Below are 144,179 nucleotides of genomic sequence, written 5' to 3'. Positions count from 1 at the left end.
ATTAGTAATTGTGTGTGTTTTTTTCCTTTACTATGTATATTTGTCACAAGGGTTTTGTTTTGCTTTTTTCTTCTTTTTTTCCAGTGGGGGAAGGGAAATGGAGAGAAAATACTGTTATTTGAAAAGAAAACAAAAGTCATCCAGATTACATCTCTAACTCTAAGATTCAATAAAATGTGTCCCTGTCTCCATGTCTTTTGCTTTTTGGGGAGTCTTCCCGTATCCTCTGTGCTTTTCTATTCATCGGTATTCTTTTCTTTTTTTTTTGTCAGTAAACTACTTTATTTTTTTCCCATTTAATAGTATTTTTTTTCCAATGACATGCAAAGATAGTTTTCAACATTTACTTTTATAAGATTTTGAATTCCAAATATTTTTCTCCCTTCTCTCTCCTCCCCGCTCCTCAAGATGGCATACAATTTATATAGGCTATCCATGTACAATCATATTAAACATATTTCCACGTTAGTCATGCCTTGAAAGAAGAATTAGAACAAAAGGGAAAAGCCACAAGAAAGAAAAAACAGAAAAATAATAATAATGTGCTTCAAGCTGCATTAAGACTCCATAGTTCTTTCTCTGAATGTGGATAGCATTTTCCATTATAAATATTCTGGAATTGTCTTAGATCGTTGTATTTATGCATCGACATTCGACCCCAAGAATCATTGCTACTATTAGCATCCATGAAAAAAAAGAGAGAGGACAATAGAGCTGGGGGTAAAAGTAGGGGGCAGTCTTTGAAGCTTAAAAAAAGTTTTGGAAGAAATAAAAAAAAAGGAGTGTTACCCAGCAGTACCAAGCTTATCAAGCTCATTGCTATTGTTCAGTCATTTCAGTCATGTCTGATTCTTCGTGACCTCGCTTGGGGTTTTCTTGGCAAAGATATAGGAGTGGTTCTCCATTTCCTTCTCCAATCAAACTAATTACTCAAAACTAAAAATATAAAGATGTATAAGAAGTATTTTATGGATCCTGATGAGTTATTTGATGAAACTGTGGATGTCTAGGGGAGAAAGATTATATTCCCGTTAATGTGAAGTTGATGTCAGTGAGGACAATGATGTACTCCCACAAAATGTCTTGGGGTGTCAATGTTAGAGACAGAATACTGGCCAGGATGAACTAAGAACGCAGTACAGACTTCCAGCACAGAAAAAAAAATAGAGGTAAAGTGGATAGAGAGCTGGTCTCTGAGTAGAGGTTTTGTCTCTGACTTATTTCTGGTTTATGTCTACCTGGGCAAGTAATTTAATCACAGCATTCTTTGCAGCTCTCTAAGACTCTAAACAGCAGCAAACATGCTGATCTACATTGGCAAAGAAAGTTTTCTAGCCAGAGAGTTATCAATCCTAATGAAAATCACAAAGGTTCAAACCTTATCCTTTTTGAAATACTAATGTGTCCATACTTTTTAAGGAAGCCGCATTGCAGTGCAAAGGAGATCCTTAACAAAAGAGTGCAAGCAACAACACGTTTTACCAAACGGAACAGGCTTCCAGGTTGATCCTAGTGACTGACTTGGTCGGCTATCAGAAGAATACTGACTGGTGTGGAGAGGTTTCTCACCAGCGGGTTGGCCACAAAATGATTGGTTATTTGGCCATGGCACCTCATGAAATGTATATTCTTCAGACCAGTGGGGCTCCCTTTTGCTATTGCAATGACAGCTCAGGCATGGAAAAGGAAAAGAAAAAGGACATAGGGAATGCTAAGATACACACTCTTAAGAATGTGAAACATATAGTCTTATAAAGTTACATAGGAATAAATAGAATTTCTTTTTAATGATAAGTAGTATCTAACTAAAACCAAGAGCAAATCATTGAATAGAGCACTGGCCCTGGAGTCAGGAGGACCTGAGTTCAAATTTGACCTCAGACAATTAACACTTACTACCTGTGTGACATTGGGCGAGTCACTTAACCCCAATTGCCCTGCCTTCCCCCCCTCCAAAAAAAATTGTTATAGCCACCATTCCATGTTTTCTTCAACCAAAGTAATTCTTTAACAACAAAAATACTGGTTGTACAGATATGGAAACCAGAATGCATTCCCTACATTTTAGGTAGAATAATATTGGTGTTGTTTAGTCATTTCAGTCATGTCTAACTCTTCATGACCCCATTTGGGATTTTCTTGGCAAAGGTTTGCCAAGAAAACTGGAATGGTTTGCCATTTCCTTCTTTAGTTCATTTTACAGATGAGAAGCTGAGGCAAACAGGGTCATATAAGTGTTGGAGGTCACATTTGAACTCAGGAAGAGAAGTCTTCCTGACTCCAGGCTTGGCATTCTATCTACTAGGTACCTCAGCTATAATACTACATAACTCAAGTTTCCAGTTAATGGAAAAAGAGGTAACATTTGGGATTTTTTTTTCTTCATTATTCCATCTTCCATAAAAACAAAAAAATTATTTTGACCCTTTGAGAGCATAAAATAGAAATTATTAAGTCCATCTCATTTCTTCTTAGACTTTCCTATTCAGGGACTAAAATCAAGTACTTTAGGCCTAGCAAGAATTTTAGAGCTTAAAGATGACAAAACAGGAAAATGACAAATGCTGGAGAGGATGTGGGCAAATTGGAATACTAATGCATTGTTGGTGGAGTTGTGAACTGATCCAGCCTTTCTGGAGAGCAATCTGGAATTATGCCCAAAGGGCTATAAATACTTTCATACCCTTTGATCCAGCAATACCACTTCTAGGGTTATATCCCAAAGAGATCATAGAAGTGGGAGAAAGATGTTTATATCAAAAATGTTTATAGCAGCTCTTTTTGTGGTAGCAAAGAATTGGAAATTAAGGGGGTGCCCATCAATTGGGGAATGGCTGAACAAGTTGTGGTATATGCATGTTATGGAATACTATTGTGCTATAAAAAATGAGGAGCAGACAGTCTTCATATTTACCTGGAAAGGCTTAAAAGAACTGATGCTGAGTGAGAAGAGTAGAACCAGGAGAAATTTGTACACAATTACAGACACAACGTATGTGTGATGACCAACTTTGATAGACTGGACTCCTCTCAGCAATGCAGTGATATAAGTCAATCCCAAAAGACTCATGATGGAGAGAAATATGTGCATCCAGAGAAAGAACTAGAAAGAACTGAGTTTATATCCAGGTGGAAGCAAGCTACCTGATTTTTTTCCTTCTCTTGTTTGGTTTTATGTCCTCTTTACCATTTTTCATTCCAGCTGGTACAATCCGTCCTTATAACTTGACTAATGTATAAGGTGAAAGTATTTACAGATCCTATACTTGACTATATGCCACCATGGAGGGGGAGGGGAGGGAGGGCGACAAAATGTGAAACTCAAGGAATTGTGGAATTGAATCCTGTAAACTAAAAGGAAACAAACAAATTAATAAAAAAAAATTTTTTTTAAAGAATTTTAGAGCTTAGATATCAATTCCACATCACAATGTATTAAAGTAGAAGAACAAGGACAAGTCAATTTCAAGATATAATTTTCATCTAGTCATTTATCAAAATGGGTTTATCCACCGCCCATTGACTGACCACTTCCCACTTTTACTTTACATAAGAAATAGACAAAATAGATAAGTGAATTCCTAAGAACAAACAGTATCATTGGGAAATCATACTGGAAGATCTAAAGATCTTAACTTTAAAATTCTGTGATGTTATGTAACTTCCCTCTTTCATTCCCCTTCATGCCCAAGTAAGCACACACTATCAAGACCAAAAAAATAATAAAAATAAATTACCTTCTCCAAAAATTACTATGTAAGGTCCCTTACAAATCTAAATTCTATGACTCTACACAGTAAGATGCAAGACTGAGGCACTGGGAGTGGCTAGGTGGCACAGTGAATAGAGCACCGGCCCTGGAGTCAGGAGGACCTGAGTTCAAATCTGGCCTCAGACAAAACACACACACACACACACACACACACAAAACCTAGCCTTGTGACCTTGGGCAAGTCACTTAATCCCAATTGCCCTCCAAAAAGCAAAAAAAAAAAAAAAAAGAAGAAGACTGAGGGACTGATGTGATTAAAATGTAAGTGTGGGGTTTTAAGCAGGAATATGCTAGTAACATTTAACAATTGGCTCTCCAAGAAAAAGAAAATGTATGCATCACACCATTTTAGGTTTAATCTGGATTATTAACATTTTCTCCATCACTTTCTTAAATGAAAAAGCTATTAAAACACTCTTTCCTTTTCCAACTACATATCTGTATAAGGCCAGATTTTCTCCATACATTTCAACCAAAACAATAAGTCACACTAGACTGAATGTAGAAGCAGATGTGAGGATCCCTTTGAAACAAGCATTAAAGAAATTTGCAACAATGTAAAGCAATAGGACTTCTCATCATTTTTTGTTTCATAAGATTTTTCATAAAATGTTATTTATGTCAACATGTGATTAGTTTATTGTCACTTTAAATTAATTAGTAAATAAATATTTTTATTTTTAATATGGTAAATATTGATAGTTTTAACTCACATATAAGGGTATTTGGGGTTCTTAATACTTTTTAATAGTGTAAACAAATCCTGAGACCAAAAAGTTCGATAACTGCTAAGTCAGAGCAATAATCATAATAGTATTGCATGTCTTTGTCCAATCACCTAAAGAGGTCATCTGTGTTTTTAGAGTGTGAACTAAAGAAATCATTGGGGGCGGCCAGGTAGCACAGCGAGTAAAAGCACCAGCTCCAGTGTTGAGAAGACCTGGAGATCGAATCCCGGGCTCAGACACTTAGCACCCAACCCAGAAACACCTGGCCGTGTAACCTTGAGCAAGTTACTTAACCCCAATTGCTTTAAAAAAAAAAAATCATTGGAGGTCAATTAACCCTAAAAGGTATGCCTTGCAGTTTAGCCTCATGAGACGTTTCCCAGCCTGCTTGGTACACAAAGTTCATCCAGTCATGGACAACAATAAGCAGATCTGAGTGTCCAGTCAAAAGAACAGGCAAGCAAAATGCAAATGCAGAAAGTGAGTGCTTTTTTATAACAGGTTTGCTTCAAAGGCGCACAGAGGACATTCAGATACAGACTTGAATTCTTTAGGAAATTGAAACCATTACATACAAGGAGGGAATGAAGAAAACAAGATGCTTAGTATAGAAAAGAGTAGACAGAGAACACATTATATTTTGATTCAATTCAATAACATTTATTAGTAGCCCACTCTGTGGAAAGCACTATGCTAGACACTGGATGCACAAAGAAGAAGATGAAACAACTCCTGTCCTCACAGATCTTGTATTCTACTGGGGGGAGGGTGGACAATCCAACACAAATAAGCACAATACAAAAGAGGGCATTAAGAAAGCAAAGGGAATGAGAAAAAATACTGTGGGAAAATAGGAGGAGGGAGAGAGCATTCACAAGTAGGATCTCAAATGGAAACTGAGTCTTCAAGAAATATATTTCAAAAGATGGAACTGAAGAGAGCACATTCCAGGCAGAGGATGACTGCAAAAGCAGGTACAAATGCACAGCTGCAAAAGGTGGAATGTGGAGTTCAGGGAACACCTTACAGTATTGTTTTCTGAAAGGAAGTAATGTCAAATGAGGTTGGGACCGATTGTTGGGAGCCTTAAACTAAGGAAATTATATATTGCCTTATAAGTAATGGGAAAAGCCATTGAACATATGAGTGACATGGTCAGACCCACACCTTAAGAACATTTTTTGGGAAATTTATATATTTTTTTTCTTTTTGGACCAGACTTCTGGTTTCCTTGATATGGAAGAAAATTTATTCTACTAATACAGATGAGTACCACTCTGCAACTTATAGTCATAAAGAGAGTTGCATAGGAATAAAGGAACCTTTTCTTAAAATGATAAGTGTTCTCTATTTAAGACCAAAAGCAGGCATTATTTGCAGTGAGAAAAAACCGGAAGCATTTCTAATAAGATCAGGGGTGAAGCAAGGATGCCCATTATCTCCACTATTATGCAATATTATACTAGAAATGCTAGCTACAGCCATAAGGCAAGGAAAAGAAATGGAAGGAACAAGAATAGACGAGGAAACAAAACTATCACTTTTTGCATATGATGTGATGGTATACCTAGAGGACCCTACAGAGTCCATTAAAAAAGCTAGTTGGAACACTTAACAGCTTTAGCAAAGTTGCAGAATATAAAATAATTAACATAAACCATCAGTATTTCTATATATATTACTAATGAAACCCAATAGGAAGGTATAGAAAGAGAAATTCTTCTTAAAATAATTGCAGTCAGTATAAAATCCTTGAAAGTCTACTTGCCAAGGCACACATGGAAATCATATGATTACCACAAATACGTCTCTTTTTTTTTCTCTTTTTTTTAAAGCAATTGGGGTTAAGTAACTTGCTCAAGGTTACACGGCCAGTTATTTCTGGGTGTGGTGCTGAGTGTCTGAGCCCGGGATTCGATGCAAAAATGCTTCTCACAAATAGAGATATGAATAATATAAATGTTAATTGCAAATGGGTAGACCAAGCTAATATAATAAAATGACAATAATAAATAAATTTACTTATTCAGTGACATTCCAAAATGTCAAGAATTATTTTATAGAGCTAAAAATAAATAAAAAATAATAAAATTCATCTAGAAAAATAAAGGGTCGAGAATATCAATGAAATGATGCCAGATCCTGTGAAATACAGGTATGGAAGGCCTGTGAGATATGGGTATGGAAGGTCAGGGGAACAACTGTTCTGCATGAGCTGAGGTAGGATTCTTCTGACTCGGTTTACCCACAACTGGCAGACTTTGAGCTTGGCTCAATGCAGAGATCACAGCTTGGTATGTACATATTTTGACTGATATTGACATTCTGAAGTTTGGGAAACATGCTTCCCTCATTACAGTTTTGTCCCTATTCTTGGTGGTAAGTTTCAATAATCAAAAGTTTTGAAATAAACAACAACAAATCAATTAAATACTTGATTCTGGAACATCTGAAGTTACTTTAAGATAAAGCTATTAGGCTTAGGGTTTAGCATAGCTATTCCTGTATGAGTCAGGGTCCTTTAGTTCTTTGTAATAATATGAGGACAAGTAGGTCAAGGGTTTGTGGGAATCTTATTAAATCCCTTAGTGAAATCCCTTCCTCCTGGTGGAGGAATTAATAATGGATTAATGCAAAATATAGGAAACTGATTTTAATGTGTGATCATGACAATTGACCAAGACTTCAATTTTAATTTTGTAAGAAGGATAAGGGTCTTGGAGTGGTCATTTAAATTGGTTCCAAGGCTCCTTTTGTAGGGAAATGAATGAAAGAAGGTGGAAGAAAGAGAGGCTGGGATGCAGGACTGAAGATGGATGACCCTTAAGTGACCAGAGGACTTCCTCAGATCCGGACAGCAGTGTGAAAAGAGACTTTTGGACTTTGAAAGGACAATTGTTTGCTACTGTTTTCTTTTGAATCTCTGTATCTGCACTCATAAAGGGGACTGCCCCCTTGTATGTTGTCAATGCATCAATGGTAATTAGAATTAAGAAAAGTGGGGAAACTTCAAAAGGTATAAAAGAACAGCATGAACTGTGAGGGATAACTTGTAGTGAAGTTTCCCCATTCTGAAAAATCAAGTCTAGAGTAGCTTCAGCATCCACTAGGCCTAAGTTTAGAAGCCACCTGACCTTCCAGGAATCTGGGACTTAGAGCAATGGATACCCTCCCCAGTGCCACTCCAGCACAAAATATGCCAAATAAGGATAAAACTGCCTCCCTGACCTTGCATTGGACAGCCACATGTTTCCGTGTCCTTTGTCTACAAGATAGATTCCCATGCTTAGGTTGTGGGCCGGCCTCCCTACCGATGAGAGTGAAGGCCAGTTGGGGGGTTGGGTTTCTACATTAGAAGGTTATATAACTATGGGCTTGCTTCTACCTGTTGCCCTCTCCCTGGCAGATTCCATTTGAGCCACAGGGGCAGAGGGCCCTTTCTCATGAGAAAGAATGAGTAAAATTTTCTCTACTTTCCTAAAAAAAAAAAAATATATATATATATATATATCAATAAAAAAAATGTGAAGGAAGGGAAGCTCAAAATACCAGATCTAAAACTATATTACAAAGTGGGAAGCATTTTTTAAATGGTACTGAATAAGATAGAATAGTGGATCAATGGAACAGATTAGGTATACAATACTCCGAAGCAAATGAGTACAGTAGCCTGGTTTGTAATAAACTCAAAGATATAAGTTTTTGGAACAAGAACTCATTATTTGACAAAAATTGCTAGGAAAACTAGGAAGGGGTCTGATAAAAACTAGGACTATATCAATATCTCACACCTTACAAGATAAACTCAAAATGGGTACAGGATTTAGACATAAAGGATAATATTGTAAGTATTTTATGGGAGCAGGGAAAAAATTGCCTGTCAGATCTGTGGATAGGGGAAGAGATAATGACTAAGGAAGAGATAAAAAGATTCACAGGAGGTATAATTGTTATATGTATTGATTATTCTTATATATAATTGAGGCATAATTGATTACATAAAATTTAAAAGTTTTTGCACAAATAAAATTGAGGCAGCCAAAATAAAAAGCAAAGGAGGGAATTAGGGGGAATTTTTTGCAGTAACTTTCTCTGATACATATCTAATTTCTTAAACATATAGAGAACTGAGACAAACTTATAAATGCATAAAAACAGGAGCCATTTCTCAGTAGATAATTGGTCAAATAATATTAATAGGAATTTTCAGAGGAATAAATCAAATCTATCAATTGTTATATGGAAAAAATGCTCTAAATCACTGATAATTAGAGTCATGCAAATTAAAACAACTCTAAGGTACCACCTCATATCTATCTGACTGGCTAAGAGGACAAAAAGAGAAAATGTCAAATGCTGGAGGGGATGTGGGAAAATAGGCTTACTGAGACACTGTTGGAACAGTGAACTAGTCCAACTACTCTAGAGAACAATTTAGAACTATACTGAAATATTATAAAACTCCACATACTCTTTGCCTCAACAGTACTGCTACTAGGTCTATATCCCAAAGAGGTCAAAGAAAAAAGAAAAGTACTCATATGTACAAAAGCTCTTTTTGTGGTAGCAAAGATATGGAAACTTAAGGGATTCCCCAATTGATTGGGGAATGACTGAACTAATTATGGTATGTGAATGTGATGGAATATTATGGTGCTGTAAGAAATTATGAAGAGGAAAGTTTCAGAAAAATCTGGAAAGACCCCTATAAACTGGTGCAAAGTGAACAGAGCTGAGCCAAGAGAACAATATTCACAGTAACAGCAACATTAGAATGATGATCAGCTGTGAAAGACTTACTAACCCTGATCAATACATGAGGCACTACAGCTCCAAAGGGCTAATGATATAAAATGCTATCTACCTCCAAATGAAGAACTGATTAGCCCAGTACAGACTGAAATCTATTTCTCTCCTTTCCTTATTTTTCTTCCTTTTTTTAGAACAAGACTCATGTGGAAATGTGTTTTGCATGACTGTGTATGTATAATGGATATCATATTTCTTGCCTTCTCAATGGATGAAGGAAGAGGGAATGGAGGGAGAGAATTTGGAGCTCAAAAAAAAATTTTTTTAAGAGTTACATCTAAAAGAAGTAAATAACTTGCCCAGGATCATATAGCCAGGTGTGTTTAATATGCATACATACACACACACACACACAAACAAGAGTGAATATACTACAAATATTAACTTATCACATAGAACATAGCAATCATTCTCCATTACTATTCTAAATTTTGTATATTGAATAACTACTCTCTTGTGTAATTTCTTCATAATTATAAAAGTTAATCCCTGTTCATTATTAAATGAAGTATTTTGAGGGCCGCTAAGTACAAAAATAATTAGATTTACCCTATTTGACCCCAAAGGCAGAACCAGAACTAATGGATGGACATTTGGGAAAGAGGAGCAGTTTTTACCTTTATATAAGGAAAAAGCTTTCTACTGGTTAATGGCGCCTAAGAATGGGAATGGGCTGCCTCAGGTAGAACAAGTTATCTTTATTGGAAGTCTTCAGCTGATGATCTCTGAAGTCATGCAGCTTATAAGTGGTAGGGAAAGGAACTCATACTTAAGTTTCCGTACTTAAGTTAGACTACTGCAATCTTGAACCTACTCCAGCTCTTAAATTACATGATTGTACTTAGTGGAGTGTTAAGGGAGGAAACACCTTCACTCCAAGCCAGGAAAGCATTCATCCCCCTAGGAGGCATAATCTTTGCCAAAGAGGCTGACAAGTGGGTCTACTAATTCAATTCAATTCACCATGACAAAAACTTATCAAATATCAATTACATGCAAAGTATTATGCATTCTCAAGAGACATTAGAGCAGCCTTCTCTCCCAATCTCTGTCTCAAGAGTGGGCATTCAATGCTTCTGCTTTGCCCTAAGAGTTTTAGAGTATAGGTCAAGAAATGATAAGAAAAAGGAGGAAAAAAATAAGTATTTTTTTAAGCAACCACTATGTACTAGGTACAATGCTAAACATTTTACAAATATGATCTCATTTTATCCTCACAATAACCCTGGGAGTTAGAGGTTATTATGATTTCCATTTTACAGTTGTATAAACTGAGGCAGGCAGAGGTTAAGTGACTTTCCTTTGGCCACACAGCTAATACATGTATGTCTATGGCTGGATTTGGACACAGGTGTCCGTGACTCCAGTCCTGTCACCCTATCCTCTGCACCGCTGCCTGCCTCTAAATCAGGGCAGCAACAATGGCAAAAGGATATGGATCCAATTAGTATACTAGGCATCAGCAGCTCCAAGGGTTTCTAGAACGGCTGATAGTAGAGACCCTAGACACTTCTGTAGCAGTTAGGAATAGGAGGCAGGTCAAGAAGTTACATATTAGACTTCTTGATAAAGAAGTGCTGACCTCAAGTTGAAGAAGAATATAAGAATTTTCAGGCACAGCCAGTGTAAGAATTTGTTTTTCTCAACTATTCATATTTGTTACAAGGACTTGGCATTTTTTTTTCCTAATTGGGGATAGGGTCAGAGATAAAGGGGGTAGACAGTGTAGCAAAAAGAAAGAAAATGATCTCTGTTGCAGAAGAGAAAGTATTTGCTGTTGGCACCCTCTAGTGGTCAAATTGTATCAGAGCACAGAGTGGCTTTTTTTCCCCTTTACTTAGAGAAAACAGAGGGAGCTTCTGATTTAACCATCTCAGTGGATCAAATGAAAATAGCAACTAGCATTCCCAAGCCTAGCCAAAGTCAGAGTTGTTATGTGAAAGATGGATCCAGTTTTTTGTGGTCGGCCCCAGGGTAGTAGAAATTTCAGCGGCAGATTTAGGCTCAATTGTTAAACATTTGAACTGTTCATCCACAGAATGGACTACCTTAGGGAAGGAGTGGTTTCTCTGTCCTTGCAGGACTTTAAGAGGCGGTTGAATAAGCACTTCTGGAGAATACATTCATTTGATTCGGGCTTACAAGGAGGAATAGAAATTCCACATGTGAAGGAAGGTATATCCAAGTACATCCATTTGGATGACAGTTTGTGACATATTGGAGGTGAGAAAGTAAAAAGAACATTCAAGGGACAGAGTAGTCCCAGGACTTCTCATGGAAAGAGACGCAGCCAAAGAGCCAGTGTTTGAAAACTCTAGTATGCCTTCACAACTGTCTCCTTGCTTCCTGGTTTCACCTTCTTAAGGGTCAATTCAATTTTCTCATATAGCAGGTTGGAAGTTGAAGTGTTACAGTCCAAAAGCTGTCGTTCTACTATCACTAGTGATGAATATATATAAATATATTTCATATATATACACACATGCGTATGTGTGTTATATATATTTACATATCTACATATATATGTGTATTGTGATATATTTGAGAGAGAGAGAGAGAAATGCAGGGGGCAGCTAGGTGGTGCAGCAGATAGAGCGCCAGCCCTGGACTTTGGAGGATCTGAGTTCAAATGTGACCTCAAACACTTACTGGCTGTGTGACCCTGGACAAGTCACTTAATCCCGATTGCTGGGAAGAAAAAAAAGTTCTATTTTCTATTGCAAAATATAATTTTTAAATGTTTCATTTTTGCTTCATGGGTTACCAAAGCCAATAAATTTTGGCACATTACCCTGAGCCATTTGTTGCCACCAGTTTCATATATGAAAATGTGCAGGATGACACATCTCAGTTGGGTCCTATTAGAATTATTTGACAATGACATCCTGTGACACAAACAAAAGAAAAAAGACCCTCAGTCCTTTGCAGCCCATTTCTGTTTTCACTGTGATGGTTGTGGAATGGTAGAAGGGGAGACAGAGGATACTAAGAATCTCGTGGCTCTTGGAACATTCATAAACATGAACAGCTCAAGGCTCACTAATGAATGCCCTTTGTCTAATGTTAAAATAATTGACATGTCAGAAAGTTCAATATCCTGATGTTATTAACACAATGTCACCTGCTAACAGGAATATCAGAAAACCTTATTAAACATAGGGAACCAAGCCACATTGATGTTGATACTGAGATACTTTGACAGAATAATAACAACTATAACCAGCATTTTTATAGTGCTTTAAAGTTTCACAAAGTGCTTTATACTCATTGGATTCTCATAATAACCCTGTACAGTAGATATTATTATTTTTACTTATTTGACAGCTGAGGAAACCGAGGCAGATAGCAGTTAAGTGACTTGCCTAGGACCACATAGCTAATAAATGACTGAGGCTGGATATGGATGCAGGTGGTTCAGTAGATTGAGTGCCAGGCCCTTGGACACTTACTAGTTGTGTGACCCTGAGCATGTCATTAACATGGTTTCCTAAGCTGTAAAATGAGCTGGAGAAGGAAATAGCAAACCACTCCAGTATCTTTGCCATAAAAACCTCAAATGGGGTCACAAAGAGTCAGACACAACTACAAACAGCTAAACAACTTCCTCACTCCTCTGTTCACTGAACCACCAAGGTGCCTATAATCTCACTAATGTGGGCACTTCATCAAGTCTCACCTTGTTAATACCTTCTGTTTCTATGTACTGCTTATCTGTGTACTCCCATTTACCATACACTGGACCACTCTCATGTGTTGCGGTCCTTCCTCTGAGATGCCTTGCTATTACATGGATACCATAGGGTTTTCAGGCTAGTCCTCAGTTCTTCACACTCGCTGCCTCATGACTCCTCCCTTTCTGGTTATGCTTCTTGATAATAATTTCTAAGGCACTTCTATACAATTCTTTCTTAGTATTATGTTGCAATCTACTCATGTCCACAAATTACCTCCCTATAGACCTCTGGGTGATGTGCAATTTAAACTCTTTGGAAGTTGATAGGTCACTATTAGTAGGCACCCAGCTTTACTGTGTTTTCAGTTCTGAAAGTGACACATTCCCTGAAAGCAATGAGGGATTATTTTATGTAAGACTTTTCAATAAGGATAAGATACCTAAACAGAAGGAAAAAATATAGATTATACAGTTACCCAAAAGGGGAAATTGAGTAAAATGGCAACAATTACCCAACTGTACACCTACTTCCTCATCTTTATGAAATTTTTCTCAGAAATACCTATCCATACATTGAAGGAGTCATTGAGAAATAAAGAGGCAAGCGTTTGCAAAAAATTTTCTCTGGCAAACCACATTCTTATAGTCAAACATATGACTGAAAGGTACAGAGATCTGAACACCATCTTCATGAATCTGGTAAACAGCCATAGACACAACTCTGCTACAATGGCCGTTGGATGACTATCCAATAAGAAACAAACAGGCAAGTGGATGCTTTCCAAAGATGACCTCCAAACGCACCGTGGATGCCCTCAGCAAGATCCAAATGCAAAACTATTCCTCATAGATAGTGAGATCCTCTACATGTTCCTACTTGTGGAAGACACTGAGCTGATTACATCAAACCTCAGAACATTACATTTCTGAGCCTCTTCAAAGAGACCCCTAATCTAATCAAGCAGTAAGCATTTATTAAGTGCCTCGTAAGTGCTAATGTTATTGCATCAATTATCCTTCTAGTTTTGATCTCTATCAGATCATATAAGTCTTTGAATATCTTATTGAAATAATCAATGTCTCTCTCTCTCTCTTTTTTTTTTTTTTTTGCTTTTTTGGAGGGGGTAGGACAGGGCAATTGTGGTTGAATGACTTGCCCAAGGTCACACGGCTAGTGTCTGAAGCTGGATTTGAACTCAGGTCCTCCTGACTCCAGGGCTGGTACTCTATTCACTGCACCACGTAGCCACCCCTATGTCTCATTTCTTACAGCATAATAGTATCGTTATCCCTTCCATATTGTGATTTTCCCCATAGCAGGTTCAGTATATCATAGGTCAGCATCAGGAAAAAATAAGAATTTCAGGGGACTTTTGCAGAAGTTGCTGATGATACATGGAGGCCAGCAGATGACAGAGAAAACATTTAGAAACTCAGAAATGCATGACATATATTATAGTATTGTGTAATATAATCTAATGTAATACCAGAGATACTGCAAACACTCCATAAAAGAAAATGGAAAAAAAAATCAGTCTTCTCTGGTTCGAAGGGAGGGACAAAAAATTTTATTTAGAGTTTTCAGATCACAAGGGCACTGTGCCCCTAACCCCCATGAAGTGGAAACTATAACTGTGTTCTATCACATTCATATCTTACAACTTATTCAGTGATTTCTCAATTGATGGACATCACCTCACTTTCCAATTTTTGTCACGACAAAAAAGAATTGTGTAGCACCAATGTAATATTCACATTGCCAATAAGGATTGTAAATATGCCAGCATAGTTCTCAGTCACAAAATATAACAGACTCTCCATTTAGATGACAGAAGCAAAATATTTATTCAGCCACCAGAAAACCAAATCTCAAAACCAGAAAGCTGAATGCATCATAGCAACATAAAAGTTAATACACCATAACACAGCAGAGAGTCACACCATCGTTCAGCCTTCCCACAAACCAACACTCACAAGCCTAGTTGTCTCCCAGTAAACTCCTCCCACCACAGGTTCCATGTGATTACATTCAGCCTATTAGGGGGCAGGGAAGATCTTCAAAGCAGGGAAGATATTCAAATTCCCTTAGGCTTATTAAGGGGCAGTGAAGATCTTCAAATTACCATTACCAAAGTTGCTATATATGTTTTTTTTGTACATAAAGGAACTTTTCCACTCAATCTCTTCTAGGGATAGGCCTAATTTTGGCATAATTACTTGCATAAGAAAAACAAAAGGGTTAAAAAATACCTATGGCATATAATCATATTGCTAGTCCATTAAGTGATTACATGAGCACATATGTCTGGGACAATGAGTTGGGCCTGGAATCTTAAAAAAAAAATTTAAGGAAGTAAGCTAAATTGCATTTGGGATTTTGTTCAATGCTGCCAATCAATGAATCCATGCTGCTCCCAGGTACAAAAACCCATCTGCTTATAACAAGAACATTCTCCAAACAATCCTTCTTAAAACCTATTTGTAACAAATCCTTGAAGTCTACTTCAACACCCCCTCCTTCAGAAAACTCTACCCTGACAATTCCAGTCTATTCTTTTCTCTACTCCATTTGCATTTATTCTTCTTAAAACACAATGAGTAATATACTATAGTCTTACCTATTTTTTGAGCTACCTATTAAACATTTTAATTTCCAACATTTAGGCATTTTATTCTCAGCCATCTTTCTTTCTGCATACTGTTACTACACGATTTAGACAACTGGGACTTCTCCCCTAGACAATAGCTTCTTAAGCAGTCTCCTAGACTCAAATTTCTCTCTCCTAAATTCATTTTTTTTTTTTTTGCAGCTGCCAAAACAATTTTCTGAAGCATAGGTTTGGCCATCCTCTTTTCAAAAGCCTTCCAGGGCTTCCTATTGCCTGAAGAATTAAATAAAAATTCCAAAATTTGGTGTTTAAGGACTTCCATGATACGGTGCCAACCTACCTTTGCAGACTTATTCTACATATGCCCTCTAAAACAGAGTTCAGCAATGCTTAGTGTAAGGCTTAGAGCAGATTGAGTTTGGAGTATAGCTGAGCGTAGCCCAATTTAGGCCTCAGAGAGGAACTATGGTTGGGTCTAGGAACAAACTCAAAATTTCAACTGGCACCTGCTACCTGAGAGGTGGAATCACTTCAGAGCCCAGCCAAGGTGGCAGACCTGAAAAAGCTCTGAAGATCTCAGCCTTAGGGCATATATTTTTGTTGAAAGAACTTAAGACTGCTTCAGCAGGCCAGAAGAGCTACCAGAAGAGAAACAGAGCCCCCTGGAAGGACAGGAGGAGAAAAGAGGTAGTAAGAAAGGAGAAAGAGAGAGAGACAAAGACAGAGAGAGTCAGAGAGAGATAGTGAGAGAGACAGAGACAGGCAGAGTGAGACAGAGACAGACATACAAAGACAGAGTGAGATGGAGACAGAAAGACACAGAGAGAGAACCACTTTGGCTATTACAGGTGTTGAGATTTAGGGGTGCTAGGGGCTACAAGAGAACAACATGCTGTGTCTTACCCAAATGAATTTGACTCAAGCCTTCTCTCAGCCAAAAACAAACAAACAAACAAAAAACAAAGTTTATTAAAAATCTGCCACATTGGTCAGACTCTTAAGAATTCTCACCATTGGCTAGACTCTTAAGGAGTCTCAGCACCTTCATGGAAACAGGATGGGTCTTATATACAGAAAGATTATGGGAAGGATCTAGGGTTGATCTAATAGTCTGGGAGGAGGGGTATAGGGAGGGTCTTGAGGAAGAGTCTAAGGAGGATCTTGATGGGATTGGGGTGACTAGACTCCCAGGGATTGGATTGAGGATGGGAAATAGTTGAAGGCTACCTAGAAATGACAGACAATGGAGGGCTAGGCTAGGTTAAGGCTAACAGATTTGGACAGATACTGAAAGGCTTATGGCCTCCAGAACCACAAATCAAGTGAGAGGATTCAGGAGAGTTCAAGGGAGTTCCCAGAACCTACACTCCATCACAGGTTCCAAGTCAAGTTAAGCCAACTAGTGCTTGTTATATTATGTGTCTGGCACTTTGCTAAGTGCTGGAGTGACCAAGAGAGAGAATATGAAGATTATATAAAGGATTTCCCAGGAAGACATAATGAATGCCATTTTGATAACTTCTCTAGGAGCCAGCAATGGGACAGAGATTCAATTTTTCAATTCTATACCCATTACTTCAAGTCATAGAGGTAAGAAAATATGTCATGGGGTTTTGTGCATATCAATAACTTGGAAGCAAGTGAGGTCCAGGCCCACTAGAGGAAGATCTGTGTGAATTTTTTTTTAATTGATCACAGTTCTTCCAAAAATTTTCTAAAGGAATATTGTTTGTTGTTGCTGTTTGTCTTTGTTCTTGAAGAGGACCAATGACCTCAGGAGAGTGATGTCTCCCTCCTGATGACTCCTTGACTCGAAAACGAATTAGATTTAAGTGAGGGAGAGCTGTCCAAGGCCTCACTCTCTCCTCTGGAGTCATGGGGTCCAGTGGCAAGAAATTGGTCAGGATGACGGGTGAAGGCCCTAGATATAAGTGGGGGTCCTTGGCCAGAACTTCTCAGATCTATTTGTCTGTGGCAACACCCACTCAGTGATTAAAGGCTAGGTAAGAATTGAGGCAAAATAAATAAATTTAAAAGAGAGAGAATTGAGACAGAAGATGACCCAATTTGCCTTCACAAAAGAATCAATTAAAGAGGGATCTATCAAGATCCTTCCACAATCAGGGTTTTTGGCTAGAACAGGAACGATTGCTATTTATACTCTGAGTTGTCAAAACCCAAATTAAGGAGCAGGTCGGTGGGTCAGTGAATAGAGCACCAGCCCTGGAGTCAGGAGGAGCACAATTCAAATCGGGCCTCACACATTTGACCCTTACCAGCTGTGTGACCTTGGGCAAGTCATTTAACCCCAATTGCCTTGCCTTGCCTTCTGCCATCCAAAAAAAAAAAAACAAACAAACCCAAACTAAGAGCTAGTGAAGCCTGGTTGAGACCAATAGTAATTGGCTAATCAGTGAAAGCCAGAGTGATTTGGATTTAAAGGAATAGTCAAGTAGCTCCATTTGAATCAGAAGGGACTTTTTCAAAGCCTGATTTTCCAGAAATATAGTTCAAGAAGTCATAAATGAAAACCGCATGAGACAAAAGAGTTAATTGTCTTGACTTTTTAAAAAAAGATAATGACAGCATGAATAAAGATAAGGAAAAAATCTATCCCATCCCCACTCCAAAACACCCTGCAAATGGATCCAAAAAATCCTATAAACGGATCATAGCATCACAGGATTTGGAGCTAGAATGACCTCAAATATATGGATAACTCAGAGATATCTTATATAGTTAACCCAGCCTATGAGCGTGCCCAGTTTGTCTAAAGTGGATCTCTCTGTGTCTCCAACCACGTGGATGGGAGTGCCCTCCTTGATTGGTTGTGTGCCTCTTTAGTAGTGACTGCCCAGCCTGAAGTCAGGAAGTCTAGTGTTTTTGAGTTCAAACCTGGTCTCAGACACTTACCAGTTGTGTGACTAAATCCTATTTGCCTCAGTTTCCTTATCTGTAAAATGAACTGGAGAAGCAAATGACCAAACCCCTCCAGTATCTTGGGCAAAAAAACTCATATGGGATCATGAAGAGTCAGACACAAATGAACAACAAAAATCTTTAAGAGTAGTACATGCTACCGAGCTGTTTGCTCTCTGCAGTGCTTTTTTCTGGTACTTCTATCCCCTGTACCTAGTGGAAACCATGAATTGTAGAACCTGTGTGAAGGGGAATAAATCCTCTTCTCAGTTCTCGGTCTTTTACCCCAGCTCCAAGAAATGGGCCTGGGGATGTTTGTTTTTGTTCCTTGTTCTTTGTCCTAAATTTGAAGTGATCCTTTCAGGACTGGGAATCCCAACCTTGGTGACCTTGGAGCCAGGATTGCAAGTGGGATGACTCAGGCAGCCAGACTAGCATAATAACCCCGAGAAGCCAGACTGATTGGAAATCAAGCCCCAGGGAGATTTTTGGACTTTCACCTGGGTCTCTACTCTCTGAACCTATCTTTAGCCCCTCCCCAGAGACTAAGGTGGTGCTAGGAGGAAGGGTGATTATGTCTCCCATGTATGGGGGGGGATTGTGTATATTTGTGATTCTTTTGAAGTAAACATTCCTGTTTGTACAATTTCCACAGTGTTACATGTGGGGTCTGCTCTGGAATAAAACTGGGCCTTTTGCTTTTGTGAGGACACTCTAAGAGAGATTTCCTGCCCAAGATTCTTGCCTTTTGATTTTAGATAATCCTAGGTTGTGAAATCCTGCAGAAATTTGAAAAAAATTCTCATGGTACATTTTTTTTTTAGTCTTTTCAACTTTAATCCTATATACCTTGCTTCTACTTATTGACAGGCAGAGGCTCGAAGTGTCTATGATTATCAAGTGTGCAACTTTTCCAGATTCCTCTTAGCACTGGGAAAGAAGAGGGTGCAAAAATGATTTCTGATCAAATATCAATATTAGTACAAGTATCTGAGTGCCAAAGAATCATTGGTCAGATAGGGGAGCTAGGCATAGGAGGAGCCAGACCCAAGACAATTTGAATGATCATAGGGAGTCTGAGGTAAGTACACTACCGTAATGTTAATGGCAGTCGAAGATCTTCCCCACCCATTAATAGGTCTCATGTGGAGCCCAACAAGAGAAGCTTGATTAGGGGAGCTTTGTTTTTCAGGAAGGCCCACACCTTTTCTTACTTTGTAGTTAGATAGTGGGTCACTAGAGCTGTAATGCCCTCTGACCCTGAAGAAGTGTAGATATACCCTGAAGTTAGCATTTTACTCATGGGATATAGTAGGATGAGATTCTGGGGAGCCCCCCCCACCCCAGTCACCCCCCCATCCCCCAGCTTTGAAAATCCAGATATTGGTGCTTCTCTTTCTGGTAACTATGTATGTAAGTAATGGTCAGTCAGTTGGATCTGTTGATCTGCGATATATGTATTATTTGGTCAGACAATTAGAAGCCCTGTCTGTTGAGTTTTTTGGGTTTTTTTTGTTTTTTGCTTTTTGGATGGGGAAAGCAATGCACTTGGGGTTAAGTGACTTGCCCAAGGTCACTTAGCTAGTTTTGTGTTAAGTGTCTGAGGCCAGATTTGAACTCAGGAAGGTGAATCTTCCAGGCTCATGGCGTCACCTAGCTGTCCTCACCCGAGATATAGTTACTGCCGTATAAGGGATGGCTATTAATATTATATTGCAATAACAATTTATTTATTTATTGTATAGGTCTCTATGGTAAGGCCAGTGGTCAGTAATACAGCAGACAATCAGAGCACATCTACCCAGAAATTGGGTCAAGAAAAAAAAGTGGATAATGTAGCAAGAAGGGCTCTGTTAGGAAGTTAGTTTAAAGGCCAGAGAGGCAGTCAAGTCAAAAGACAGGAACAGTGAGGCAATTAGAATTTATTGAAGCGACCTTTAAATCCTATGCACTGTGCTAAAAATTATCTCATCTGACCCTCCTAATAACCCTGGGAGAACGGTGCTATTATTATGCTCATTTTATCGTTGAGGAATCTGAAGCATTTGAATGATTTCAGGATCACAGAACCCTGAGGCTAGATTTGAACTCAGGTCTTCTAAGACTAAGCCGGTTATTTCATTTTCATAGAGAGCTCTCAAGTAAGAAAACTCATTCTGCCAATATAGGTCAGTCAGCACTTTCTACATGATTTAGTATCTCAGAGAGTTGCCTGTGACTTGTCCCAAGTTGACATAGCCAGTCTGTGTCAGAGAGTTAAGACTTGAATTTAGCCTTTCCTGGCTTCAAGGCCAGCTTTCCTTCCATGACTCTACGCTGCCTAATCTGTGTCTAGGCCTGCCAGGTATGAGTAAATAAGGGGGTGGGGGGTAGACACCAGCTTTTGGAATGCAAACCAAGAGGGTGATCCAAGTTAGGCGTGAAAGGTAAAGATTGGAAGCGCTTGCTGCAATGATACATCTAAATCAGCACAATTCTAATGGGACACTGGTGTAGGAGGCTAGTGATGCCATAAGTGCACCCTAAAACCTACAGGGTTATTAGTTATGGGAAAAAATGAGTGCAATACCAATGCTGACCAGCAGGTGGCTCTTTATTCCAGCCACCATTCAAGGCATCCTGTCCACTATTTTTGTTCTGTGCTTCTCAAACTTTTTTTTTTCCTACAGACACAGCATTGTTCTTCATCTGGAAAAATGGGGCCCACTGAGATAAATGGGCCTATGACTAAAAGTGTAAATTCATGACATGACAAGTGTAAATTCCATATATTTATGGTTCCATCTAGTACCACTAGAAAGGACTAGAATCAAAAGACCTGAGTTCAAATCACATCTCCAACATTTACTACCTATGGGACCTCTCTGAGCCTCATTTTCCTCATTTGTAAAATGAGAAAAATGGCTAGCCGTGTGACCTTGGGCAAGTCACTTAACCCCAACTGCCCCTACACAATTAAAAAAAATGAGAAAAATGGATTAGACTGCCTCTAAGCTCTCTTCTAGCTACATCTATGATCACATAATATGTGACACCCTCTTTAAACGTCCCAGCTCTAGAACCGGCAAAGAATGGTTTTCCTAACAATCTGCAGTCTCCAGAACACACTCTGAAAATGCTCAAACTCCTCTACCTCAGACTTCTACCAGACCATGGCACAACTGTGCTGGCTGGGTTCTGAACTTAAGCTCTAGGAATGATATGAAATATTGTTCAGGATTATGCAAATAAAGTAAATCTGTAGCTGGACTCCTACCCCACATTTGGATTCTCCTTTTTTGGTCCAAATAGTGAAAACAGTAGAGGACAGGTTTCAGCAAACCTGCAAGTGATGCTGTACCCACAACCATATCCCCAAAGCTTTACTCCACTTATATTTCAGCATTTGGTTTTCTAGGCTCTGGGGGGATGGTCCCAAAGAACTGATCGCCTTGCTGGTTAGCATAGAAGATTTGGCCTGTCTCATTGCTGACCAGGGTCAGTTAACTCCTCTTTCTTTAGTCTCTTCAACATCACCACAGGGAAGAGAAAGGAAAGGGTGGGGGGGAGCTAATAAGGGGATCAATTCCCACAGGGGATCAGTTCTGTGAGAAGCCTAGGTGAGATAGGGGAGACCCAGTGGGCCTAGAAGCCGTTCTAAAAGAAATAACAGAAGTTTCCCAATTGACCACTTTCTCATTTCCAAGATCTGCGATTTCATCATTGAAGGCATTCTTTCGAAATAGAGCAACTCCCCTAGAACTTGGTACAAGTGTGGGGAACCTGTGGCCTCGAGGTCACATGTGGCCCTCTAAGTCCTCAAGTGCGTCAAGTGCGGCCCTTTGGTTTGGATTCAGCCAAAGGGTCACACTTGAGGGCCTAGAGGATGACATGTGGACTTGAGGCCACAGGTTCCCCACCCCTGATTTGTAGATGGCCTTTGGGGGTGGAGGAGGAGGCAAAATTCATCCCTCTGAAGCTCTGAGCCCAGCAGAGCTGGTGGTCCCTACACAAGAGACATTCAGTCTATCACAGGGCCTATGTTCAAAGACTTCCCAGATTGCTAGGGCCTTCCATGGCTTGTGTTCCACTGCACAGGATTCAAGGCCACATCTACACCAGGGCCAGACATTAGAGGAAGACTTTACTGACTGGATCTGTAAAAGGTAAATTACCTAGCCAGAGAATTCAAAACATAGGGTTCTAATCTGCCTGTTCCACCCTTACTGTCTCCAGCTTTCACCTACTCAGGGACCCAGGAAGAAATTTAAGCCTTACCAGCAAAATGTTTGGCTAGCTCTATCCTAGCACCCCTTTAACTAACCTTCCGTCTCTCCTTATCGACTAATTGCTTTTCTTTCTTTCTTTCTTTCTTTTTTAAGCAATCGGGGTTACGTAACTTGCTCAAGGTTACACGGCCAGTTATTTCTGGGTATGGTGCTGAGTATCTGAGCCCGGATTCGATCTCCAGGTCATCCCAACACTGGAGCCAGTGCTCTTACATCTGGCCGCCCCACTAATTGCTTTTCTACTGCCTACAAACACAACCAAGTCTCCTTCCTGCATAAAAACCTTCGCTAGAGCATTGTCCTTTTCCATTAGAACGACGGCTCTCTGAGGGTACAAACTGTCTAGTTTGCTTGTATTCATATTTATTACAGTGTTTGTCACAGAGAGGGCACAGTAAAATCTGGTTGAGTTGAAAATTAAACAAATTGTAAAGAAAACAGGATTTCAGCTACCTTCCAATTGGTGAACTCCTCAGGTAGAATGTTCACTTAAACAGGAGAAAAATTCCCTCCTCTGCCCTCTCTTTGTTATGCAGGGTTAGGGGGAGGGTTATATTTGAAAAAGAAGGTGTTCTAAAAAACAAAAGGTATGGCTTTTTTGTTGTTGTTAAAGGAAGCCAGAGATCAGGAACTGTCTCTTCTTTGTTTGGGTTTTTTTCTCAAACAGCCCAGAGATCTGGGAATAATAATGAAGGTTTATAGAGTCAAGTAACTTATCTTTAGCAAAACATTAGCTTTAATCTGTTTAGAGCCAAAGAGCATATTGTTTGTGAAGGTAGTGTTTTTTGTAGTATTTGTGATTTCTGGTGATAAGATTGCAAAACTTTAATATTTACTTAGCGGAAAGACCTGGACTGAAGAGATTGCTGAGATGGGGTAGTGCAAGGGGGAGAGAAAGAGGGGCTGTGAAACCTTTAAGAGGTACTGTTTATTCTCTTCCTTAAAAAGGAAGGGATGGGGGGGGGGGTGGCTAGGTGGCACAGTGAACAGAGCACCGGCCCTGGAGTCAGGACAACCTGAGTTTAAATCCGGCCTCAGACACTTAACACAAAAACTAGCCGTGTGACCTCGGGTAAGTCACTTAACCCCAATTGTCCTCCAAAAAAAAAAGAGAAGGGATCAGCCATTTAGTCAACAGGCATTTGAGAGCCTACTGTGTGAATAAATCAGATGTTTGGGATTTCAGAAGCACCAGGAAAGCTCCCTCTGGTCTCTCAAAATTTGCTCACACCTGGAGTTTTAATGCTGCTTATGTAACATGTAGCTTAAAGACCACTTGTATAAGGTTTTGATGGTGAGTGATTATTTAGAGGCTCCATGAGATTCTACCCTGAAGAGATTCTGGAAAGAAGAAAATCTTCTTTCTCAAAGATAGAAACCAGTGGTCCAGGATCCTACTGAGTGAAAAGAATGAAAATTTCTCAGACTATACTCTAAAATCTAGGAAGGCTTTTTGTGGAAAACAGGCCCAAGTTCCCCTTCACCAAAAATCACATGATTTACAAGGACTCAAATCTCAGAGTGGCAGAGAGTCACCCCTCTCCTCAGTGCCACCTCAGCACAAGACATGCCAAACAAGGACAGAAGTGCCTTCTCAAATCTACATTGGGTGGTCTCCTGTTTCCTTGTTCAGGTACTTGAGGTAGATTGCCCCACTTAGATCCTGTACCTGACTTCCAACCAATGGAAAAAAAGGGTCAGAAGGGGGGTGGGGGAGAATTCCACCTTAGAGCTTTATAATTTTGCCATTTCCTTTTGTAAATTGCTTCTTCTCCCTGACCATTTGTCAGGAAGGTGACCCTTTCTCAAGATCGAGATTGTAATAAACTATTCTTTTCTGCTCCCTACCTTGAGAAGCCTCTGAGTATTATTTGGGCAAGGATCTCTGTTACACAGTTTTGGGGTGCACACACTACTCTCTTCTCTCCCCCTTACATGGGGCACAGGGCCACTTCCAAAGAACAGAAGGCGTGAAGCTGCACTTCCCTAGACCACGCTGGCGAGAGAAATGTCTAGTCTAGGAATAAGCAATATCCGTTGGAAAGCCAGGAAGGTTTTCATTGCGTTTATTTCATGTTTATTCTTTCTGAATAACTGGGTAGCTCCCTTAATAGAGTACGCTGACTCAGACAAATGTGAGCCCCTTTATACTGCTTCCACTTGAATTTCCCACCATGCTCTCCATTAACTAGGTGTGCTGTGCCTGGTTTTCCCCACAACCCCCTCCCCCAAGGAAGTGAGCAGACTGCCGGGTCAGCTCCACCCTCCCCCACTGGGTCTCCGCCCTTACCCCAGTCAGCTCACCTGCATAGAAGTGGGAGGGCTCCTGGGGGAGTTTCAAGGCGTGTGCTGACCAATCACTGCTTATGAAAGGCCCCCTTTAGAAGCTAAGGTTCTGCCCCAGATCAGGGCTGCTGCTACTGCTATTGCTGTACCTGGGACATGGGTGGGTGGTGTGGCCTCAGTCCTCTATGTGGCCTGATCAGCCACATGGTGTTTTTAATAAAGGTTATTACTTGGATCTTGCTCTCAAGGTACAATACTAGAGGTGCACCCTCCTGAACTGCCTGTGTCATGCTCCCGTCAAACAGCTCAACAAGCATGTGTGCCAGCCTCTGCCCCCCTGCCTGAGCAGCAGCCTGGCCCTGCTAGATCCCAGTTCTGATTGGAACCAGTCACCTGTGACCCACACTCTGCTGTCAAAGAGAGGAGCACTTCTGATTATGTAGAAACAAAACTCCCCCCATCTGTTTCCCAGGGTGGTTTTACTCCTTAGCAGAAGAGTTGGGTGTTGGGAGCGTGGGTTTAGAACTATAATATTAAAGGAACAGTGGAAGATCCTCTGCCTCAAAATAGCTTCCAGACCCGTTTCACCTCCTCTTTTCGAGTGATATTGTCATATCAGTAGAGAAAAAATGGGGTGTGATGGAAGAAAAGAAATCAGACAGCACCTGGTGCTACTGGAAGATAGGACATAACCCTGAGACACTGACTTACTTTAAGAAACAAACAGTGGGGGGTGGCTAGGTGCCTTCTATTCTTTGGAACTGGCCCTGGAGTCAGGAGGACCTGAGTTCAAATTTGACCTCAGACACTTGACACACTCAACACCCCACTAAGTGATGTACAGACCCTTACTTGTTCATTCCTTTTTCCCTTCTCTCCCCTTTTACATAGGAATGGAAACATAATCCATGGTTGTCGTCTTAACCTACCCTTCCTCAGTGACCAATAGATTTGCACAGGTGAAGGGAATGACAAGGGGGATAAGCAGAATAACATGAGTCATATTTATATGAAGCCCTGTTGCCAAGATGGTTTGCATTACAGCGTTGCCTTTGATTTCCATGATAACTTTGTGAAACAGAGTTGCTGCCTTATTTGTCTTATGGAAAACAGCATCGTGGGTAAGGGTAAGAAGGCCAGATATGTCATTTCATTGCTGAAGGGAACTCCACTTAAGGAAGGAAATTCCCTCTAGTACAAAGATAGGCAGTTTATGTTAAGAGAATTGTCGGAGCATTAAGAAGTGAAGTAGACACATACTACTTTAATACAAATGAATAGAGCTAACAATGGATAAGATCCTAGAGTCTCTGACCAAAGTCCTCTCTTTTTCCACTGTATCATGCTTCCTCCTTTCTTTCTCCATAGCAGGTGGGTAACTAAAGAAGCAAAATGATAGACACAGAAGCAAAGGCCCATGGGAGCAGGACTCCTGGGACAGCTGCACATTGAAAATGGCACAAATGGGATAAGACTCTGACAGCAGCCACGTGACCTTGTGAAAATCAGCCTTTGTAGACCTGAGTTTTTATACACAGAGTAAATGAGGGAGTTGGATTATATGTTCTGTAAAGTTCTTTCCTGTTGAAACATTCTAGGGTTTTCTATGATGACACTTCTTTGAAAACTGCAGAAGTACCACATAACAGAGAACAGATTGGGCTTGGAATCAAGTCAAACTGCCCTTTGACCCAGCAACATCACCACTAGTTCTATATCCCAAAGAAATCAAAGAAAGAGGAAAATAACTTATATGCACAAAAATATGTATAGCAGTTCTTTTGATGATGGCAAAGAATTGGAAACTAAGGGTGCATGCCCATTAATTAGGTAATTGCTGAACAAGTTATGGAATATAAAATGGAATGTTATTTTGCTGTAAGAAATAATGAGGATGTTTGTTTTTGTTTTGTTTCGTTTTTCAGAAAAACTTGGAGGGGCGGCCAGGTGGCTCAGCGAGTAAGAGCACCAGCACCAGTGTCGGGATGACCTGGAGATCGAATCCTGGGCTCAGATACTCAGCACCACACCCAGAAATAACTGGCCATGTAACCTTGAGCAAGTTACTTAACCCTGATTGCTTAAAAAAATAAGAAAAGAAGAACTGCACTATATATAGGGGCGGCCAGGTGGCTCAGTGAGTAAGAGCACTGGCTCCAGTGTCAGGATGACTTGGGGATCAAATCTGGGCTCATATACTCAGCACCACACCCAGAAATAACTGGCCATGTAACCTTGAGCAAATTTCTTAATCCCAATTGCTTAAAAAAAATAAAATAAAAATATATTAAAAAAATAAAAACTTGGGGAAATTTATATGAACTAATGCAAAATAAAGTAAGCAGAACTAGGAGGAGAGAAAGCAGGACGTGGAGCTGGGAAAACCCCAGTTCAAATCTAGCCTCAGACACTTTCTGTGTCTGTGTGACCATTGGTAAGTCAATTAACCTATCTGCCTCAATTTCCATAATTCAGTGTCTACTTGCCAGGCTTGTTGTGAGGATTAAATATTTGTAAAATGCTTCCTACAGTGTGTGGCGCATAAGTAAGCGCTATGTGAATGCTAGCTATTTTTATTACTTGCAAGTAGGAGTATATGCCTACAGAGAAGAAGAGTGGCAAGAAAGGAGACAATGTTCCCAGTAGGAATAACGAGGGAAATAAGAGGAAGACCATCGATCACTTTTATACGGCTCCCTGTTGCCAAGATGGTGTGATTACATTATTGCATTTTATCTTCATGACAACCTTGTGAAACTGAGTTGTTGGTTTATTTGTCTTGGGGAGGGAAACATTTTGGATGAGGGCAAGAAGACCAGACATTATTTCATGAATGTCAGGAATTCCAGATGAGGAAATTTCCTCTACCAATGTAGGTAGACAACTATTCTGAGACTTATGTTCTTAGGAGAGTTTTCTGGGCACTGGGAGATTAAATAGTCATATGTAACCCAGGGTCACATAGCTACTATGTCAGAGGTGGGGTTTGAACCCAGATTTTCCTGATTCTAAAGGGTAGCTGTCCATCCTTATACTATTGGTCTCCAAACTTTTGATCACACATTTCTATCCATAAAACTTGTTGAGCACATACCCCTAATATGTGGATATTTACTTCCTTATTCATAGCATATGTAACATTTTACACACCAAAAAAAATTTTTTTTAATGATGTTTGATTCTAGAGTCAATTGGGAGCCACTGGAATTTACTGAGTAGGAGAATGACTGTGCTTTAGGAAAATCACTTTGGTAGTTAGTAGAGAATGGATAGGGGGAAAGGACTTGAGAATGGGGCATCAATTAGGAAGATATTGCAATAGCCCAGGTGAGAGAGGATGATGGCTTGAGACAGGTTAGTGGCTATGAAAGTAAAGACATGAAGGTAGACACAGCATGATTTAGCCATAGATAGGCTATTTGGGTTAAGGGAAAGTAAAGAATCAAAGACAATGCCAAGGTGATAAACCTAAGCACAAGTTATAAATGTGAATGGTAGTACCCTCAACACAAATGGGGAAGTTTGGAAGAGGAGAGGGCTGAGTGCAGATGGTGAATTCTGTCTTGAACATGTTGACTTTGAGACACCTGAAGGACACATCCAATAGGGAGTCAGTGACGTGAGACTAGTATTCAAGAAATTAGGTCTAGATATAGGAATCAGGGTCATCTGCATATAGAATCCAGCTGGAGGGAGCTAATAAAGTCACCAAATAGTATAAAGAGAAAAAAAAAGAATACCCAGCACAGAGTTTGGGGATAAATACATATTTCACTGCATAATCACCACAAATTTTATTACATTTTTTTTTCACAAAAAAGTTGGGCGTTACCATTACGAGAAGTTTTGAAAAAAAAAAACTGTGCCAGTATTAAACATTATTTCATTTTTCCCTTTCCCCTCATCCATTCTCTACTAACCACTCAAGTTATTTTCCTAAAGCATTGTCATTCCCCTGCTCAGTAAGTTCCAATGGCTCCCAATTGACTCCAGGACTAAACATCGTCTTTAAATTTTGTGTGTGTGTAAAATATTACATATTAAAAATCATTTATTACTAAACTGTCTTTGGTGTAAGATTAGGACACACAGAATACTCATAATATATGTTAAAATTGAATGTGCTCTGAGAATCCTAGGCTTGAGGCTGGCAATGTTTGAGAGATAAATGCATATCCATATGCCACTGGTGAATACATTGCTGCTCTGTTTACTTTTTAAGTGGCTTGATGGACAGAATTACACAATGGGATGATTACACAATGAAATGTTACAAACCAATTTTTGGACCAAAAACACAGGGTGTGATGATTATGCAATAAAATGTGGGTATTAGAAGTTAGGGGAAGGGAGTAGCTAGGTGGCACAGTGAATAGAGCACCAGTCTTGGAGTCAGGAGGACCTGAGTTCATATTTGACCTCAGAAACTGAACATTTACTAGTCTTGTGACCTTGGGCAAGTCACCTAACCCCAATTGCCCTGCCTTCCCCTCTCAAAAAAAAAAAAGAGAAGTTAGAGGAAGGATCTGGATAGTGACTCACACCCATACCCCCTCAAAGCACCCACAACCCCCACCCTGTACCAAGGATATGGGGGAGGAGAAATCCAATAGGTAGAAAAAGAAGAAAGTGGTGTCAAAGAACCCAAGGGAAAAAAAGAGGTAGTCAGTGTCAAGTACTGCAAAGAAGTCAAGAAGAACAAGAATTAAGCAAAGACCATCAGATCACTGACAACTTTTAATCAAATAGTTTCCATTGCCTGGGGAGTCAAGGATCACCAGGAGAATGGGAACCTAGAAGATGAAAAGAATATTTATACCCCTGAGAGAGAGAGAAATAGATAATTTCAAAAGAAGGGGAAGATTGGAGGGAAGAAGTGATACATTGCAACCATCTGAGCTTGCTTATGCGGTGCTACTCTCTATCACACACACACACACACACACACACACACATACACACACACATACACACACACATACACACACAAAATCAGTATGTGTTTGGGGTGGGGGTGGCCCAGTGTGTAAAATAAATATCTGACTCTAAAGAACTCCTTTTCCCCTCCCCTATTCTCGTAGTGTAGAGGAGGAATTCAAGCTTTCTCCAGTCAAAAATGAAATTAAAGAGATAATCTTGCCACTACCAAAATAAGCACATGGATTCCCCAGGGGAGTAACCCCACTTCTAATCGCTTGTGGAAAAATCAAATATGTCTATGCTGTAAGCAGTGTGATTTTTTTTTTTTTTGGAGGGCAGTTAAGCAACTTGCCCAAGGTCACATGGCTAGTTTTTGTGTTAAGTGTCTGAGGCTGGATTTGAACTCAGGTAGTCCTGACTCCAGGGCCGGTGCTCTATTCACTGCACCACCTAGCCACCCCCATAGCAGAGTGTGATTTGCAGAGATTCTGAACTTGTTTTATGGCATCATTACAAGTTTCAACAAAGCCCCTCTTTTTGTTAGGGGAAACGCTGTGGTAGAGTCAGTTCAACTATCAGTTTTGGAGCAGACTGTAAAAATTTTCAGTGTGAGCATTAAACCTTGAAATTCTGAAAATGAAAGGCAGCTAGTGGATAGCACCAGCCCTGGGGTCAGGAGAACCTGAGTTCAAATCCAGCCTCAGACACTTACTAGTTGTGTGACTCTGGGCAAGTCATTTAACCTCAATTGCCTCCCCAACAAAAAAATTTAATGTTTATTTTTGCTTTTTGGAGAGGGGGGAGGGCAGGGCAATTGGGGTTAAGTGACTTGCCCAAGGTCATACTGCTAGTAAGTATGTCAGTTGTCTGAGGCTGGATTTGAACTCAGGTCCTCTTAACTCCAGGGCTGGTGCTCTATTCACTGCACCACCTAGCCACCCCCTGACTTGTTATTCTAAAGGTTTGTTTGTAACTTAAATTTTTCCAGAAGAATAGCTGTATTCTGCTTTTCAAGGGTACAGCAAGGGGAAATTTTTTTTAATACCCTGATCTTTGACTACCCCTTTCCCAAGTCCCCAAAATTTATCACTAATTTTTTTTTTCTTGAAAAACTTGATGCTTGACCAGTGATAAGACAAACTTGACCAGAAAAGTCTGGGACTGAGAATCCAGGCAAACCTATTGAATCACATAAATGCAAAGACTTTGGACACAAAAGAATGTGTGGTTAAGTATCTATTGTCTCAAGGCCAGTAGATATATCCAGGAAGTAAACCCAAAGCAGGGACATTATCCAAAAGCATAAGGACAGGCAGAATACAAGTACCACTAGCTACCCTCTGACCAGAACCCAAAATCCAAGCTATTTATTAGAGCAGTGATAGGGCAAGCAGCTAATGAAGTCCAAAGAAGGAAGGCAATCTGCATCAGTCAATCTGGAAACTGGCATAAAGGACCCCAAAATAGAAAGGAATTTAAAAAAATCATCACTAGAAATTAAGGGACAATGCAGGAAGGCAGTTATAGACGAAATGTAATACCAGGAAAGGATCTCAGTCCCAGTTGCATGATATTGTTCATATTGCTGGAATTCTGAGCCATTTTCACGAACAGTAATTCATCAAGTCCATTGTTATCACCTCCCAGAGATGAAGAGGGATTGGGAATTGTTATAATAGTGTGATTTCCTAACAAGTCCTTTTCTTAGGTACATGTTACAGGAATGAACGTACCAAGTCAGATCACACCCCTTGTGTGATCACCAGAATTCAGGGCGGTGGTGTGAGAGGTCACAAATAGCCTCATGCATTTTGCTACATAGCCTCAATATCAGCCACTCAGTCATGAGGGAGGGAGGGAAAGACGGTAACTCCTAGGTGAGTTGATAGCCAGACCTGAGGGAAGTCCTGTGTCTACTGGACTAACTCAATAAGGCAGGACTGTGGGGCTACAGAGTATTCTGGACACAGTATGGTTTACACGAGTGGCTAGGTAGTGAGCAATATAATGGCTTCTGAGACAGCCTTTGCTTCCTAATAGCAATGACCTGACACGCAAGATGAAGTTTAAATGACAAAACAGCTCTTGCCTTGTATATTGGAACTGAGTTTGGGGGTCCCTTGGAGGGACAGCAGGTTTTGTGATCCTATTATACAACTGAGCCCCCTACAGAGAAGAGTATCAAGTCAGAATTGTACTTTCCCAAGCAGGATCTTTCTGTCAACAGGAGGGAGGAGAGTGGAATAGGAGAGGGAGAAATGGAAATACAGCCAAGTAAAGAGACTGCCTGGGAAGCCCATGCTGCCCCATTCCCCACCACCATGAAATCAGCACACAGCAAAGAAAGGGCTTTGCTGGGCCAAGGGTGGTAGTGAAAATTATTCTCTGCAGCCTGAGGGCACATGAAAAATCTTCAGGTGCCAGAGGCCTGTGAAGAGGGTGAACAGGGCAGTAAAGCATTGGATAAATCTGGGGAACTGGAAAGCAAATCCCAGAAATAACTGGAGATAATAGGTGACCCTGTAATGTTAATGGAAGTGGAAGATCTTCCCTGCCCATTAATAGGCCTCATGTGGAGCCCAATAAGAGAAGCTTGCTTAGGGGAGGCTTGTTTTTCAGGAAGGCCCACACCTTTTGTTACTTTTGTAATTAGTCAATGAGTCACAAGGGTTGTGATGCCCTCTGATCCTGAAGAAGTGCATATATACTCTGAGGTTAGCATTCTGCTTTGGAGCTCTCTCATGGGAAGAGTGTTTGTATGATGTAGCCAGATGAGACTCTGGGTGACCATTAAGGAGCCCACCCACCCCACTTTGAACACCCAGATGCTGGTGCTTCTCTTTATTTTAACTATGTATGTAATGGTCAGACAGTTGGATCTGTCTGTTGATCTGTGATGTGTGTATTATTTGGTCAGATGGTTAGAAACCCTGTCTGTTGGTCTTTATGCTATTATTTCTACTTGTAATTTCTGTTTGTATTTTCTCTGAAGTTCAGGGTGCTGACTTTTTCCCTTGAACTAAATAAATGATATATATGTTTGATTAAAGTAAGATTGTTGACCCTTCCTGAGTTGCTTTCCTTTAGAAAAGCAGGTCAAAGAACCTGTGTTAGCGGCAGCCCTCCTGTGTGCTGGTGCTATTGGTCTTATACCCACCATGGCAGCTGCAAGTAGCATTGCTGTTACAGACCCCTATTACAGCTCTCCCTCCCTGTCTTAGGAATCCATTCCTAATTCTCCACTCCAGACCTATTGTGCACATGAGAAACTCTAGTTCTGCTAGCTCAAATTTTTTAATCTGGAGTTTCCTAAACAAGTAACTTTCCACCAGAAGCCAAAGGATAAACTTTACCAAATTTTACCAAAGCAATATTCTACATGAAGTTTTGAGAATACATGTGTATCTGTATAATGTCTCCAACAACTCACTGATCCAGCAGCTCTTAGAAAGTACATAAGGCCTAGCTTGGAATAGCAGGGTTGAAAATGTGTCCAAATGGCATGATCACACTTAGAGATTTTATGTTGAGGTAGTAGACAGAGATTTCTGAAAAAGTAGGCTTCCATTTGTCCCCATTAATCCAGTTAAGATTCAGGTCTATAAAAGCCATTTGCAAATACATTAATAAAATACACAAACAATTGTTAAAGGAAATTCTTTGTTGTAAGGAATTGCTGGGGTTTGGGAGGTATGATATAGTCAACAACAGCAAAAAGATAGTGATATTTTTTCAAAGGAGGGTAGGTCTGATTTTCATGCTTTTATAGATCATGTACAATATAGGTACAAGGTACCATCCCTAATAGCACTGAAGGATTAATAGTTGTAACAGGGACCTAGATCATCTCTTTTTATCCCATATACAAAACTAGAGGGAGAAGATTGATTGAATTCTCTTTGAGGGTTTCTTTCTCTCCTCTCCCCCCGCCAAAAAAAGGTATAGTTCTTTCAGAGACCTGATCAGGGAATAAATAATTTTGGGGGGAAGATGAGGGGAAGCAAAGAGAGAAGGAAACCAAAATAGGCATCTCTGCTTCACTGGCAATCTAGTCTATATACCAAAGTGGCATTAGGTCTCTGGCTTTAGGGAGATGGCTTGGCATTAAGGTCTCCACCCATCTTTCATGCAATCCTGTTAAGACTAAGCACAGTTGACCTAAGAAATAAATGTCTGGATTACAGTGACCAGTTTCTAAAACCAACTGCAATAATAAGGATTGCCTGATAATGTGACATATTCATGTTCTATCTACCCACAAAAATTTACTCCAACCCAAAGTCAGTCATCTATGGTCTTCCTTAACACCAGTCTAGGCTGGGATTTCTATGGCAGCTCCTCCCCCATTGAGTGAATATGTCCAAAAATTTGGAGGACATTTCCCAATTGCAGAGTTTAGATGCAGATTATCTGGTGTTTCTGATAGTTCCAATTTAACAGGGCAGAAACAGAGGGTTGTTTCATAATAAGTGTACTGGGGCGACCAGGCAGTTTCAGTTTTCCTAGAGAAATGTATAAACCCTGCTCTATTCCTGTCCTTACAGCCCATTGGCCGGTCACATCGTGCATAATGTCCAATCATGTGCTAATATAAACAAGACTAGTTTCTTTTATTTAATTTTTCCCCACTTAATAGTATTTTATTTTTTCAATTACATGTAAAGATAGTTTTCAAAATTTTGAATTCCAAAATTTTTTTCTCCCTCCCTTTCTCCTCTCTCCTCTTCCCAATTCAGCAAGCAATCTGATATAGGATACATATGTACAATCATATTACTCTACATTAGTCATTAAACAGGGCTACTTTCACAATGCATTAAGTCAGTTCGGACAATATCAGTTTAAGTTGAGCTCCCTTGAGTTTCATATGTTGGGAAAGGAGAGAAGGAATAAAAGGGAATTGACCCTCTAGCAGTTTCTCATTGACCTGGCAGTAGATTCTCCAAAACTAGTTCATCAGTGTTTCTGAACCAGCATTCAACACCAATTCCTTAAGAACCCACAAGTTAATTACTGATAGTTCTGGGGTGGTTAGTGGTACAGTGAGTAAAGCACTGGCCCCAGAGTCAAGAAGGACCAGAGTTTGGTTCCAGCCTCAGACACAACACCCACACACAAAAACTAGCCGTGTAACCTTGGGCAAGCTACTTAACCCCAATTGCCCTCCAAAAGGCAAAAAAAAAAAAAAAAATGATAGTGATGATGATAGCTAACATTTGTGGGGTGCCTAGGTGGTGCAGTGAGTAGAGTGCTGGCCCTGGAGTGAGGAGGACCTGAGTTTGGATCCGGCCTCAGACACTTAACAAACAAACAAAAAAAAAAACTAGCCTTGTGACCTTGGGCAAGTTACTTAACCCCAATTGCCTTCCAAAAAAAATTAAGTAATTACTGATAGTTCTTGCAGGATTATCCAGGGAGAATAGTCCCATGTTTCTTTCAAGTGTCTCAAGAAGGGTATAGTCCAGCAACAATCATAGGAAAAGCTACCTAAGCCAACTTAGCATGAATCTCAGGAAGAACCACAAACCAAATGAGGACTGTTTTGTAGGTCAGGAGAGGGGAAAGCACTCACTACTCTTCCCTTTCAGGGTCATATAACTGAGTTCATAGAGAAGAATTCTCTTTGTCTGGGGCAGCTTCTTGGCCTGGAAACCACCTTCTGGTCTAATTCCTGCCTGCCTCCAGCAGTTTCTGTTCCTAGACTCAAGACCAAAAGCAATAGCTGAGTTCTTATCAGCACCATTTGTTTCTTTCCTGAGTTGGGCAAGAGGACAAAGACTTTGTAATGTCCCATAAAGATTCCACTGTGCTCCCTAAGCCCTGTTTCATCCTGGAATGGAGACATTAGGTTGAAGGCAGAGTTCTCAACCTAACAAAAAGAGTCAGAAGCAGAATCAAAAGCAGACACTACAAGGTCCATTGTGGGGGAGAGGGAAAGACAAAAGCTGGGATTTTCTTGGGAAAGAACCTCAGATTATCTCCCTCAACTACTTTATCATGTGAGTTTTACGCCCAACCTCATCAGCTCAATCCATTCAGCTCCCCATCAATTGGGAACTCTTCTTTCCATTGCAGACTGTCTTGGACTTCTTGGACTCTGCGGGGTACATTTGACTTTTGCTTAGAGCTATAAGCACTCTCCATTCTGGGTCCAGCCACCTCATCCTCTGCTGTGCTCACAGGGTAGTAGACAATGAAAGGTAATAAATAGAGGTTTAGGCTACCATCTTCCTGCTGGACTAGTGTCTGTGAGGAACGAGGTCCCTGTTCCATTATGTGAGATAGTTCCCTATTTGCCGCTTTGCATTGCTGTCTCCTGCTCTAAGTTATTCTGCTCAATATTTGTGTTCTCTTGAGGGTGGGTATGAGTAGGTGCAACCCCAATCTGAACAAGTGCCTCTTGGATTTGATAGAGTCTGAAACATTTCCTCCTCTTCCCCTCACTCCATCCCATTTCAACAGCTAACCGTAGTTTCTAGTAACCTAACGAGTAACAAGGTGGTACTAACTTGTTATTTATCATACATATAAACCTGTGCCTTGCTACATAAAATGAATCTGCCTTAGGATAGCTGTTTGAGCAAAGTAACTTTATTTGAAGCATAATGCCCTGTCCACTCTTGGTAATCACTTGCATTTCTGGCTTTGACTATGTGGTTGTGCCTGTGTTTGTTCCTTCCATTCCAGGAAAGGGTTTTCTTTTCAGAATAAGTCTGCTAAGAGCCTCTTAACTCCCCAATCCCAATTGTACCAACCTTAGTGGTGGGAGACTTGACATTGGTTATCCTGAAAACTGTTTCTTATGCCTTCATTTCATCATAACCCTCCTTTGCTTAGAAATTTTAGTCACAAAGAAAAAGACCTACATGTACAAAAATATTTATAGCAGCTCCTTTTGTTGTGGCAAAGAATTAGAAATTGAGAGGATACTCATCAGTTGGGGAATGGTTGAACGAGTTGTGACATATAATTGTGACAGAACACTATTGTGTTATAAGAAATGGTGAGGGGCAGCTAGGTGGCGCAGTGAGTAAAGTGCTGGCCCCTGAGTCAGGAGGACCCGAGTTCGGTTCCGGCCTCAGACACTTAACACCCATGCACAAAAAAACTAGCCGTGTAACCTTGGGCAAGTTACTTAACCCCAATTGCCCTCCAAAAGACAAAGAAAGAAAGAAAGAAATGGTGAGGGGAATGGTTTCAGAAAATACCTGGCAAGATCTACGTGAACTAATGCAAAGAACCAAGAGATCATTGTGTATAGTAATAGCAATGCTATTATATGATCACATAACATCAAAAAACAAAAACCAACCTTTAGATCTTGGCAACTGGTCCCAACACTTCCTGACATAGAGAGAGAAAATGGAAGCAGTGTCAGATGTTATCAGTTGTTCATTCTTGAAGAGGGCCAAAATGATATCTCTATGTCAGAGTCAAGTTACGTTGCATCCAGCTGTCATTGATCAGACCAATATGAGCTTGCAATAGTCTACCCCAGGTTGGGCTCAAGCAGTTCATGCGATTATTTGGGGGTGGATTCTCTAAATTTGCACACCTCAAATTTCTTTTGAATTACTTAAATTCAATCTGCTCATAGAGTACAGTACCTTCTATGATGAGGGCACACCATGCTGAGTGGTCCTGTAACAGTGCCTCCCATGTTTCACAATCAATTCCAAAGTTCTTAAGAGAGACCTTGAAAGTGTCCTTGTATTGCTTCTTCTGACCCCCATGTTACTGTTTTCTTTGTCATTGTATCCCCAAAGCCAAGCAGAGTACATTACCATGCTTAATAAATATTTACTGGGTTAAACTGAAAAAAAGAAAAAGAAAAGGAAAAGGGGTTGTAACCCTGATTCTTTTTTATTCTGATGAAATTTCTATCTCAGAAGACCCAAGGTTTTGACAAAGTCACAAGAGGAAATAGAGAAAGAAATATAGGTATGGCATGAATAAAGTTATTCCAACTAAAATAATTTACTTAAATGTTATTATTCTGAATTTTAAAAATACCAAATAATACCAACATTTCTATATGTAAAGTAGAAGAGAAAAAGATTACTGTGTGTAAAGCCATAAATTTGTTACATGCAGCCTGCTTTTCTTTTTAAATATTATAGTAATAGCAATTTTCAAAGCTATTCCGCTTGTCTGTTTCTGTCTGCCCTTTCTTCTGTTCTCTTCTTTGAATTTTCTAAAAGTATTTCAATGGCAGCCAAGATGGCGGAGTAAAAGCAGGAACCTGCTTAAGCTCCTGCTCCAACCACTGTAAAACCAACCATTGTAAAAAATTACTCTAAACAAATTTTAGAGCTACAGAACCCCCAAAGTGACAGAGAGAAACAAATCTCCTGCTGAAGGGAGCCTGGAAGGCTGACAGGAAGGGTCTATTGCACCGAGCTGGGAGCTGGTGGGGCCCAGACTGGGGATAGCCCCCACCAGCAGCCCAGACCAGCAGGAGCAGACTTCAGGAGAGTGAATCACCAGCAGCTGTGGTAGTCTCCAGACTTCTCAACCCATAAATGCCAAAGAGAAAGTAAAAGGTCAGTGGGGAACTCTGTTGATCCAGGGTAAGAGAAGAGCACAGTTTGGCAACTGCCCCCAGGGCAAGAGGTGTCAGAGGCCTTGTGGCTTCAACGGCTGCTGCTTGGTTGCCTCCCAGAGCTCCTGGCCTGCAGGTCGTAGGGGGACCAAGAGACCATTCAGAAGCTAATTGCTCTTCCTTTGACCTGCTTGGATCTGGGTCACAGTTTTCAGTGGTGGAACTGGGGTGAAGAACGCCAGTGTGTCAGAGATTGTGGCAGCTGTAGAGATGGCACCCGCCTCATAACTCTGGTAACATTTGTGAAAACCCCAGCAATTTGGAACACAGTTCTTTCCACTCTGGAAGCAGAGTTCTACCATGGCAAAGAGCTCAAAAGTCAAATAATTGGCTGGCAATATAAGCAATCAGAGGAAAAACAAACAGACCATAGAATCCTTTTTTGGGAACAAAAGGGATCAAAACATGGAATCAGAAGAAGACAACAAAGTCAAAACTCCTGCATCCAAAGCTTCCAAGAAAAATATGAATTGTTGACAGGCCGTGGAGGAGCTCAAGAAGAATTTTGAAAATCAAATAAGAGAAGTGGAGGAAAAATTGGGAAGAGAAATGAGAATGATGCAAGAGAATCATGAAAAGTGAGTCAACAGCCTGCTAAAGGAGACCCAAAAATATTGAAGAAAATTACACCTTAAAAAAAAGACTAACTTGAATGGCAAAAGAGATCCAAAGAGCCAATGAGGAGAAGAATGCCTCAAAAAGCCAAATTTCCCAGATGGAAAAGGAATTTCAGGATCTCACTGAAGAGAATAATTCCTTCAAAATTAGATTGGAACAAATGGAAGCTAATGACTTTATGAGAAATCAAGATACTATAAAACAGATCCAAACAAATGAAAAAATAGAAGGCAATGTGAAATATCTCATTGGAAAAACCACTGCCTGGAAAATAGATCCAGGAGAGATAACTTAAAAATTATTGGACTATCTGAAAGCCATGATCAACTTAGGGGTGGCTAGGTGGTGCAGTGAATAGAGCACTGGCCCTGGAGTCAGTAGAACCTAAGTTCAAATCTGGCCTCAGACACTTAACACAAGAGTAGCCATGTGGCCTTGGGCAAGTCACTTAGCCCCAATTACCCTACCTTCCCCCCCTCCAAAAAGCAAAAAAAAAAAAAAAAAGAGCCTAGAAATCATCCTTCAAGAAATTCTCAAGGAAAATTGTCCTGATATTCTAGAACCAGAGGGCAAAATAGAAATTGAAAGAATTCACAAATCTTGAAAAAGATCCCAAAAACTTCTAGGAATATCATACCCAAATTCCAGAGTTCCCAGGACAAGGAGAAAAGCTGTCAGGAAGAAATTATTTAAGTATTGTGGAAACACAATCAAGATAACACAAGATCTAGTAGCTTCTACATTAAGGGATCAAAGGGCTTGGAATATGATATTCCAGAGGTCAAAGGAGCTAGGATAAAAACCAAGAATCACCTACCCATCAAAACTGAGTATAATGCTTCAGGGGAAAATATAGTCATTCAGTGAAGTAGAGGACTTTCAAGTATTCTTGATGAAAAAAACAGAACTGAACAGAAAATTTGACTTTCAAATACAAGAAGCAAGAGAAGTATGAGAACATAAACAGGAAAAAGAAATCATAAGGAATTTATTAAAGTTGAACTATTTACATTCCTACATGGAAAAATGATAATTGTAACTCATGATACTTTTCTCAGTATGAAGATAGTTCAAGGGAATATACATATATGTGTGTGTATGTGTGTATACCTACACATATATGTATGTATAAGAGGGTGTATGTGGGTATAAATACATATGTGAGTGTGTGTATATGTGTGTACACATATAGGGCACAGGATCAGTTGAATATGAAGGGATGATATCTAAAAAATAAAATTAAAAGGTGAGTGAGGAATATAATGGGAGAAGGAGAAAGGGAGAGATAGAATAGGGTAAATTATCTCATATAAAAGAGGAAAGAGAAAACTGTTACAATGGAGGGGAAGAGAAGGAAGGTGAAAGTGAATGGGTCAACCTTACTCTCATTGAATTTGGCTTAAAGAGGGAATAACATACACACTCAATTGGGTATATTACCCTACAGGAGAGTAGGGGGGAAGGGAATAAGACAGGGGATGATAGAAGAGAGGGCAGATTGGGGGAGAGAGTAGTTAGAAGCAAACACTTTTGAAAAGGGACAGGGTCAAAGTAGAAAATACAATAAGTGGGGGGCAGGATAGGATGGAGAGAAATATAGTCTTTCACAATATAACTACTATGGAAATGCTTTGTGTAGCTACACATGTACAACCTGTAACGAATTGCTTGTCTTCCTAGTAGGGCTGGGTGAGGAGGGAAGAAGGGAAAGAATGTGGAAATCAAAGTTTTAAAAATAAATGTTAAAAAAAATTTTTTTACATGCAACTGGGAAATAAGATATACAGGCATTGGGGTATAGATATCCATCTTGCCCCAATAGAAAGTTGGGGGGGGTGGGAAAGGATATAAGAGAGAGCAGATTGGGGGGCTCGCTATTATCATTAGGCTCGCTATCTTGGGGTGAGGGTAGGGAAAAAACAGGGAGAAAATTTGTAACTCAATGAATGTCAAAAACTAGAAGTAAATAAATAAAAGATTAATAAAAGTATTTCAATGATCCGCTTTTCTTTCATTTTTTCCTTTTTTTGACAACACTATGATTAATTAATTAACTTTCTCTTTTACTCTGCCCCATGGGGATGTAAAAGAAAATGCTTATAATGAATATGCATAGTCAAGCAATATGAATTTCCCCATTGGCCATGTCCAAAAATGTTTGAGTCTGTATCTTGAGGCATCACTTTTCCATCAGGCGGTAGGTAGGTAACATACTTCATTCATTATCAGTCCTGTGGAACTGTCCCAACAAAAATCATTTCAATAAACACGTTAATATAGTATATCTAAACTCCACTCTTCTAATGCAATATCTTGTTATAATATCACTCAGCAAAACTTCCACTGACAACAACTCTTTATCTTCCTTAACTTCTACATATTTCCTAATGGGAATAAGTGGCACATCATCTTTTGCTTCTAAGACTAGGGGACAAAACTCTTTATGGATTCCCTGCTTTTCCCAGAGTTTTAATATCATAAATCATAAAATCTCAGAGTTGGAGCTGACTTGACTTTGCCTTTGCTGCTGCAGGTGTTGTTTTTAGTATTTAATGACCCAGGTCAGAGTGGGGGTTAATAGGAAATAGTGAAAAGAGATGTTCAAATTTAAAATAGGTAAATATGAGCATGTAAGTTTCAGGTTTCTCAGAATCCTAGAACAAAGTACTTCTAATAAGACCAGTTATTTTTTTCCAGGAACTATAGGCTCAGTTTACTTCATGTCCTTAAAACACTTACTAAAACCATCTTCTCCCACTTAATGACCAAAATTAATTCCATTATCTTTTTTCCAAACATTTACTAAGTACTCAGGTGATGCCTAGCCCTACCTGGGAGTTATGGAAAATACAAATGAAGCTAGTATATATTCTTTACCTTACAATATTTTACCATCTCAGCAAAAGGTAATGGGACACAAGTTTAAAAGTGAGATAATATGCCATATAAAAATATAATAAAAAACGACAATTTTACCTAACTAATCTATTTATTCAATGCCATCCCAATTAAAATTATTTTACTGAGTTAGAAAAAAAACAAAATTAATTTAAAAGAACAAAGATATCTTGATTCTCAATGAATTTTCAAGAATTTCAAAGAAACTAAGGGAGGAAAATATAAAGGAAGGAAATTCAGTAGTACCAGACCTTAAACTCTATTATAAGGTAAAAGTATTGTTGAAGTATAAAATGGATAATTTTGATTATTTTAAAATAAAATTTCTTTGTATAAATAAAGTCAATGTAGCCAAGAAGAGAGGGAAAACAGAAAATTGGGGGGGGGGTGGAACTTTCATAGACAGTCTGAAAGGATATGATTATATTTGAAATACTGCTCTGGTATAAGAAATGATGAGCTAGTTAATTTAGGAAAGCATGGAAACACTTGAACCCATGAAGAAAGATGCTATCCACCTTCTGGGGCGGGTGGGGGGGGCAGGAGGGGGAACAACAATAGAAATATGCAGAGTATGGTCTTTATATAGATAGATATGTGTGTACATGTGTATGTGTGTATATATGTGTGAGTATATGTACATGTATGTATATATTTATAGGTATCTATGTGTGACATACAGATATCTTGTGTGTGCATACACGTGTGTGTGCATATGTATGCATGTGTGTGTGTTAATTGTAACTTTCTCTAGGGAAGGAGAAAGGGAGAAGGGGGGAGGGAGGGAGTAAAAATAAAGCAAAAAATGACCAGTGGAGAACAAAAGAAAACCTGGGAGGAAATAAAGAAAAGCTGGGTAGCTTTGAAACAATGTATAGTACTTATTACATAGGTTTTCTTGAAATAGATATTTATTGATTTATATTGAATCCTCTCTTATGTTCTGCTATGTACATGAAAATGTTCTTTTTTTTCCTTTTCTCATTTTGTATTTAAGTTTAAAATGAATAAAAAATTTACAAATACAATAAAAAGAAAATATGAGCAGGTAGGATATGTTGTAATACCAACTACATCTCAGCACTGATTAAAAATACACAAGGTTGGGGGTGGCAAGGTGGCGCAGTGAGTAAAGTGCCGGCCCTGGAGTCAGGAGAACCCGAATTCGGTTCCAGCCTCAGACACTTAACACACACAAAATACTAGCCGAGTAACCTTGGGCAAGTTACTTAATCCCAATAGCCCTCCAAAAGGAAAAAAAAAATACACAAGGTTATTCAAAATGTTCTATGTAATTTTGGCTTTTATACTTCAAACAAGGTTCTACATTGAAGGATATACTGTTAAAAGATCACTGACCCTGCTTTCTAAGATACAACCAGGTCAAGATTGGTCAAACTGATTAGCTAAGGTCTGTGCTGTCTTCCAGTTTCTAGATAAAATTCAGAAACACAGCAAGTTTGGAAACCAGAAAGTGTTCAGTCCCTGAAAAAAAAATCGATTAAACTTAATTTAGTGATTGAAAACAGTCTGTAGCCAAAACTCCAACTAATCTCAAGAGTTATTCAATAATAACTACAAGAATGGCAACTATTACAAAAATAACAGATTTTTAAATGTGTCCAATACTATTTGACAGCCTAAGCCAAAGAAAACACAGGTCTTGTTTAGGTCCTAATTCTGTTTCTGAGGCATATGTGGTCTCTTAAGGGAGGTTGCACAGCATCTGTATAGCGTGTGATTGAAAACCAGGAAAACCAGATGAAGTATGCATGTACCAAGAAAACAATTGCAATAAAGGAGTTTACAGAAATAGCTCTTCTCTCTAACTAGAAGGAAAGAAAGAAGCAGATTATAGCATTGGCCCCAGGGATCAGTAGATAAGTAATGATGGGAAGAAAGGGGCTTGAAATCTTGCTGGCATTTTTATCATACCTTCTGATATTTAAGGATTTCTCAAGATGTAGAATCATTTCCCCTTAAATTCATATCTGCTGTGTTATCCAAGATTAGATAGAGAGAGAGAGAGAGACAGAGAGAGAGAGAGAGAAATTGATACAAATATATAAAAGAATAATTCCCCAATAAATAAATGGTAAGTGGACATGTACAGGCAGTTTTCAAGAGAAGTTCAATCTATCAACAATCATGAAAATATGTTCCAAATTACAAATAATAAAGGAAATACAAATTCAAATAACTCTGAGGTGCTACCTCATGACTATTAGATTAGCAAGGATTACCAAAAAGAATAGCAATTGCCATGATCAAAGTAAGAACCTAGAAAGCATCCTCCAGGAAGTTCTCAAAGAAAACTGCCCTGATGTTTTAGCACCAGAGGGCAAAATAGAGGTTGAAAGAATACACCGATTACCTCCTGAAAAAGATCCCAAAAAGAAAACTCCTAGGAATATTATAGCCAGATTCCAGAATTCCCAGATTAAGGAGAGAATATTACAAGCAGCCAGGAAGAAACAATTTGAATATTGTGGAAACACAGTCAGGATAACCCAGGATCTGGCAGCTTCTACACTGAGGGATCGAAGGGCTTAGAATGTGATATTCCAGAGGTCAAGGGAGCTGGGATTGAAACCAAGAGTCACCTACCCAGCAAAACTGAGTATCATGTTTCAGGGGAAAATATGGTCATTCAGTGGAATACAGGACTTTCAAGCGTTCTTGCTGAAAAAACCAGAGTTGAATAGAAAATTTGACATTCAGATACAAGAAGCAAGAGAAGCATGAGAAGGTAAACAGGGAAAAGAAATCATAAGGAACTTATCAAAGTTGAACTATTAACATTCCTACATGGAAAAACAATAATTGTAACTTATGAAACTTTTCTCAGTAGTTGAAGGAATTAGAAATATATATATATATATATATATATATATATGTGTGTGTGTGTGTGTGTGTGTGTGTGTCTATATATGAGGGTATATGGCATATGAATACATATGTGAATGTGTGTATATATGTTTACAGGTATACATAGATAGAGGGCACAGGACCAATTTAACAGGAAGGGATGATACTTAAAAGGTGAAATTAAGAGGTGAGAGGAGATGGGGAGAGACAGATTGGGGCAAACTATCTCATACAGAAGAGGGAAGGGAAAATGGTTACAATGGAGGGGAAGAATAGGAAGGCAAAACGGAATGGGTCAACCTTATTCCCATTGCATCTGGCTTGAGGAGGGAGTGAAATTCACACTAAATAAGGGATCTCACCCTCCAGGAGAATAGCGGGGGAAGGGGATGAGAGGGGGGATGATGGAAGGGAGGGCAGGTTGGGGGGGGAGGGAAGTTGGAAGCACCCACTTTTGAAAAGGGACAGGATCAAAGTAGAGAATAGAACAAGTGGGAGGTGGGATTGGAGGGAGGGAAATATAGTCAGTCTTTTACAATATATCTACTATGTTACTGTTTTGCATTAGCCGCACATGTACAACCTATACTGAACTACTTGTCTTCCCAGTGGGGGTGGGTGGCAGGGGGGGAAGGGAATGAATCTGGAATTGAAAGTTTTAAAATCAAGTATTCAAATATGTGTGTGTGTGTATACTATTATTAATACCATCTTACATGTAATTAAGAAATAAGATATACAGGCACTGAGGCATAGAGATCCACTGGAAAAGTTGAAACGGGCATGGGAGAAAATGTGGGAGAGAGCAGATTGGAGGTGGGGATATCCTGTGGGACTGCTGTTTGGGGGGTGAATGGGTGGGGGAAAAACGGGGAGAAAATTTGTAACTCAAAATCGGGCAGAAATGAATAATGTAAATCAGAAGTTAATAAAGCATTAAAAAAAAAGAATAGCAATTGTTTTGGAGGGGTGGTGAGAGGACAGTCACATTGATGCACCATTGGCTGACCTGTGAAATGTTTTGACCATTCTGGTAAAGCAATTTGGAATTATGCCCCCCAAAAATCACTAAACTGCATATATACCCTTTGACTTGGCACTATTCTATTAGGCATCTACCCTCAAATGATCAAAGAAAGAGGAACAGGATCCATATGCACAAAAATATTTATAGCAACACTTTTTATTACAGCAAAGATCTAGAAACAAAATAGGTATTCATCAATTAGGGGATGACTGAACAAATTGTGGTAAAGCAATGTAACAAAATATTATTGCACCCTAAGAAATAGGGAAAGGAATGGATTCAAAGAAACATGGGAAGACTTCTTACAACACAAATGTATTTTGCTTGACTATACACATTTGTTACAAGAGCAGGCTCTTGTTTGGATGGGGAAGGTTATCAGTGGGAATGGGGGATAGTGATAATAATGCCCCCCCCAAAAAAAAGAAAGGAAAGAAAAGAGATCAGGAAAACATTTTTGAAACACATAGAAGAAAACAGGATGTTCAAAAAGGGACACAGACAAGAACAATAAGGTAGGTAGAACCATATTAAAGTTGATATATATTTTTAAAATCAAGCAGAGTAGATCCACACATGCAATAATTTTTCTGTTTATTGTATTTGGAAATAGTCACATTTATTCCCCAATTGATAAATGATCAAAGGATACGAAAAGTCAGTTTTCGGAGGAAGAAATTAAAGATAGCTATAATCATATGAAAAAATGCTCTAAATCACTATTGATTAGAGAAATGCAAATCAAAACAACTCTGACGTATCACTTCTTACCGGTCAGATTGTCTAACATGAGAAAACAGGAAAATGATAAATACTGGAGATGTGGGAAAATTGGAACACTGATGCATTGTTGGTGGAGTTGAGAATTGATCCAGCCATTCTGGAGAACAATTTGGAACTATGTACAAAGAGCTATAAAAATGTGCGTACCTTTTGACCCAGCAATACCACTTCTAGGGCTGTATCCCAAAGAGATCATACAAGTGGGAAAAAGGACCCATATATACAAAAATATTTAGAGCAGCTCTTTTTATGGTGGCAAGAATTGGAAATCAAGGGAATACCCATCCATTGGGGAATGACTAAACAAATTGTGGTATGTGAATGTAATAGAATACTATTATGCTATAAGAAATGAGCAAATGGACTTCATAATAACCTGGAGAGACTTGTATAAACTGATGCTGAGTGAGAGGAGCAGAAGCAGGAGAGCATTGTACAGTTACAGACACATCGTATCTGTGATGACTGACTTTGATAGAATGGACTCATCTCAGCAATGCAAGGTTCTAAGAAAACTCCAAAGGATGCATGATGGAAAAGACTGTCCACGTGCAGAGAGTCTGAATGCAGATGGAAGCAAACTACTTGCTCTGTTTTTTGTTTTGCTTTGTTTTGTTCCTTCTTCCTTGTCATTCATTCTATTGGTTATAATTCTTCTTTATAATTTGACTGTTTAATGTGAAGGCAAATGTAGAGCCTATATTGGATTGCATGGTGTCATGGGGGCAGGGGAGGGGGGAGAAGCGGGAGGAGGAGAAAATTTGGAACTCAAAAGTTTGTGGAACTGAATGTTGTCAACTAAAAGTAAATAATGAAAAAAAAGAAATGGTCACATTTAATAATGATTTTCAAGTTAATCATTTAATTTTTTTTAAAGCCTTCATATTAGCTGCTCAGGGGTCTGAATTCCAAGAATGTTTTATCAACTCTGGGTATTGCTACAGCATCATAGAATTTTAGATCTGAGAGAAACTTTAGAGAACATCTAGGTTAAGTTCTCCATTCTGCAGATGAGGAAACAAAGGCCAAAAGAGATGAAGCAATTTACCAAAGGGAAAAGAAAAACAAACGTTTTTTTCACACACACACACACAAAATTTCAGTCACAATTGCTAGTAGCAAATGTTGCGGGCATGGGATGTGACATCAGGCAAAGGAAGTTTCTTAGATGAACAAGCATGAATTGAGCTTTAAGGAAGTAATGAGTGTGTATGTAAGCATTTTCTTCTTGAGTCTATTTAGCATGTATAACAAAGGAAAGGTTTTATATAGTCATACATGTACATATATGGATTATATCAAGAAGGGAGTTCACTTTAATTTATTTCATTTTACCAAATACGTTGAGTGTCTGCTATTGGGAACCTGTCAATACAGACAATGGAAACCCAGATTTCAAAGAGCTGACAATCCAATGGGGAAGGGGGGGGGGGGGAGGAACGACCCCTTTTTTGGCTCACTGATAGGATACAATACTTTAAACAAAAAAAAATTAGGGGGGGGGGGGGGGGGGGGACAGAAAGAGAGACACAGAGAGACAGAGAGAAGGAGACAGAGAGAGAGAGGGTGACAGAGAGAGGGGGGGAGGGGAAGAGAGAGACAGAGTGAGAGAGACAGAGGGATGGAGAGAGATGTTCATACATGTATGTGATGTGGCAGAGAACAAAACCAGAATTGAAATAATTTTTTAAATATATTGTCATCTAGCAGTGGGGAGAGCCAAAAAAGGGGTAGTCACCCCCCCCCCAAGTGTCTGTAAATTATTTAAGATTAGAGTGAAGAACTAAGAGCTGATTGGCCAGCACAGACACAGTTTTCAGATAAGACATGTGGGTGGCTTGAGATATATAATGAGAGAATACTCCTCACATTAATTTTCATGTTTGAGCTTCTGGTTAGCACAACCCAGGTCATGAGTTAAGCATTAAACAAACCTGGTCTCTAAGCAAAAGGTCTGGTTCCTCAGTCATACAGGGCTAGTTTCAAGCAATGCAATAGTTTTCTCATCCATGCTTTTATATACTTGTATGTGCATATATATATATGTATGTATGTATGTATGTATATGTATACATATGTGCTTGGTTTTTTAAAAAGCATTACAATACAAATAAGAAATAGGGACAATAGAGAAATTCAAGGAAATATCATGAGAAATAGATCGTTTTCACTTGTGGGGGGGCAAGAAAGGCTTCATAGACACAGAGCCATCACTAGAAATGTTGACATCTGGGACAGGCTGGGGCGGGGGGAGCAGAAAAAAACACTCATTTAGGAGGGGAGGCAGTGCAGAAGGCAGGACAGAAACACCCTAGAGTAGCAGGGTGGAGAGGGGAAAGAAAGGAGGAAGTCATTCTGGTGGTTTACCTGGTAAAGAATTTATTAAACATACACTACTTACAAGGCATTGGGCTATGCATGGGACAAAGAAGAAACAACAAAAAATAAACAATCCCTGGCCTGGAGAAGCAGGGACTCCTACTGGGGAAAATAGACCATATAAAGAGCTTCCTGTATGTATATGTGCATAGAATTTACAAGCAAAGGACATGTTAATTAATAATCGGGGAGTTCGGGAAAGGATTTTTATAGAAAGTAACACCTGAAGAGACTCAGAGAAAGAGACAGAGGCTTATATATACAAGTGTGTATGTGTGTGTGTGTGAGTGTGTAAGCTGGAAGAAAACTAGGAATTTTTGGGGGGGGGGTCTTTTTTGGAAGGGGGAAGGCAGGGCAATTGGGGTTAAGTGACTTGCCCAAGGTCACACAGCTAGTAAGTGTTAAGTGTCTGAGGTCGGATTTGAACTCAGGTCCTCCTGACTCGGGGCCCCTGAAGCTAGGAATTCTGATAGGAAGAAGTAAAGAGGGAGCGTAAACCGAATTTGTGGAACAGAAAAAAGGAGCTTACATCTACTGTAAACACCCCAGTAAAGGTCTAAAAAATATACTAAAAGGAGCAATGATGAAGAAAAACAAAGAAATTGATCATAGAAACAATAGGAAGCTATTGAAAATTCTCAAGCAAGAGATGAACATAGCAAGATACTATTTTTAGGAAGATTTTTTTTGCCAGTGAGATGGGTTGGAGAGGAAAGAGGCTGGAAGTCAGCAGTCCAATTAGGAGGCTGGTGCAATAGTATAAGAGAGATATTCTCATGGTGATAATATGAGGCCAGAAAATAGAGGAATGAAAACGCTGTCATGGAGTAGAATCACCATGGCTTGACACCTGGATGGACATGCAGGTTGGGAAAAGAGTAGGTGATGACTAATTTGGTTAGCCATTCCCCGATCGATGGGCATCACTTTGTTTCTAGTTCTTTGCTATAAAAAAAGGTGCTGCCATGAATAGCTGCATGCATATGGGTCCTTTCCTTCAGTCATTGATCCCTTTGGTGTATTAAGTCTAGTGGTAGTATTGAGAGGGAGAGAAGGGAAGAGACTCAATTATGTGATTTTCACTTTATGAGTAACTAATCACCTCCTAAGGTTCCCAAGACATATCTGGACAACAATTTAGTGACTTGCTCAAAGATACATTGGGGACTAATAGCAAGATAACTGGGGTAAGAGATTTTCTATGATACTCTTCCCCCATATTGTCCAAAATAACTAGAAACACAGCAATTTTTTTAATGCTTTTTGGAGGGCAATTGGGGTTAAGTGACTTGCCCAAGGTCACACCGCTAATTTTTGTGTTGTGTCTGAGGTTGGATTTGAACTCAGGTCCTCCTGACTCCAGGGCCTGTGCTCTATTCGCTGAGCCACCTTGCTGCCCCCAATAAAGCAAATTTTAAAAAGAAAAACACCAAGATCAATAGCAATGAAAAAAGGAAAACAAAAGTAAATTCCCAGGAGAAAACCTTGACAGGAAAATCCAGCAAAGAGTCTGAGGAAATGAGCAAGCAAAGACACACCCCAAAACAGTTCAATACAATGGGGCAAGAGAATCCCAAGAGAAAACTGGGGGAAACGCTGCTTCAATAAATTCCACCTCAGATATTTAACATGAGTAACATTGGACAAGTCAATTAGCTCCCCCATTTTCCTCTTCTGTAAAAGGAGGGACCGGTACTGAATTATCGATTCTCTTCTAGAGCTAGATTTATGATTCTGTGAATTACAATTTAAAGCTGAGAAAAGAAAAGGGAATGACTAACAGAGCCTCACGAGAGTAATGAAAAAACCAAATAAAAAAAATTGAAGGGAGGAATGAAATTTGCATTGTTAATGAAAAACTTGGAAAGAGAATAGAAAACTTAGGCCAAAAGCTGAAACATGTTAGCAAAAGAGTGGACATCCTGGGGAAAAAAGTGGAGACAAGATTTGAAAAAAAAAAATCAACGATATAACAATAAATTTTGGAGTGAAAATCAAAAGATGACAAAATTACAAGCCACAATGAATCAACAAAACAATCAATCTTGCAAACAGCAATCAAGACAAATTCCTAAGGACTTATGATGAAACACTACTATTCAGTTCCAGAGAAAGAACTGACGGAATCAATGAAGATTAAAGCTTTTGTTTACTTTCATTATTTTTTGCTGTTCTGTGTTTTCTTTTACAAGATAATTAATATGGAAATGTTTTACATTAACTGCACGAGTATAACCTAGGTCAAATTGTTTGCCTTCTCAATGAAAGAGGGAGGAAGGGAGGGAGGGAAAGAATTTGGAACTCTAAGTTTTAAGAAACAAATCTTAATATTGTTTTTACGTGTAATTGAGGGGAAAAAATATTAAATAATTTTTTTTAATGTCCAAGAGTCCTTCTATCCACCTTCAAAATAGTTCCCTGCCTACATGTCAAAAGACACTTGGTATTAGAATCTAAACGTTGATTGAGTGGAAACTAAAAACTTCTCTGGAGTAGAGACCTGATTACATGTCTCCAGATATTCAATAACATTTCCAGTCTTCATGGAGAGACTCAGGACAGCTTAGATACTTCTGCACAGTATCTGGCAATTATTATTATTATTATTACTGACCTGGAACAGCACTTCTCCACTATTCACAGCTTACCTGATCACAATTTGACTTGCAGAGCAGGACTCCTACAGGGTCAGCAAGAGTTTTAAGTCTCAGAAAATAAGGGCCACTGTTCACACCTGTGGGCCACACAGGTGCCAAACAATATCAGAAGAGAGTTGAGCAATGCCCGGTAAGGACATGATCAAGATCTGGGGTTTCTTTGTCATTCGTTCATTTCTTTATGTCAAAAGATATGAATTAATGATGTTTGGGTTACTGATAACTTCTGACCACTTCTCACTTTGACTGTCAAAGTCAGTACCTGAAATATGTATGTGGTTTACTGCAAACGAAAGATACAATTGTGGGAAGGTGAAGGGGAAAGAAAGAGGTCATCGAGATCACAGATGTGGCATGTTTCTCATTTCCCTAACCTTTCCCTTTCCTTGTTCTTGTCACGTCCAACTCTTTATGATACCATGGACCATATTGTCCGTGGGGTTTTTATGGCAAAGATACTGGAGTGGTTTGACATTTCCTTCTCCAGTGGATTCAGGCAAACAAAGGTTAAGTTATTTGCCCAAAGTCACACAGTGTCTGAGACCTGATTTGAACTCAGGTCTTCCTCACTCCAGGCCCAGCACACTATCCACTGAGCCACCTATTTGCCTCTTAGGCAAACAGAGGTTAAGTGACTTGCCCAGGGTCACAGAGCTATTGTGTCTAAGCTCAAATTTGAAGTGAGGTCTTCCTGACTCTAGGCCCAGCACTCTGTCCATGGAGCCATCTAAGCGCCATTTCGCACCTATTCTTAATTTCCCCAGTATCTCTCTCCTCCTGTATCCAACATTCTTTCTTTGCTTCTGTTAATTACTTCATCTCCAATTCTAGTTACAAATATGGACTTCTTCCTTATTTCAACATGTTATCATTTCTAGGAGCCCTGACTAGTTTTTTACACAGAGATGGAGTAAGCAAGTGCTTACGTGATGTAAATTAAGAAGGACTGAAAGGTCCTTCTGCCCAAGAGATTTCCTCCTACTGCCCTGTTCTAGATGCATGAAAATTCTACCACTGGATCCTCTTAAACTGAAATACCCTGGGAAGAGATTTACACATAGAACCAATACACCATAGTATGACTCCTTTCCAATGTAAAAGCAATGTCCATCAGAATCAAATCAATTTTCAAAGAACATTTACTCAGGTACCTTATTAAGAAAGATACAGTGTGTTAAGTACCATGGGGGATATTCTGGAAAAAATCCCTGCCCTCGGGAAACTAGCATTGTAGTTATAAAAATAAGGCATATACACATGAAAATAGCTACCGTATAAGAAGGCAGGCCTACATCTTTCATAGAACAGTCGATGGGCATGGCATCCAAAAACTATCACAAAGGGCAACTTTAAGTTGTATCCCCTAAGAAAATTGGAGGGAGATGCCCATGATGGGACATACCTTAAGTATATAACAGCTAATGACTTAGTTACCAATTATCACTCTCCTAGAAATTAGCCTGACTAGGACAGAAGATAAGGTGAGGGTGGGGGGAGAGTGTGGAAAAAAAGGTAGAAGAGACTAAAGAGATTTTTGTTAGAAGAAGCAGAATACCCCAAAAATGCTTTACAGTTTTTCTCAGGGCTAATCCTATCAATCTTCTTCCCCTTTATCTTCCCTCTCATTTCTTCCTCGTCCTGCTTCCATTCTCCCATTCTCCCATTTCGTTTTTTTCTCATTTTCTGCTCTCCCCAATCTCTTTTGCTCTCCCATGTTTTTTTTTTTTTTCCCTCTATAGCCAAGGTGGCACCAGTAGTCATTATCAGAGACCAGTTCTTTCTGGTTCAAGTCCAATTCTTCTGGTTCCACATTCATTTCACTTTCCACTCTTCCCATTGTTTTAGTGGATTTGGAATTTTAAAACAACTGTAAAGTCTTAATGAGGGAAATTCATAGAAAGGGGTGGTAGCATTTAAAAAAAAAAAACAGGAAGCGTCAGAGGATATAAGGGGAAAACAAATTCTCAAGAGGGAGTGGTCCAGTTCTGCCTGTGCTCAGAAGACAGAAAGCCTGCCTGCCCAGCTGCACTGTGGGAACTTAAGGAAAGGAAGAGGTCCCCAGTACTAAGGAGTAAGTTCTTTACCTTGCAACTATATTGCACATTTTTCATTTTGAAGCTCAATTAGAACTGCTTCTGGGGCAGCTTTTTCTCATAGGTCACAGGCAGCCAGGTGTTTTGCTGGGTGGGTAGTGGCAAGTATGTTATCAGGGTATGGGGCAGTTGTTGAGAGAAGTAATAACATTGGAAATTCCAAGAGAGGTTCAGTGGGAATTATGGTGTACTTATTTCATCCTTTTTCAAACTGAGACTTTCATCATAAAAGAACTGACTTGTAAAAAACAATTAAACTGGTTAATGGAGTAAATTTTCCCTTCTTCAAATTTTGACAAGTTGACTGACAGTCAATGTGAATTTATTTAAGTTACTATATTCCAGGTACTGTGCTGAGGGGACAAAGAAAGACAAAAACAACCTAATGGGAAAAACAATGTCCAAACAAGATACATTCGGGATAAGTCAGAGGTAATCTCAGAGGAAAGGTAGTAGCATGAAAGGGGACTGGGAAAGACTTAAATGAGGTGGAATTTTAACTGAGACTTGAAGGAAGCCAGAAGGAAGAGACAACATTCGGGAGAGTCTGTGAAATTGCCCAGAGTTTTGCAAGGAGTCTTTGGAATGTAGAGTGCCTGGAGAGGAAGAAAGCAGGAAAGAGGAAGAAAGACTGGAAAGGCAGAAAGAGGCCAGATTAATATGGGTTTAAAAACTCATCAGTCAATTAATCTTAAGAATTTACTAGGTCGGGGGCTCAGTGAACAGAGCACCAGCCCTGGAGTCAGAAGGACCTGAGTTCAAATCCAGCCTCAGACACTTGACACACTTACTAGCCATGTGACTTTGGATAAGTCACTTAACCCCAGTTGCCCTCCAAAATCTAATAAGAATAATAATAATAATTTACTAGGTGCCAGGCACTATGCTAATAAGTTCTGAAAACAGCGTGTAGATTAAGCTTAAAAGTAAATTATTGATTGCAGTTTACTATGAGCCCCTGAGCCTCTGGTTCAAGTTCCCAATCCCCACAAGAGTCTGCAGATTACAGTACTCTCTGAAGCCTGCTTGGGAGACGTCCTTTATAGTTTTATGGAGATGAAAGGTGATATGTTGAGAATGGGAGAACTACAGAAGAACAGTTTACATCGCCTCGTTCAAGGTGGGGAACCCGCAGCCTCGAGGTCACGTGTGGTCCTCTAGGTTTTCAGGTGCCGCCCTTTGACTGCATCCAAATTTCACAGTTCTGTTTGGATTCAGTCAAAGGGCTGCACTTGAGCACCTAGAAGGCCACGTGTGGCCTCGAGGCCGCTGGCTCCTGCCCCTGGACTAGTCACTTTGTGGGCAATTCCAGAGCATGGGTAAGAGTACTGGAACATCCCCAGTCTTTTGTATCCTGGAGAACCCTAAATTCTAGCCTGTTCCAATCCTATATATTACCCAGATAGGTGGTAACTGGCAGAGTAGGCACTTCTCTGTATGATGTGATTCAAAATGCATCAGAAAACCTTTCCCTTCCCTAAAGAACATCTCTCTTACCTGCTCTCTAGCATCTGAAACTCCAATATGAATTTGTTTCTTTAAAGTCAACTTTTTGTTCCGTGTTCAATTCAATTCAATTCAGCAAGTGTTTATTTATCACCTAAGGAAAATATTAAGTACTTCGCCCTTGAAGAACTTACATTATACTGGATGGATATGACATGTGCACAGAAAAGAATAATACGTGACTCAGGATGAAGGAAGCAAAAGAGAATAGAGTAAAATGTGCCAAGATGGTGAGTGATATGGACAAGATACTATAAAAGTGCAGATGAGGGAGAGAGCATTTCAGGCCAGGGAGATCAGGGGAGAAGTGATCAGACAAAATGTTCTAGGAATGCTTGAGAAGGGAGAGCACTAATCATGGGAAAGAGAAAGGAAGCTTTGATGAAAGAAGGGGTACCTGAGCTGAGTCTTGAAAGAAGATAAGGATTCTAAAAGACAGAGATAGGCATGTATTTCAATCATGGATTATGGCCTGTACAGGGCCCTAGGCATAGGAGCCAGCATGGTGAGGGTGGGGGACAACCAGAAGTCCAGTTTCATTGGAAAATTTACTGCCATGAAAGGGGATGGTGTGAAATGAATCTGGAAAATTAGGTTGGAACCATATGGTAACATATCAAGTGCCATGATAAAGTATTTTAGTATATATTTTATATTTATATATAAACATATATACTTATTTTATATATAGTATATATAAATATAAGTAAACATTTATATATAAATATATATATTGATACGTATTTTTTAATATAAAGTATTTGTAATTTATCCTTTAGCCAACAGGAAACTCTAAAGAATTTGGAGAAGGAAAGTGATATGATCAGATTTGTGCCTTGGGAAGATTACTTTGTCATCTAGAAGGATGGATAAATGTGAATGTACTTGAGAAAGTTGACAATTTAAGCCTTATCAGTCATTTTCATACTAGCATGTATGACTTCGAGTTTTTTTCCTGAGAGGAGGTCTCAGTGCTGAAACAGATAATGAGATTTTAAAAACACTACATAAGTTATATAAGATTGAGAGAGAGAGAGAGAAATTGGAAGAAAGTATCATTTGAAAGAGGTTTCTGGGAGCGCCAAACTTTATCCTCTTTTGCTTTATAGTTTTGTGTAAAGTTGACTCCCAAGACTAGAAATCCAGTTAAGGCCATGAAATTTGAGAGACCTCTATCTAGGATTCTTACCACATACAAGAGCTACCCTGGGCACTTATCAATGTGGCTGAAATTGTATCTCTCCCTCCATATACTCTCTGGTCATATTTCTCATTATGCAAACCAGGAATGGCCACAGGAAAGGGCCTGCCTTTGTCACAAGGTAAATCAGTATAAAAAGCAATCAGATCTATTTGGTAACTTGTGGGACGTCCCTTAAAAAGAAAAAAACAACAGTTGTGGCATTTACAGATGTTTGACCACGAGCAGAAGTCTGTTGGGACTTTTCTAAAGTGTAAGAACAAAATTAGGATGAGAGTGAGGAACAGAAAGCAGGAGAAAGGGAAACAGAACTAGAGGGCATGGAAAGGGGAGTGGACTGGGAAGTAGGAAGGAAGGATAAAAAAGAAATGCCCCAAAGTCACCACTAAGTGGTTTGGAAGGAAAAATAAGAACAGCATGAATGAAGCTCACAGCCCTCACTTATACAGTACTGTAAGCCTCTCGACAATCCAAAGAAGCAAAGAGTTTGTGTGAAGATGGGGGTTTCTCCCAATGATCCAAAAGCTGCTCCAGAATAGGAGTGGAGTAAAAAGGGGACGTTACTCCTGACTGATGAGAGAGAGAAAGAGGTGTTTATATAGATATGATACAGACAGATTAGATGACAAATAGATAGACGAAAAGACTCGATAAAAGCAGGAATCTGTGCCAAGTGAATGGAGGACAATGACCTTGCCACCTTTGCTTTGCTTTTATTTTGATGCAATTTCATTTACTTTCCAAGACAGAGAGAACTTTGAGAGTAAAGCAGTCATTTGTTTTGTTTTGTTTTGATTTTTGGAGGGGGGGAGGTAGGGTAATTAGGGTTAAGTGACTTGCCCAAGGTCACACAGCTAGATTTTTCTGTTAAGCGTGTGAGGCTGGATTTGAACTCAGGTCCTCCTGACTCCAGACCCAGTGCTCTGTTCACTGCACCACCTAGCCACCCTGAGAGTAAGGCAGTCTTTAGACCTTTGCTTCCTGCAGTTCCTATGAGGGCCTTGTGGCAAAGTCTCCTGAAATTGTTTTGAAGCCAGCACACATTTCCCATAAAGGGTTGAAAGGATTTTCTAACCCCAAGTCAGATAAATTACCTGTGGCAATAGACTACAATTCAACAACAGATGCAGGGTATTAAAAAGAAAAGAGGCAATCTTGGCTTACAGACCCTGTGGCTAATTTTTGTTCAGCAGACCAATTCTTTCAGCATGATTAATGAAGCATCAACATGTCTGTATCAGGGAGAGCCATTCTAGTGACTTTATCCTAATCAAATAGAATCAACCTGATAGCAGGTGGCTATAAAGAGATAAAGCATGGGCAGCTAGGTGGTGCAGTGAATAGAGCACCGGCCCCGGACTCAGGAGGACCTGAGTTCAAATCTGGCCTCAGACACAACACAAAACTAGCTGTGTGACCTTGGGCAAGTCACTTGACACCAATTGCCCTACCTTCCCCTCTCCAAAAAACAAACCAAAAAAAACTTTGTTGGGGTGGTTAGGTAGCACAGTGCATAGAGCGCCAGCCCTGGAGTCAGGAGGACCTGGGTTCAGATCCAGCCTCAGACATTTAACACACACAAAAACTAGCCATGTGACCTTGGGCAAGTCACTTAACCCCAGTTGCCCTCCAAAAAAGCAGAAAAAAAAAAAGAGATGAAGCCCAGAGGCTGGTAGCAGGGAGGCTGCCCAGGAGTGACTGAGTTCAAGAGAGCAATGCAACTGTGCGACATATGTCCACTGTATCACATGAACTTCCAAGAAAGGCATGTGTTAACACACAAAGATGTCTCTGACAAACATTCAGCATGATACGTGTTATATTTTACTGGATCCACCATTTGGGGGTCCAAATAAAACCTTTTATCTGTTTTATTGTTGTTACTACTGTGCCAATCTGTGAGCTAGGCAGTGTGAGGACCTTCCAGAATGGAAACTGCTTCCACTGACACAGATCAGCAACCCATCTGTACCTTACGGTTTTAAAGAATTGTCTGATGTGCTGAAAGGTCGTGACTTGCTCGTGGTGATGGAAGATATCGGAGACAAAACTTGAACCCCCACCTTTCCTGACTCTAAGACCCTCTAGCCATTGTCATGCTGCTTTTCCATTTGTAATTAAGACCAGGGGAGTCTTTTGATCACAATTCTGATCTGCTCCTATGTAAATAGGAACTCCCTGTTGGGTCAAGAAGCAAATAGAATCCCTCTCTCCACTGCCTGTTGTTCCAGCTCCAGTCTAGATGAAAGGGATAATGAGGTTGTTTGGGGCTTTTTGCTTTTTGGAGGTACTTGGGGTTAAGTGACTTGCCCAAGATCACATGACTATTTTTTTGTGTTAAGTGTCTGAGGCCCGATCTGAACCCAGGTCCTCCTGACTCCAGGGCCAGTGCTCTATTCACTGTACCACCTAGCTGCCCCCGATAATGAGGTTTGCTCTCTTATTTCTTTGTAGTTCATTTTTAGATTCATTTTAGTCTCTTCTAGTGAATCCTAGCAGTTGGTATATAATGGAGAAGCATTTTAAGCAAGGGAGTCTCTGGTGCACCTGTCCTCCCCCCGCCCCCCCCCCATTTTCAGAAAGTTTTTTTTAATTTAAAAATATTAAAGTTACTTTTTAAAAAAACTAACATTTATTTTTTTCTCTTTTTCACACCTCTTCCCCTCCCCAGAAAAGGAAAAAAAACTTTATAACAATTACACATATCAAGCAAAAAAAACCTTTGACACCTGTCATGCCAAAGCTGAATGATTAAGTCTATTTGGTGCATCCCCCTTGTGTCAGGAGGTGGAGAGCATTCCTCATCATGGGTGAATGATTGATCAAGGGGCTTAAATCTTTCAAAATCAGTTGTTTCTATAATGTTGTTCTAGTATAGATTATCCTGGTTCTTTTCACTTCATGGTACATCAATTCATACAGCTTTTCCCAAGTTCTTCTGAACCGTCTCCACTGCTTCTTACGGCACAACAGTATTGTATTATATTCATAAACCATCATTTGTGCAACTGTTCAGTTGATGGGCATTGCCTTAGTCTCCAGTTCTTTGGCACCATGAGAAGAGCTATAAGTTTCTTTCCTACTATTAAAAATGAGATTTTTATTGAGTCAAAGGGTGTGCACAAACATTGTGTGATGATCAAAAATCAACTCTGATAGATTTAGCTCTTCTTAGTAATACAATGATCCAAGACAATTCTTCCCCCGTCCCCCAAGGCAATCAAAGTTAAGTGACTTGCCCAGGGTCATACAGCTAGTAAGCATAAAGTGTCTGGGGCCAGACCTAACTGCGTCTCCCAGCTCAGCACTCTATTCACTGCACTATTTAGCTGCTCTTAATCCAAGACAATTCTAAAAGACTCATGATGGAAAAAGTTATTCACATTCAGGAAAGAACTCCAGAGTCTGAATGCAGATCAAAGCATACTATTTTCACTTTTTTCTATTCTTTCTCATGGTTTTTCCTTTTTGTTTTGATTCCTCTCTCACAGCATGACTAATGTGAAAATATGTTTAATGTGTTTGCACATGTATAACCTATATCGGATTGCTTGCCATCTTGGGGAGGGAAAAAAATTTGGAACCCAAAATCTTATAAAATGAATGTTGAAAACTATCTACATGCAATTGGAAAAAATAAAACACTATTTACAAACATCAACAAAAGCGGGGGGGGGGGGGGGGTATGTACAGTTTAGTAACTTTAGGGGCATTGTTTCTAATTTCATGAAAAAGACTTTCGCCCAGATTTGTCCAAGGATCACTCTTCTGCCTCTCAGAAATAGATTCAGTTGATTAGTGTTCTAATCCCTAAGGGTACCCAAAAGAGAGAGGGTCCAGAACACCTGACTCTCTGATTTGGAATGGTGTTCTTATATGAGAGTATCCATGGAGATGTAAAATTAGTTGGGACAAGAGTTTGGGTTTGAGTCCTGGTTCTACCACCATTGAGTTATGTAACTTTATTCAATTTATTCATACTCTCTGAGCTATAGTTCCTTTATAAAACATGATCTAGAAGGGGTGAAAGGTTCCTTCCATCTCTGACATTCTGGGAAAAAGTTTGGGTGGTTTTTGTTTGCTTTTAAAAAACAAATACGTTCTTTCCTCCCCTGTTGGTTATGTTGAGGTCTAGGGGTTCTGGGAACCCCAAAATTAAAGGGCAACAGACATGGGTCATGCCTCAAAAGAATTCAATCCAAGCCTTCTTTCAGTCAGAGACAAGGTTTATTAAAACACTGGATGGGGTGGGCAGGATTTTAAGAATCTGAGCATTTGTGGCACTTGTGTTAACAAGCAGGCCAGACTCCCAGGGATCAGAGCACTTTAATGGAGGCAAGATAGACCTTTTATACAGTAAGAATGTGGGATGATGTGATCTAGGAGTAGCTAAGTTGTCTGGAGTGACTGGGAGGTAACAAACCTGCAGTAACAGAGAAAGGCTCTAGATGGAATCAAGGAGTGGCAGTCTAGCATGGGGCCAGGTACAGACAATGAGGGTCACAATGAAAGGGCAGTTGAAAGGATTAACTCGGAAGGGCCAGATGCCCCCACTAGGGACCTGAGCCACATGGGAAAGTCCAGGGCCTTTTAGGGTTTCATCTTTAGTGCCCCATCAGTTAGAGAACAAACTAAGAAAAGAGGTGAAATAACTTTGGGTTCACAACATGCAAGCATTTCAAATGTGTAAAAATGCCATGAGAATAGGGAAGGAAGAAGAGAAACATTGAGAAGAATAATGCCTAAAGACCCCAGACCCAGCACTGTGGTTCTGTTCAGCGCTTGGCTTCTGTTCTCCTCTTTTGACCCCATTCCCATCCCAGCAACTACGGTTCTTCCATCTCTGTAGTTCAGGACAGTTTGACTCTAAATATTTCCAGCTGCTCCACTGGGGACCCAACCAACCAGTTCTAGCTGGGCAACACTCCCTCCCTCCCTCCTTTCTTTCCTCCCTCCCTTACCTGTGGGTGCTCAGCCCAAAGGAATGTAAATGTTGATGGCTAAAACCTAGCCAGACATCTTGGGATTTAGGTTTGGGGCTAGATTTCTTTCTTAAAGATCATGCCTTAAACCCAATTCATCTGGCTCTCATTGATTGTCCACAATAGGTCCCAGTCCAAGCCCCACTTAGTAGTCCTAGTTTGGGCACTGATGGCTCAGAGTGAATGTAACTGGTAATTGCTTCTGTTTGGGCTGGAAACCCTGAGGGTCTTCTCCCCCCAGATTGTGTGGTTTGGGGTTTTTTAACTATTAGGTAAAAAGGACCATTCCTTGGTTCATTTCATGCCCATCCTTAAGCATTGAATGGGCATTGCCTCAAAGTGAGAGCTCAGAGAGACTTTAGCTTACAAAGGCCAAGGTCTCCCAGAGGCCAACTCTAGTTGTCCTGGTCTATAGCTTGCCACTGGACCCAGATGACTCCAGAGGATACAGTGAGGCTGGTGACTTTTCACAGCCCGGCCTCACTTAAATCCAATTCACTTGCAAGTCATGGCATCACCTCCCTGATGCCATGGTCCTCTTGGAGAACAAAGGTCAAACAATAACAAGCCTTTCCAAGCTGTTTTTCTTTACCATGTTATCATCTTCGCCAAAATTGTTCTCCTGGTTCTATTCTCTGTGTTCTTTGATTCAGACCACCCACGGTGGTTACGGTGCAATAACAAATAACACACTGTAATATATTCCATTATATCATGTATCACACTTAAATGTACTTCTTTACACTTATCAGACGTGCTCGTTAAAATGGAGAGTCTAGGCAGAATCAGCCAATTAAGGGAGAGACTGTAGGGGCGGGGGGTGCTTCCAAAGTCAATAGTTCAGGGGTGTAATGTTGAAGTCTCCTAATGTAAGGGCAGGAGAGGGAAAGAGAGAGAAAAAAAAATGTGAGCTCTTATTGAGAGAAGGAGAATATTTTGGAGTCTAAGAAACTACCACCAAAAATTGGATTGGGTAAAAATTCAGATACCATGAATCTCAAAGGAATACCCACACACAAAGAATGCTAAACACCAGAGCTCTCAGATGGGCATTTGACAAAAACTTCAAACAGGACTCAGTAATTTCACAACTATTACAGTCTGATAAGCTCTGATAAACTTTAGAATATAAAGCGGTTCACAGGACTGCTAATTAGGCATCTTACGCTTCACTTTAGCACCACTGTTCACACTCTTCCTTGTACACATCTACTAGTAGAATGGCTAGACTCAGACCAACTTTATTGTGAATATTTTCTCTGATACAGAAGTTTTCCATGACAAAACCCCTCCTAGTGGCAGGTAGAACAAAGAACTCCCAAAGGCTCCATTTAAAGAGGACTCGGGCACCAGCCAACTCCTTGGACAGACCCTCATGTCCCAGGTCACTTACTTTCCCTCTTTCCCTTGCTGAGGAGCGAACAATCCTGCTCAGGACATGGTGACTGCCAAATGAGTGATCCAGGAAGCAAATGCCTTAAAGAAACAGTCTCTAGGGCAGCTGAGTGGGGCAGTGGATAGAGCATTGGTCCTGGAGTCAGGAAGATCTGAATGCAAATCCAGCATCAGACACTTACCAGTTGCATGACCCTGGACAAGTCATTTAATCCTGATTTCTTCTTAAAAAAAGAAGCAGTGCTAAACTTTTTGTATTACTGACTGAAATGGAGTTGAATCTAAGTCAGTCCCTGGTGGTGTTAAGCCATCACCCTGACTGCTGTAGTGTGCTGGGTAAGCAAGATGCACAATAATACAAATCTATGGAGACTTCCTATCCCCATCTTGTTTGAACAGATGTTGTTAATCATCTATACTATATGTCATCTGGGCAGCTAGGTGGCCCGATGGATAGAGCAGGGCCTACAGCGAGGAAGACTCATCTTCCTGAGTTCAAATCTGGCCTCAGACACTTACTAGCTGTATGACCTTGGGCAAGTCACTTCATCCTGTGTGCCTCAGTTTCCTCATCTGTAAAATGAACCAGAGGTTCCAGAACCTTTGTCAAGAAAACACCAAAAAGGGGTCACAAAGAGTTAGGCACGATTGAAAAGCAAACAAATGTGTGACCTTGGGCAAGTTACTTAACCCCAATTGCCCTACCTTCCCCCTCCAAAAAAGCAAAAAAAAAGAAAAGAAAAAAAATGAACAAAATTGAATGGGCTGCCTCAGGAGGTAGTGAGTTTTCTTTCTCTTGAGGCCTTCTTGCAAAAGCTAATGGAAATCTAGTCAGGTAGATCCCTTTCAGATATGCTTTGAAATAGAGGTAACTTCGAACTCAGAGATTCTGTGAATGTTTCCATGACTTCTGCTGCCAAGAAACACAGTCAGAGACTAGGTCTTGTGAAATCCCAGAGGTATACTTGCTACCTGTTATCTCTTCCTGTTTCAGATCTTCAGATCCAGTACTGAGGAGTAGCTCCATGGCAGACCTGATAACCTTCATTTGGTTCTCAATGTTACTAACCCTAACACACAGCCAAATACCAACACAGGAGGGTAAGTATGAGGTTATAAGTGATTTTTTAAATCTTTTTATTTGTCCTTGAAGTTTTGAAATATTTTCTTTTTCTGGGAACCTGGAAATGTTTACCTTGATTCAGAATTATCATTCCAGCATTAAACTTGTTAAGGTTTGTTATTATTAATTTTTGTTAGTTATCTCTCATTGGGCTAATTAGCTATTGTTAAATTATTGTTAGCTATTCCTTGCTGGGCTGACTAGAAAGCTTTAAAATGTTGATATGATATGATTGTCTCATTGGGCAGTGGAAAGAATGTTGGGTTTGAATGACATAGGTTCAGATCTCAGCTATTCCACTTACTGCTTCTGCAGCCTTGGGTAAGTCACTGAAATTCTCTGAGTCTCAGTTTTCCTATTTGTGAGATTAGGGAAGGCTGACCTATGGTTAATTAAGATCCCTTTTAGTTCAAAATATGTGATCTTATGATCTTGGCTCTCAGGGGCAGGAGGCCAAAGGACTAGATTTGTGCTACTGACAACAAAGTCCATCATCTTCAAGACAGGAATTGTATTATGACAAATGCTGATTGTGTGCCCCTATCTTCACCATTTTGAAATTTTAAAGGTATCTTAAGAGAAAAGAGGGAGTAGTAGCCGTGCCTGTTTTTAAAAATAAATTTTAGTGGTAACTTTTATTTTTACACCGCTTAAATTCCTCCCTTCACTTCTTCTAGGAAAGTCTCCCATATAGCAAAGAATTTTTTTTTAAAGAAATAAAAGACAAATCAGGAAAACCAAATAACAGTGAAAAAATATAAAAATATATGCAATGTTCCACACCCACTTCACATCTTTACAAAGGAGTAAAGGGTGGTGTCTTCTCATATCTCTTCTTTGGTGCTGGCTTATTCTTTATAATAAGAATAAATGTGTGGGGTGGCCAGGTGGCTCAGCGAGTAAGAGCACCAGCTTCAGTGTCGGGATGAGCTGGAGATCAAATCCCGGGCTCAGATACTCAGCACCACACCCAGAAATAACTGGCCGTGTAACCTTGAGCAAGTTACTTAACCCCGATTGCTTAAAAAAAAAAAAAAAGAATAAATGTGGCAGGGAGGCAGTCCAGGGTATAGAGCACTAGGCTTGGAATTAGAAAGATTCGTCTTCATGAGTTCAAATCTGTTCACAGACACTTACTAGCTGGGGGTCACGGGCAAGTTACTTGACTTTGTTTGCCTCAGTTCCTCATCTGTAAAATGAACTGTAGAAGGCAATGGCAAACCACTCCAGTAACTTTGTCAAGAAAGTCTCAAAACTGGGTTGTGAAGAGTCAGATACAACTGAACATATTCTTCATAATTTCTGCAATATTCTTTTGTATTATTTTATGGTGGTTGTTATTATGTTGCTATAGTTATTGCATATATCGTTTTCCTGTCTCTGCTTATTTCATTTTGCATCAGTTCATGTAATCCTTCTCTGCTTCTCAGTACTTATCATTGGACAGGTTTGTCATTTCTTATAGCATTGCAATTATATTCCATTATAATTATAATATAATCCATTATATTCACATACCACAACTAGTTTAGCCATTATTATTTAATCTGTGGGCATTTACTTTATTTCCATTTCTTTTGTTTTCCTTGGGGACATCCCTTTATTTTCCAATTTTAAAAGGTAGGAATACAAAGGATTACACATTGTGAACAATCAGAGACCTCAAGTATCATTTAGTAGGAACCTCTCATTTTAGAGAGAAGAACACTAAGGCTAAGGAAAGAAAATGAATAAGTCAGGGTCACACAGTAAGGCAAAGGTAGCCAGCACTGTACCAGACCTCTCAGGGGACAGGGGTGGGGCTGATCAAGGGTTATAGCTGAGTCTTCTCTTGGCCTTGGGATGAGGTCTGACTGAGCGTTAAAGAGGGTAGAAGGCCGACGATCTTTGGTTTGGGGGCTGTCCTATCATCTGACTGGGAGTGATGTAGGCCCCTGGCTTCTGGATCTGTTTGGGCACCAAGTCGGGCAGGAACTGACCACTGGAGCAGCCAAAACCCTCTTCATTTTCTGTACTGAGTCCTGCCTCCAAGGGCTGTAAGCATTGCATGCTGTGAAGCTGGGCTGGCCCAGGGAGCCTTTGGGGAGTCTGGTTCCAGAAAGATGCTCCCAACTGCAAATAAGAGTCCGACTTCTTCTCAGAGTTTTGTATTATCTGGGCATAACCTCTATCTTTCTGAGTTGGGAAGTGTCGGCTGGAGCTCCTTGGGGAAATCTGGGCCTTTTCCTGCTTGATAGATCAAGGGGCATTTCACCTGGGAGATCCAGGGAGGATAGAAGGCTATACATTTCACCAGCTGGGGGTAGATGGGGTCAAGCTCTGTCTGCATCTCATTTTTTACAGGTTATAATCAGATCCTTTACTTCCATTTTGACTGCTGGAAGGGTGGCAGCTCCTCTGTGGTTGGTGGTCAAAACAAAACTCTACTAGCCCAGAATGGGTAGGACACAAAGAAAGAGAGACAGACAGACACCAACAGAACCAGCTGGAACCACTTACAGGCAAAATTTCTGCATCCCAAGTTTGCCCGGAGATTGAGGTACAGATTGTACTCTGGCTACGTCTAGCCCTCATATCTCAATAGAACAGAACAGATTCACCCCAATTTTGAGGTCCTGAATTGTCACAGGAATGTAAATTTTTAAGACCTTCCCTGCCCTTAGGTTAAGTGCACCTGGAGCCTGTGGTGGGAGGCTTGTTTTTCAGGAACTCCCACACCTTGGTGCTTTGTGATTGGGTAATGGGTCAAGAGGATTGTTACATTCTCTGACCTGGGAGAAGGCTATATAATCCCTGATGTGAGACTTTGTTTTGGGGCTCATTTTGAGAAGTGTTCTGTGATTTGACCTGATGAGACTTTGGGCAGCCATTGAGAACCCCCCGGCTTTGAAAAACCCAGATGTTCATGCGTCCCTCTCTAGTAACTGTGATTTGGTATGGATGTAATAGTTGGACAGTTGGAGGCCTGTCTGCTTGAAATGTTTCTGTCTATTTACTCTGAAGTTCGGGGTGCTGACCTTTTTCCCTTGAACTAGGTAAATGATATGTTTGATTGATTAAAGCAAGATTGTTAACCCATTTTGAGTTGCTTTCCTTTAGAAAAGCAGATCTAAGAACCTGTCTTAGCAGCCACCCTGGAGACACTGGGGTGCTTGCTGCTACAATATGAATACACACAGGGTCGAATAAGGAGCCAGTCAAAGTCAGGAGGCAGGTGCAATCTTTCCCTCCTTGAGACCTGGGGCCCTGGAACTTCATCAGGGGCTATCCCCCCTAGGAATTGGGGTGAGCAGATGCCTATCTCCCGAGGCCGAGAGTTCTTCCTATGTGGCAAAATCTCACTGGATCCCCATGCAATGGCCAGGGCTGCTTCCTCCTCATCCCTCCCTTTTCTTATCTCTCTTTCTCCGAAGGGGAGACAAGGAGAAAGCTGGAAGTCCAACAGTTGCCCTGGCTGTTTTTGAACACAGAGGTTGTTAGTTACAGAAAGACAGACAGAAAGGCAAGCACACAAACATACCAACATATAAGACCCACACACCAACAGACAGACAGATAACCACTCACCTCCAGAGGCTGGCACAGAGATCTGGGTCCAAAGAGCCAAAATGTGACTTGATCAATGTCAGGGGATGGTCTGGACTCTCTCAGCCTTCAGTTCTGAGCTCTGAAAAAAATTTCAGATGCCAGCTGCTTAAGGAAATCAGAGCTGAGTGGCTTCTATCCCCTGAGTCCAAGGATTTTTCCAGTTTTTGCATCTTGGACAACAACACAGAATGTTGTCTATCTCACTAGGGCCTCCAAATGTTGTACAAGCAAGACCCAAGTAACAATTTAGAATAGGACCCTTTATTATACACCATGTTGGCTGATCAGGCCACAAACACATGGCGGGCTGACGAGGTACCACCCCACCATCCCAGGTTGCACAGCAGCGATCTCAGGTAAAACCTCAGCTTTTAAAGGGAGGCCACATGGCCAACAGTTAGGTTTTACATAAGCAGAAACTTGCAGAGGCCAAGAACAGTCATTGGTCAGTACACACCTTGAAATTCCGGCCAGCACCAGGTCTGCCTGACTCAGAAGCCCTCCCACCTCTGTACAGGTGAGCTGACTGGAGAAGAGCAGAGACCCAGTGGGGGAAGGTGGAGCTGACCCAGCAGTCTGTTTACTTCCCTGAGATTGGGGGATGGGGAAACCAGATACAACTATGGCAGTGGTGATGGTGTTGGCAGAGGGTGTCAGGCCCTCTCTCCAGGAAGGCTACTCCCCTCAATGACGGTAGCAAGGGCCACCCGCTGGTTCAGAATCAAGGTGTGCTCATGTCAATTACACATGAAAGTGACCTAGATTCGGGTTCCATTCCTCACTACTACATGTACATGCCTTGAGGAGGGCAGCAGCTGTTTCTTTGTTTTTAGATCTTTACTCTCTTTCACCAATCCCCAATGCCACACCCAATCAAGACGCTTTAAGTAGTAGGGGCTTAATCAATGTTTGGTAAAGGAGTGAGCATGTGGGATGGGCAACCAGCACTCCCGTAACTGGGACTCTCTAAGCTAAGGCTTGAGCACCTTTGGTAGGGGATACAAGAATGCTTGTTCAGCTATGGGATGGACCGATGGCCTCTGCTGTGCTTCCCAGCTCCTGTGGCTTGCAACTCTGGGAAGGAAGGAAGGAAGGAAGGAAGGAAGGAAGGAAGGAAGGAAGGAAGGAAGGAAGGAAGGAAGGAAGGAAGGAAGGAAGGAAGGAAGGAAGGAAGGAAGGAAGGAAGGAAGGAAGGAAGGAAGGAAGGAAGGAAGGAAGGAAGGAAAGGAGGGAGGGAGGGAGGGAGATGGTAGTGATTGATACTAGAGCCCGAGAACTTCAGAGGGTTCTTCGACAGACGGCGAGACAGAGACAGATGGAGGGGGAGAGAGAGAGAAGGGGGAATGGGGTGAGGAGAGAGGGAGGGAGGAAAGGAGTGAGATGGGGAAGGGGGGAAAGAGAGAGGGAGGAGGGGAAAGGGAAAGAGGGGGAGAGATAGGGAGAGAGAACATGAAAGCGGGACAGAGAACAAGAGGAAAAATGGGTTTTATTTCCATTTCTTTGCTGTGATAAAAACTGCAACTGATATTTTCAAATGGACTATACTGCTGCATTTCTAAATACATAGAGAGGTAAATGCATTATATATGAGTTTATATGCATGGCAGTTCACTTAAAATGAGACCTACATTTTTCCCATTGATGTTGAAATGAATATAACAATTGGAACCCTGAGAATGAATGAATGAATGAATGAATGAATGAATGAATGAATGAAGGGAGGTGCTGGCAGTGATTGACAGAAGCGCCCTAGAACTTCAGAAATTTCTTCAACAGGCCTCGAGAGGGAGAGGGAGAAGGAGAGGGTAAGAGATAGAGAGAGAGAGACAGAGAGAGGAAATGATATACGTATGTGCCATTACATACAATCCTGTGTATTGTTTGCATGTTGCGCTGTATCTTTTTCTAGAAGAGAGACTTGGAATACTTTGTAAAATCCTAGCAATGCTCACTCCAATATTTGAACTCATTAAATATGGTTCCCATACACATTCTTTTCCACAAATGTTAATATGACAGAACTGCAGAGAGGTTGGTCTGTTCCTCCTTTTCTCCTGTTCACTGAGTGAAAAGGAAAAAAGAAATATATTTGTATGATATACTATATATGTTTTAGTGTTTAATATAGATATAGGTGTATATATATATATTACTTTTATATATATACACACACATATATATAATATGTATATATATAATTTTTACCTTTATGCCATATTTCAATTCTGAGGGGACTTTAACAGATATATATATAAAATACACAATATTATAGAAAGCCGTTTGGGTCCAGGCTCAGCTTCTTGCTATCTCTGTAAATTTGGAAAGAACATCTGACCTCACGGGGTCTCAGTTTTATTATTTATAAAATGAGGGAAACGAAGTCAATCTCTAAGTCCTTTTTAGCTCTTATATTCTAAGGAAATGAAAAATGTAATCATTTTTCTCACCATGTCCACAATCCTATTGATCTACTTGTCACAAATTGTATATTCCAAATGGCCAAATCACAGCCATCATCACTTAAGTAACTTAAGGATAATTTCACTGACAGTTCAGTTAAGATGATAGCACCATAGGGGCAGCTAGGCCCTGGAGTCAGGAGGAGCTGAGTTCAAACATGACCTCAGACACTTAACACTTACTAGCCATGTGACCCTAGGCAAGTCACTAAACCCCAATTGCCCTGCCCTCCCCGCTCCAAAAGGCCAAAAAATAAAAACATAATAGCTCTGTTAATAGAGCCACCCCTGATCAAAAGGAAACTGTCCATCATGGGATTTTCAAACTGTATTTGGAGTATTATTCTGAGTGTCCTTCTACATACTGATGGATACATGATCTAATAAATATTCTCATTACCTAATCCATCCATACGTGTAATTCTTTTTTCAAATTTTATTTATTTTGTTTTCAACGTTCATTTCCACAAGATGTTGAGTTACAATTTTTTCTCCCTGTCTTTCCCCTACCCCCACAACAAAATAGTGAGCACACTGAATGAATACCCCTCCCCCAATTTGTTCTCTCCCGTATCCTCTCCCATCTCCCCCCAGCTTTCGAGTAGGGCAAGATGCATTTCTATACCCTAGCGCTGTATGTCTTATTTCCCAGTTGTACATACATGTCATTCTTATCTATGCCTTTTTATTCATGTTGGGGCCCTTTCCACTGCCCCAATCCCACCCCTTTGCTGCATTCAAAGGCATTCTCTTACTGCTCCCATTGGATCTTGTTGATACTTTGGGGGCTGACTTCTGTACATCTATGTCTCACTGCTGAGAGTGTGTTTATTAGCTGCTGAGTTAGAAGGGCTGAGGAATTCTCTATGTACTAACTGCCCTGCGTTATTCCTCTCTCTCTCTCTCTCTGTACATTCCTGGAGCATTCTCACCTGCAGACCTTTCTTCACACTATGCCTTATGCATGAAATCTGACCTTTCAGCTCAAACTTTACAGTCCTTCCCATCTCATCCAACACCACTTCCTCTGGGAATCCTTCTTTGAAACACTCTCCACCAGAGGTGAAATTTCTTTTCAGGAACTTCACATAACATTTTGTTCAACCTTAGAAAGTCAACACTATTTTGCGTTTTAATTATTTGTGTGGGTTTTATCAACCCTGCCAGACTCAAGCTTCATGAGGGCAGAAATTTTATACATTCCTTCAGAGTACTCTTCATATAGCATGTACTTTAGTAATATTGGTTGAACTGGGGGTGGCCAGGTGGCTCAGCGAGTAAGAGCACCGGCTCCAGAGTCGGGATGACCTGGAGATCGAATCCCAGGCTCAGCACCGCTCAGCATCACTCAGCACCACACCCAGAAATAACTGGCCATGTAACCTTGAGCAAGTTACTTAACCCCGATTGCTTTAAAAAAAAAATATATATATATATATATATATATAGATTGAACTGAATTTATGTTATTGCTGAAAACTTTCAATTCCAGATTCTCCAATTAAAAACATAACTTTTGATACAAAGACAAGATGGCTGAGGTGGACCAATGTGGAGAATGTAAATGACGTCAAATGTATTGTTAAAGTGCTCTCAGAATTCGAATATCACACAAAGGTAAAAATAATTTTGTGTGTTTGTGTATAAAAGTCATGTATGGGGGGTGGCTAGGTGGCATGGTGAATAGAGTACCAGCCCTGGAATCAGAAGGACCTGAGTTCAAGCCCAGCCTCAGACACTTAACACTTACTAGCCATGTGACCTTGGGCAAATCACTTAACCAAATTGCCTTCCCCCCAAAAAATGTCATGTATGACACATATCTATGTGTGTGTATATATATATATATATAAACATATATGTATATAATACAAATAATATGTTCCTTTTCACCTATTTACTCAGTGAACTCAAGTAAAATTATTTCAAAGAGCTAATGGTCAATACTAGCATATTCACACCTAGGAATTTTTGTACTTGGAATAAATAGTACATACTGCTCCCTGAGGCATATGTCACCAAAGGCACACTCAGTGGTGGGGGAGGGGCATAATACCAACCAAACACTTAGGGACACTGTAAGGCTGCTGAGATGCTACTCATCCTTATCAAAGAAAGTAGGCTATTTGGGAGCTTCTTAGTTTAAATAATTCTTTTTGACATTTGTGTGCTAAAGTTAGTTGTTTCTTCCACTTGGCATCTCAGAGCATAAATACTGGGTGAAGTTCGTGTAGACTAGTAACTTTTCTAAGAAACAGAGAGACTTTGGGGAGAGGAAACTGAAAGAAATCAACCCTGACACCTCCACACAAAAATAATAGCAAACATTTGTATAACACTTTGTTTTACAAAACATTTTGCATATGTCACTTGATTGTCATAACAACCCAGACCCATTTGACAGAGGAGAAAATGGAGGGACAGAAAGATTAAATGACTTGACAAGAGTTTCACAGCTGATAAGGTTCTGAGGCAAGATTTGAACTGACTCTCAGGTCTTCCTGACTCCACGCCCAGCACTTTTGGGAGGTAAAAAGAAGAAAAAAAGCTAAAGCTAAAAGATTTCTCAAGGATAATCTATCTCATGCAGCTGCCTCATTTTTTTTGGAGAAGGCAATTGAGGCTCCAGAGAAGGGAAATGGTCACAGAGGATGGCTCATTTAGCACATTGAAATTGAAGCTGAGGGGAAACAGAATCATAAGGAGGTCAAATCTCATGGATTCATGTATCAGGGAGTTGAAAGAGGATCTTAAATGCCATTTTTGTCCAGCTTCCTGTAGCACCAACTCAATATTCACAGCACTGAAGATGACTGTGAATATGCTGGCATAGTTCTCAATCACAAAATATAACAGACTCTCTATATGGAAGATAAAAGCAAAACATTTATTCAGACACCAGAAAACTGAATCCCAAAATCAGAAAGTCAAACCCATCATAGTAGCAAAGAAGTTAATACATCATAGCACAGCATGAAGCCACACCATCCTTTAGCCTTCCCACAAACACTCACAAGCCTAGCTGTCTCCTTGGGTACATCCTCTCTTCGCTCCAGCTCTAACTGCTCTGACTCCTAGCTTCCTGGTGGGCTCTACTCCACCCTTCAGCAAACTCCTCCCACCACAGGCTCCATGTGCTTACATTTGGCCTATTAGGGGGCAGGGAAGATCTTCAAATTCCCTTAATCTTATTAAGGGGCAGGGAAGATCTTCCAGTTCCCATTAGCATTATACCTCCTCACTTTATAGAGGAAAAAAAATAGAATCAGAATTAGTGCAAAGGAAGGAACAGAACCCAGGTTTTCTGATTGCTCATCTAATGGTCTTTTGACAAGTTTGTTGAAACTTCCTCAGGGGGATTGATCTCTGGTCTCAAAACTTAGAACTAATAGTTGACTACTCTAAGACCTGCCTATTTCTTGACAAGTACCAAATAATTTAGATCGTCACACTTTTGCAATATTGCTGAATATCTAATATTGACAGGCATACCACATTTCCAATTTTTGTTTCATCATTTCCTTTGAGATTCTTGAATGAATTTCATAATAATTTTTAATGGTTATAAACTAGCTGTGTGACCTTGGACAAGTCACTTAACCCCCAATTACTCTCTAAAAGGCAAAAAAAAAAAAGAGCTAGTAGTTGAATGGATAGGGCATCCCTGGATCCTTCCAGGTGCAGCCTGACTCTAAGTTCAGCCCCCAGGTTCCAGTCATCAGGAAAATCTGAGCATCTTGGAGGAGCAAAGCTTCCATGGAATGCACAGACTCCTGGGATGAGAGGCAGAAGTAACCCAGAAGGCATGGCCCTGGAGAAGGGCTAGGGAACCAGATTCCTACCCTTACTCCCCTCAGTGGTGGTTTTACATCATCAGTTCATCACACTTTCAACCTAGTAATTATTGCCTATTGGTATATGAGATGCCAGGGAGAGAGGTTTCCAGAGGATAGATAATAGACATGCTCCCCTCCTCAATACAGAGAGGTGATAAACTACGTCAGCAGGATTTTGTACCCTTTATCAGACCCTCTACCACCGTGTTGGGTGCTTTGGGGTTTTGTTTTTTTCCTTTTGTCTGAATAGGGGAGTCAAAAATGACTGTCAAGTTGAGAGGAAGAAAAGAGGCCATTAACAAAGCTTTTTTTAAAAAAACAGGCAAGGGGGGCCAGGTAGCACAGCGAGTAAGAGCACCGGCTCCAGTGTCGGGCTGACCTGGATCAAATCCGGCCTCAGATACTCAGCACCACATCCAGAAATAACTGGCCGTGTAACCTTGAGCAAGTTACTTAACACCGATTGCTTTAATAATAAAAAAAAAAAGTTAAAAAAAACAGGCAAAACTTCTATGGGAAAGGTCCCCATGATTTAAAAAGAGAATATCATCCCCAAGAAATTGACAATAGTCCTGTGCAGTTCACAGTGCAAAATATTATTTCCATTTTTCAGTGAGAAAATTAAGGTGTAGAGATGTTAAGTAACAGAGCCCAGGAAGACCTGAGTTCCAATTTGACCTGGACACTTATTAGCTGCGTGTTTCTAGACAAGTCACTTACTTCTGTTTGCCTCAGTTTCCATGACTGTCAAATGGGGATAATTATAGCACTTACTTTGCAGTGTTGTTATAAGGATCAAATGAAATAATATTTGTGAAAAGTGTTTGGTAGATTGCCTGGCCCATATTAAGAATTATATAAATGCTTCTTTCCTTACCCCTCTCTTTTCCAGCATCTGACACCAAGTAAGTGACTATGCCAGAACTCTAGACCAGATCTTTTGATTTTCAAGTTCAATAATCTTTCCAGTCCAACATGGAGAAGAATTCTGGGAAGCAAGGTGACTTAGTTCTCAACAGTTATAGCTTTATACAATGTCACAGGTAGACAGGACCTTAGGCAGCATTTAGTCTAATTTCCTCGTCTTATTTGTCCTGTTTAATGATCAATTGACTAAGTAATAATTGTGTGATATTTTGTTTCTTTTTTTAGGCAACAAACAACAGTATGTGCCATATGACGGGGCTGTTTACTTGGTGCCAAGGGGTAGACCTTGAAATTCAGGGATTTGCTGGGAAAAGATTTTCAAAAACATTCCAGGTTCTCCAAAGAGGTGATGTAGCACAATGTTCAACATGTTTTTTTTGCTTCCTCATCATCCTCAAAACTAAATTTTGTCTGCACACAATGTACAAATCTATTTTCTTTCCTTTCTGTCTTCTAGGAGAAAAAGGGACCACTAAAGAAAGTGTGTCCTGCCAGGTTCATGATACAAATCTCATGGACTGCAAATGGACAGTAAGGAAAACTCCAAGAGATATCCAGTATCAATTTTTTTACTCAAAATACGCAAAGTAGGTTTTGGTCTTACAGGGAAACCCCTTTACAATTCTGTCATAAAAAAATTTTTTGGATCTTTCACAACAATACTTTGGCTATTTCAGTGCTTTTGCAGATAGAGAATGTCCAAAATACATGACAGATTCTGAAGGAAGACGTGTTGGATGTCATTTTAATAACATCTCAGGATTCGAAAGCTTTAGAGAACATCACTTCCTAGTAACCGGAACCAGCAGTGGAAGGGAAGTCCAGTGTAATGATGCGTACATTTCACTAAGTGAAATTGGTAAGAATAATTTCTGTTTCTTACACATTCATGCTAGTGAGACATGGGTCATGTTTTTATTTGTGGTGATTGGACGAATGGTTTGGCTCTATTACGTCTCATAAAATGTATCTCAAGTGCTGCTTCTGCCAGCCTGTTCTTCGTATAACTGAGATAAGATGTGTCTTCCTCATGGACATGTTTCTTCTTTTTTTTTTTAACAAAGTCTGTATGGATAATTTTTGTTTCTACATCACCTTGACTTCCAAATATTTTTTCCCTTCCCCCTTCCCAAAGAACCATCTCTTGTAACAAAGATTTTAAAAGACTAGGAATAAGTAATTCAGCAAAAAACTAACCAACACAACTAATGTTGTTGTTCAGTAGTTTCAGTCATATCCAACTCTTTTTTTTTTAGAACTTTTATTTATTTATTTTATTTTTTGCCTTTTTTTTGGAGGGCAATTGGGGTTAAGTGACTTGCCCAAAGTCACACAGCTAGCCAGTGTGTCAAATGTCTGAGGTCGGATTTGAACTCAGGTCCTCCTGACTCCAGGGGTGGTGCTCTATTCACTGCACCACCTAGCCGCCCCCATATCCAACTCTTTGTGACCACATGTGGGGTTTTCTTTGCAAAGATAGTGGAGCATTTCCTTCTCTAGCTCATTTTACAAATGAGGAAACTGAGACAAGCAGGGTTACATGACTTGCCCAAGGTCACACAGCTAGATAGTATCTGAGGCCAAATTCAAACTCAGGAAGATGAGTCTTGCACTCCATCCACTACACCACTGAGACATCATCTGTTCTGAGCAGTGCATTCAGTATTCCACACCCATAGTTCCACACCCACTCTGCAAATGTGGGAGGGAAGTTCATTTCCCATTTTTTTCAGAGATGAATATGCTCCTTATAACTGCATGGTATTGCTGTTGTTTCCATTTACGTTGTTGTAGTCAGTTGGCATATTCCTGAGTCTACTAACTTCGCTTTATGTCACTTCAGTTCATAGAAATCTTTCCATGAATCTCCTTTCTTCATAGTCTTATGGTTCAGTAATATTCCACTCTATTCATATACCAGTTTAACCATTCCCCAATCAGTGTGTATCTACTTTGTTTCCCGCTCTTTGCTGCTACAAAAGGTGCCGCTATAAATATCTCGGTGCATATGGGCTTTTTTTTCCCCCCTATTTTGGGCTTATATATGTTTAGCAATGGGACAATTTTTAGTGTGGAGGAAAACAGCAAAAGGCGTGAAGAAAGCTGAAAACATGCTAGAAAATCAGTCAACAAACATTTTTTTGAAAGTACCTTAAATCTCTTTAGGAAGATTAGAAAGTTCCCTGGGGCACTGAAAGGTTAAATAACTTCCCTATGGTCACATTGAGGGGCAGTTAGATGGTGCAGGAAATAGAGCACCCGAGTGTAGAGTCTTGAAGATCTGTATTCAAAGATGGCCTTCAGATACTTGCTAGCTGTGTGACCCTGGATAAGTCATTTAACCCCTATTTGCCTCGGTTCCTCATTTGGAAAATAAGGACACACTAGAGAGGGAAATGACGGACCACTCCAGTATCTTTGCTAAGAAAACTCCATGGACACATCTGAACAACAATGGTCACATCACTAGAATAGGGTCCTGGAAACAACAAACATTTATTAAGCTCCTCCTACATGCCAGGCACAACTCTAGGTACTGAAGATACAAAGACAAAAAAACAAAACAGCTCCTACCCTCAAGGAGTGAAGTGCTGGAAATATAAAGAAAGGCTTAAACTGTCCCTGTTCTTAAGTTGTTCACAATATCATGGGGGAGACACAAACTAGAGACATGCAGAATAAGCTGGGAATAATAAACAGAGGGAAGGCCACATCATCCAGAAAGAGGAGGAACACTCAAAGCCTTTCATAACCTCACCCCTTCCATTTCCAGGTCTTATTACATTTTACTCCCCACTCCCATTGACTCTGGGATTCATTGACACTGGCCTTCTTCCTATTCTTCATGTAAAACTCTCTATCTCCTACTTCTATGCATTTTCTCTAACTGTCCCCATGCCTGGAATTCTCCGAACCCTCACTCATCTCCACCTCTAGGATTCCCTAGCTTTCTTCAAGTCACAGCTAAAGCCCCACAAAGAATTCTTTCCCAATTTCCATTGATGCCAGGGTTTTTCCTTTAATGAGATAAGGAATTTTTTTTTGTCTTTTTGGAGGGGGGAAGACAGGGCAGTTGGGGTTAAGTGACTTGCCCAATGTCATACAGCTAGTAAGTGTTAAGTGTCTGAGACTGCATTTGAATGCAGGTCCTCCTGACTCACCAGGGCTGGTGCTCTATTTACTGTGCCACCTAGGTGCCCCAAAATAAGGGACTTTCAACTCCTGATGAAAAGAACTGAGTAGAAAATTTGACATATAACCATAAAGTAGCATAAAAAGGTAAACATGAGTGAGAAATCATAAGAGACTAAACAAGATTAAATTATTTGCATTCTTACATGTGGAGATGATACATGTAACCCCTCAGAAATGTATCATCACCAAGGGTCTTAGAGTCTAAATGAGAGCCTAGATATAATCTGGTTATGTTTGAATGCTCTTAAAAGAAGAATGGAAGGGTAGGGAAAAGGAATACTCTGGGAGAGGAAAATAGGGAAAATCATCTCACATAAATAGGGTGCACAAAGAAGAATTTATACAGGGGAGGGGACAGTGGGAGGGAGAAGGAGACAGTTGAATGTCACTCTCATCTGGACTGGTTAAAGGAGGGAATAATACACATAGACATAGTCGAGTACAGAAATTCATCTTATCTAACAGAGAGTTAAGAAGGAAATGGGGTTCAGGGGGTGGGAATAAGAGAGAGGGTAGATTAACGCAGGCAGTAATGAGAAGAAAAACAGAAAATGTTCTACTTTTCAAGTGCAGAAATCCAGATATGATCTAGATAGATTTTAGTAAAGAATTTGTCAAAGTCTAAATCACACACAATATGCGAGATAGATTGTAGTACAATTTGTTATATTCAGAGCTAATTGAATGGCCAGAACCAAAGAATAGTCATGTTCATTGTTTAATGTCAGTTTGGAAGGAGATTTCCAGTGGAGCACTCTAGCTGTCTGTACTTGGCCTTGTGCTATTTAATATGTTTATCAATGACTTTTACAAAAGCGTAGGTAAAATGGTATGCTGCAGCTACCTAGTAACTGACTCATGAGAAAGACTGTTATATGTTTAGTGTGCATATCTACACTTCAGAAATCAGCAAATGATGAAAGATAGAATCAATCATTTTCTGGTGAAATCAAGACTTAATTTATCGTTTTGCTGTTGTCTAGGCTTAAGAAAGTGAGGAATTTTTAATAATGCCATTTCAACTTAAAAGTGTACATTCCCCTCCCCCTCTGCCAGGGCTGCTTGTTAAACATTTGTAAGCACACCTCTGCAAACATGATATGTTTATACAATTTGTGGGTGACCCAAAGCTGGGAGAAATGTTTTTTTTTTCCTTTGGCTGGAAGGGACCTAGACCTTTTTAAAAAATCAACTAATTTATTTTTAGTTTTCAACATTCACTTTTAAAAGATTTTGAGTTCTAAATTCCCCCCCTCCTGTCCTCCTTCCCTAAGACTGAATACAATTTAATATAGGCTATACAAGTACAATCACATTAAATATATTTCCACATTAGTTATGTCTTGAAAGAAGAATATGAACAGAAGAGGAAAACTATGAGAAAGAAAAATACAAAAAAGGGAAAGAAAATAGTATGTGTCAGTCTGCATTCAGACTCCATAGTTCTTTCTCTGGATGTGGATAGCATTTCCATCATGAGTCCTTTGGAATTTACTTAAATCATTGAATTACTAAGAAGAGCTAAGTCTTTCAATGTTGGTTATCACACAATGTTGTGTGGTACACACAATGTACACAATATTACAGTGTACATTGTTCCCCTGGTTCTGCTTACTTTATTCAGCACCAGTTCATACAAGTCTTCCCAGGTTTTTCTGAAATCTGCCTGCTCATCATTTCTTATAGAACAATAGTATTTCATTACTTTCGTATACCACAACTTGTTTAGCCATTCCCTATTGACCAATTCTTGGCCACCACAAAAAAAGCTGCTATAAATATTTTTGTACACATAGGTCCTTTTCCCATTTTTAATGATCTCTTTGAGATACAGACCTAGTAGTGATATTGCTGGATCAAAGGGTATGCACAGTTTTATAGCCCTTTGGGCATAGTTCCAAATTGCTCTCCAGAATGTTTGGATCAGTTCACAACTCCACTAACAATGTATTAGTGTTCCAATTTTCCCACATCTCTTCCAACATTTATAATTTTTTTTTGTCATGTTAGCCAATCTGATAGTTGTGATGTGGTACCTCAGAGCTGTTTTGATTTGCATTTCTCTAATCAATAGTGCTTTAGAGCATTTTTTTCATATAACTATAAATAGCATTAATTTCTTAATTTGAAAACTGCCTTTTCATATTCTTTGACTTTTTATCAATTGGGGAACGACTTCTATTCTTATAAATTTGACTCAGTTCTCTATATATTTTAGAAATAGACCTTTATCAGAGTCACTGGTTGTAAAAATTCTTTCCCAGTTTTCTGCTTCCCTCCTAATCTTGGTTAAAGGAATTTTAAAATGCTCTGAGAGGTATAATGTCTAGGACTAGGGAGATAATAATTCAGCTGAATTCCACCCTGGTCAGAACAATCTACATTTAGTGTTTAATTTGGGGCACCATATTTTAGGAAAGGTATTCAACAGCTGAATAGCATCTAGAGGAGAGTGACTAAGATAGTACAAGGTCTTGAAAATGAAACCATATGAAAATCAGTTAAAGCAACTGGGAATGTTGAGCCTGGAGAAAAGAATTGGCTACCTAAGACATGATAGCTGTTTTTGAGTATTCAAAATGCTTTAGCATTAGAGGAAATCATTCTGCTTGATTGGACCAAGAATTGATTGGTCAGAATTAGGAACAATGGATGAAGGTTTCAAAGAGATAATTTTAGAGGAAAAAAAATGTATAATTACAGCTATCACAAAGTGGAATGGGCTACCTTGCAAGTAGCAGGCTCCCCCTGACCCCAGATGCCTTCAAGGAAAACTTGGAGGACTACTTATTCATGGTCTCTAAGGTACCTTAGAGCTGTGAGATTCTATACTTCTGTTTGAGACTTATCTTACTCTACCAAAACAGATGTATTATTGAAATTAAATATTATACCAAGTAGGATTCCGTAGCCTCTCAAGCTCTCCATCAAGTGTATGGCTGAATATATGTACTACTCTTGGAAAATCATTCATGAAAGACCACTGATTTCCTTCTCATGTTTTTATCAAAGGTATACTCAATGTGTCCAAAGACCATTTTTATAAAGATGAGAAAGTAGGCACATGGGTTGAAATTATTAATGTCTTCTTGGTTGCTTTTTTGGGGATAAAAAGGGTATAATCTATTTTCTCTTATTTTAGAATCTTCCCCTTTTTCAGATTTCTTGAAAATCAATTCCTATATGTCTTTAAAACTGTATCATTCAAAAAAAAAAACTGTATCATTCCAAAAAAAAAAAAAAAAACCCTGTATCATTCCCATTATTGGCAGGGGTTTTTTTCTGTTTATATTTCAACAATTCTAGCTATTTCCTTCAATTTCTTAAATACATTGACATTTCCTCACATAGGACTTTGAGGGTGGAACTCAAAAGTAAATTAAATGGTAAAGAGGGGTGTGGAAGAGAAGAATTAAGAGAGCTGATATCAGATAGCCTCAATTTTCCAAGTAAAGTAAAAGATAAGTTAATCTCGCCAGGAGTAAAGTGGGGAGACCCAAAAAGACATAAAATAAAGTAAAAATAAAATAAATTTAATTAGCATAAATTTTAGCCTTGACAATTTCATATGGAATAAAAGCTTTTATTATCGATTGGGGACTATTTTCTGTATTAGTGAGATTAATTTAATTTAATTAATTAATGAGATTTCCTATGTGTTTCCTATATCTTCCTATGAAATCTCATTTATTCTAATTAAAGATGTTGAAAATTTCGCTCATTTCATTTCTTGAAAATATGCATAATGATATTTCCTATGTGTCCAGACTTTAAGAACACCCTGTATTACAAGTTATACAACACAAATACAGATAACTAAAGGCAAAATAAAGGTAAAATGGATAGAAAGCAATTTCAGTGTGGGGGACAGCACTCACCACTGGGAAAATCAGGGAAGGCTCCCCATAGAAGGTGGCACCTGAGTTGAGCCTTGAAAGAAACTAGAAGTTCTAAGAGACAATTGAAAAGAGAGAGCACTCAGACTTGGCAGTCTGTATATTATGTTGGTCAAAGTAAATTTCTTGGGGCAATTAGGTGGCACAGTGAATAGAGCACCAACCCTGGAGTCAGGAGGACCTGAGTTCAAATTCCATCACATTAGCTGTGTGATCTTGGGCAAGTCACTTAAACCCAATTGCTTTGCCTTCCCCATCCAAAAAAAAAACTATAAAAATAATTTCAATAAAAAGAAATAGTTGCCTTCTTCTGCCTGTTCAACAAACCAATTCTCACTGCCATTGAACTCCCCCATCACACTTCCTATTTCTACAGTCCAATTAATACAGTAATCTTGTATAATTTCCAATGAGTAACCATGCCCAGGTTGAGATTTGGGAGCATAAAGTATCCTGGACAGAAGTGCTCTTCTATGCCCAAAAGGCTATAAAATCAAGCATACCCTTTGATCTAGCAATACCACTACTTTGATCTGTATCCCAAAAGAGACAAAAAACAAAAAAGGAAAGGACCTATATGTACAAAAATATTTGTAGCAGCTCTTCTCTTGGGGCAAAGAACTAGAAATTGAGGAGATACCCAGCAATTCAGGAATGGTTGAACCAAGTGTGGTTTGTGATTATGATGGATGCTCTCAGAAAAACCCTGGAAAGACCTGCATGGTCTGATACAAAGTGAAATGTACAAAGTAACAGCAATATTGTAAGATGGTCAGTTTGAAGGACTTAGCTATTCTCAAAATACAATGACCCAAGACAACTTTAAAGGATTTAAGATAAAAAATGCTATCCAGGGGTGGCCAGGTGGCTCAGCGAGTAAGAGCACCGGCTCCAGTGTTGGGATGACCTGGGGATCAAATCTGGGCTCAGATACTCAGCACCACACCCAGAAATAACTGGCCGTGTAACCTTGAGCAAGTTACTTAACCCTGATTGCTTTAAAAAAAAAAATGCTATCCATCCCCAGAGAAAGAACTGATGGGATCTGAAGAGAGATCGAAGCATACTTTTTAAAAAAAACTTTATTTTTCTTGAGGGGTTTTTTTTTTTTCACAACAAAATGACTACGGATATGTTTTACATGACTATACATGCATAGTCTATATTGAATTGCTTGCTTTCTCAATGGGGAGGGGGGAGGGGGGGGGAGGGAAGGAGGAAGAGAAAGAATTTGGAACTCAACATTTAAAAAATGAATATTAAAAATTGTTGTTACATGTAACTGGAGAAAAATAAAATACTAAATAAATACAAAAATAAATAAATATTTGGGGGGGGAAGAAGTGCTCTTCTCTTAATGCTAAAACATCAGAGAAGGATTGGATATGTTTTGCCTGGTCTGAAGGAGAAGTAGGAGCAGTAGATGAAAAATTAAGAGACAAATTGAGGATTGACATAAGGTAAGACTTCCTAATAAGCAGGTTTAGCTAAAAGTGAAATGGGCCTTCTCAATAACTAGTGGGGTGGTTTTCCCATACTGGAAGTCTTAAACAGATGCTATATTTTATAGATCAGTTCAAGGATTCTGCAAAAGGGAATCTTGTTCAACTAAGAATTAGAGTGACTAATCTCTGAAGTCCCTTCTGTTATTCTGGTACCTGGATAATCCAGTTTTATCTTGGAATTAGAAATAATCTATGGCAATATAATGATCCAAGACAATTACAAAAGACTTGTGTGGAAAATGCTAATCACATCCAAAGAAAGAACTATGTAGTCTGAATGCACTTGTTTTTTGCTTTGTTTTGTTTTTTTCTTTCTTGTGGTTTTTCCCTTTGGTTTTGATTCTTCTTTCACAATATGACCAATACGGAAATATGTACATGATTGTGCACATATAACCTCTATCAGATTGCTTGGTGTCTTGGGAAGAATGGTGGGGGAGGGGAAGTGGAGGAAGAAAAAATTGGAACTCAGAATTTTACAAAAGTGAATGTTGAAAACTGTCTTTACATGTAATTAGAAAATAAAATTAAATACTATTAAGGGAGAAAAAAGAAAGTCTGTGGAAAATACAGATAGTTGTGAGTGAAGACTGTAAATCTAAGAAGAAGGAGGAAAACTTTTGATATTCTGTATCCAAAGGAGATGGGTTTTATTCCAAGTAACTTGAGTTTTATAACAATTGGACAGATGAGAGGCGAGAATGGCAAAGAATGATTTGTCCAAAGAAGAGCGAGGCCGGTATCAGTTAAGTTTCGTGTTGAGAACTTCCAGAGATGGGTTGGGTGACTCAGAATAATATTGCAGGTCTGGATTTGTCAGTGCATAGGGATCTTTATCTTTAAGCATTTTGTTGTCATTATGCATGACGTAGGCTAGGCAGATAAGGCATCTTAATCACAGGTGAGAGAGGGATAAGGAAGAAAAAAAAACATCCATAGAAGCAACCAGAGTAATCGGTAATATAAGGTATAATTACTTAATACCATAGAAATTCTATCCACACAGGAATACTGGGTTATTGTTTTATTTTACTTTGTTGTTGTTTTTTTATCCAGCATGCTCATGACTGGTACATTAAGAAAACACACTAGAGTAGCTTGTTAATTTTCAAGTATGTGACCATTCTCTCTCACATCTACCCTACTATATGCGTATGTATTCTGAAACTGAAAAATATCAACAAATATGAGTACCAAAATACTTTCCTTGCTCATTTTGAATTCTTAGAATACTTTGCTTCCTTCAATTCAATTTTTTTTTGAGGAAATCAGAGTTAAGTGACTTGCCCAGGGTCACACACAGTGTCTGAGGCCAGATTTTAATTCAGATGCTCCTGTCTCCAGGGCTGATGTTCTATCCCCTGTGCCACCTAGCTACCCTGCTTCAACTCAGTTCTAAAGTCACCTTTTGCAGGAGGCATTTTCCACTCTGCCAGGTGCTAATTCCTTCCCCTTTAGAAGGAATAATAAGATCCTCTCTCTCTCTCTCTCTCTCTCTCTCTCTCTCTCTCTCTCTCTCTCTCTCTCTCTCTCTCTCTCTCTCTCTCTCACTATCTGTGCATGTGTGGTCTCCTCTATTAAAATGTAAGCTTCTTGATGGCAGGAACTTTTGTAGCTTTTTCTATTTGCAGTGCTTAGCACACTGCCTGGAATATAATAAGTACTTAATAAATGCATGCTGATTGATTGCAGGTTCTGTCTACTTCATTCTGCATTCATATAACTCTTCCTATGTTTCTCTACATTCTTCATATTATTAGTATTGTTTATTTATTTTTTGTAGCACAGTAATAATTCATTATATTCATGTACCACAATTCATTTATATATTTCCCCAACTGATGGGTACCTACAGGATAGACACTTAATAAGAATAGCCTACCACCCTGGTAGAGCCAGCCAAACCCAGGCTATGCATGAGTATATCCTAGGATCAGGACAAATGGCTGAAACCTAGGGCGCATTTTGTTTTGAATTGTACCTTTCTCCATTGAATCTAAAAAATAGTCGAATTGTGTGTGTTTGGATCCCATCCACTGTTAAACCTGAGTCTTCCTCCCTTGGTCATTTTGTTGTAGCATTTGTATATTTCGTTGAATATATTCTGTATATTTGCACTTTGCTGAACATATATAAATATATATACACACACATATGTATGTTTGCAGTTATATATAACCGCATATAGTTATATATAACTATATAAAGTTATATATAGATTATACTATGTAATATACAGTATCATATTTGTTATAATATATAGTATAGTATATAATGTATGGTATAGTATTTGTTATAGTTTATACCATATATAAACTTAAACTCAACACCTGAACAATTATTTTTCTTTTACAATTATACAAGTTACAAAGAATGTACCAGTTTACATTGGTAGAAGTAGTTTCCTCACCTGTAAATTCCCTGTACCAGTGAAATCACAGGTGTGATTCCTATCCCTAGGGACTGTGGCAAGCACATTTCCAAAGTATTCATAAGGAAATCATCAACTTCTCTATTGTCCATCATAGTGTTTATGTTTCTATTCCAGAAATATTTAAACCACCAAAAATCAACATAACCTGCACAAATCTTCATTGTAGCATGCAATGGCAGATACCCGAAAGAAGAGAATTATGGGACACTAACTTTGACTATCAGCTTGAAATTCTGAAGGTAAAAATTTTGTCATTTCTTACATCATCCTCCATGATGTGTGTAATGTGTGTGCTGAAGAATCCTTCTCCCTCAATCCAACTTTCTTTCTTATCAGAATAATTCTGTTGCACCAAAACATCCTCCAATCTGAACAACTTTAGGTTCAAGAATATATATATATATATATATATATATATATGTATATATATAAGCCCCAACTACTCTCTTTTGAGTTAAATTCATTCCATATTACTTACTTCCTACTAGACATCTCCACTTGGATGTCCTGTAGGCATCTCAAACTCAATGTTTTTAAAATGGAATTCATATTTACCCCCAAATCTTTCTCTCCTCCAGACTTCTCTACTTTTGTAGAGGGAATCCTTCTGGTCACCCAGAATAGCGGCCTCACAGTCATTCTTTACTTTCCGTCTCTCTTTCCCTCAAATCCAATTAGTTGCCAAGTCATTGCTGCCCCACTCCATCTCTCTCATCTGTCCCCTTCTCTCTATTCATATCACCTCAGGCCTTGTTTAGTTCCTTGTCCCCTTGCACCTGGCCTATTGAAATAGCCTTCAAATTGATCTCTCTAGGGGTGGCTAGGTGGCTCTACACAATGAGTAGAGCACCGGCCCTGGAGTCAGGAGGACCCGAGTTCAAATCCGGCCTCAGACACTTAACACAAAAACTAGCCGTGTGACTTTGGGCAAGTCACTAAACCCCAATTGCCCTCCAAAAAAAGCAAAAAGTAAAACAAAACAAATTGCTCTCTCTTCTTCAATCTACACTCCTCACTGTTCCTGAATTGATATGCCTAACATACCAATCTGACCATGCCACTCCTCTATTCAAAGATCTTAAGAGCATCTCTACCACCTCAAGGGTAAAATGCAAAATTTCATTTAAAGTCCTACCTTAAGAAGTCATAGTGGTAAAAGTGCTGGGCTTGGAGTCAGAAAGGCAGAATTCCATTCCTGCCTCTGACATTTGTTAGCTGTGTGACTATGGGAGAATCACTTAACTTCTCTGAGCCTCAGTTTACTCATCTGCAAAATGGAGTGGAGATGGGGTAGGCTGATGATCTCTAAAATCCCCTCCAGCTCCGAATCTATTATCCTATGGCCTCCTAAGACACCCACTTATCTCTCCTTACTTCATATCCGTCTTCATATTACTCCATTTCAGTTCAACTGACCTATTTGCCGATCCAAATACAAACAACAGTCTACTTTCTTCCTCTGGGTGTTGCTGAGGTTGTTTCCCCATGTCTAGAATGTGTGCCCTCCACACTGCCTGGTAAAATGCCCACTTTCTTCAGAGCACAACTCGAATGCTACCAGTCCCATCTGAGGCCTTTTCTAACCCCCCTATCCGTTAGCACTCTTTGCTTTTTGAAGTTGCTTTGTATTCCTTTGAGTATGTACTTTGTTCAAAATCACAAAGCCACATGGGAGCCCAATTTAGTGGTGGAAGAATTCAAGCCAAATTCCTGAGAGGGAGTTGCTTGTAGGTGGAGGGGAAGAGTTTTCTTATCTCTCATTTTCCTCTCCCTATTCCCCTTAGGCAGCCATTTGACTTTGGGAGGTCCAGAGGTCATCTCAGGAACTAGAAGTGGTAGCAGTGACCACCAGAACAGTAGTAGCCAAAAAGAAAGGAAAGCCTGTAGACAGATGTGGCAAGTCACCCAAGGATAGTGATTTTCAAGGAGTGAGACTCTTTGTGACAGAGAAAAGTGCTTACTGGAAGCTCCTCTCAAAGGCAGGGATCCTTAGAGGTTAGTAGAGGGCTACACCTAAGGGAAACTTCATGATGACTTTATGACAAGGGGAAAAAAATGTCCAGTAATCAGGAGTTGTGGGGACCCTTTTTGTCACCATGTTCTTTCCATATATTCTTCACTACCTTTACACTTTACACTGAAGTCCACTCTTCAAGGGAGAATGTACCCCAGACTTTTGGGGGGAAGGAGAGTACCAAATGTTTTATACTAACCATTCTTAACCTCAGTAAATATACTTTGTAAAAGCTCCTTAAAGTCTAGATGATTAATCATCAAAGGGGAGTACATAGGTGAAGGTTTGTGAATAATAATATTAGAAACCCAGTTTCTCAAAATTACCCCTGGAATCTCCATAACCAGAATGAACTGAACTTTTGGGGACTGCATAGTGGGAATGATGCATGAGCAGCTCCATTTTATTTTAGGCCACCATTTTGTGATTAAACAGTTGCTATGTAAGTTGTTTTTCTATAATAAGATAGGCACTTGTATATAAATTGTTTCATGTTTCAATGATATGTTTGTGTGTATGTGTCCTCCAAATCTAGTAAATAACTAATGAACACATGCTAATGATATTAAGAAACTAAAACTTTGATATACAGGCACTGGGGCATAGAGATCCACTGGAAAAGTCGAAAGGGGTATGGGAGAAAATATGGGAGAGAGCAGATTGGAGGAGGGGATATCCTGTGGGACTGCTATTTTGGGATGGTGGGTAGGGGAAAAACGAGGAGAAAATGTGTAACTCAAAATCTGGCGGAAATGAAGGATGTAAATCAGAAGTTAATAAAGAATTTGAAAAATTAAAATAAAAAAGAAATTAAAACTTTGGTAGTTTCCATTCCTAATAAGATGAATTAATTGGTCATCAATCAGAACTTAAATGTAACTGACAGATGCCATTAGAACTACAAAAACCCACTGGAGACAATAGCCATCAGTCTGCTTCTGGATGGCCAATAGAACTGACTCCTAAATTCCCCAGAGACTCAAGCATCCCATGTTCACTAGCATGAACTCAGACTTACCAGAACATTACCTTGAAAGGAGACACACGGCTAGACAGAGGGAAACCTTGATCTGAGTACTGGTAAAAGACATGCTTACTGGGACCTTTAGCAATCAGGTTCATGGTCAGTCCCTAGAGTGGTTAATGTTTAGATTGTTTTGTAGATCATTACGTTCAGCTGATTAATAAACAGTGGTGAATTGCTGGTGAGTATAAATCTATTTTAGTCTTTCCATTGCCTTAGTATATGTGATAGTAAATTGGTTTGGCGTGTGCACCATGCATTATAGACCAAACCACCAGTATAAGTGGTTTGGGGAAGTGAGTTCAGAGGGGCTGCTGCAAATGCAATTATGCCCTGACTACTCAGGACCAACAAGACATATTGAGAAGGTGGCCACCTGGGATATGAAGGGCACGCCATAGACCAAAACTTACCATTCAGGTCAGGCTTTCTAGGAATCCTATCTGCAACCCTTGCTTCACTGACACAGTGGTTTAACTCACCAAGCTAACCCAAGCCACAGAAATTACTGCATTAGCACGAGGACTCCCAGACTATTATTACTCTGGAGTTGTAATTTCATCAATGTAGAGAATATTAGCATATGGACACTCCTGCCATAGATACAGATAGGCCACTCCTCTTTAATGAAGTATTAGAGAGCTGCCCAGGGGCACTGAGAGTTGAAGTGTCTTTTCTATAGTTACAAGATTTGAATCTCCTTCACCCACACTGTTTGTCAGTGACTTTCAGAAACTCTGCCAGCCATCCAGAGACAAAAGTAGCTTAAAAGCAGAAGGTTATCACGTCAAGGTGACACGCCTTTCTTAGATGTATATGACCAGGGGACACATTAACCTAGGAAGTTTCTTAATGCTATGCACAGAATAAAGACCGAATGTAAATCTGGGTCTTGTCCTTCCAGATCACAGGAATTGATAAGTCTTCTTCAGAGACTTAAAGTGACCTGAAGAGAGAACCTGTATAGTAACAGTTCCTTGTGTACAAAACAAGTTGGGAATTCTAATAGAAGAAGAGGTAAAAGAGCTGAAGAAATTCCCCTCTACTCCCCAGATTAACAGAAATAAGGAAGGATTTCTGGAAAGAATAGAAATGTTCCAAAGGGATGTAGAAGAAAAAGAATATGAAAAGTCAAAGTGGGGAATCCTAATTTGAGGTCAGGAAGTTGGAAAGTGTCAAAATATGGCAGAAGGGGACAGCTAGGTGGCACAGTGAATAGAGCACCAGCCCTGGAGTTAGGAGGACCTGAGTTGAAATCCAGCCTCAGATGCTTAACACTTGCCAGCTGTGTGACCTTGGGAAAGTCACAACCCTAATTGCTCTGTCTTCCCCCCCCCCCCTCCAAAATAGACAAAAAATAAAAATATGGCAGAAGAAGGACCCATAAACCTTTGGAGCTCCAAATAGTCAATGGGATATACTAAAGAAAATGAAGTTTTATTGCTTTAAGGAATGATTCATAGATGCCACATGAGAGAAATCATCTAGTACTCAGAGGAAAAAGTAGCAAAGAGTGGTGGTTGATAATTTTTCAAGTTACACCACTGTCTTGACTAGCTAACCCATTTCTTCCTCAGTGAAACCTTTTGCTACTACTTCCATAATCAATTTTTCCTTATTGATCAGCATTAAAGATAGAATTATTTGTCTCATTTTTTAAAGAAAGAAACTGTCATTAAGGCAAGTTGGGAATTTGTCAAATGCTTTGTTTTAGCAGAGAGAATCAGTGCTTGAAGGCATCTTGAATGTTGAAGACTCCTTTTGCTACTTATGCCATATCTCTGTTGTAGGTTTATGAGGTTTCCTGAACTTGTCATTCATTCCTTTGGTCCAGATGGTCTATAGCATAATCTGACCACAATAATTCTATTTGTTCTGTTGATCTTGAGCTAAATTTTCTCTCTGCCTTACTTCCCCTTTTTTGGTTCAAAGATTTCCTTTTATGTCTATGGGGGTTGGGATGGGAATTGGAACTATGATCCTGACTTCCTTTGGTTCCTTTAAATCTAAGATTAAAAAAGAAAAGACTGACCTTCTACAAGAAGCTTTTCCCAATCCCCCTTAATGCTAGTGCCTACCATCTGTTAATTTTCTCCAGTTTATGCTGAATATATCTTTTTTTGTACATAGCTGCTTTCATGTAGTCTCTTCTATTAGACTGTGAGCTCCTTGAGAGCAGAGACTGTCTTACTTTTCTTTATCTACCCAGCCCTTAGTACAGAACCTGGCACATAGAAGGTGTTTAACAAAAGCGTGTTGACTAATTAACTGATTTCATTTGCCCAAGGAACTCCAAGATGAGGAAAGGCCATTTACTAATACAGGTTGATGCCTTCTCAGAAACTTATCGTTTTAGAGAATTGCTTACTTTTGTTTACTTTTCCCTTTGAACAAGATATACTCTTCTGTTATAATAATAGCTTTAATGTTTGCAAAGTTCTTTATATGTATTGTATCACTACTTCTTACACTTTTACAAATACAAACCCTTCAGGTCATGGGTTCCATTGTGGTCCCTCTTCTTTCAAGTTATCTTCTATGAATGACTGGTGTCTCCACTGATATTCTTCTTCCTCTTCTGTAGTTATAAATCTGGGTGGCATCTGACTTGGTAGATATATACTGGCACTGTTCTTCCTTCTCTTCCTCCCTTGACTAAAGACACAATTAGCGTGGTTGTCACATTTATAGATAACATGATGTGATCATATTGGATAACAGAGGCAGAATCCAAAACCATCTTATAGGCTAAAAATTGTGGGCTGAATCTAATAAGAAGAAATTTAATAAGGATCAATGTAACATTCTGTATTTGGGTTCAGATTCTCAACTGCAGAAGTATATAGGCTATGGGCAGTATATCTAACAAGAGTTCATGTGAGAAAAAAAAAACAACACTGAGGACTCAGCAAATAGCAAGCCCGATGAAAAGGCAACATGAATGAAAAACAAAATAAAAAATGCCAACAGATTCAATCTTAGGCTACACTAATAGAGGAAGAGTTTCTAGAATGACTCGCTATCAAATCACATCTAGGGCACTGTGTTTAAAATTAGAAGCCTCTTTCAGGAAGGACTCTGATAAACTGAATTACCCAGAGGATATTGACCAGGACAGGGAATGGAATGCTGAACATGGCTCAGGAAGATTGGCTGAAGAAAATGAACACACAAAGCATGAAGAAAATTCAAGGGCAATGTGCTATCTGCCTTCTAAGGATTTCCTGGATTTATGATAACATTTAGAGTTGGAAGAATACCTCCAGAAACAAGAAGGATTTGGCTGTTTGGTCCAAGAGACTCCATTATAGAGTATAAAATAGGTGGAAATCCCTGCTGAAGAAAACAATTGACCTTCACATTTTAGCCAAATCTGTCATTACATTTTTATTAATGTACCAAAAGACTTCTGGGAAGGAAGCTAGATGGCAGCGTGGATAGAGTGTTGGAGTCAGGAAGACTTGAGTTCAAATCCTGTCTCAGACATTAGCTATGTGACACTGGGCAAGTCACTTAACCCTGTTTGCCTCAGTTTGCTCATCTATGAAATTAACTGGAGAAGGAAATGGTAAACTACTTCAATATCTCTGCCAAGAAAAGCCCAAATGGGGTCACAAAGAGTAGTATACACCTAATCAACACTTCTGCTTGGAAAGAGAAATAAATATCAAAAAAATGAATAAGAGTTCTTCCTGCTAGTCAGTCAGAAAAATCCTTCCTTTCAGGCAATTTCCAACTCACATATTATATTAATCTTGAATGAAAGGATGAAGAAATACCTGAAGTTCCACAAAAAGTGAAAATACATAAGCTTAAATCTGAAAATGCAGTTTTTCCCCTTGTTTTCCCTTTTTTCTGAATCTTTGTTCCTCCATATTAATTTTTTCTTAGTTTGTCTAACACTAAAAAGTAGGCCTTCAATCCATTCAATTGGTATAACACTGATCCTAGAAATTAAAGGATTGTCATGTTTATTATATTGGCATGACCCCATCAAAACTTATGGCTTCTTGACTCCAAGATCACTGTTCTATATACCATTCTATAGTTCTCTGTAGAAGTGAACTTGAAAAGAATGGGAAAAGACAGCATAACTAAATCATTTTAATTCACTTTGGGATTGGCTACAATCATCCACAGGAAGCCATAGTTCCAAAATTTTTTCCCAAACAGCCTACCATATTTTCTCATTTGCGTTAGAAGTTCTATCGCCTTTCCTAGAAATTAGGGAGGAAATCAGGAAGGCCATTTCCCAAAGAGATTAGAATTCAAGACACTTAGTTGATTTTGCTTTTTTTGTTGTTTTTACAGGTTGCTGACAAGACTATATTAAAACCAAACGTGAGTATTATTTTCTCTAACATCACTAAACTTTTTGACTCCAAAAGCAAATATTATGTTGGAGAGCAACAAATATTTCATGGCTATTTCATTTCTACTGATACAACCAAATTAGTTGCATTTATTTAGTATCATTAGTTAGAAAGTTGGGTCAAAATAAAATCAGGCTTTTCTGGGTAGCCACAGCTGGGTACATGGAAAACTGCCTGGAGGGATTTTTATTTCCCAGGATAACACAGTAAGTCAAAGATTTAAAGAGATCCTAGACCTCTATCCCTATGATTAGATTAACTGAACTGTTATCTACTCTTTTTTATGGCTACTGGGTAACAATACTGAATAAATCCCCATCAGGTACAATATCTATGTTGTCTGACGAGTGTATTGTTCATAACTGTTAAGATGATATTGACATATAATTGCCTTTTCAAAAATCCTGACTTCACTGTAGAGAACCCCTCCATTGTTTTATGAATGAAAAAAATTTACTTATTATAGCCTTAGAGTTGTCTAAAAGGTTTATCAATTTGCCCAGGGTCATACAACCAGTAGGCAAACAGAGATAGGGCTTAAACCCAGGTCTTCCTGACTCCAATTCTGAACTACTATTCCATTCTTTCACTTTCCATTTACCCTTAGAAAAGTGAAAGGTAACTTTGTATGGAAGCATAATATCTTCATCTATTTCAATACAGTCCAAGAATGTAATAGTAAATAAAAAATGACACCTCATGTTCTCCTAGCTGGTAAGCAGTTCACTAGAACTTACTTAGGCACCTTCAAAATTGTACATCAACTCAAATTAACCACCAGGACATGATTTATAGAATTGAAAGTTCTAGGACTATTCATGCAAGAAGAAAATCAAGTCCAAAGTCAATGTTTGGTTCATCTAAGGGGATATTTGTTAATGAAATTCCAAACTTTCTAAGGCCTTCTAAACTTGGCTTAGGTCTTATGAGTCGAATAATTAATAATACTACAAAACTAATAAATATAAAACTAATAATTAATAATTATAAGAGATTTCCATGAATTTCCTTTAGTTAAACCTTAAGTGAGAAGTTAATTATAAAAATATTTATTTTATTTGGCACTTAAATGGAGAGCAAAAAGTAAAATTAATTTTTAAAAAAGTTAATTGCCCCTTTATCTTGTCCCTGAATCTTCTACAAGTCATCTTTATACTTACTAATGGCTTATAAGGGAATTTTATATCTAATACTGGTCTCTGGTACATTCAATGGGATGCTGATAAATATTTAACAGCTAGCTCCCTGGAGGTGGGGGAGGGAATTTATACACATGACACACTTTTCACTTTTAAATTTAATCTGAATAAATGAGAGAGAGAGATGATAATGGAAGATTAAAATGAATCATTTTAATTACCTTAATTTTAAAAGCTTTTTCACAAACAAAATCAATGTAGCAAAAATTAGAAGGAAAGCAGGAAATAGTGGGGGAGAGATTCACAGCAAGTTTCTCTGATAGAGACCTCATTTCTCAAATATATGGGAAACTAAGTCAAATTTATAAAAATCAGAGCCATTTCCAAATTGAAAAATGATCAAAGGATATGAACAAGCAGGTTTTTTTAAATTAATTTTTTCATTACATTGTAGTTCCAACCTGTCTCCCTTCCTCTCTCCCCACATCACACTAGAGGAGACCACCATCTCACACACACAAACGCACACACATATATATAATATGTAAAACCATACTATGAATATTTATATTTATCAGTTCTTTCTCTGGAGCTGAATATATCTTTCATAGATCCTTTGTAGTTGATCTGAGTATTCACAATACTCAGAATGACTTAGTTGCTCACAGTTATTGTTTAAACAATACTGCTGGTACTGTATACAACATTCTCTTAGTTCTGCTCATTTCACTCATTATTTCATGCAAATCTTTCCATATTTTTCTAAATTCAACCTGCTCATCATTTCTTACAGCACAGCAATTACAATCACATGCCACAACTTGTTTAACTACTACCCATTTGATGGGGATCCCCTCAATTTCCCATTCTTTGCTACCACAAAGAGAGCCACTATAAATATTTTAGAACATCAGGTTCTTTTTTTTTTCCCTGATCACCTTGGGAAACAGACCCAATTGTAGAATTGCTGAACCAAAGGGTATACACAGTTTTATAACTCTTTGGCATAGGTCCAAATTGTTCTCCAGAATGGTTGGTCTAGCTCACAACTCCACCAACAATGCATTAGAATCCCAATTTTTGAACATCCCCTCCAACATTTTTCATTTCTCCTTTCTATCATTTTAGCCAATCCGATAGGTGTAAAATGATATCTCAAAGCTGTTTTAAATTTCATTTTCCTAATCAATAAAAATTTAGAGCATTTTTTCATATAAGTATATATAGCTTTGATTTCTTCATCAAAAAGCTGCCTGTTTATATCTTTTGACCATTTATCAATTGGGAATGACTAATATTCTTATAAATTTGACAAACCTCTATATATTTGAAATATGAGACCTTTATCTGAGAAACTATCAATAAAATTTTTCCCAGTTTTTATTTTTTTTTCCCAGAGTGTATTCACCTTTCTATTTCTTAACCAGTACCAGATAGTTTTGATAATTACCACCTTATAATACACTTTAAATTCTGGTACAGCTAAGCCTCTTTCCTTTACATGTTTTTCATTAATTCCTTTGATATTCTTGACCTTTTGTTCTTATTCTTCTAGCTCAATAAAATATTTTCTTGGTAATTTAATTTGAGATGGCATTGAATAAGTAGCTTAGTTTAGGCAGAATTGTCATTTTTATTATATTGACTCTGACTACCCATGAACAATTAATATTTTTCCAATTATTTAAATCTGACTAGGAAAAGTGTTTTAAAATTGAAGTGAAATAAAGTGAAGTGACTTGTCTAAAGTCAAACATAAGTAGTAAGTAGGAACAGAATTTGAACTCGGGACTTCTGACACAATGCATTTTCCATCATACCATGTTTTAGAATTGTATGCTATTCTTTTAAGTACTAACTTCTTGAATGTAACTCTGTCAATTTAACCACATTCTTCTTGTGCCACAGGCTTTTTTTTCTTGTAAATATACCTCTTTTTTTGATATAATCTTTGGTTTAAGCCACTGATTAGTTCATTGTTTTTCCTTCTTTGCTGTTATTTCTTCCATCCTCAAAGAACTGGGAACGCTACCTGTGATTGCTTCTGTCCTTTATAATGGGAATTAATGAAATTCCTGGATTTGTCTTAGCAAGTATACTCCTAGGTATTTTATGCTGCCTATAGTATTTTAAATGACATATCTCTTAATATCTCTTCTTTTTTTCATCTTAAATAGTATTTTTTCCAATTATATGTAAAGATCATTTTCAACATTCATTTTTATAACATTTTAAGCTTCAAATTTTTTCTCCCTTCCTTCCCTTCCCCCTAACCAAGACAGCAAGCAATCTGATATGTTATACATGTGCAATCATGTAAACATTTCCATATTATTAATGTGAAAGAAAAAAGTGAAAAGAGTAAGCTTTGATCTGCATTCAGATTCCATAGTTCTTTCCTTAGATATGGATAGCATTTTCATCATGTATCTTTTGGAAATTTCTTAGATCATTGTATTGCTGAAAAATTGCTATATCTTACTATCTCTTCTTGCAAGGTTTTATTGGTGATATATAAAAAGGCTTAAGATTTATGTGGCTTTATTTAAAATCCTGCTACTTTGTTAAAAGTATTAATTGTTGGGGTGGCCAGGTGGCTCAGCGAGTAAGAGCACCGGCTCCAGTGTCGGGATGACCTGGATCAAATCCAGGCTCAGATACTCAGCACCACACCCAGAAATAACTGGCTGTGTAACCTTGAGCAAGTTACTTAACCCTGATTGCTTTAAAAAAAAAAAGTATTAATTATTTCAGCTGTCTTTTTAGTTGAATCTCTAGGACTTTCCAAGTATATCATCATATCATCTGCAAAAAGAGATAGTTTTATTACCTCATTGCCTATTCTCATTCCTTCAATTTCTTTTTCTTCTCTCCTTGCTATTAACATTTCTAATACTGGGGCAGCTAGGTGGTAGAGTGAATAGAGGACTTGAGTTCAAATCTGACCTCAGACACTTGACACATTTACTAGTTGTGTGACCTTGGGGCAAGTCACTTAACCCCAATTGCCCTGCCTTCCACCCTCCAAAAAACAAAAACAAAAAACATTTCTAATACAGTATTGAATAATATTGGTGATGATGGGTATCCTTGTTTTACTGCTGATCTTATTGGGAAGGCTTTTAGCTTATCCCCATTACAAATAATGCTTGCTGATGGTTTTAGATAGATACTTCTGAAGAGGCAATGTACAGAAGAAGAAATCAAAGCTATTAACAGTCACATAACAATGCTCTAAATTACTATTTACTAGAGAAATAAAAATTTGTCAAATTTATAAGAATATTAGTCATTCCCAGTTGATAAATGATCAAAAGATATAAACAGGCAGCTTTTTGATGAAGAAATCAAAGCTATATATACTTAGATGAAAAAATGCTCTACATTTTTATTGATTAGGAAAATGAAATTTAAAACACCTTTGAGATATCATTTTACACCAATCAGATTGGCTAAAATGATAGAAAGGAAAGCCAACAAATTAGAGCTGGCTCCAGAATACCCCTGAACCATATACTCCTCCTAGAATCCCAGAGCTCTTTATATATCTACTTCTAGCATCTAGAACACATATGTATTGTTGTCAATACATGAGTATGGGAGCAGATATTTTACATATGGGAGCAGATATTTTAAAAATTACTTTGTTTTCAAGGACCCTATAAGAGAAAGAAAATTGGACTTTGGAATTACAGATGGAAAATATACTGTGAAAATAAGAACAAGAAATTTATTTAATAAAATTTGGAGTGAATGGAGTGAGCCCCAAGAATTTGGTAAGTGCTACTTTCTAATTTGAATACACATGTTGGGGAGGGTAAATTAGATTGGAATATCTCCCAGAGAACTGGCTATGGCCACTTTGGCTCCATGGGAAGGGACATATGAAGCATGCGTCACTCCACTATGAAGCCAAAGGTTTCAAGACAAGCTCCATGGAAAGTGTATTAATCTAAGTCCTCATACAGTGTTGGAGAAGCATCAGGGTTTTTGGATAAAGTGCTGGCCTTAGGGTCAGGAATACCTGGGGTCAAATCCCACTTTCTACACTTACTAGCTTTGTGATCACAGGCAAGTCAATCTCTCTGAGCCTCAGACAAGTCTATAAGATGATAAATTACAGATGTGATCTTCTTCAAAATTTTAGAGCTTAAAGCAACTTTAGAAAGGACTCTACAAGTATGATAATCAAGGAAACTACTAACTAGACATTGGATGTCACTTAGTTTGGAAAACATAAATATAATTCCTGGTGTTCTATACTGAAAAATAAAATAAAAAATACCAAGATGAAAACCCCAGATCTAAGGAAAGAAAAAGTTCTGAGGGCCAAATATATTTTTTTCAAAAATGATAATAGATCTACCAAGTTTTTAGAGAATAGTAATCCAGAGTGGAAGCCCCCTCTAGTACAAGCACCTTATTTTTATAGTTGACAAAACTGAGGTCTAGAAGTGGAGTGGCTTGCCTAAAGTGAAACCTAAGTAGTAAGTAGGATCCAAATTTGAACTCGGGACTTTTGACTCTAAATATAATGCGTTTCCCATTGCACCATGTTTCAAAATTGTCTACCATTCTTCTAAACATTAACTTCTTGACTGTAACTCTGTCAACAACCACATTCTTCTTGTGCAACAGGCTTTTTTTCTTGTAAACATGCCTCCCCTTTGATATAATCTTTGGATTAAGCCATTGAATGCTTCACTGTTTTCCTTCTTTGTTTTGTTCTTATTTCTCTCACCCTCAAAGAAGTGGGAACTCTACCTGTGACTGCTTCTGTTCCTTTCTAATGGGGATCCCGTGCATGCACAGAGTGCCTCAGATAGCATCTCTCTGTGGAAGATGCTAGGAAAGAAGTGGCATTTCTCTTCATGGAGGAAACTATGGAGGGAGTAGCCTTTCTCCACATGAAGGACATTAGAGAGCTGCTTCCAGGAGAATGATGAGGATGGGGGATAGAAGTGCCTCTGAGAGACAGATTGTGGAGCATTCATGGATATTGTACAACCGATTCAGGTCAGCTAGCCACATGTTGAAGAAGAGATGCTGATTGGGTGCAGGGCATTCAAAAAGACCTATCAGCTTCAGCTGTGGGAAAGTTCTAGACAGGATGAGTCTCTTAAGGTAGTAGACTAAAATCTTTCGGCCTTCTTTTTCTTTTTTTGCTGCCATATCACATTGTTATCTCAAATGTCAGTGAATCTGTTATTCCATGATATGGATGTTCCCTCAAAGGACACAGATCATTACTCATCTACCCATCTTGCTCATCCCATTCAGCTCTTATCCATATCTTCCCAAGAGCTAACCTGAGAGACTCTACCCAGTGTGTGTGGGGGGGGGGGGGAGGGCCTCTTTGCTTTGTCTTGACATCTGGTAGAGCCTAATGGTTTATTCACCAGTTAGTTCTTGCTATATTGACCAGCCCATCTTCTTTTTTGATTATACATTTTTTTTAACAGCCTTTACTCTGGTTCTCCATGATAGTCCCTTTCATCATGAATTGCAGCCTACCCATATCCACTGTCCACCTACCTGTACATTGCCTTCTGAACATAACTCAGCTTTAATTTTTTAGTGACTAGTGTTCCATAGCACCCAGTCGACCAACCAGATCAATAGAATATTGGTATTGTAAACATGGGCTTCATTTCTAGGGAAAGTCAGGGTCATTAAATGAGTTTTGTCATTTCCCATAAGTAATTCAATTTGCTCCTGACCTTATTCTTCAGGAATCAAGTGCTTAGCATAAGTATTTGCCAAAAGACTATCATTAAAAACATTATAGCTTATGCACCGACATACTCTGTGTGTGCGTGTTGATGTGTGTGCATGCGTGTGTGTGTGTAATCTTTCATCCTTTTCAGTCAGATCATGATGAAGGATCCCAACTTCCTGCAGAAGGGTCTTACCATTTCAACAGGAGTTTTCCTAGGAGACTCTTATGGCAACACTATGTGCCAGTTTCTTCATCTGTAAAATGAGGAGAGCTAAAACTCTTAAGAAATTCAAAGACATCTTTATACTGTATTATTATGTATGTTCTTCAAAAAGCTGGAACAATTTACTTTTTGTCCTGTGCAGTTTTCATCCACGATTTCTTGAAATATATCACCAAAAAAAAAAAAACTTAAAAAAAAAGAAATATATCTCTGAAAGAAGATATATTGTAGGGGCAGTTAGGTAGCATGGTTGATAGATCACTGACCTTGTAATCAGGAGGCTCCTAGTTCAAATCCAGCCTCAGATACCAACTAACAGTGTGATCCTAAGCAAATCACTTACCCCAAGTTGCCTAAAATAGATAGATATCTAGAGTGATAGATAGACAGATAAAGTTCATTTTGTTACAAACTGAGCTATCCTTTAAATCCAAATCACTCTGGCTTTCACTGAAAGGGGAATAATAGCCCCCAGTCCAAGCCTCTGTGGCTCATAGTTAAGATTTTGGTGATTTAAGATGAGTGTAAATAGCAATAATTTTCTTTTCTAGAAACTTTGAAGTCTTACCCTCCCAGACTGATATTTTTGTGATGGTAAATTGAGCCATCTTTGGTCTCAATGCATTGAATGGGAGTTACCTCAGACTAAGCAGACCTGGGAAAAGAAAGGCCAAGATCACTCACTGTCTCTGGGGCCACCCCCAGTCATCTTGACTTTTGTCTTGCAACTGAACTTCAATGACTCTGGATGAAAGAGTGAGGGCGCTCGTGCTACTCTGCCTCACTTCAATTCATGAGCAAGTCAAGACATCACCTTCATGATGTCGTTGGTCCTCTTCAATAACAAATGATGAAGAACAGCTCTCACTCTCAGTGACTTCATCAGCTCCTGGTGGCTTCATCTATCATGTCTCTAAAAACGGCTCCCAATTCTAGATGTACAGATCTCCTGTCTCTCCTGAGCCGCATCTACACATCCCCAACTGCCTGCGGGATGTCTCTTCCTGATATGTGACAGAAATCTCAAACTCAGCATATTTACAAGAGAACTCAAATCCCACCCCTCTTCCTCCCTTTCCCTGCCTCTGTCCAGGGCAACACCACACTGCCATCCAGCGAGGTGCACCACCTCAGAGCCATCTCTCCTTCCCTTCTTGATATTCAATCAGTTGCCAAAGCATGTTCCAATACCCCTTGCCTCCATACTCTGCTCTCTACTCATAGCTCAGGCCCTGACCAAATCTCACCTGGAGTATTACAATAACCTCCAAATCGGTCTTTTTGCCACTAATTTCTCCTCTTTCCAGTTCATCTTCTATATAACTACCAGTCAAATTTCCTAACACGCAGAATTGCCCAGGCCAAGCGTCACTGGACTCTACCTTGCCAGCAGCATAAAATACTGCCCTCTGGCACTTAAAACCCTTCATAATCTGGTTCCACCTTGTCTTTGCAGTTATTTCACCTTACTCACCCTCACATATTCCATGGTTCAGGCCAACTCCTCTGCTTGCTGTTCAGCAGGCTTTTGCGTAGGATGTCCCCCTCCTTGCTTGAAATGATTTCCCTTCTCATTCTTAGCATTCCTAGATATGTTTGAACCTCAGCCCGATTCCTACCTCCTAATCAGGGCCTTTCCTTTTCCTCCCATTTGTTGGTGTTCTCTGGCCACCCCTAACCTGAATTACTTTGTATTTATTTGTGTGTATGTGTATTGCATTTCCCTAGAAAACTGTAAGTTCATTGAGGGAAGAAATTGTTTTCATTTCTTTTGTAGTCCTTAGTATCTGTTGGGCAGAGGGGATTAGTGGATAGAATGGACTCAGAACCAGGAAGATATGGATTCATGTCCCACCTCTGATACCCACTGGTTATGGATAGGAAAGGATTAACTGTTCAGTGTTCTAGATAACTCTAAGGCTCTGAGTTGTAGAGAAGGTGCTGATCTGTGTTGGTAGGAATTTCCTCATCCAGAGAATTCCCTATGCCAATGAAATCATATAGGTCCAGGAACAATCCCTATCCCCACTGCCTTAGTACAATGCCTGGTACATATTAGGCATTTAATGAATGCCTGTTGAATTGAACTTGTCAATCCTGATAACAAATGACCACAGAGTCATAGCAGCTCTGCAATTGCTATTAACTCTTAAAAAAAAAAAGGTCACATAGGTTACTAAAAACCACAGTTAACTCTTTTAAAAAAATGAAGTAAAATAAGACAAATAAAATGTAAAAGCTTACAGTAGTTATAAGCAAAAGACTTTCTTTATTCCATTGAAGGAGGGAAATGAGACACATGTGCCAGGGCCCCCTCTAAAAGGAGACCTACTTTAGTGTGGGCAAATCTCAATACTTAAACCAGTATAGCCTTGACAGTGAGGGGTAATAGTAACATTGTGACAAGTTGAATTCATAGCAGGACTTCCTGACTGGAACACAGGTACTGCAGGTGCTTATCCAAGTTCTGGGACCACTTGGTGCTGGTGAGAAACAATTCTGGAATTTTGTTGTGTCTGAGTTCATCCAGAGGATGAGTGAAAAGGATTGTCGTTATGTCAGGCTTGGAGTACTTGCTTGCTGGACCTGCTTGCTCTGGAAAACAGGGTGTCTCCTAATAGCAAAAAGAGAGGGCAGGTGTTGGCATGGGGATCCTGATAAACTGAATTGGCATGGCAAAGCAAGGGCGTATACATGGGCATTTGTTAACAAAAATGTGATTGTGGTAAAGGTTTTCAATTTATATGTAGATTTTTGGACAGATCTGGTTATAGAGAGGAAGATAATTTCTTTTCTTGCGTTTCCCAGTGTATTGCATCAATTTCACAAGTAGATCATTTATAGAAACCCCACTATACAACGTTTTAAAGATGGGCATGCATTTGATATAAAAGGACCACTAAGCAGAATTAGAAAGACAGTGATTTATTCTTTTTTTTTTTTTGCTTTTTTTTTTTGGAGGGCAATTGGGGTTAAATGACTTGCACAAGGTCACATGGCTATTTTCTGTGTTAAGTGTCTGAGGCCGAATCCGAACTTAGGTCCTCCTAACTCCAGGGCCGGTGCTCCATTCACTGCACCACCTAGCCGCCCCAGTGATCTATTCTTAGTAAATAGATGTAAGCTAATTCAGTAAACCCCTATGCTTTTAGAGGTTTTTGTCTTCATATTTCCAGCATCTAAACTAGGGAGTTGCATGTAGTAAATGCTTAATAAATGTTTGTTGAATTGAACTGAATTATCTTTACATTGGCTCATAAAACCTGTAAAGACAAAAAAGAGAAAAGGGATAAGAATATTTACAAAGGCAGGGTTCAAAAAAGCAAATGAATGGAGCAGATAAAACTCACAAGCGCTGGGAGAAGATAAAGAAATTTGATAATCATACAGTTTGTATTCTTTCATCCACTAATTCATTCAACAAACTTTTATTGAGGACTTGTTATTCACCGAACATTGTGCTAAGTTGTAGGAGAAACCTAAACTTTAGTTAAGATGTGATCACTGCTGTCAAGTAGCTTAGAAAAGGACACAAAGAATATTAAGTACAGTGTAGAATAGAATGTCAAAAATTCATTAGGGGAAAAAAAGTGCCTTAGAAAGGCAGAAAAACAAAGTGCAGGACAAAGGTTTTATTGACAGAGGATCAGTGAAAGTTTAATGAAGGAAACAGGATTTGAGTTGGACAGAAATCCAACATTGGAAAGGAATAAAGAAAGACATTCCAAATATAGGGAAGTGCATAAACAAAGACCTCTAACTGCGAGGATGTGGTGACTGTTAGTGTGCTTCAGGAGAATTCTAGGCAGAATGTGACATTCATACTCATTATGTTAGCTTCCACATTTGTGATCAGTATGGTGATAAATTGATATTAGTATTTAAGCATTTGAGCATACACAAATTCTCTCAAAGGAACTAGTCTAATTTGTAAAATAAACACACTAGGGGGTGGCTGGGTGGTGCAGTGAATAGAGTACCAGCCCTGGTGTCTGGAGGACCTGAGTTCAAATCCAGCCTCAGACACGTAACACCAAAAAACTAGCCATGTGACCTTGGGCAAGTCACTTAACCCCAATTGCCCTCCAAAAAAAGGGGCAAAATAAATAAATAAAATAAACACACTGGGAAACTGACTATCCAATCACAGTCTAATACAAATGGGGGAAAGAGCTAATCTTTTTTTTTCCAAGAAGCATAGTCCCAGGTGGAGATTTCTCCAATGTACCTCTGAAAATACATAAGGGAAAAAATCTATTTCAAACAAACCTCCTCTGGTCTACTCCCCACTCACACACTTTGTAGGTTGGTTCTCTAGGTTCAAAGCAGCTAAATGATCCTCTAACTCATGGGCCTGTTGTGTCAAAGGCAGGATGTGAATCCAGGTCCTCTGATTCCAAACACAGCACACTTGCCACTGTACCTCCCTGACTCCCCCAAAGGACTCTGGTTTTATTGGAGATGGAAGTAGCAATATGAACCAATGTGGTACCAGTTTGTGAAGGGCTTTGAATGTCACACAAAGTAATTTCAACTTTACCTAGGGGACACTACAATGTCTATGAAGATTTTGGGCATATGAGTAACATGAAAAGATCTATGCTTTGTATATCTGAGTTGTTTTGATGCTAAAGAGTATTCTTATTGATTTAAGATGAAAATTTTCTATGAGCTTGCTTCCATATGACTGAAATTAATTGAAATGGAATTTGGAAAACTTATACAACTAAGTTTTAAAAACAAAGCAAAAAAAATGTGTATGTGTGTGTGTGGGGGGGGGTGGTATCTATGCATTAAAAAGCTTATTCTAGCAGCAGTTTGAAAGACAAATTGCAGGCATGAATAGAGGTAGAAAGAGAGGAAGATTTTGGCTTGATATGCAGAAAATGTCCCTAGCAATTATAACCACCTCAAAATGAATTCAGCTGCTTTAGGAGGTAATGGATTCCTTTAAATAGTAGTTAAGGCTGGAACAGCAAAAGAAAATTAAGCAGCCTTCTAACTTGGGTCTGCCTCATTCTAAAATATACTCAGTAGAACATTTGTCATCTATGTTATCCTAAAAATTGTTTTTGTTTATGACTTGACAGGTTTATTTGACTCCTTTTTAGATTTATATATTTCCTATATGCTTTTTTTTAATGTTTAATATTAGGGAGGCTAGCCAGTTAACATGTTAATATTTGGGGAGTAAGTTGTTCTCATTCGAAGTGACCAGCATGGGACTATGGAATTTTCATGATTTTAAGTACTTCAGATATAATATTATTTCAAAAAGCCAAGTTCAGCTTCCAAGTCCAACCAAAGAAAACAGTCTATCTATTGACCTTTTGAGGTGGGAGTGGGAAAAAGGAAAAGGAATAATTGGTTCTAGCCACAGAGGTAATTAATTTGGGTGCTTTTAGATTGTGGCCATCAAGCATTCATAGTTGTAGTAAAAACAGATGTACCATAGTCAAGCATGTGTATCTATGTAATACATAGTCTGAACATGTGCCCCTTTATGACTGTGGATGGCAAAAGTGTTTCTCAGGGGGCGGCTACGTGGTGCAGTGAGTAGAGTGCCAGCCCTGGAGTCAGGAAGACCTGAGTTCGGATTAACACACACACACACACACACAAAACCTAGCCATGTGACCTTGGGCAAGTCACTTAACCCCAATTGCCCTCCAAAAAGCAAACAAAAAAAAGTGTTTCTCAAAACAAAGTTTTAACTCTGTCCCTTTACTCCAGAGGAAGGAAGAAGTGTTTTGCATTCCATTACTTGTGAAGTTATCTTATATTCACTTACATTATTTTTGCTACACTCATTTGACTCATATTTAAATAGTTCAAGCTATGACTATTGAGTCACTATATATCAAACACAACAGTAAAAAATAACAAAGGAGTATTTCACTTTTTCTAGTTTTTTTAACTTTTGTGATTTAAAAAAAAATTTACTTAACAAATATGTGTTCAAAAATAATTAATAGGGAAATACAGTTATCCCTTCCACAAGGGTTAAGGGTATGGCAACCCCATGATCTGGAAAATCTGAGTAAAATTTTTTGGGCTCTCCTTTTGTACCAAAGAAGAAGTTTGAATTTTTTTTCTTTTTCTTTTATGAGGTGTTGCTATTATACAAAACTATACATATGGTTTATATACATTTCTGAGTTTCTAAACATTTTCTGCATTGTCTACTCTTCATGTGTCATCTGAGGTTTCTACAAAACTCCCCCCAAATCCCCAAATTTGATTTCTTATTCTGACTCGTGATATACCAAAATTGGGATGGGGAGAATTGAGATACAGAAGGTATAACTGTGATTTGAGATGCTGGTTAGCTTTGTTGAATGCCCTATGGAAAGGATGGCCATGGAGACTGTGTCATTGGGAGCAGTTGGGATTCTGAGAGCCAAAAAAAGGGAAGCAATGGGGAAAAATGTTTTAAGATGAAAGTAAATTGGTTGTCTATGGAGCAGACATTCCAGAGAAAATAGTGGAAAGGATGGGTAGCCTTGGAACAGAGGAAGGGGTTCAGTAGATGAGAATAGAAACAGGGCATTGAGTGGTGGCAAATGGAGAATGGATTTTGTATTATGTCAGCCAAGGGATTCAGGATCACTGGGATGAGGAGAATATGATCTGTGGGGAGTTTACTAATCACTAAGGAATGAGTATGGGTTAGACTAGATGGACCTCCTAACTCTGAGATGGTGTGAAACAAGGTGTAGTAGAATGAGAGGTGCATTGGGACCTAAGAGACCTGGGCTCAAATCTTAGCTCTGTCACTTGCTAGCTGACTTTGACTAAGTGTCTGATTGTTAGTTTCTTCATAAAGAATAAGGGATTGGATTAGATTTCCAAAGTCCCAATAGTTAATGACTGTAAGCTTCCCTATCCCATGAAAATTAACAGAGGATGTATCACCAGTTGGGTGAGGTGACATCTGAAACACCAGGCAGGCAATTTCTATGACACAAAACCACCAGACATGTTGCAGGAGGCATAGGCTATTGGTGTTCCTTGCTCAAGCCAGAAAACTGAACAAACTGCAAGTGACTTCACAGGAAACAAGAGAGATTGGCATCTATGATAATCTAATAATCTTATTCTATCAGGTCATGAAGTCCGTAAAGATATTTCTCTGCCAGTATTAATGCTGTCACTTTTTGGAATAGTCTTCATTGTCCTGCTCATTATAGGATATCTTTGTAAAAGGTAAAATAAGTCACTCTTTTATTGGTCTTATAGATTGAATGTTATCATTAGCAATAGTATTTATTTTGTATATATTTATGTATATGCTTTCTCCCCTGATAGAATCTAAGTTCTTTGAGGGCAGAGACTATTTCATTTTCATCATCGTATCCCTAACGCCTAGCACACAGTAGGCAATTAATAACATTTGTTGATTAAGTGATTTAAAAATAGCAGGCACGTAGCATATCATTTTATAGGTATAATCCTGGTTCCCCTCAGTGGTGGACCCCTTGAGAGCTAAGCCAGGTTCAAGGCGCATTTTGGCGAGCATCTACGTAAAACTTGTATTTTATTTTACCAGAGAAGTCATTACTTCAATGTAAGATCCGTTTAAACAATTTAAACACCATAGCAGAATAAATAACAAGAAAATCCTTCTTGCCCTCCCCCCTCCACAAACAAGGGTATATTTTCCTTACAGAATGTTCTACCAAAGCAGAAAAGAGTCCTAAGTCCACATCTTTACTGTAACCCACGGCTGCTTCCAATGTTACTCCTGCAGTTTTCTTTAAAGAGACCAATCCTGTGACTTTATCAAATTTCCTGTTGTCATGCTGGGTTTCTGTCTTCCCAGCCATCTGCTGGTCCTTCATGGTCAAAGGTGCTTTCGGCTGCCACCTGTTGGCCTTCTGCTGAATTGCCGTGGCTTTTTATGGTCCTTTGATGACAGCTTTGGTTTTTAACACATCACCTCAGGGCTATCACTCTTTTGTGACTGAAACCCCAAAGCCACAGTTAGCCCACCAGGCAGAAGCCCTTAGGCTTCAGTTAAACCTATCTTTTGAACTGCTTTGATTCTATCAGAACTGTCATTCTTTGAGTTCAGTCCTTTATTTGAGCAGGAGCAATTCTTTCTATACTTTCATTTCCATAGTCCATGCACATCACCACCTTAGCAGCTTTGAGTAGCAAGCCTGCAGAGGCCCAGCAGAATTAACATTTGATTGTCCTACATTACTGCCAGTAGCGGAATTACTTCTCTTCCCATTCTGGATAGTAACATGTGAATATTTGTAAGTCTAACCTTTTTGTCAGCCTGCCTGCCTAAAACAAAAACAAAACTGTACAACTAAAGCAGATTAGTTTTTCATTGAAGAGTTTTAAACATTCCCTTTCGTTTCTTACTGTCACAGGAAGTAAGGCAACAAGTATTTATTAAATCTTTACTATGTGTCGGGCATTGGGCTAAGTATTGAGGATACGAATATAAGCAAAGAGAAATACAAAGACAATCCCTGTCCTCAAGAAGAAGGGCAAAGGGGTTAGAAGGGAGTAACTGGGGCAAAGTCTGGAGAGTCAGAAGCACAGCCTGCAGGGGAATGAAACAAGGATGGCCTGATTCCCTCCCCAAAATGAAGACCCCGAAAGGAGATCACCCATGGCAGAAGGGAGCCATGGGTGCCACAGCTTGGTGTAGTGAAAAAAACATTAGTTTTGGGGTTGTTGGATCAATCCTGCTTCAGCTGCTTACTAGCCCTGTGACCTTGGGCAAGTCCCGTAACCTCCCTGAGATTCAGTTTCCTCCTTTATAAATTAAGTCACTAGTTATTTATTTGTTTTCTCCCCCTTTAGAATGTGAGCTCTTTGAGAGAGGGACTGTTTTTGTCTTTCTTTGTAAGTCCAGGTTTAAAAAGGCTCCTGGCACATAGTAAGCTCTTAATAAATCCTCATTGACTGACTGAAAGGATTGAACTGGATGGTATCTGAGATTCCTACTAACTCTAAATCTATGCTCCTATTGTGCTGACGGGACTACATATTTCTTTTTTTTTTTTTTTTTTTGGAGGGCAATAGGGGTTAAGTAACTTGCTCAAGGTTACACGGCCAGTTATTTCTGGGTGTGGTGCTGAGTATCTGAGCCCGGATTTGATCCAGGTCATCCCGACACTGGAGTGCCCTTACTCGCTGAGCCACCTGGCCGCCCCTAGTAAGCTCTTAATAAATCCTCAATGACTGACTGAAAGGATTGAACTGGATGGTATCTGAGATTCCTACTAACTCTAAATCTATGCTCCTATTGTGCTGACGGGACTACATATTTCTTTCTTTTTTTTTTTGGAGGGCAATTGGGGTTAAGTAACTTGCCCAAGGTTACACTGCTAGTTTTTTTGTGTGGGTGCTAAGTGTCTGAGGCAGGAACCGAACTCAGGTCCTCCTGACTGGGTACCAGTGCTTAACTTACTGCACCACCTAGCCACCCCCTAAGGGGACTACATATTTCTTAAGAGCAAAGAAACAAAATTCTAAAGCAGAAAGTTGGTAGAATAGGTTAGCAATGAGCCCTGTGACACATTTGAGTGCTTCACATGGCAACTAGGGCACATTCCAGAGCCCCCTAGACTAATTCCTACTCCCCAGTTATTAGTTAGCTCCTGGCCCCTTCTCCTAGAGCCCCTAAGTTTTACATACAGTCTGTCCTAAATATCTTAGTTCAGTTTTAAGTTATTAAATCTTAATATTCAAATAGCATTCGATATTCCAACCAAATTGGACTACTTGTGATTCCCCAACATAACGGTCCATATCCTGTTACCATGACCCTAAATAGAATATTCTGCCATATACCTAGAATGTATTTCTTCCTTACTGCCACTTTATAGAATCCCCTACTTCTTTCAGACTTTCCTTTAGTACCTTTTTTTTTTAAAGCAATTGGGGTTAAGTAACTTGCTCAAGCATACACAGCCAGTTATTTTTGTGTGGGTGCTAAGTATCTGAGGCCAGTACCAATCCTGGGTCTCCCGAGTCTGCGGCTGGGCTCTTACTCACTGCACCACCTGGCCACCCCTTAGTACCTGTTCTTACAAGAAGCCTATCCTATTTCCCCCATCTTGCTAATACATGTCCTTCCACCCACCTCACAATTGCTTTTTCTTTACTTTGTGTATATTTTTTCATTCACATCTCTGTTCCTATTTTTCCTCTAATAGAATGTAAGCTCCTTGAAAGAAGGGATTATTTCCCTTATTTTGTCATTGCATCCATTGCCTAGCAAAATGTCTGGAAAATATATACAGCAAGCATTTAATGAATACATGTTGAATGACAGAATGAATTAAAGTGAACCACTTACACACCTGCAGAAGCTGTAGTTCAAATTCTCAGCCATACAGAAGCCCAAGGAAGAATAATTCTGCTCTGAGCCTTGAGAGTTCCCTCTACTAAGTCCAAAGTTACTGTTCAGTCATTTTTCAGTTGTGTTCAACTCTTCATGACTACACTTGGGTTTTTTTTTTTTTTGACAAAGATGCTGGAATGTTTTGTCATTTCCTTCTCAAAGTCATTTTACAGATGAAGAAATTGAGGAAACAGGATTAAATCACTTGTCCAGAGTCACATAGCTAGTGAGTGTCTGAAGCCAAATATCATCTCAGGAGGATGAGTCTTCCTCACTCCAGGCCTAGTATCACCTGACTGCTCTGAGCCTTGCAAGTTTCCTCTACTAGTCCAGAGCAGACAATGACATTTGCATTGACCCCCTCCCCTCATTAGAAGTGACCTTGATTCCATCCTTTTTTCCCATGTTACTGTGGAACTATAGGAAATAAATTCCAACTTTGAGAATGCTGGTTTGCTGACTCGTAAAGAGACAAGTTATGTGATAATCTAATTAAATCCTTTTGTCTGATTTATTATTATATTTACCAAATTAATTTCTGAATTGTAGAGTTCAGTCTCTAGTCATCCAAATCTAATTTTTAAAAATAGCTGAGAAATACATACTCATCAGCACTAATAGCACCCATAGATTCTCCGAAATCAATATGTTATCACTATGCCTTGGTATAGGCTGTCCTCCACGAGCTCCCTCTTCTGTCTCCTCCTTTTAGAATTCTTTTTTTTTTTTTTCTCAAGACTTAGCTCTGGGGGCAGCTAAGTGGTGCAATGAATAGAGCACCAGCCCTGGAGTCAGGAGGACCTAAGTTCAAATCTATCCTCAGACACTTAACACACACACCAAAAAACTAGCTATGTGACCTTGAGCAAGTCACTTAAACCCAATGGCCCTTAAAAAAAAAATAGGCAAAAAAAAAAAGACTTAGCTCTGGCATCACTTCCTATCTGCAAAGCTTTTACAGACACCATGTCTCTCCCCACATGTTTTATTCTCTTCCACCAAAATGATCTTGTATTTACTATGCATGTAAAGTGTTTCCACAACTCTATGGAATTTAGTGTTTGATTTTTTTTTCTGTCTTTTTAAAGCTTAGGAACTAGCCTAAGACTTTGCACACAGTAGGTCCTTAACAAATGTTGAGTGAAATTAAAAGAGAGAAATAGAAACAGATCAAAGGTTTTCACACACACACACACACACACACAAAGTTCAACCTATTCCACCCATTTTTTCCATCCAAATAAGGAAAGGGGGCTATTAATAGCTTCTTTTAATTACTTTTAGATGTACTCATGGAAACAAGGTATCTAATACTTCTACATCTCACATGGATCAATTTGAAAAAACTAGAAGGTCCTCAATGAATCCAGTTAAGTGACATATATCACAAGACATCAGCAAGAAAATCCTAATCAATAATCAAAGAGTGACATAAGAATCCAAACTTGCCCTTTTATAGCACTGTAAGAAATAGAATAATTCAGGCTAATGTCTATATGTAACAGGGATCCCTGCCATATTTGAAAAGATACCTGCTGAGGACAGACTGAAAAAACCTTCCCATTAGGAGAATAAGTGGACAATTCTTCAAGAGAGGGAAGATCTATTTAGAACTCAAACTCAGAAGTCTGTACATTATCCCTAGGGAGCTGGTACTCTCTAAGGAGTAAAACTGACCTCTCTTCTCCTCATACACACCACACACCATCTCCTCTCTGGTCTTTGCATTGGTTATTCCTATATGCCTGAAATTCACACTCAACTAATCTCCACTTGTAGAATTCCTCTCTTCCTTCAAAAGGAAGATAAAACCTTTCCTGAACCCCTATACAACTAGTGCCTTTCCAAATTATCTTATATTCAGCTGTTTTGCATTTATTTCTATTTAGTTTGTATATACTTAAACAACACATCCCCAAAGTCTAGATGAAGGTTTAATCTTTTTTTTTTTAAGCAAACGGGGTTAAGTAACTTGCTCAAGATTACAGGGCCAATTATTTCTGGGTGTGGCACTGAGTATCTGAGCCTGGATTCAATCCCAGGTCTCCGGACTCTGAGGCTGGTGCTCCACCTGGACACCCTGAAGGTTTAATCTTTGAGGATACATAGCATATCCCTTTTTGTCTCTCCCCTCATTAGAGTATAAGCTCATTGCAAGAAGGATTGTTTCATTCTTTGTCTTTGCATCTCCAGAGGGTAAAACAGTGTCTGGCACATAGTAGGTAATTAATAAATGCTTGTTGATTGATGTATAATAGGGTTTAAAATGAACATATTAATTATTGGGAGGATGGACAAAGCTCTGCTTTGCTACAAATGGTAAAAATAGCTGTGGTCTGAGGACACTGAGGTGGAAAACAGGCACACTTAAAAGAAGGAGCAGGTTTTTAATCAGATATTAGCCCAAGTTCACGGTCGTCCTTTCTCTAATGGCCTGTCCCACCTGTCAATGCATGTTATTTTGTGCTCATTTCATGTGATTGTTATCCACAGTTTTACATTTAATTATCTTTTCCAAGGTATTATGTGATTCAAAAAATATTCCCTCCTGTTCCCCATATTAAAGATCAAGTTAGTGACAGTTTTCAAAAATACGTCCAGGTAAGTTGTATTACTAAAATCTTACAGTACTTGTTTTAGAGGATGTGAGACAAGAGAGAGACAGAGAGACACAGAGAGAGGGAGAGAGAGACAGAGAGACAGAGTCAGTGACAATTAGTCTAAATTCTCCACATTTCTCAAACTTGAGATTATGGGTTCCCAGGAGATAGTGGAAAACAGAAGAGTAGAAATTCTGAAAGCTATTTGGTTTTGCTTAGCTATACATGTACAACCTATATTGAATTGCTTGTCTTCCCAGTAAGGGTGGGTGACAAGGGAGGAAGGGAAAGAATCTGGAATTCAAAGTTTTAAAATCAAATGTTTAAATATGTATATACATTTAAACATTTGATTTTATATATAAGAATATATACTATTATTACTGTTACTTTACACGCAACTGGGAAGTAAGATCTACAGGCACTGGGGCATAGAGATCCACTGTACCCTACTGGAAAGTTGGAGGGGGGATGGAGGAAGATATGGGAGAGAGCAGATTGGGTGAGTGGATATTCAGTGGGATTGCTATTTTGGGGTGGTAGTAGGGGGAAAATGGGGAGAAAATTTGTAACTCAAAATCTTGTGGAAATGAATGATGTAAACTAAAAAATAAAAAAGAGAGAGAGAGAGGAAAAAAAAAGAGAGCCATTTGGTGATAGTTTGACTTTGAAGAAGTCTCTTCTTCTCCTGCTAAGGCCTTCACCACAATTCTTAACATAATTTTTTTTCTTTAAATTATCTCATTTCATAATTTCTTACCTCCTATTCCTATTAGCTTGTATTTTCCTCAACAAAAATGAGCATACTAGGCATGTGATCTTGGACAAGTCATTACATTTCTTTGGGCCTCAGTTTCTTCATCTACAAATTAAGATAACTTTAGCTATCTTAAGTAACTTATGAATTCTTAACTAACTTATTAACTTTTACCAATGAACTAGCTGCTTCTATCTTTCTATTTCCTGATCTTACATATATTTTTCCACGTCTGTCTTATGCTTTTATAGAAAGAAGAAATAATATGAATTTAATAGATAAATTAATTTATGAAGTTGATTGATACACAGAAGAATTTAATCAAATAACCTTTTTGTCTTTTCCTTTCTTTAGGTGGTCTGGGAAGAAAATAAAATATGTCCAGAGCAATGTAAAATTGAAGAGATACAGGTCATAGAAAAACAATCAAACTGCCCATAAAGCTAAACAATGTATTTCAGTGAATAATGTTCTTAGAAATTTCTTTTCCGATCTTTTTTCTTATTTCATTTTTTTTTCTCTTCCAAATAATGTTATAGTAACACACAAGGAGGAACATGCTGGCAAATGTTTAACAGCTGCCCTTTGGGGGAAAATCATGTAATCAAGACATACTTTTAAGTTAAATCTGCATTATTAACGTTTTCTGCATCACTTTCTAAATTCTAGACAACCAATAAAACAATAAATCAGCCCTAACTGGTAATGTTTACTCATTTCTAAATTTTAAATGCTTAAAGAGAAATTTTAGCAATCGGCACTCATGAGCCTCTCTGAGCTCACAACAGCACACCTTTGGATATGTACACTTACCTGGGGTTTGATTAAACAGTAAGAGAATCTGGTGGCACATGCCCTTGTTAGCTAAATTAATTATATTTCTTTTTTTTTTTTTTAATTCCCCAAAGAGGAAACTATTTCCAGGTAGACAGCAGAACACAAAAAGAGAATTGTATAAAAACTGTGAATCTTAATTTTATATTGCTTGCTTTACCAAACAAAAGGATATGTAACTTTCAAAATGTCCCTGCTTGTCTGTGATTCCCTCTATACTCTTATGTGCTTTTGTTTTGGGGCTTCGGTGCATTTAAAAATGCTTCAATGGCCCTCTTTTTTTCATTGTTATTGCTAATTCTCCCTTTCCTCTCTACCCCCACCCCTACTCCCATTAAAAGTTCAGAGAAAGGAAAAAAAACAACCCTTGTAATACATAAGCATAGTCAAGGAAAATGAATTCACCCAGTGGCCATATTAAAAAATGTATGTCTTCTATATCTTGAGTATTTTATTTAATCAGCATAAATGAGATTTCATCGGAAGATGTAGAAAGACATAGGAGATACATAGGAAATCTCATTAATTAATTAAATTAACCTCATTAATATGGAAAATAATCCCCAATAGCTAATGAAAGCTTTTATTCCATATGAAATTGTCATGGCTAAAATTCATGCTAATTAAATAAAATTTTGTTGAAAATTTCATTCATTTCTTGAAAATATGCATAGTTAAATGAGATTTCCTATGTGTCCAAACTTTAGGGACACCCTATAGACCTGATTATTGCTTTCCCCTTAAATTCTAGGGCTTTGCTTTTTTTTTTTTTTCCTTCCCTCTCCTTTTTTATTCCCCCTTCAGGATCAAGGATATTTGCATCTCTTCCCTACCCAGTATTATCTTCCCTCTTAACACCCCCCCCACCCTCCTCACCAGGCTTGTTTACCTCCCCTGTGATTTATTTTCACCCCAGACAGTGTGAGTACTTGTGTCTCACCCCTCTTTGTTTAAGATAAGAGTTCATCTGATGCGCCCCTCCTCCACCCTTTCTTCATGTTTGTGTAGCCTTTTCACACACCCCAGTAAAGGAGACTAAGGCGCATTCCCACTAGAAGAAAAAGGAGTGTTTAGACAAGAAGAGGGTAATTCAGAGTGTCAAAGGTTACAGAGATTAAGATAAATGAGGAGTGAGAAAGGGCCTTTAGATCCGGCAATTAAGAGATCATTAGTAACTTTCCAGAGAACTGTTTCAGTGGAATGAGGAGGTGGCTAGCCCAAGTAGTTCAAAACAAAGGTAAAGGAAATGAAGTGGAGACACAATTGTAAATGGCCTTCTCAAGGAGTTCAGCCAGAGAAAGTGAGGAAAGATATCTAATCTATGTATCATCTAGCTATCTAATCTATCTAATATGTATATGTGTGTGTGTGTATAATATGATATGTACTTTATATATCTACATCTATATAGAGTGGGAGGGGCTCAGCAGGAACCTCGCTCTGGCAAAACACGATATAACTTTCTAATCAAGTTACTATTAAACTCACAACAACACCTTTTTCAAACTGTCAGGAAGTGAGTATTTATTGAAATGCCCATGGCCTCATATACTAAGCCCCTGTATGTAACAAGTCTGGAAATTACTGAATTCTTCCTGAACTCGTATGGGCTTAGCCAGAAGGCCCTCTCTGGTGAGAAACAGACCTGGCCATACTTCCTGATAAGATGTCAGAATGATCCTGGACATCTGGGTCTCACAATAAATCAGGGCAAGGACTATACAACTGTCCAGACCAAGGCCTGGCTACAACAGATGTGCTTACCTACCATTGTCAGACTAACTCTACTTCCCACAAGACTAACTTTGTTTCCCACACCTATTTTTGGTGGTTTTTGACTTTAAATATTCCCCCTTTCCCTATGGTTGGGGCAGCTCTCCTAGGGTTCCTTGGGAGACTGTTGCTGGCCAGCTTAATAAACTGATGCTCAGTTAATTGACTAAGCTTGGGTTCTTTATCTCTACGTGTCCGTTACACCGGCCATTACATTTATTGAGCATTGGGGAGATGTGGGTGTGTTCGTAGTCAGAAAGAAAAAAAAAACAGTAGACAGGGAGAGATTAAAGATAAGTGAGAGAGTGGGGGGAGACAGAGGAGGTCATCTGCCTGAGAAGTCAGGATGGAATCAGACCACTTGTTCATGGAGAAGGGTTTGCCCTAGCAAGAAGGGCCACCTCTTCATTGGAGACAAGGGTAAATGAAGAGTGGTTGAAGACATCTGAGTGATGTCAGATGAGAAATTTTTTGTGAATGGTCTCAATTTTTTTCAGTGAAATATGAGACAAAGTTCTCAGTTGGGAGGGTGGAGGGATACAGAGTCATGGGAGCCTTAAGGAAGAATGAAAAAAATCTGAAAAAGGTGCTATGGTGAATTTAATAGTTATTTGATTAGAGAGTTATAGTGTTTTGCTACAATGAGGATCCTGTTGAGGTTACTTAATATGAATTTATAATCACCAGTCTACATTTGAAGTGACCCTGGTTTCATGATTTTCTCCAGCTTCATTCAGCAGCATGTAAGGGAGAAGACAGTGGATGGTGAGAGTAATCCAGTTCTGAGCCTTGGCAGAGCAAGATCCATGATAGGATAAGGCAACAAGAAATAGTGTACAGCTGAACTGGTTCTCTAAGAGATCAAGATGGGGAAGAGAGGAGAGGGCAGCTTGTCCAGGGAAGATGACCTAGGAAAGAACTAATAGGTCAGAGAATTACAAATAATAAAATAAATAAGTAAAATAAGAATGAGGATAGAGTGGCATTTGGGATTGCAAGGCAGAGAGTGAGATGGAATGACAGATTATGAAGAGGCAAATTAACTTCAGAACTCATTAACAAAGAGGAGATACATTTGTGGGTAATAAAATGGAGAGTAAGACAATTACTTCTGTGCAGCTGAGATTGGGAGATGGGGGGAGAATGTAATTGGAAATGAGAAGTTGCGGAACTGTTTGGGAGGGTATCAACATGTATGTTGAAATCTTCTGTTGTGAGGGCAGGAGTTGGAGAGGAGAGAGACTGTGACTCCTTGAGGAAGGAAAGGAAGTGTCCTGGAAGTTGGTAGATAATAGCTACCAGAATTCTGATCAGGTAGGACATATGGTTTAGAACCTCAAAGGAGAGGTTACACTGAGTGATGGTGGTAGAGACCCTACTAGTGGCAATAAAGAACACAAAGTATTCCAACTCCCCTCACCACCACCACTCAAGGACATTTTTTTCTTTTTGGAGGGGGAAGGTAGGGCAATTGGGGTTAAGTGACTTGCCCAAGGTCACAAGGCTAGTTTTTGTGTGTGTTAAGTTTCTGAGGTTGGATTTGAACTCAGGTCCTCCTGACTCCAGGACTATTCACTGCACCACCTGGCCGCCCTACCACCACCACTCTTGAAGTACTAGTAGATATGAAAGTGAAACCAGTGCTGGAAATTGTTTCTGGGGAAGCTGCGTCATAAGAAGGGGGCAGGTTCTTAAGTGCAAGAAATGGAAGGGACAAAAAAGGAAAAGGAAGGCTCATGATGGAAACCAAGTTTTGTGGGGGTTTTGAAATTATTTTGACTGTGGAGCAGGCAATAATTGTCAAATTGTCTTTCCTTGGCCAATTACATTTTCTTTTCTTCTAAGCTCTAGATTTTGCTCTAACATTTGTCCTGTCTTGTGGAGTCATTGATTTCTACTTGGCCTGACTTAAGTTTTCAGGAAGTTTATTTCTTTTTCCCCCTTTTTTTGGAGGGGGGAAGGTAGGGCAGTTGGGGTTAAGTGACTTGCCCAAGTTCACATGGCTAGTTTTTTGTGTTGTGTCTGAGGTCGGATTTGAACTCAGGTCCTCCTGACTCCAGGGCCAGTGCTCTATTCACTGTGCCTCCTAGACACCCCTGGAAGTTTATTTCTAAGGTTTGCCATTTTCTCTTCTAAGGAATTTATTCTTTCAAGTCTTTTCTCCTGAGCTTTTCTTTCCTTTTATTTTTAATCTCTTATTTTATTTCTGTTAAGCATTAATGTAGTCTTTATAGAAAATCCCCTTTTCCCCATTTGTTACAGAATTATTCACTTGCTCTTTGGGGGCGCATCTCTAGATCTACACTAATTTTTGACACTGGTCAGTTTTTTCTTTTACTTGTTTCTCCAGTCAGGATCCATGCCCTGCTGGGCTTTTGGGTGGAGTGGTTATCTTACTCTGGGCCCTCTGGGTTTCCATATTCCCCTTTATCTCCCAGGGTTAGTACCCACTGGATCTTGGAGCCTCAGAGCAGTGATCCTCAAAGTCCTCTATGGCCTCTCAGGACAGAGCACTGGAGGCCTCAGAACCCCGAGAAGCAGGCCATCCTGGTGGGAGCATTGCTGTCTCTGGTTGCTGCTGCTCCCCAGGTCTTCCAAGGTGGCCACTTTGGGGCTTTCTGCCCACTCTGAGGTGGAGGATGTGTCTGCTCTTGCTGCTTTTTCAGAGCATTGTAGTTCCATGTCTCTGGCTCTCCATTGGCCCTGCCGAAAGGTTAGACTTGCTATCTCTGGTTCAGCTGGCAGTCCCTTTTCTAATTGCCTTGGGGCTTCTGACTTTTTGTATAGTTCTAGGGTGGAAGAACTATAAAAAAGAACTATATTTGTGGCTTCTCGTTGGATTTCTGAATTGAACTAGTGCAAATTTCAGATTTTTCCTGAAATAGGTATATGGGAGCTAGGTGGTCTGTTATATTTAAATAGAGCACTGACTCTGGAGTCAGGAGGACGAGTTCAAATTCGAACTCAGATGTTCAGCACAAAAAACTAGTCATGTGACCTCGGGCAAGTCACTTAACCCCAATTGCCCTCCAAAAAGCAAAAAAAAAATAAAAAAAAACCTTCCCAAGAGAGCTACCAGGAGAAGTGCTATGAATATCTTGGTGTTTCTAGGAACCTCCTGTCTTTTATTTCCCTAAGGTCTTTTTTTTTTCACATTAAGCCAAACCTTCCCTGCTTCTTTTTTCCTTTTTAAAACTTGATTGCAAAGTTTACATGTATTTCTACTGAGATCATCTTTGTTTGATGACCTCCCTGTTAATATCAAGTGAAACATTAAGCACCATGAACACTATTCAAAGATAGCCACTCTCCTGAAGAACCCAGAGCCCAAATCAAAGAGGGATTTCCATATACTTGGTGAGATTCTTGTTTTCAGATAATAGCTAACAGTATTAATAATAATCATAATACAGCCCCAAAAGGTTCACAAAATGCTTTACACATTGCCTCTTATTCTCTTACATTAACTATGGTAAGCACTTGGGACAACTCTAAGAACTGGATCATTAGTAGATACTGCTTAGAAAAGCACTGTAGATGGCCAGTGTACTATGCTCAGTACTGAAGAGGAAAGGGCTGGATTACCTTTGAGAACAGTGCAGTTTTTTAATAACCTTAAGTTTCTTCCTGAAGCAAAAACCTCACCTCTTTAATATTAATAATAATTTAACATTAATATGGAGTAGTAACTGACATCAAGAAGCCAGGTTCACATCACTATTGGTGGAACCACAAATTGGTCCAAGTGTTCTGGATGTCATTTGAAATCATGCAAGAAAAGTGACTACATATTATCACTGAACATATCCCTGAAGAAGTCAGAAAGAGACCTGTGGCCTCACCAATTCCAGAATTCCTTACGACAGTATAGACTGCATCCTGTACATACCTGCCAACTTCTCTAACACTTGCCAAGGTGTTGGAAGCCTTCGCAGTTTTCCACATTAGTCCTTGTTCTTTCCACATATTAACCTATCTTCTCTAGGATACAATTCTTTTGATGTCAAATTGACAAAGTTTTATCAATTTTATTGGGGTTTTTTTTTTTCATAAAAATCAGCTTGGTTTTTATTAGTTCAATAGTTTTTGTTTTCAGTTTTATCGATTTCTTCTTTCTAGCTTTTTCAGCTACACGCCCGATTTATTGATCTCCATTTTATTCATGTATGCACTCAGATAGAAAACTTCCCCTAAGAAGGATACAATTCTATGATATCCTTTATTCCTATTATTCTTTGGAGACTGTTGGCTGCTGTTGCAGCCACCTTATACTTAAGCGCCCTCCCACTGTCCTCATACTTATTTTTAATTCTCCGGGGGCAATTGTATCCAATGAAATGTTACAACTGAACAAAAACAAAATCTTAATACAACTGTAAGCACTTAATAAATGCTTGTTGACTAATACAGACTCTTACATCTTACCAGTTCTGTGAGTACAGGCAAGTCATTTAACCCCTTCCATTTCTACCCACATCTGTAAAATGGAGATAATATCCTGGTCCATTTGTGAAATTCAAATTAGATAATTATAAAACTTTTAATTACTAATAATCATCTAACTGACCTCAAATTAAATTAATATTGGCCTATGAAGAGTCTAGTCTGTCAGCTGCCTTTCCTTTTAACACTGGCCACTATTTTTTTTACACCTCCTTAAACTCTCCCTCCCTCACATCCACCTCCCTTAACCTGTCCTTTTAATCAAGGTCATACAATACAAAATATACTATCCTCTTCTGTTCACTCTGTTAACCTTTTTCCATGACTGTGGCACCGGGCTAAATCTTCCTCTTAACCAGATGTTATCCTTAAGGGTTCAATAGACATTTTCATGGTCTTGTTTCTACTCAGTCCCACCTTTACTTCAGCCACCAGCTATCCTATCATTAACAGTCCTACCTGCAAAAATCCTTAACTCTGAAACTGCCCGATTACAATCCCTAGTCTTTCCATCAGTCCCTCTTTTCCTCTCCCAGTTCAAAGCTCTCACCATGATCTTTGGACCCAACCTTCCTCTATTCCTATCCTAGCAACTTCACTTTTCCTCTCAATCCTGATGCCATCTACTGCTAAGCACTCTGGTGTCCTTTTATCACTACTGGTAATCCTCGACTAAATTAGCTGTTTATTGTCACACTACACCCAGCTCTGCACTTCTCATCACTTCAACATGACCTGTTTTTCTCCCTGATACAAAGTGTAAGATGCTGCTTCTGGCTGATGATCCCTCCCTCTTATTAACCCTTTCTTATCCTCTTCCGTCTCCTGTGACCTTCCTTTACTCTCCTTTTTATCTCATTTTCAAAATCTTTATCCACTGGCTCTTCCTTGATGCTTACAAACATGCCCAGACCTCTGTCCTTTAAAAACCACTCAATCTGACCACTCCCTCCAACTGTTTTGTCTTGCCTTTCACTGCAGAAATCCTAGAAAACCACCTTCACCTGTTTCCATTTCCTTGCCCTCAACCTTAGACCTACATCAGATGAACAGTTTAAAAGGCCTTTTCAAGCCTTCAATCTTAACCTTTGCCATGTGACACTGTTGAAGACCCCCTTCAGGGTACTATTCTACCTGGGTTTTTGGAACACTACTCTCTTGACTGCTAAATGCTGTCTGACAAAACCTCGGTCTTCTTTGCAGGATCAAGTCTCACCCCCAGCTTCTTCTGTGGGTTTATCATTTGCAGAAGACTTCCAAATCTACATATATAGCCCCCATCTCCACTGAGATGTTTCAAAAGCAACATATCTTAAAATCATCCTTTTTTTTTCCTTTTCAAGTCCTAATTCTATTTGTCAAGCACAGCATGTTCCAGTCAGGTTACCATCCCCTACTCCCAAATTCAGTTACCTAGTCTTATTAACTTCAGCCTGTACTACTCCAACTTAACCTAATGAATATATTTCATATGGGGGAGTATGATATATTTTAACCCTTTGCCACTAAAACGTTCTCCAGCTGTCACTGGATCCAGCCCAGCGGCACCTCTCCCCCAATTAAGTTCGTATTTTAGTACAGCATTAGTGCTGTCTCTGCCTAGGAGACCCTTTGTACCTGATGGGTGTTTTAATAGCCAATTGATGCCAATTCCAACTGAGGCTTCATTGTTGCACAATAATCCATCTTTTTCACTAACATTTTTTACTATGGTAATTCCAAATTTCATCACTGAAGTTCCACCCCCCACCTCATCTTAATTCTACAAAATTAAGGTCATCTGTCAAAAGCTTCCCTATTTTTCTCTAAACTTCCTCTCTGGTTTCTCTTGCCCTTCAGTCTAAGGTGGCTGCCCTGGCTCCTGGCTTTGCTCCATAATCATGCTATTTCATGTGGTTAAGGCCATGGATTCTGTCCTCACTCCCCCACCCCCAAAACTTAGAAAGTACACTACCCAAACCCTCTCCATTCCTTAACAGGAGGTACATACCAGACACCTTCCAATTTGGCTTTTATCTAAGTTTAAGGATTTTAAAAATGATCAAAATGTACATTTTTTGTGCTCGCATATTACAAGGCACTTAACTGTCCTTTCTCAGCAGTATTTGATGTGTCATCATTCCCCTTCCACCACCTAAATGCAGCATCTCTGCACCAATAGGGCTGTATCACTACTACTGTTCAAAATTTGTTTCCACAAATGTAATTGCAAAGTAATTTGTAAATTCACAATTTCTAATCAAATCCCCCCCCCTTCACACTCAATCCCAGGTCCCAATGTAATTCACCTAAATTCTCTCCTCTTCACCACCTTTAGGGATCTCCCAATTTTTTTTTTTAAAACACTGACAGTTTCCCAAGAGTCTTCTTTATGTCCTAGCCCCTATGCAGACAAGATACCTAATATACATTCAGTACTTACATTGTGTACTTGGTAAGATTACTAAAAACAGTAATGTTTGTTAACTGGTTGACAAATTTGTGCATTTCCAAATGATCACAGCCATTCAGTCCCATGCCATTTTCTGACACTATTAGCTACTAAATTATTTTCTGTATATAGGTCCATTGCAAAAATATAACTGTTAAATAATGCCCAATGCATATCAAAGGTTATAATTGTGCATTCATAGTAGTATTGAGACCTTGTGTATGGTTAAATGCACTGGACTTGAGCCCAGGTTCAGATTCTGCTGTTTATTTGCTGAGTAACTGATTAAACATGTTACCTTTCTGGCCTTTGGTATGTCTCATCTATATAAGATGCTGGCTGAATTGTAGCATAAAAGATCTGTGTAACTCAAATGTGGGAGGTAGAAAGAGCTAAAACTTCTTCTATGAAACTATTCAATTCAGTACCTATTTTGTATTACCATGATTAATAAAAAACATCCAGTACCTTTACTGTGTTCAAAACCCCAAAACCTCACCACAACCAAACCATGTTGCAAAGTCCAGTTATTACATCACAAGTCTTAGTCTTCTGTGTATTTATTGTTTTTACAGCAGAATGCCCAACACAGATCATCATAACTGCCAAAGTCAGCTGTGCAAAATAGTATATATAGTGCTTAAGTACAAATGGGACACATGATTTTTTAAAATAAATACTTAAACACAAATTTATGGTCCTACAAAAGAGCATTTAAACTAGATGGTCTAAGTTGATCTGCCTCCTTGGACCCACAGTAACTGTTATTTTCCCAAAAAACCAATAGAATCAATATACTGAATCATCATCAGTTCCACTGTGTGAATAATGGATCACAATAAATGAGTCCCTTTTTCTAAGAGCTTTTCCTGGCTCCCCTACAAACATGATCTGGTCTGGATAAAAAGACAACAGGAATTTCTTGAAGGTCAATGGTCCAAAATGCTAAGTATGGTTAAGTATTCTACATGATCTATATTCACTGGTTCCTTTTTTAATTAGAATGTACTTAGATTACTTTCTTCAATTCATCATACAGGACAAGCACGAAAGCTCCACCCATGCCTCTAAGAACATTGGACCAGGCACCCTTGAAGAAAGCTTTGCCACCCTCATCTTTAGCAATCTTCTTCCAGCAGTCAATTGTCCCAGTGTACATGATATCGGCTGTCAAGAAGAAAGGAGCAAAAGAAATTCCAGTCAGAATTCAAGATTTACCATGGGTCACGTACAATATATACACCAGTGTTTTACCTAGACTAGCAAAGGGCAATAAAATAAGAGTAAAATCAATGTTGTTAGAATGGGAGATTAAAAAAAATTCAAGCAATGGTTTACTGTCACCACAGCCCCACCTGTCAGAACTCAGGAAACACACAAGTTAAGGGTACAAAGAACACAAGACAGCTGGAACTAGGGACCTGAGGGTCTGAAACTAAGAAGTGGCAGGAGTGGAAGACATCTCAGGAGAAGATATAAAAGCACTGCCAATAAACACATGCACTTAGTGGAAGAAAAGCAACGTTTCTGCAACTGGGAAAGTGTACTTAAAACAACCATTCTGTTGCCTAAGATTTTCTTCACCATTTTCAGCAGAGCCAAAACAAAATGGAATTCACAGATGACAAAAGCATAGTTAAATGCAAAAAGCTATTTTATGATAAATGCATACCACATTTGTCCCTCACTCATACCAAAAACATTTTTAAAGTTTAGTGACTATTATTTAAGTGGGAGAAACATACCTCCTTTGCGACCAGACTGCATCATCATTCGCCGCCTTACTGTATCAAAGGGATAGGAGACCACACCTGCTACAGCAGTCACTGATTGTGCAATCATCCAGCTTATCACAATGTGAGTGTTCTTCGGATCTGGGAGCATACCTGGAAAAGAATCACGTGTTAAATTCAAACCTCTGATCCTACCCATAAAAGTCAAGCTAATCTAACAGGAAAAAAATCATTAGTTTCACTCTTAATCATATCTTAAAAACCTTAAGTATAAAAGTATAACATGTCAGCATCATTGCAAATTTTTTTTGCAGGAGTTCGAGCTCGATCACACACAGGCACACAATTACACTAAAATTAAAATTTTTCTGGAAGCCATAAAATTGTTTTAGCAAAGGCCATTAATGGCAAGAAAGCACTGACTGCAATCCTTTCATGTTTACTAGGAGCCAATTTGTCTATCAAACCAGATTGCAGAAGGGGTTCAAGTAAGTTACCCTAGAACTGGGAGAAACAGGTAATACCAAAAAAAAAAAAAAGACCCACCCCACAAAGTAGTTATAATCATATTTAATTATCTAACAATAAAAAAGGAAAGTTACAAACGTATTTCTTCTAAGGTGATAGCAACATTTTAAAAGAACTCTTACCTTTTGCTGTATCATAGATTCCAAAGTAAGCTGCTCTATAGATAATGATACCCTGCACCGAGACATTGAAACCTTGATACAAGCCCCGAATTCCATCAGACTTGGTGATTTTCACAAGGCAGTCTCCCAGGCCTTTGAATTCTCTCTCAGTGCCGGATTTTCCAACATCAGCTGCCAGGCGGGTTCTCGCAAAATCCAAGGGGTAGACAAAGCAGAGCGAAGTGGCTCCGGCTGCACCACCAGAGGCAAGATTGCCAGCAAAATACCTCCAAAACTGCGTGTGCTTGTCCACTCCTCCCAGGAACACCTGCTTATACTTATCCTTAAAGGCGAAGTTAAGGGCCTGGGTGGGGAAGTATCTGATGACATTGGCTAAGTTACCCCGCCAGAAGGAAAGCACCCCTTGTTCCTTTGGAATTCGGACTATACAATCCACGATGCCTTTGTACTGCTTATCTGCAGCAATCTGTTTGCTGGCATGCTGCACCTGAAACCAAAAGGCACAGAACAAATTGTCAGGATGAAAGCCCCCCTCCCCCAACAGGCAATAACCTTCATGTGCACCTAGCACTGGGCACGAAAATGTACGGGAGTGTGGCTAGGAGCTTCAAGGGGCGGGCGGCTGTCTGTAAGCCCTCAAGATCGGCCAGGCCAGCCCGGGCTGCCTCCAGCTAAGAGGCAGGAAGGGGCCTTGGAGGTCATCTCGGCCAAAAAGCGGGGCTCCCGGTGTAACCTACAACACACGTGCTTAACCAACCCTGGCCCTGCCTGCCTCGCCGGGCGCCGGTGAGCCCAGCTCCGATCGGACACACCGCGCTCCATAAGACGCCCCCAACGCCCAAGCAGCCCGCGCCGGGAGGCAGCAGACGTGGGCAGACACCGAGGAGGCCCGTGTCCTCGGGGGGGGGGGGGGTCACCATGACAACTGCAGACGCCCCCCCCATCTCCTGCCGCATTCGGCCTCCTCGCGACAGCTCAGCTCCTGCCGCAGCGGAGCCGGCAGCACGTGACCCGCTGACGTCAGCCCTCCCGCCCTGCCTCATTCTTCCTCTCCCTTAAAAGGGCAGCAGGGGTGAAGATGCCGGGGCGGGGCGCGGGGGGAGCGCGAGCTCACACACACTTCCGGGAGGTTCGCGCCAATCCCCAAGGGCCCGCGGGACCGGAGGGAGGGCCGAAGACCCACGTGTCACTGAAGCCTGGCCGTCCCCCCCCCTTCCCGACACCCAACCGGGGGCTACTTCCTCCCCGTCACCTTCCCGTCCCTCCTACGCGACCTACCCGGTCAAGGACGGGAGGGAGGACGCGGGAGCGCGCGCTCGTGCTTCCTCCCGGTAACGAGATTAGGAAGAACCGACTCCACGGCCCCTCTCAGGGCGTTGTCTTCCCCCTCCCCCGCCCCACGGACGACACAGCGGGCGGCCGGGCCTGCGGCCCGCGCGCGCCAAGTCCCCGGATCCTGGGGCCTACGTCTCCCCCTCAGACACGCTTCTCCGCCTGGTGCAGCCCCACCCCGGGCCCCGCAGCTGGGCTCTGCCGCTCCACTCTTCGCGCCCCAGGCACGCACCTGCAGTAGCAGCTTAACTCTCTCGATGGGGGCCACGGCGGTCTTGGAGATGGCGGCGGCGATGCCACCGGCCAGGAAGTCCTTGGCGAAGGAGATGGCCTGTTCCGTCATGGTCACAGAGGGGGAAGGTGCTGGAGGCGGAGGAGGAAAGCCGCGGAGAGAGGGCCCAAAGCTGGGGAACTCGCTGCTGCCTGCACAGCCCCTGGCTACAGCTCGGACCGAAAGGACGCGGCGCCCCCCGCGCAGGCGCTAAAGCCTCGGCGCCCCGCCCCTGCGGCCTCCTCCGGACGCTCCCATTGGCCGGCGCGGGGCGGGGGGCGGGGCGGGGGCGGGGCTGTCCCCGAGCTCGGGCCTCCCCTCCAGACTCGCGCCCTGCGCCTGGCGTGTGTCTCTGGGAGAACAAAAGCCCGCGGCCTAGCGGCCCGGGACGGGTGTCCGTGACCTGCGGGGGGCCGGGGTGCAGAGTCGGGGCGGGGACCCGGAGCGGCTTGGCCGTCCCCCTGAAGGACCTGGCGGCCCGGGCGCCTGGGTCCGCACAGCCGCCGGGGTGGCCGCCCCGGAGGATCCCTTTTTTCTGTTAATGAATCTTTCTGGTCTCTGCGAGCGTCCCTCTTCTCCCCCAGGAAGTTAAAATAAAACGGGGAAGCCGATGGGCACCTCCCCAATAACCGCGTCAGAGCCCCGCCCGTGGAGGCAGCTGGGTGTGCGTGACCTTGGGCGGCCCGCTCCGGGTCCCGCCGCCTCTGACTCCTTGGGCCTCCGAGAGGGGCTTCGATCGCGGGGCCCGCCCCGGCTCCTCTCTGCAGCCGTCAGCTGTCAAGCTTAGTAACTAATAAGCTTTCTAAAGTACAGTGCGGAGAGTGTAGAGAGAGGCCCCGGATTCCAATCCCGCTGCCCTCATGACCTTGAGCAAGTCACGATCTCTGCGGTTCAGTCACCCCTTTTACCGATCGAAGGTGCTGGCCAAGGCCAAATGCTCAGTTATGGCGGAGCCGGTTTTCCCTGAGTCCTGCGTCATCCGGTCCAAGTTAGCTGCTGATGAGCGGCAGCCCCTGTTGACAGTTACTTTAGGATGTCCAGGGACCCTGGGCTTCAATTTCCCGGTCCCTAGAATAGGCATAATTATAGTTGTATCATTTATCACCATAGGGGGGCTGTGTGGATCAAGGTCACAAAAGCAAATACCAGCGCTAAAAGGAAGCTTTAGAAGTCATGCAGTCAGCCCAACCCTCTTTTATAGGGAAGAGAACAGGCCTGGAGATGTGATGTGGCTTGTGAGATGATCTTTTATGACTGGAAAGCGGTGTGTGGCCACGAATTACCGTGTTGCTCGGTGCCACAATAACTAGTTCTGACGAAGGAAGGAAAAAGATGGGCGAGTAACCTGAAAAAGTTTAGACTAAATTCTAGCCGTAGAACTGGGCCTAGAAAGGTATGATTAGGATAGACCCAGAAAAGACTGGAAGCTACACATTGTCACAGCAGGAAGTTGACATAGGCCTGTGTAAATTAGTTAATTGAAAGAAATGCTGAATTTCAGTTAGAGGTTAATGAAACTAAAGATACCACTTTCTACCCTATGAAAGTTCACAGCCCCCATGCAATCTATCCTCAGGGATCTGTGGATACCTAGTTATGATCCTCCTGGTCTACACATGGCAAGTTTAACAACACCTGGGCCCTCTTCCAAGTTACCAGCACACCTGAGAAACACTACGGTCACATACGCTTTTCCCTTAAGTCTCAAGTTCATTGGTGACGGTTTCCAGGGGGAAAGGGGGATAAGAATGGAGATAGGGTGACAACAGCTATTTCTAAATATAGATTGTTCAAAAGTTGTAAATTTATCTGTAGCTCAGAGGTCATTTGTCTTACATTTTGTTTCCACAGTTCCAAAGTGCCAAAGTCCATCTCCACCTTCAGTCCCTCTTCCCCCTCCCATCAGTTTTTTCCTGGAAAAAAGAAGTTGTCTCTGTGTTGAGTCCCTGAATGACATGTAGTAGTGGAGCGGGTTCATTTGAAGATAGGGCACTGAAAAATATGTCTTTTATTTCCAGTTTTATGTAGAAGTTTGTAGAGGGAACAAGTTACTAATGCCCCAGAGTATCTACCTCCCAGGTCATTTTTAGGAAAGCATTTTATAAGCTTCAAAGCACTATATAAATGTTTACTCACACTTATACTCCGAAATGCCCTGATTGTCCCCTCCCCTCCCCCAAGCAACGTTGTGAGATTGGCAGTGCCCATAATTTTACAACCACTTTGCAAATAAGGAAACTGAGGCTCAGAAAGTAACTCACAAAAGGTCACACAGCTGGCTAGTGAGCAGCTAGGCCTTCTAACTCCAAGATCCTGGGTTCTTTCTGACTCACCTGACTGCCTTACTAAAATATATCCTTGCATTTTTACTAAATAAATAACATTATTATATATTTATACTATCATGATATTATATGCAATATTATTATAAATGATAGGAAGAGGCAAAATAGTATTTATTATACAATGTTATATACATAACAGAGATACAATATATAATATATAATGTACAAAATATATGTTATATCGCCTCAACTGGACCCTCATTTTCTGCTAAGCAATCCTACCATAACAGGTAACCTCATTTTTTCTCTTCTTAATCACTTACAATCTGACTTCTGACCTTATCATTCCAATGAAAATACTCTTTCCAAAGTTACTAATGATCTCTTAATTGCCTTTCCTCAGTCATCATGCTCCTTGACCTCTCTTTGTCCTTTGACACTGCAGATCACTCTCCCTTCCCTGACACTCTCTTCTCCCTAGGTTTTCCAGACACCACTCTTTTTCAGCTGCATAACTCTGCTTTGCTGGATCTTCCTCAAGATCACACCCTCTAACTGCAACTTGTCCCTTAGGGCTCTGTCCTTTTCTCCTTCTGTACTACAATATTTAGCAATCTCATCAATTGCCATGAATTTAATGACTATTTCTATGCAAATGATTTTCAAATCTACTTATCTGGCCCCTAATCTCTTTGCTGATTTCCAATCTTCCACCTCCAACTATACTTCAGATATTATTCCCTGTAGTATGTCCAGTAGACATCTTTAACTCAATCATTTCCCAAATTCACTTATCTTTTGCCCTAAATCCAACCCCACCTTCTACCTTCTCTATTACAGTGCAAGGCAACACCATCCTTCCAGTCCCTCAGTCTCCAACCTAGGAGAAATCCTCAATCCCTCCATATACAATGTGTTACCAATGCTTACTGAATTCATCTTTGTAACATCAACTAAATATGCCCCTTTCTCTCTTCTGACACAGCCAGCACTCTGAGTGCAAGGCCTCATCACCTCAAGCCTTGATTATTCCAATAGCCTGATGGTGGGTCTGCCTGGCTCAAGTTTCTCCCCACTCTAATCTATTCTCCATTGGGCAACTAAAGTGATTTTCCTAAAAACACAAATCAGATCTTGTCACAAACCCCCACCCACTAAACTTCCTTGGTTTCCTATTGTCTCCAAGAACAAATGCAAATATTCTGTTTGGCATTCAATTCATAACCTAGTTCCTCCCGGCCTTTCCAGTTTTCTCACACCCTACACCTCCCTGAAATCTAGTCTGATCCCGTGACACTGAACTTCGGGCTATTCCACCTCTTGGCTCCAGGCATTTTCTGGCTGTCCCTAATGCCCGGAACTCTTCCCCCTCCACTCTTCGGACTACTCCGCGACTTCTCCTTTAGGTTTACTTCTTTTCCTAACCCCTCTTAAGCCTGTGCCTTTCCCTCTTAACTATTTCCTACTTGTTCTGTACATGGCTTGTTTGTGTAAATTTGGTTGCTTGTGGTCTTTCCCCATAGATGGCAAATTCCTTGAGGGCAGTTGTCTTTTGTCTTTTTTCTTTAAAAAAAAAAAATCCCCAGGTTTTAGCACAATACCTGGCACACAGTAGGTGTTTTTAAATGTTTATCAATTGATTGATTGGCATAGTTTCTTTAGATGTAGTATGGTGAAACAGAAATATTGGATTTGGGTTTCCTTACTCTGCTACTTACTAACCTGTCTGACCACAGGAAATGTATTTAATCTAGTAACCAATTAATAATGAGATTAACTAATAATATAGTATAATGGATAGAACTCTGGACTGGAAATCTGAAAGACCAGCCTTCAAGTCCTGCTTCAGGCAAAATAGTTGTTTGACCTTGGGAGGATTGACTTGATTTTTCTGTGCTTTGGGAAACTCCCTTAAAACTACACTATGCAAGCCTAGTTGTAGATTTGTGTTGGTGGAAACCTGGAATTCTAGGAATTTAAGTCTTTCAATGAAATTATTTCACTTTAAAATTTATGAAACATTTTACTTATGTTATCTCATTTGAGCCCCCCCCCCATTGAAACCCACACAACAGCCCCCCCCCAAATACCTGAGGCATTTTTATCACCTTTTTAAAAATGAGGAAACAGTAAAAGTGGCTTGTCCCTCATCACAAAGCTAGTAAGAGATTGGAACCTACAGTAAGGTTTTTTTTTTCTTTTGTCTCCAATTTCAGCACTTAACCACACCTAGTTTCTTAGGGCTACAGTTTACTCATTTAAAATGGGGGTGGAAATTGAATTTAAACTAGACGGCCTTCCAGGTTCTCTAAATCTATGACCATGAGTAAGTCTTAGGATTGTGGAAAAGAACTACTGGTTTGAGCATCTCAATTTATTGATAAAGAAAGTTGAGTTCCAAAGAGGTCAAATGACTTGCCCAAGGTCACACAGAAAAATAGATAGGATTGTAACCCAAGTTCTCAGACTCCAAAGATAGCTTTCTTTCCAGCTTACTATAAAGTGGTCAAATGTTTGTTAGGCATTTCATCTTTTTGTATTTTCTTCGTTGCCAGACACCATTTTCTCTTTAACTGTGAACATCTACCTATGAGTGTTTGAAGAAAATTTCCAATTAAGTTTAGCTAAATAAGAATCAAATCTAGGCAGGATTCTATAGTCCACAAACATGCCACAGACTGTTCCTTTAAAAAAAGAGGAGGAGGAGGAGGAGAAGGAGGTGAAGAAGAATCTTGTATAGAGCTATTTACCTACTTGGCATGCTAGGTGAAGAGAAAAGAATCTTCATTTCACTCACTTTGTTAATTGTGAACTTCTTATGGGGGAGGACAGGCTACTAACAAATGAAGATAAGCTTGTAAACATGTTCACAAGGCTCCTTTATATAGAAGGTATTACTCATCTTTACAAAGCTAAAATGGATTGGGAGGGATCTACTGGCAATCTTTTTTTTTTTTAAATAAAGGGTACAAAGGCACCAATTGCCCCATTTGTTCCAGAACCATTACCCCTCAACCTCACTGATGCCCTTTGCTGTAAGAGCCCTTCACTGCTATTACTGTGCCCCAACATAGCAACTATCGCTATAAGCTTCTTCTTATGCTGCCAAAACAGCTATCCAGACAATAGCACAGATGAATTAGGAGATGGGCTTAGAACTGAGGAGGAAGATTGGACTGCATTTCAGAAATGGTAATCTCAGTGTTTCCAAAGTGCTTATTGCTGCAGAAATCCATTTATTCAACTAATGATGTCATATTGATGTGAATCATGGAACATCATGATTCTAGAAAAAAAAAAGAAATTATACATAATCAGAGGGCAGTGGAAAGATGCACGGACAACATGAAGTGAGAGTATCAAGACATGAAGTAGGCCATTAGTACGCCTGAGATACTAAAAGAACAAGATGACTTCCAGAATATTGGGCAGATAGATCCTCTGTGGAGAACCTGTGGAAATGCAGGGACAAATGTATATATATATATACAGAGAATATAAAGCATGCAGCAATTGTAAGTTGAGTCAGTGTATATTTGTGGTAAGATCATGAATTAATCAAAATTCCAAAGTCAAAACCAAAACTCTGCAATGTGAGTTACAGAATTACATCCTCCCAGAACTAGAAGGGACTTCAGAGGTCATCAAGGCTAACCTACATCCAAACAGGATTCTTATCTTATAGCCCTGACAAGTGACCACCTGGCCTTCATTTGAAGACACCCCGCTGCCCCCCTTCTCTCCCCCCAATGATGTTACTTCCCAAGGCAGCCCATTCCACCTTTGGAAAAGTGACATCTAGCTTTCACATCACTCGGCACTGGAAGAAAATTCATGATATTTAGCATATACTAGATGAAGAAGTTATCATTGTACACAGGAGACAGAAAAGTGGGTCAGCAATTTTATCCATTTATTTCTTGGCTTAAGCATCCTAATTTGAAAGATATAGTACTGTGTGTGGTTTTTGTTCATGGGAGGTGAAAGGGGTAATAGGAGAGGAACAGAGAAAATAGTCAGACTTGCTTTTATGCTGAGAAACCTCATTCACTCTCTAGAAAAAATCTAGCTCCAATGAGTTTGCCACATTTCCAAACAAAATTATTTAACTCGTTCATTTCTATGGGATAGTGGCCATTGGGACTCACTAGCAGATGAAAGTACTAAAAGAAGTCATTGAAATAACTAATCTTGGCTCTAGGGAAGAGATAAAGAAGCACACCTCCTTTCTGGGAGTGGAGAGGGTGGGCCTACTAGTGACTGGATGTCCTTTGCTATGTTGTGTGCAATGTCACACTCAGTTTACTGGGTTTGTAGGGAGAGGATTTGTTTTTTGCTGGTTTTTGTTATGAGGAAAGTGAAGGTAAAAGGGGCTTCATATACACAAATGTCTATAATATAAAAATACAAGGCATTGATAAAACTTATTTATTTATTTTTTGGAGGGGGGAAGGCAGGGTAATTGGGGTTAAGTGCTTGTCCAAGGTCACGTGGCTAATAAGTGTTAAGTGTCTGAAGTAGGATTTGAACTCAGCTTTGAATTCACTGTGCTACCTAGCCTCCCCTTAAAACATTTAAAAAAAAATTTGAATTTTTTTCTCTTTTCTACATCATCAAAATTTTTCCTCTCCCAGAGAGTTATCCCATATAACAATCTTTTAAAAGAAAAAATTAGAGAAAAAAAGAAAAGAAAATCGACAAAATCAATAAATATATATAAAAAATATGAAAATATATGCCATGTTCCGCAGCTGCAGATCTCCTGCCTTTGCAGTGGATTATCCCATTTTTCTTCTTTGGTGGCCATGTTTGTTCTTTGTAATTTTTCAACATTCTTTTGATTTTTTTTGTGCTTGTTCTTCCCATTTGCATTGTTGTCATTGTGTATATTGCTTTCTTGCCTTTGCTCACTTTAGTCTGCATCAGATCATGCATTCCATGTTTCTCTTATCATTTCTTATAGCACAGTAATATTCCATTATATTCATGTACTACAGTTTAACCATTTCTCCGTTAATGGGCATCTGCTTTGTTTTCAGTTCTTTGCTCCCACTAAAAGTGCTGCAATAATTACTTTGGTGTATATGGTAACTTTTTTTTTCATGTTCTTTTCAATGATCTCCTTGGGCCTAGTAATGGAATTTCTGGGTGAAAGGATGTGGACATTTTTGTCATTTTATTCCAAATTGCTTTCCAAAATGGTATTCACAGCTCTACCAACAATGTACCTACTTTCCCATAATTAAAAATTTCTGGATGTGAGGTGAAAAGTTTGGATTGTAAAAAATAAAAATTGAAGTGAGGACTAATCTCGGTCCACACATCTTTTTTCTTACATTTTCCAAGAATTATCTTATGTCTTAGCCTCTCTGAGCCAGTTTCCTAACCTATAAAATGGGGGTCCTACCTATATTCACCATACTACTAGGTTACTGTTCAGAAAGGATTTTGTAATCTCTAAGCATTATATAAATGTGAGTTGTTATTAGTGATGATTAAATGTGACCCAAACTAAAATTTTAAACTGTGCATTCTCTTAAAAACTGCTACCTCAAGACAGAGAGCTTTCTTCTTTCTGTTTAATTTTATTGTTAAAAGCACCAAGGAAATACTTAAAAGAAAAAAAATCCCTAAAACCAGACAATTAAGAGGCACAAGCACAGCTTGAGTTAATGCCAATGACAAGAGATCTATTGATGTGGGTTCTCCTTCAGATAGTGAAGATCACAACCCTTTTATCCTTCCTTATCCTCGACCATTCTAGTCCATTCCTACCCAAATTCTTCTGGGAAGAACTACCTCCTAGGGGAAGGACTAGCTCTAGGTATTTTAACATGACAAAGACAACTACACTTTCCAGCCTTTTTCTTGTCCAAGCACACATTTCCTGAGTGTTATCTTCTCCGTCTGAGACCTCTCACTTACCCCCAGGAGCTTGCAAAACTTCCAAGTGAGCTTGAGCAGATTCAGATGCAATCAGGAAATGTTTAGCAAAATAAAATATAATACAACATAATATTAATTTATTATTTTCTAAGTCAATATGAGGTCTGCTGGGATCCATCTTAATTTGAGTTTGATACTACTGCTCTTATATTACTTGCATTTAAATTATCACTGGTTAGACAGTGCAATCTGTTGGCTCCTATCATGCATCTCTCCATTGCCTTTTGTTTATAATATCAATATTCTTCCAGCGGTTTTGAGTCATGGAACTCTATAGTTTCTGAAGAAACAAAACTGACATATACTATATATATATCCCTATGCTGATTTCTAAAAAAACTGTTCTCTTTTCTTCATACCAATAACCCTATTGAGGGAGTGGCCTATCTAGCTGGAGAATCTCCATAAATGGTTTGTCCAAGGTCATAAAACTAGTAATAAGGCAGGGACACTGGAATCTAGACCACTTCCTCGTAGTAAAGTACGCTTTGTGCCACACCTATTTTATTTTCCTCTTAAAAAAATACAGAAAGAATGCTTTGGAATAGTAAGGTATAGTGGAAATGAGAAGACCTGGGCTTAAATGCTGACATGAATACTGTAGGACTCTTGTGACCTTGGGCAACTAATACTTGCCCTACTAACCTCACAGGGTTGCTGTGAGGTGAGACTGATATAAACTATAAAGTGCTGTTTTATATAATTTAATTATTAACTTTTTACGTTTTAAAACATCGTGCCAAAAGGGGGAAGTTTCACATATCATTTAACATTAATGTCCCTTGGGTTGTTGGGTTTTAGTTTTGTTGTGTGTTTGTGTGTGTGTGTGTGTGTGTGTGTATGTGTGAGATCATGATTGCATTGTTATAAGGTACTCTCAATGATGAGGCAATTTCTACCAAAAAATCGATGAATCAACAAGTATTTATTAAACAGCTACTATATGTGGGGCACTGTGCTGGACAGTAGGTGGTTCAAATTGCAATAAATGAAACAATTTCTACTAGAAAGTAGCTTACATTTTAAGGGGGAACCCAAGGGCATGTATAAATACATATAAAATAAATATAAGGAGAATGAATACAAATAAATGCAGAGTGGTTGAAAACAAGGTTGTTTGGGAAGATGAGCACTATTAAATGAGATCAGAAAAGGCATCCCATAGGAGGTGATGCTTAAGCTTAGCTTTGGAGGAAGAGAGGGATTTTCTATAAGGCAGAGCTGAGGAGAAAATACACTCAAAGCATGAGGAACAGCCAGTTAAGTACAAAGGTAGAGAAATGGGAGACAAGGGCACCTTTTGGGAGGAGCACAGAGAACGCCAATTTGCCAGAATGGAAAGTGTTGGACACGAGTAACATAGAATGAAACTGGAGAGGTAAGTTGGGGACAGGTAGTGAAAGACTTTAGAAGCTAACTTTGATCCTAGAGGCAATAGGGAACCATTGAAATGTATGGAGTATGGAGTTACTTGGCCTTAAAATGAGGGCCTAGTGACAATAATACCAAATTCAAATAGAAAGGCATCCCTGCAGGTTAAATATTGACTTAGAAAACCACAAATAAGGGGGCAGCTAGGTGGCATAGCGAATAGAATACTGGTCCCGGGGTCAGGAGGACCTGAGTTCATATCCAGCCTCAGACATTTAACACAAAAACTAGCTTTGGGCAAGTCACTTAACCTCAATTGCCCTCCAAAAAGCAAAAAGACCCACAAATGAACATTATTATGTTGTATCATATTTTTATTTATTTTGTTAAACATCTCCCAATTACATTTTTTTTAAAAAAAGCAATTGGGGTTAAGTACCTTGCTCAAGGTTACACGGCCAGGTGTTTCTGGGTGGGTGCTATGTGTCTGAGCCTGGGATTCGATCTCCAGGTCATCCCAACACTGGAGCCAGTGCTCTTACTTGCTGTGCTACCTGGCCGCCCCACCCAATTACATTTTAATCTAGTTCAGACTGCATTTGGGAGTTTTACCTGTCCCTTGCTGCCTACCTGTGGTATTTGATACCTCTGAAGCATAAAATGTAGCCATCTGAATCCCTCTCTGTTGACCAGAGCCAACAAAATAGAAGAAAGTCTTCGTTTCTCTAGACATAAGATGGGGGTAGAAGGAAGATGGAATATTTGAAATATATGATGTTTTAATTATCTTTGTTACTACTCAAGGTAGACCTGAATTTCTGTTTATAAGCCAGTTTTAATCCAAAGACCTCCATGCATTAATGATGCCTAGTGGGAAATCTTGTCTCCATTAGATACTTGGGAAAAAGGCCAAAGCACAGATAAAAGTTTAGAATTTGGCTTCCATCTTCACCACTCCACTGAACCTGCTCTCTGAAGTCACTGACTTCACTGTCAGATCCAATGGCCCTTTTCCAGTTGTCTTTGAACGGTGCAGCATATTCAGTTGTTGACCAATGTCTCCTCCTAAAATCTTTCCCTGCCCTTGGATTCCATGACATTGCACCTTTGTGGTTCTTCCTCTACATGTTCCTTTGCTAAAACTTCCTTATCCCATTTGCTACATGTGGGTATCCTCCAGCTCTGTCCTTTGCTGTTTTCTCTATATTCTTTCCCTGGGCAACCTTATGGCTTCAGTTATTACCTCTATGTAATTAAGTGGGAAATCTTTCTCTCTAGCACTTCTTTCCCCACTCCGACATTTCTAATTCCCTGCAGGATGTCCTTTCCTCACTTCCCTATTTGTGTGGATGCATCATCACTACTCCAGCATAAAAATAGCAGCAACAATAATAATAATTACACAAGAGTGCCTTGAGGACAGCGGAGTAGTGAGGTATAGTAGAAAGGACCCCTATCTTGGAGTCAGAAGACACAGGTTCAAGTTCAGTTACTAATAATATACTAACCTGACTTTGGGCTAGTCATTTAGCCTGAGTTTCACTTTACCGGTCTATAAAATGGAAATAATACCTGCCCTCCTGACCAGACACAAAACCTTAGAGTTATCGTTGACTTTTCATTATCCCCTATACTCTGTTAATTTAATCTCTGAAATTTCTCATACGTCTACCTTCCATTTCCATGGCTAACATCATGATTCATGCCCTTGCTACCTCTTACCTGGGCTACCATAACAGTTTGTGTCCCACTTCTCCCATTCCGAAACTGCACCTTCATACTAATGTCACAGAAACTCCTCATGCCCAGGGCTGACCAGATACTTCTCTGCTCCAAACCCTTCAGTGGCTCCCTTTTAATTACTAAGTAAAAGAGAAGTTCCTGCACCTGAAATAGATTCTGATTCCAACTTCCCTGTATAATAGTATCTTCCAGTCAAACTGCAATACTATTTCCCTATCTTTTAGTACCCTTTCCTGCCTCCATGCCTTCATGTATTACATAGATCAGTTTTCACCCAGTAAAATCTTTGCTTTTCTTAGAGACCCCACTTAGAAAAGCCTTCTGCCAGGTAAACCTCTGATGTCTCCAGCTATAAAGGATCACTCTCTTCTTTCATGCCACTATTTGTCCCCTTCCCATGCACTTACCATATTACAGCTTGTCCTAGTTAATTGTGGATCTGTCTTACCCTCTGTACCAGATCATAAGCTCCTCAAGGACAGGAAATGTGACATCTTGGTTCATCTTTGCATCTCCAGTGCCTAGGATAGTCTATGGCACATGGTAGGCTTTCTACATTTGTTGAGTGAAACATGAAGTGACCAGTTTGAGATGACAGTGGCATACTTCTAGGGCTGTATCCCAAAGAGATCATACGAATAGGAGGATCCACGTGCACAAAAATATTTATAGCAGCTCTTTCTGTGGTGACAAAAGAATTGGAAATCGAGGGGGTGCCTTTCATTTGGGGAATGGCTGAACAAGTTGTGGTAGATGAATGTGATGGAGTAGTCTTGTGCTGTAAGAAATGAGCAGGCAGATTTTAGAAAAACCTGGAAAGACCCATATGAACTGATGCCAAGTGTGGGGAGCAGAACCAGGAGAACATTGTGCACAATAATTTTAATACTGGTCGGTCGATGGCAGACTTTGATAGACTTGGCTCTTCTCAACAACGCAAGGTTCTCAGGCAACTCCAAAAGGCTAAGGATGGAAAATGCTGTCCACATCTAGAGAAAGAATGAGTCTGAATGCAGACTGAAGCAGACTATTTGCGGTCTCTGCTCTGTTTTGTTTCTTCTTTCTCATGGTTCATTCCACTGATTATAATTCTTCTTTACAACATGACCAATATGAAAATGTTCAATATGAAAATGTGTATGTAGAGCCTATATCACATTGCATGCCCTCTTGGGGAGGGGAGAAGGGAAGGAGGGGGAGAAAATTTTAACTTAAAAACTTGTTGGAACTGAATGTTGTACATTAAAAATAAATTAATTAATTAAAAAAAAAGATGAGTGACATTAAGACAGAGGACTCTTTAGGCAGGACACTGTGTGAGAAGTTCTAGCAAACAATGTAAGCAATAAACTCCTAGCCATCACCCACACATAACTTGTTCTAAAGTCTAAGCTAAGCAAGGAAAAGCAGATCTGAGGGTGGAGATTATGGCTAACTGTTTTCAGCTCCACTGAATATTTAACTGATAAGGAAATGTTACCAGTCTGTTATTTAATGCTCAGCACTAAGCAGGTCTCTGAGCAACTGCTTTGCCACAAGAATTGTCAGTTAAGATCTCCGAATTCCTTTATTTTGTTGTTATTAATATAAACGGAGGGATAAGAATATTATTATTCAGGGGCGGCCAGGTGGCTCAGCGAGTAAGAGCACCAGCTCCAGTGTCGGGATGACCTGGATCAAATCCGGGCTCAGATACTCAGTACCACACCCAGAAATAACTGGCCGTGTAACCTTGAGCAAGTTACTTAACCCCGATTGCTTTAAAAAAAAAAAAAGAATATTATTATTCATAGTGGCATCATGCTTTTCATCAGATACTTACCTTTCTTTATCACATCTTTGCCCTTCAAAACCATCACTACTTAAATGTTGGCTTTCTGAGTGGGACTCTAATCCTTACTGGTAGGGGGAAAGTTCAAATTAACTTTAAAATACTGTCCATCTGTTTAGATTTATAGCAACAGAGGAAAATTATGGAGTATTATTTTATAGTAGTTGTTGATATTTTAATGTGCTGTAATTTTAGCAGTGGGAGCTTTGGAAATTGCTATGGCCCAAAATTTCATTACTCTGAAGTCAATCTGGTGCCATACCTCTCTGAACTTAGCTGGAAGGATCATTTGACAACAAACCTACATGTCAATACCAGACTCTTTCTCAAAAGAAGTTTTAGAGCTGATTAAAATGTGAAGCTCCAGATTATAATGGCTGAGATGATGTCATATTTTAAAAGGATCCTTCTTTGACCGTCATAAGCACAGCTTAAAAAGACAACATGGATAGTGGAAAAAGAACCATATACGGAATAATGAAAAGACCTCGGTTCAAATCTTGTCTGTGACACATACTGTGATACTGAGTAAGTCACAACCTTTCAGTTGCCCAGCGATTTCTAAGGCTGTAAGTTACCAACTGGTTGTCAACCTGAATAAGTGGAGGAAGTATCTGTGCCAGGAGATCCTCTACACCAGGGGTGGGGATCTAAACTTTACAGAACAAATCCCCTTAATAAAAGGATTTGTTCTGTAAAATTTGGAAAAGTCAAACTTGGAGAGTCAAAAGGCCACAGGTTCCCCATCCCTGCTCTACACCAGTGAAATCACAGGTCCAGGACTGAGGCTCAGGATGGCAACAAGGATGGAAATATGTGGATCAGACATTCATTTTAGGGAACTGATGAGGTCACCCAGAAAGAGAAGAGGAGGGGGCTCAGTCCTGAGGTAACAGGAGGTAGGACTTGAATGATGGTCTTGCAAATGGACTAATGCTGTTATCCTGATAGGTAGGAATAGAATCACAACAGAACAATGTTGCAAAAACTCTGGGAAGGGAGAGTATTTCAAAGGGAATAATCAGTAGTGTCAAACGCTGTAGACAGGTTAAGATTAGAGGTGAGAAGAGGCTACTGGATTTAGCAATAAATAGATCATTGGTGATTTCCAGGAAAACACAGCATGTTCCAAAAGTCTTAGCGCAATTTTAGGCTACTAAAGCCTTCAGTGCACTGAATATATAATTGTTGTTTGCATTTGTTAGCTAGAATTAAGTGAGCAGAACCCGTGTAAATGGCTAGAACATTGTAAAGGAAAACAATTGTGAAAGATTTAAGAATTATGATCAATGCGACTCCAGAAGACTGACGATAAATCATGCTGCTCATTTTTTTTTTTTTGCTTTTTGGAGAGGGGACAGTAGGGCAATTGGGGTTAAGTGACTTGCCCAAGGTCACATGGCTAGTTTTTGTGTTAAGTGTCTGAGGCTAGATTTGAACTGAGGTCCTCCTGACTCCAGGGCCGGTGCTCTACTCACTGTGCCACCTAGCCGCCCCACTGCTCACTTCTTAGGAGAGATTTGATAGACTAGAAGTAAAGAATGACACTTATAGACATGATCAATGTAGAAATTTTTTTGTTTGTTATAAAAGATGTTTTTTGTTGGGTGGGGTGGGAGTATTTAAGAGAGCGAATGGGGGAAGAATAGTAATAGTGATACCACAAAAAAAGGGAGGAAGAAAGAAAATAGCATCAATTAATCATTTAAATATATGCAAAAGAAAGAGCAATGAGGTCATCGTGCTGTGGACACAGCACCCGACCTGGAGCCAGGAGGACCTAAGTTCAAATCAGGCCTCAGACACTTACTAGCTGTGTGACCCTGGGCAAATCACTTACACTCAATTGCTTCTCCCTTATAAAAAAAAAATGCAGAAGACAGCAGAAGGAAGGTCAGAATTGTTATGGACTAGCAGGGAAATATTGGAATTAGTATGTGAAATTTTGAAATATATTTTAAAAAAAACAAAGAAAGAAGCACACAAAGGACTGTTCAACTCTTAAGTACAAGAGAGGTAGATAGTCTACATTTGAAAGTCATTTAAAAAGGAAAAATTGGAGCAGAAATAGATGTCAAAATGTATCCAAGACAAAGTTTCAAAGCAGGTTAACATAAAAGCATAAAAAGAAAACATAGGTAATTAAAATGCTATGGAGATAAGGTAACTAAGTTATAACAATCAATAGGTTCCCATTTTCTCATTATTCTTCCTAGTTCACAACATCTCCTATGGTATAAATGCTTAACGCAACTATTTGTGCATTTTAAAGACTCTTAAATATTCACTGAATTGCTCACTGTTACAACATACTTTAAGATCAGTGATATGGAAGGATTCATTATTAGTTTGTATTTATTGGAAGACGGGAAATGTTTTATACATCATAGACACATGTTTTCAAAAACCAAATGGGTCTGTGCTACTTTTATAAGCCTTTAAGTGGAAATGATATTAATTGAATAAAATTCCATCAAAGATTTATTTTCAAAATTTATAAATCTACTTGTATAGGTTTAGTAGAAGTATCAAATACAGTCAGAGTAGTATGATTTTTTCCTTAACACTTGGTGCATAAAATTGTATCTAACAAATTTCCTGTTTGAACAATCTCTACATTTCTGAAGCCATGTTATTCAAATAAACATCTGTATTCATAGTTACTCCTCTCCTTTCCCTTTGTCTGCACAAGGATGCTCGACTGCAGCCACGCACTTCTATTTTTTTTCTTGTCATCTACGACCATTTCAGTCAGTAAGAGACCATATCCTGATGTTGAAAATGCAAGCCAAACATTGAGAATCCGAAATCATTTTAGGAATTGAGAGGAGTCTACCATGGCAAGGTGTTGCCATGGCAATTAGTCAGATACATAGCGTCAAGAAGAAACTAAAGGCTATAGAAATGGTTGAGTCAGAGTATGGTTCATAGAACAGGATTGTAAAAAAAGTGACGTGCAAAGGAGGAAGACTGAAATAGAGATACCCAGAAAGACCTGAACTCCCATTAGAGTGAAACTTCTGAGAGGTGGCACAGCACAACTGAGATAGAATGGTGGACTTAAGAGTCAAGAAGCCCCAAGGTCAACTTCTGCTTCTGACATTTTACTGTGTAATCCCGAGCAAGTCATTTATCTTCTCTGAGGTTTCATGCCCTCCTCCTCCTCTGCAAAAAGAGGGGATTGGACCTGACGGTCCAAAGATCAGCTATCTATCATAGCTATGGCCAACTATGATCCTATGATTCAATGGTGGATGGCAAATGGTAACACAAAAAGACACAAAACTATGCATGCATGAATGGCTATGAAAGCTTTTATTGAAACAAAGGCAATTTTACTTTCTTCTTCCTTCCACTCACCAGCC

The 144,179-nt window shown here is 39.6% G+C and overlaps 3 protein-coding genes across 4 annotated transcripts in view; 1 reads left to right on the top strand and 2 right to left on the bottom strand.

Moving 5' to 3' along the window:
* Positions 1 to 53,755: 53,755 nt before the first annotated feature.
* Positions 53,756 to 114,870, top strand: IL3RA (interleukin 3 receptor subunit alpha). The gene is made up of 12 exons (XM_069072893.1): positions 53,756 to 53,887; positions 63,988 to 64,094; positions 71,656 to 71,780; positions 75,152 to 75,272; positions 75,384 to 75,513; positions 75,604 to 75,785; positions 86,071 to 86,195; positions 93,306 to 93,335; positions 98,162 to 98,282; positions 107,555 to 107,654; positions 113,334 to 113,415; positions 114,526 to 114,870. The coding sequence occupies exons 2-12, from the start codon at positions 64,019 to 64,021 to the stop codon at positions 114,610 to 114,612; spliced, it is 1,179 nt and encodes a 392-aa protein (XP_068928994.1). The 5' UTR covers positions 53,756 to 53,887; positions 63,988 to 64,018; the 3' UTR covers positions 114,613 to 114,870.
* Positions 114,871 to 124,194: 9,324 nt separating this feature from the next.
* SLC25A6 (solute carrier family 25 member 6) lies at positions 124,195 to 127,857 on the bottom strand. The gene is made up of 4 exons (XM_069072894.1): positions 127,600 to 127,857; positions 126,036 to 126,522; positions 125,398 to 125,538; positions 124,195 to 124,819 (listed from the first exon to the last, which is right to left on the bottom strand). The coding sequence occupies exons 1-4, from the start codon at positions 127,708 to 127,710 to the stop codon at positions 124,662 to 124,664; spliced, it is 897 nt and encodes a 298-aa protein (XP_068928995.1). The 5' UTR covers positions 127,711 to 127,857; the 3' UTR covers positions 124,195 to 124,661.
* A 16,253-nt stretch (positions 127,858 to 144,110) lies between these two features.
* ASMTL (acetylserotonin O-methyltransferase like) overlaps positions 144,111 to 144,179 on the bottom strand; it is a 46,525-nt gene continuing 46,456 nt past the window's right edge. For both annotated transcript variants that reach the window (XM_069072890.1, XM_069072892.1), the window contains one exon: positions 144,111 to 144,179. This exon is cut by the window's right edge and continues 1,045 nt beyond it. The gene's annotated coding sequence lies outside the window, so the exon portion shown is untranslated.

The sequence above is a fragment of the Petaurus breviceps genome, unplaced genomic scaffold, assembly GCF_028583685.1.
Source record: "Petaurus breviceps papuanus isolate PSGF00001 unplaced genomic scaffold, PetGlider_PUasm1.0 90849, whole genome shotgun sequence".
NCBI classification, from domain to species: Eukaryota; Metazoa; Chordata; class Mammalia; order Diprotodontia; family Petauridae; genus Petaurus; species Petaurus breviceps.
The sequence above is the reverse complement of the archived record's forward strand: the minus strand, read 5'-3'. Positions and strand labels throughout refer to the sequence as shown.

Excerpts from the sequence above, each read along its gene's own strand:
- IL3RA (XM_069072893.1), top strand. The coding sequence starts at position 64,019 with ATGGCAGACCTGATAACCTTCATTTGGTTCTCAATGTTACTAACCCTA. Across the intron at positions 75,514-75,603 it reads TTTTACTCAAAATACGCAAA|TGCTTTTGCAGATAGAGAAT; the intron begins GTAGGTTTTGGT and ends TGGCTATTTCAG. Across the intron at positions 93,336-98,161 it reads AGACTATATTAAAACCAAAC|GACCCTATAAGAGAAAGAAA; the intron begins GTGAGTATTATT and ends TTTGTTTTCAAG.
- SLC25A6 (XM_069072894.1), bottom strand. The coding sequence starts at position 127,710 with ATGACGGAACAGGCCATCTCCTTCGCCAAGGACTTCCTGGCCGGTGGC. Across the intron at positions 125,539-126,035 it reads AATCTATGATACAGCAAAAG|GTATGCTCCCAGATCCGAAG; the intron begins GTAAGAGTTCTT and ends ATTCTTTTCCAG. Across the intron at positions 124,820-125,397 it reads GCAGTCTGGTCGCAAAGGAG|CCGATATCATGTACACTGGG; the intron begins GTATGTTTCTCC and ends TCTTCTTGACAG.